The sequence below is a fragment of the Xenopus tropicalis genome, chromosome 4 (genome assembly GCF_000004195.4).
Source record: "Xenopus tropicalis strain Nigerian chromosome 4, UCB_Xtro_10.0, whole genome shotgun sequence".
Lineage (NCBI taxonomy): Eukaryota > Metazoa > Chordata > Amphibia > Anura > Pipidae > Xenopus > Xenopus tropicalis.
The window spans coordinates 31,816,139-31,958,751 of record NC_030680.2 but is presented as its reverse complement, the minus strand read 5'-3'; the positions used below and the strand labels follow the sequence as shown (position 1 = coordinate 31,958,751).

The following is a 142,613-nucleotide window of genomic DNA, read 5'->3' as shown; positions in this document are numbered from 1 at the left end:
TGGGCTGCACCGGCCCAGGGTAAATGCAGGCAAGCAATCCTCTTCCTTCTCCTTTCCCAGCGATATGGGGCCCACATATGCACAGTTGAGCGAAAAAGCCTCTACTGCACATGCTTGAAGACCAAATGAGGAAGAGGAGTGCTCGCTCACATACACCACCGCCGGTGCAGTTTTCTCCCAGTGATTGTAACTTTCCTTCTCTTTTAACCCAATTTGATCCCCTACAGGTTGGGCCACATCGAGATGATCCAGTTGTTCAACCCACTGGCCAATGATTGGATCATAATGAGGTACCAAATCCGCCAAACCTGCCCAATAGCTATCTGGCTGAATATCTTTAATGATCGTATATTGGAAAGTTGCTTAGATTTACATTTTTTTTGGCAAATATATGATATAAAAAATATGGCCTTCAGTGTTAGTCATACTTTGGTATGAATCAGTGGAGTAACTATAGATGAAGCAGACGCGGTCGCTGGGGGTCTGCTTCCTCTATAGGTAAGAAGTTAAAAAAATAGTAAAAAAAACCCTCTCCCCAGCCGCTCTTTTACCTGCAGACAGAGAGCGGAGGACCCTGACAGGTGGGGAGCGTGGGTCACAGACAGGAGGGGAGGGAGGCAGGGAATGAGCTGGTGGGGAGCTATAAAAGGTATGCACTGGACCCCTCCAGAGATTTTTTTAGCTGGGGGGGCCCAATGCCAACTTTTTATGCCGCTGACATTAATCTCCTGTGTGGAGAGATTGCCTTTATCATATTAGTTATCTTTTATCATACCTCTTGAACCACCCCCCCCCCACACATAAAATTAGGACATTTTAAGTAATCCCAATTATACCCCCAATCGTCCAGACACCTCACCTACTTCTACTCTCTCACAATAGAGATTGCTAATATCTGCTATATTTTTAGCTATGTTTTGGTATGTGTGTAGTTTCTTTACATTATCAGTATGTGCAAGCAAGTACTGGTATGGGATCTGTTATATGGAAACCCATTATCCAGAAAGCCCAGAATTACAGGAAGGCCATCTTCTATAGACTTCATTATAATCAAATAATTCAATTTTTTCCTTTTCTCTGTAGTAGTAAAATTGTACGTTGTACCAGATTCTAATAAAAATATAATATATATTTACAATGGACCTGTATATTCTATATACGTTGTTGTACCCTCACTTTTCCATCATTCAGAAAATTGTTCTCATCAAGAAAACAGTTTTCCATCTTGTACTAGCCAAGGTGGTGGAACTTACAGGTCTGTATCAACTAGCAGATACCAGCAAGCAATCCTGAGTGACGCAAAGCAGAGTTTCTACATTAATATGAGCAAAGCATGATCTATGAATGATTGCTGCTCTAAAAGTATAAAAGTATATGATAAAGAGGTCAGAACTGTGATGCAAGAAAGAGTCACGAATGAGGAGTGTATTAAACTGTCCTTGAAAATATGTAATTTCCTTAACAGATATAGACGAGTACATTAACGTGTAGCAACCAATCACAATGATCTTATTTGGTCTAGTACAGAAAGGAGAATTAAAGCTAAAATTATAAAGCAAACTTTTAGTATGTTATACAATGGCCAATTCTAAGCAACTTTTCAACTGCTCTTTTTATTTTTATCATTTTTTAACTATTTGCCTTCTTCTTCTTCTGACTTTCCAACTTTTAAATGGTGGTTACAGACTAATGTTCTGAGGCTACCATTTTATTGTTATTATTACTTTTTATTACTTATTTTTCTATTCAGGTCCTCTCTTATTTATATACTAGTATCTCATTCAAACCACTCTCTGGTTGATCCCTAGCAACCAGATAACTGCCGAAGTTCCAAATGGAGAGTTGCTTAACAAAAAGTTAAATAAATAAAAAAGCACAAATAATAAAAAATGAAGACCAATTACATATTTTCTAAAAATATTACTCTCTACATTATACTAAAAGTGAACTCAAACGTGAACAACCCCTTTAAGGTTTGCCGCAGTGAAGCCAATCACCTACTGGGTGTTTGTAAAAAAGGGAAATTTGAAAAATGACATATACAGGTAAAGGACCCGTTATCCAGACCTGGGGTTTTCCGGATAAGGGGTCTTTCTGTAATTTGGATCTTCATACCTTAAGTCTACTAAAAAATCAATAAAACATTAATTTTATCGTTTTGTATCCAATAAGGATTCATTCTACCTTAGTTGGGATCAAATACAAGGTACTGTTTTATTTTTACAGAGAAAAATGAAATTTTACAAATCTGAATTATTTGTTTAAAATGGAGTCAGTGGGCGACAAGCTTTCCGTAATTCAGCGTTTTTTGGATAACGGGTTTCCGATTATCGGATCCTATATCTGTACTGTAAAAAGATAGGGCAGGAATACAGTGCAAGTCTGTTTTGTACATTTATTTGAGATAAGAGACAATTCATTCAGCAGTGTTGTTTTAAGACAAGGATCCTAAGCAGATATCTGAATCACTGCGATAAACAAATGGAACTCAGATCACAAGAGAGACATGAGTCCCAGGAAATATTGGGGGCTGGAATAAAAAATGAGAGGTCTATACATAAGGATACTATCAGCAGTGAGAAGGAAAGCCTGAAAATCATTGGAGAGCTGCCAATACTGCCACAGATTTACTGCTAGCCTGGGCATGGAAATCCTATATACTGGATATACAAGATACAGCTTTATCTTGTTAGTGCATTTTTAATCTATTAATTCACATTAACACTATTCTATTCATGGTTCTTTTCCATTTCTGTCCTTTAATTCTATAGGCCTTAGTAACAATTTGCTACTCTTTTTTAATGAATGGCAGAGAGTGGCTTTTTGCTTTTGCTATCTATACACTCACATACAGACCCATACTGACCTATCTATCCACTCACATACAGACCCATACTGACCTATCTATCCACTCACATACAGACCCACACTGACCTATCTATCCACTCACATACAGACCCATACTGACCTATCTATCCACTCACATACAGACCCATACTGACCTATCTATACACTCACATACAGACCCATACTGACCTATCTATCCACTCACATACAGACCCATACTGACCTATCTATACACTCACATACAGACCCATACTGACCTATCTATACACTCACATACAGACCCATACTGACCTATCTATACACTCACATACAGACCCATACTGACCTATCTATCCACTCACATACAGACCCACACTGACCTATCTATCCACTCACATACAGACCCATACTGACCTCTCTATCCACTCACATACAGACCCACACTGACCTATCTATCCACTCACATACAGACCCATACTGACCTCTCTATACACTCACATACAGACCCACACTGACCTATCTATACACTCACATACAGACCCATACTGACCTATCTATCCACTCACATACAGACCCATACTGACCTATCTATCCACTCACATACAGACCCATACTGACCTATCTATACACTCACATACAGACCCATACTGACCTATCTATACACTCACATACAGACCCATACTGACCTATCTATACACTCACATACAGACCCATACTGACCTATCTATACACTCACATACAGACCCATACTGACCTATCTATACACTCACATACAGACCCATACTGACCTATCTATACACTCACATACAGACCCATACTGACCTATCTATCCACTCACATACAGACCCACACTGACCTATCTATACACTCATATACAGACCCATACTGACCTATCTATCCACTCACATATAGACCCATACTGACCTATCTATACACTCACATACAGACCCATACTGACCTATCTATACACTCACATACAGACCCATACTGACCTATCTATACACTCACATACAGACCCATACTGACCTATCTATACACTCACATACAGACCCATACTGACCTATCTATACACTCACATACAGACCCATACTGACCTATCTATACACTCACATACAGACCCATACTGACCTATCTATACACTCATATACAGACCCATACTGACCTATCTATACACTCACATACAGACCCATACTGACCTATCTATACACTCACATACAGACCCATACTGACCTACAGTATCTATACACTCACATACAGACCCATACTGACCTATCTATACACTCACATACAGACCCATACTGACCTACAGTATCTATACACTCATATACAGACCCACACTGACCTATCTATACACTCACATACAGACCCATACTGACCTATCTATCCACTCACATACAGACCCATACTGACCTATCTATCCACTCACATACAGACCCACACTGACCTATCTATACACTCACATACAGACCCATACTGACCTATCTATACACTCACATACAGACCCATACTGACCTACAGTATCTATACACTCACATACAGACCCATACTGACCTATCTATACACTCACATACAGACCCATACTGACCTACAGTATCTATACACTCATATACAGACCCACACTGACCTATCTATACACTCTCATACAGACCCACACTGACCTATCTATACACTCACATACAGACCCATACTGACCTATCTATACACTCACATACAGACCCATACTGACCTACAGTATCTATACACTCACATACAGACCCATACTGACCTATCTATACACTCACATACAGACCCATACTGACCTATCTATACACTCACATACAGACCCATACTGACCTATCTATACACTCACATACAGACCCATACTGACCTACAGTATCTATACACTCATATACAGACCCACACTGACCTATCTATACACTCACATACAGACCCATACTGACCTATCTATACACTCACATACAGACCCATACTGACCTATCTATATACTCACATACAGACCCATACTGACCTATCTATCCACTCACATACAGACCCACACTGACCTATCTATCCACTCACATACAGACCCATACTGACCTATCTATCCACTCACATACAGACCCATACTGACCTATCTATCCACTCACATACAGACCCATACTGACCTATCTATCCACTCACATACAGACCCATACTGACCTACAGTATCTATCCACTCACATACAGACCCATACTGACCTATCTATACACTCACATACAGACCCACACTGACCTATCTATACACTCACATACAGACCCATACTGACCTATCTATACACTCACATACAGACCCATACTGACCTATCTATACACTCACATACATACCCATACTGACCTATCTATCCATTCACATACAGACCCATACTGACCTATCTATCCACTCACATACAGACCCATACTGACTTATGTATACACTTACATACATAAACCATATATGCAAACATTTATACTAACTGTAGATTTTAGTATCACAATAGCCTTGGATACTATGCTTATTCAAGAACTCATCCAAGCCCCTCTTAAAGACATTAACAGAATCTGCCATTACCACATCACTAGGAAGGGCATTCCCCAACCTCACTGCCCTCACCGTGAAAACCCCCTATGCTGCTTCAAATGGAAGCTCCATTTCTCTAATCTAAAGGGGGGGCCTCTGGTGCGCTGGTCATTTTTTGGGAAAATATAACATCCCCCATCTGCCTATAATCCCCTCTAATATACTTGTAGTTTAATTGCAGTCTCTGCACTTTCTCCAGCTCATTAATATCCTTCTTAAGGACTGGAGCCCAAAACTGCACTGCATACTCACGGTGAGGCCTTACCAGGGACCTAAAAGAGGAAACTCTTGAGTCAATGCCCTTTTTTATGCAACACAGCACTATATTTGCTTTCAAAGGGAGATTGAAAAACTTACGTCTCAAAATTTTTTTCTAAAAAATATATCTGACACCATCTGTAGTTACACTTGAAATGGAAAATCCTTCCTGGTTCCAATATGTTTACTGAACCAGGATTCACTCAGCATTGTACTTCATGTTTATTCTCAACCCAACCCTTACCAGATAATTTGTAAAATTTAGGACACTTAACAAATCCAAGGTTCTAAGCTACTCTAATTGAATGTGACAACCTAACCTTACCTGAAACGATCCATTGCTACTGCAAGTAGAACTTCTTCATTGAAAGCATTTTATAAAATGGAAAATAAAAAACTCAAAACTGGTATTGTAGTTATGCCACTGGCAGAGAATTAACTGCTGTCTGCCTAGATGATTAGGAAGTTATAATAGAAAATATTAAATTAATTTCCCTGAAATAAATAAGAAAAGCAAAAGAATGTGGCAAGGAAAATATAAGTGCAAGAAAAGGGAATGAGGACCATTGTAGGCAAGGAAGTGATAAATTGGGGAAGGAGCTTGATCCTGCACTTCAATTCTATTGTTAGCACTTTATAGATTGATCATCATTCAAATAAGTCCCAGTGAATTTTATAGTCCACAGATGTCTGGTCAGTTTTATCAGGGTAAAGTTTACCTGAGAGCAAATTGAAGGCTACTTATGCCAGTAATGGGAGAATATACAAATTATAGTTAATGCTCTGGACAGAATCAAAGCTAGACCCTTGGGGTACAGCCTAGCAATGGGCAGCAAATGGGCCCAGCAAAGAGGTACAGCCAGCAATGTGTCAGCATGGTTGTCATTTGTCAGTGTTTTTATAGCCTGACTGGTAACAATGATGCCAGTGTCATATAATGGCAATATTGATAACATTTTCATCCAGGAAGGTAAGATGGAAACTATAAATGCAGTCCCACATATGTGTCTTATTCTGTTGTGCTGTTCCAGACATGATGTTGTCATATTTAAGTGTCTTCTTCCTTACAGTCTTGGGATGGGAGTTTTCAACTGAAACTATGGGGTTTTTTTTTATTAGAAGCATATGAACTTTGCTCAGCAGTCTGGGCTATAAAGATATTAGAATTTATTGCAGTTGACATGTTTTACAAAGCGCACACATAGATCAAGATTCACACAGGCTCATATTTCCCTGAGAGTTATAAAACACATGAAGTCAAGTAGTGGGACCTATTTACCTACATGGGTGCTAGATAGCGCCAGTGCTGTAACTCATAGCAACCTGTTAAATCTTTACCTAACTCTGCAATAGCAACCTGTATGGCATGAGCTGATACAAGCTAATTGGTGACTGGCTGTTGATGTTGCTATGAGATTTACAAGTAGTACATCAGGAAACGAATGCAGAAGCTTTTGGCCTGTGTTTTCCATAGCTAATTAATTCTTCTTGAATGTTAAAAGCAACAAGTTTAGGGAAATCGGCATTGATATAACAATGAACCCAAAGACAAATGGATATTTTAAAACCTGTTTCTCCCACAGGTTTATTATTTATCCTTTTTTATATTTAGAGAAACAGGTTATCCGGAAACCCATTATCCAGAAAGTTCCGAATTACGGAAAGGCCATCTCCCATAGACTCCATTGTAATCAAATAATTCACATTTTTAAAAATGATTTCTTTTTTCTCTGTAATAATAAAACTGTACCTGGTACTTGATCTCAACTAAGATATAATTAACCGTTTTTGGAGGCAAAACAATCCTATTGGGTTTAATTATTGTTTAAATAATTTTTTTAGTAGACTTAAGGTAAGTGATATGAATTACGGAAAGACCCCTTATCCGGAAAACCCCAGGTCCCAAGCATTCTGGATAATGGGTCCCATACCTGTACTAAGAAGTCTCACCATATCCCTGTAATTACTCATACTAGTGTCTTTATATTGGCTGCTGCCATTATTCTGGGCTTGGAGTGTAGAAAAGAAACAAATAAAGCCATAAACTTTTAAACAAATTACTTCAATTAATGATTTTTCTCTCTACCCTTCAATAATATTTTAGTTATATCTTAAATTGCGAATGTTCCACATGTTCCCAAAGATTGGATGTTGATAGAAAATCTGTATTCCATATACAGGTATGGGATTCGTTATCTGGAAAGTTCTGAATAACAGAAAGGCCATCTCCCATAGACCCATTATAAGAAAATAATTCTAATTTTTAAAAATGATTACCTTTTTCTCTGTAATAATAAAACAGAACCTTGTACTTGATCCCATATAAGATATTATTAACCTTTATTGGTGGCTAAACAATCCTATTGGGTTTCTTTATTATTTTAATGATTTTTTAGTAGACCTAAGTTATGGAGAAATTCCCTTTTCCGTAAAACCCCAGCTCCCGAGCATTCTGGATAATAGGTCCCATACCTGTACAGAACTTTCTGTATCAGCCCAGAAGTTCAGCAGTCCCAGCAATGATCCATTACTTCAAAGTTAGCACAGAGCAAAAGCAGAATATTAGAACCAGCCAATTAAATATCAATAGACAGAATGACTCCTGTGATCCTGATATCATTCACTTTAATGAGGCTCCAATTAATGAAACAAGGAAATATTTTTATGACATGAATCATCAGTTTGAATCCTATGTAATATGTAAAAAGGGGTTGGACAGGGAGACTTTGCCACACAAACATATTTCTCAGTTATAGAATTGCTGCACAATCAAAATCACAGTAAAAAGTCCACATAGGAAGTAAATCTGTTCCCATTTTCATTGAAATGACTAACAAGCGTAAATGACTGCCTTTTGGGTGCCCAAATTAACATTTAACACACATTGTAATTAAATTCCAACTATTAGGTAAGGTCATTTTCAGATGTTCAGTACTCCTTTACTGAAGATGCATTTCATTTGGGTCCATGATAAGCTGAATAAAGGCTGGGCATACAACCTTGTGGATTCTCTGAGCTGACTCCAGGGCATCTTCAGCTGACTGGCTACAATGCAGAAAAAACAGGTTTTGGCAATTAAAAAATGAAATGTGTGAACTATATATATAACTCTATATATATCCAGTGCTAAATTTTAGACTACTACTTCATTATACATTTTAAATTTTTCTTATTTTTTTTTTTTTTACATTTTTTTAATGAATCAGATAAAGGTGAGTGTAGGACTGGCCAGGTCCTTTTTCTTTATAATAATAAAACAGTACCTTGTACTTGATGGCAACCAAGCTGCATGAGTCCAGGGTTGGACTTGGGGAGTAGGGCCCACCGGGGCTACTGCCTCAGGGGCCCCTGCACCCCCCCAGTGGTCTTCACCCCCCCCGCCGGGGCTCCCACCACTCCTCCAACCCCCTCACATCGGGGAAGGGAGACTGCCGGCTCGGGGAAGTGCCCGGCAGGGATCAGGTCTGGGTGGGGGCCCACCAGGTTTTTTTCCAGGTGCCCAGGGGGCACAGTCTGACCCTGCATGAATCCATATTGGTGGCAAAACAGTCCTATTGAATTTAATTCATGTTTTAATGACTTTTAGTTGACTTAAGGTACGGTGATTCAAAATATGGAAAGACCTCGGAAAACAGCAGGTCCAAACTGTACAGATCCCATACCTTTATATGTACACATAATAAAACAGCTCACTGTACTTAACTAAGATATAATCATTCAATAATTTTGGAGGAAAAACCTTTTCCTTTTTGGTTTAATTAATGTTTAAATGATTTTTAGTAGATTTAAGGTATGAAGAGCCAACACTGAATAACCCTATATCCGGAAAACCCCAGGTGGAGCATTTTGGATACATGTAATCATTTACATTTTTAAGAACCATTTGTACTTTATTATAAGGAGGCAATTCCTTCCCAAATAATTTATAGAAAGAAAACATTTTGGTGATAGTTTAAAATATTGCAAATTAATGGAGATTATAGGCAGTTTCAATTTAAATATAAACAGATTTCAAGAGGGTCTTTTCTTTCTTTTTCAAAATAATATAATCTAATTACACCTTATGATGTCTGTTTTTTTAATTGAGCAAGTCAACAAATTATCCTTTGTCCATTTCTACTATTTACCCCTATTAACTTTTGTTGTTTATTTCCTCATCTGTATATATACTAAGAAGAGGGTTATGGGAGAACACACAGTCTGGCCATATTTCCATCATAGATGCCATATGTGTTTCTTTGAGCAGAAAGAGTTTATCTGACACTGAAAGAGCAATTATTTAGTATTTAGACATTAAAGGTTGAAACAACATGCCTGCTAACTTCTCTAATAGGAAGCGTTCAGTAAAGAAGCCCATGCATTGAGCATTTCTGTACTGCAGAGGGTGCTGGAGCACCAGAAAAGTATGGTGGCGCGACTCTGAGAGGAAAAGTACAGAGCATTTTTGAAAGAAAAGGAGTTAAAACTTAAGGTCTAAAGTGCACAATTAGAATTACTGGGGGTTACCTAACTGTTTGGCCCCCCAGTGACTCCTTTCATTGTCCCTTAATTTCACAGTAAGGGGCGTATTTAAGAAGGGAAAACTATACCCCGCAGAAGGAATAGTAACCAAGATATTTTGTATCATATTAAGTGGCATATTAAAGAATGTCACAAACTGGAACATTTATATATACAGGTATGGGATACCTTATCCGGAAACCCGTTATCCAGAAAGCTTGGAAGTACGGAAAGCCTGTCTCCCATAGACTCCATTTTAATTAAGTAATTCAGAATTTTAAAACTGATTTCCTTTTTCTCTGTAATAATAAAACCAATCCTGTTGGGTTTAATTAATGTTTTAGTGATTTTTTAGTAGACTTAAGGTATGAAGATCCAAATTACGGAAAGACCCCTTATCCAGAATACCCTTGGTCCCGACCATTCTGGATAACGGGTCCTATACCTGTATATATATATGTATATAAAATTAATATATTCTGATGATTAGCTCAAATAGAGTTCGTTTTCGATATTTTATTGAAGTGAACAAACAACAAAATATATATATATAGTATACTTAAAATGGTATTTTATTATTTAGGAGTACTCAATGGCACATACAACTAAAAAAGTATATTTTTATGAAAATGGTTTATTTAGATGAAGCAGGGTTTTACATATCAGCTGTTTTATGCACTTTATACTTTATAGAGACCTACACTGTTGAGGGGTATAGTTTGGAGACAAACATCAGATCTTTGCTTTTGTATTCTAACTTGTAGGTGACAGTTGCTATGGGCAACATCACCAGTGATATTTGTCTCTAATGTTAATAAATACTCCCCTTAGTTACAGAGGAACCCTTGGTGCTTATATTATCATGGTCTGACTATTTCCTAATTATTGTTTGCACATTTTATATGATCTGTACCTCTCATTCAGAAAGCTTTGATACAATCCATTGAAGCACATTTCCTCCAAGTTTGGGTCACTTTCCATTAGGTCATTTGAAAAGGCCGACTCTGAAACACTAGAGAAAAAGAGTATTTGGCTTAAGATGACAAGAATCAAATCATTATATTGACCTTTAAACAACTGCAATTTACTGCAAACTGACATTTTAAAATGGAGTTTTCACATTTCAGTTATCTTTTAGTACGTTATAGATTGGCCTATTTCTAGCAACTTTACAATTGGTTGTTGTTTATATTTTATAGTTTTGAATTATTTGCCTTCCCCTTTTGCCCCTTTCCAGCTTTCAAATAGGGGTCACTGACCCCAGCAGCCAAAAACTATTGTTCTGGGAGGCTACAATTTTATTATTATTGTTACTTTTTATTACTTATCATTCTATGCAGGCACTTTCCTATTCATATTCCCATCTCTTGTTCAACCCACTGCCTGGTTGCTAGGGTAAATAAGACCCTGAAACAAATTCATGTACAATAGCTTAGGGTGCTTTTCTGAGCACTTTTGCAGTTTACATGAATTCATTTCCCCCCTATTCTAGATATTATCATTAAAATGAGGTAAGTGAGCAGAGATGGTGATTTGATGGTGATTTGCTCACTTCTACTATTCAGCTTACAGTGAGTGACAGAAGATGAACTAGGAGAAGCTTCTCTGCTCAGTAACATAATTTTCTGACTGCTGTTTAGAACAGCACTTCTACTTCAGATTCATTACATTACCAGTGTTAACTGCTATCTTGAAAATTAGGATAACATTTTTTGCAGTATCATGATTTCTCTGCTGCAATCAGCCATTTTAATCTGTTTCTAACAAAGATATACCTGGTTTGCTGTTTTCAAATTCCAATTGCTGCCAAAATCCATATACAAGTGTAAGCTTATGGTAAGCTACACCAAACTTTACCCAGAACAAGATGGGAGCCCTCGCTTATGGTGGAGGCCAGGATTTTATACAACTATAACTCTCACAAAGAAGGGAGCCAGTGGTTCTTGAACCTAACTAGGAACTGTTTATTGAACTTAATCCACATAGAAGTAAAAACAAGTAAAAATGCAGGATTTTCTCATAGCACAAATCAAACAGATACTCACAATATTTGGTCAGTACAACTCTATTCCTGCAGGCAACAACTCCCAGCTTCTAAGAATCCTCTCCCAAGTGGAAGCCAGGTCTGTTTAGCCCTCCTTGGACCCTACTACTGGGCAATTGTACTCCAAGGATCTTAATCCCACTACAATCCGCGTTGGAGCCAAAACTGCTCTTCTAACTAGCCCTAACTATCTGTCACTAGTGATGGGTGAAATAATTTGGCATGCATGGATTCGCAGCAAATTTCAGCATTTCGTCATTGGCGGATTATTTTGGGAAACGGGCATCAAAATTTGCAGACAAAAATTAGTCAGCCACGCATGTGACACTTTTTTTTTACGTGCAACATTTTGCGAATTTTTCAGTGAAGCAAAACGGGTTAGATTCGCTCATCACTATCTGTCACACCTAGTGCAACCTAAATCGGGTATAACCTACCACTAACTTAACCTACACCTCCTAGATTCTGCTTCTCCCTCAAATGGCTGCAGACCACATGGATGTTCTGTTTATATATATATATATATTATACTACAAACTACAGAACCACAATGGTTATACTTTGACCCAGGAAGAAGGAACTTCCTTCCTAGAACCCCTTAGGTGTATAAATTACTAGGAGATGGCCAGGACAAAGGGCTTGCAATTTATCAGTCTTCTACACAAGCAATGTGCATATTTAAATATTATACAGTTTAGAAATGTTGCAAACTAAGGGTAATAGCACCCAGGGTGCTTTATTTGTACACCGCATCCAAGTAGCCAAAAAATACAGCACCAACCTGAAAGAACATTGGTAAGCACCAGAACATTAGGAAATTACCTTATTATCCTACAAACTAAGGGGGTGATTTATCAGTGTTCAAATTTGATTTTTTTTGTTTTGCTCTAAACCTACAAAATATTCAAATCATGCGACAAAAACTTGAATCCCTGGTCTCTAAAGGAGCATAAAATATCCCTTTTGCCCCTGATCTAACCTAATCAGGTAATACTTTTATTCTGTCCTTGGGGTTAATCAGTTACCACACCCACAAACTATTTTCCATAAGGAGCAAGCACTATTGTTGCTACTAAGCAAGTATAGCAGGTTGCATGCCATGAAACTTAATGTGCATTGGTGCAAAAAGGAGCAGAGTTCAGTCTGTGTGGTTGAGTGGTTAGAGTACCCATACCTGCGTTTAGAGTTAAGAAGAGCATTTAGAACATGTTTTACCGCTGCTTCATTCCTCGCCATCATGAGAATATGGTTAATAAGACCATCTGCATGTCTCTGAACTCTTCTGCGGAGAACAAGAAGGTGAGTATTCACTGATATGCTACAAGAGGCTGTCTCTGTAATGGCTAAGAAAACATTGGGGATAGAGCACTGAACAATATAAAAAGGGCCACACAGGGGTATAATTTCAGTTGGAAATTAAGATGAAAGTGCAAGATAGATGAGTATGCCATTATGGAAGGTCCTGCATGTTGGCGGGGCGGAGTGGTAGTGAATCGGTACATATACATTGCAGATATCTCTACTGTGCATGAACCAAACCAGAGCAAGGCATGCATCCCCACCTCTGCTTTCTCCTTTCTGGTGCAAATCTTCAGCGGTGGCTAGGAGAAAGCGTTTGGGGGACAGGGAAATCATGTCTATGTCAGGGGTACTGCCCCCAAAATTGCTGCTGTAGGCATAAGCCCAAATGCCAGTATTTGATATAAGGCTCTAATAAGGAGTTAGCTGCTGTCTAACAAGATATGTGGAAACTAAGCAGACGTTTACCCGCTTACCTCGTACCCCGGGCTGGTGCCCCTGTTAGGAGAAAACCGCACCAACCCGGGGTAGCTGTAGCGATGCGCTTCCTCCTTCCGCCTTCGTTTCGCTGCGACTCCGAGTCCGGTGCATGCGCAGTAGAGTGAAAAAGCCGACTTCTCTGTTAAAGTTCGGCTTTCCACTCTACTGCGCATGTGCGCGCAGCGAAGAAGGAAGGAGGAAGCGCTGCAGCTACCCCGGGCTGGTGCTGTTCTCTCCTAACAGGGGCACCAGCCCAGGGTACGGGGTAAGCGATTAAAGTCACTTGGGGTGCCTAACATTTTGGCACCTCCAAGTGACTTAGCTTTTCCTTCTCCTTTAAAGAGATACTGCCATGATTTTTATGGTGTACTTTTTATTTCTTAATTACACTGTTAACATAGAATATAATTTACTCTATCATTTAAAATGTTAATCTTAAAACAACTAATTTTTTTTACCTGTAATATTGGTGTGTAGGCGCCATCTCAGTGCATTGTGCCTGAGTCTGAGCTTTCAGAAGGAGCCAGCGCTACACATTAGAACTTTTTTCAGGTGACCTATTGTTTCTCCTACTCCTATGTAACTGGAGGAGTCCCAAGCCGGACTTAAATTTCTTACTATTTAGTGCTATTCTGATATCTACTGGGAGCTGCTATCTTGCTCCCTTCCCACTGTTCTGCTGATCGGCTATAAAGAATATGGCTAGCCCTGTGTGAAATTTCAAAATTAAATATTAAAAAATCTGTGTGCATTTTTGAAAATTGTATTTCAATGCAGGATTCTGCTGGAGAAGCTCTGTTAACATGTTTTCCCAGGACATTATTTCATTAACAAGAATTTTCTTCTTTCTGGGAAAGTTTTATATACTGTGAACCATATTTTACAATTTCTGTAATGCCTGTACTAACATATTCACTTTTGAACACTTCCCCTTCCATTATCCTGCCAGACTACTCATTGGGCTCTTGCGCTGTCCTAGTCACATCTCTAGCCTTGGTGGGTAATAAGTTCTGAGATCATAGGAACTGAAGAACTGAGATTTAGGTTTTCTGCCAAAGCTGGCTCATTTGTATCAAGCCTTGCCACCGCCCTTCTTTCTATTTCGCCTTTTCCTGCTTTGTGTTCTATTTCTTCACCACCTACTGGTTAAGGGCCATGATTTCAGTGGTTTTGTCCCAATTTTAGATGCTCAAACACACAAAAAGGGTTGATCAGTACAAGTATAAACATGTATATGACCACAACAATGCTAAGAAAGATCACATAGACAAGTAGTCTTAGTTAACTCAACCCTTTTGTACTATTCCAGATACTCCCATGTGGTGTATGTTTCTTACCTTTCCAGGGTTGGAAGAGAGGTTGAAGAATGGACAAGAACAGACAGCAGGAGCACCATCTGCCCCAAACAGACCAGTGATCGAGCCATAATGTCACAACCTAGGAGGCAAGAGCTTATGTCACTAAAGCATTATGACACTAAATATTCAGCAGTATGTAGTGATTAATGCACATCCAGCTGGGATGTAAAGAAGGATATTAATGAGCTGGAGAAAGTGCAAAGACGTGCAACTAAACTGGTTAAGGGGATGGAAGATTTAAACTATGAGGTGAGACTGTCGAGGTTGGGGTTGTTTTCTCTGGAAAAGAGGCGCTTGCGAGGGGACATGATTACTCTGTACAAGTACATTAGAGGGGATTATAGGCAGTTGGGGGATGTTCTTTTTTCCCATAAAAACAATCAACGCACCAGAGGCCCCCCCTTTAGATTAGAGGAACGGAGTTTCCATTTGAAGCAGCGTAGGTGGTTTTTCACGGTGAGGGCAGTGAGGTTGGGGAATGCCCTTCCTAGTGATGTGGTAATGGCAGATTCTGTTAATGCCTTTAAGAGGGGCCTGGATGAGTTCTTGATCAATCAGAATATCCAAGGCTATTGTGACTAATATCTACAGTTAGTACTAGTGGTTGTATTTATAGTTTATGTATGTGAGTGTATAGATTGGTAGGTGTGGGTTGGGTGTGCTGGGTTTACTTGGATGGGTTGAACTTGATGGACACTGGTCTTTTTTCAACCCTATGTAACTATGTAACTATGTAACTATTATAAGTAACAGAGATGTGTGTGTTGTCTAAAATCTTAGATAATGTGCTTTATTATAGAACTCTTTGCTTTATTAGACACTGTAATATTCAAGAAAAAATATATAGAAAAAATAAAATACCAGTACCAGTATAAACTCTCACAAGGACAACGACTGCCACTTTTGGAACCATTAGCTATTGCTGGTCCCACTGTGTCACTCAACTTACTGTGTTCCTATCTCAGTTGTTCAAACTGTCAAAGGGATAGCTCAAGTTTGAGTTAACTTTTAGTATGATGTAGAGAGTAATATTCTGAGATAATTTGCAATTGTTCTTCTTTTATTTATTTAATACATTTTAATTATATCAATTTTTGTTCAGCAACTCTCCAGTTTGGAATTTCAGCAGCTATCTAGTTGCTAGGTTTCATATTACCTTAGGAACCAGGGAGTAGTTTGAAAAGAGACTGGTATATTTATAGAAGAGGGCCTAAATAGAAATATAAGTAATAAAAAGTAACAATAACATTGTAGCCTCACAGAGCTATAGGTTTTTTGGCTCCTGGGGTCAGTGACTGCCACTTAAAAATTGGAAAGAGTCAGAAGATGAAAGCAAATGATTAGAAAAACTAGAATTGACCATTCCATAATGGTAAACCACCCCTTTATGGGTGAAGACACATGGAGCTACTAGTAGCAGCTACTTGTTGTGGCTACAGAAATAGACACTGCTGATCATTTACTGATAATTGTCTCTACGTGTGTTTTAGCAGAGGAAATTCTCAGTATTGTCTATGGCAGGGTATTTTAGGGTGTTTAGTAGTTGTGACAAGTAGGTGCTACTAAGTAGCTCAGTGTGTCTTTGCCCTTAAGGTGTTGTACTCCCTAGTTAAGAAAATTTGCACCAGCATTTGCACAAATACAAACACACACTGTATAAGAGAGCAACCCTTAAAGTCAGAAGTGATAGCAAGGAAGAATGAAGCCATAGTTAAAGTGAGGTTGTCCAGTGGTTGCTTGGATATATGGGGCCATGGCTCCTTCAGTCTCTGATGACCTTTATAAGGTTAGAAATAATAATAAGTTCTAGCAATATATATATTTATAGCTGTGTATAAATACTCACCTGCTTTAAGATGATCCTTACTATCCACCTTGAGTGAAGCCTTCTCGGCCCTCAGCATTCAGCAGCCTTTATATTCCCTGTTCTCTTATCAGAGGTAATTATCTGTTAAATCCCACTCTAATCCATGTTGTTTTCAATACGTTGTAATCGGTTGGGTAAATATTTTAAACAAGCAAAAACCTATTGATTGTCATCTCCAGCAACAGAAATGCCAGGGACAGTATTATTAATTACTCTTTAAAATGAGAACATTTAATATTACTATTCCGGTAACTTTTATTAGATTGCATTTTAACTGAGAAAGGAAAAGTCTGGCTTCATAAGCTTGGCCATGGAGAGCTGCATAAAAGGACAAGAAAGACCCTAACACTTTCAACCCCCCCTGTAATTAACACTGCTAACTTCATGGAGTACTTGGCTGGGGGGGGGGTGCCACATCGCCATCTTTCTTTATTTCCCAGCTATTCCTTCCGCAGAATTGGGATGGGACATGCACAGGACAGTAGTAGAGCCATTTCCCAACACAGTGCAGTGTATAAAATGCAATTTCCAGGAACCAAATCACTAGGTTTTTACCCATAATGCAGTGTTTCCCCCAGAATTACAGCATAATTGTTGGGAAAAAAAGGAAAAGTGGGTTCACTATAATGCATATATAAATGTATGTATATATACAGGTCCTTTTCAAAAAATTAGCATATTGTGATAAAGTTCATTATTTTCTGTAATGTACTGATAAACATTAGACTTTCATATATTTTAGATTCATTACACACAACTGAAGTAGTTCAAGCCTTTTCTTGTTTTAATATTGATGATTGTGGCATACAGCTCATGAAAACCCAAAATTCCTATCTCAAAAAATTAGCATATCATGAAAAGGTTCTCTAAACGAGCTATTAACCTAATCATCTGAATCAACAAATTAACTCTAAAAACCTGCAAAAGATTCCTGAGGCTTTTAAAAACTCCCAGCCTGGTTCATTACTCAAAACCGCAATCATGGGTAAGACTGCCGACCTGACTGCTGTCCAGAAGGCCATCATTGACACCCTCAAGCAAGAGGGTAAGACACAGAAAGAAATTTCTGAACGAATAGGCTGTTCCCAGAGTGCTGTATCAAGGCACCTCAGTGGGAAGTCTGTGGGAAGGAAAAAGTGTGGCAGAAAACGCTGCACAACGAGAAGAGGTGACTGGGCCCTGAGGAAGATTGTGGAGAAGGACCGATTCCTGACCTTGGGGGACCTGCGGAAGCAGTGGACTGAGTCTGGAGTAGAAACATCCAGAGCCACCGTGTACAGGCGCGTGCAGGAAATGGGCTACAGGTGCCGCATTCCCCAGGTCAAGCCACTTTTGAACCAGAAACAGCGGCAGAAGCGCCTGACCTGGGCTACAGAGAAGCAGCACTGGACTGTTGCTCAGTGGTCCAAAGTATGTCATTCGGAAATCAAGGTGCCAGAGTCTGGAGGAAGACTGGGGAGAGGGAAATGCCAAAATGCCTGAAGTCCAGTGTCAAGTACCCACAGTCAGTGATGGTCTGGGGTGCCATGTCAGCTGCTGGTGTTGGTCCACTGTGTTTTATCAAGGGCAGGGTCAATGCAGCTAGCTATCAGGAGATTTTGGAGCACTTCATGCTTCCATCTGCTGAAAAGCTTTATGGAGATGAAGATTTCATTTTTCAGCACGACCTGGCACCTGCTCACAGTGCCAAAACCACTGGTAAATGGTTTACTGACCATGGTATTACTGTGCTCAATTGGCCTGCCAACTCTCCTGACCTGAACCCCATAGAGAATCTGTGGGATATTGTGAAGAGAAAGTTGAGAGACACAAGACCCAACACTCTGGATGAGCTTAAGGCCGCTATTGAAGCACCCTGGGCCTCCATAACACCTGAGCAGTGCCACAGGCTGATTGCCTCCATGCCACGCCACATTGAAGCAGTCATTTCTGCAAAAGGATTCCCGACCAAGTATTGAGTGCATAACTGAACATAATTATTTGAAGGTTGACTTTTTTTGTATTAAAAACACTTTTCTTTTATTGGGCGGATGAAATATGCTAATTTTTTTAGATAGGAATTTTGGGTTTTCATGAGCTGTATGCCACAATCATCAATATTAAAACAAGAAAAGGCTTGAACTACTTCAGTTGTGTGTAATGAATCTAAAATATATGAAAGTCTAATGTTTATCAGTACATTACAGAAAATAATGAACTTTATCACAATATGCTAATTTTTTGAAAAGGACCTGTACAGGAACTGACCAACTAGTGCATACATCCCTGGGTCCTGATTAACATCTAAACTAAACGTAGCTCCCAGTCAGTAGAGTGGGCATGGGCATAAGGGAAATAAAAAGAAACAAAAGTAGTATAATGGTGGTTCCATTATTGGCTAATAATAAGATAACCAGATCAAGCTTTCAGAACATTTAGTTCCTTTTTCAAGCTCATTACCAAAAAGGAAATATAATGTTCTCAAAGCTTGCTCTGGTTATCTAAGTTAGCCATTAAAGGCATCACCTTTATACTACATTTGTTAATATTTATTTTCCTGTAACATTTAGACTGGCTAACATGGTCCTTTTCCTGTATCAACATGGGAAATAGACACCAATTTGGTGAGTTTTGTTATTTTGATGCTTGAAACCAATATCAATCAATGCCACGGACATGAAAAAAAATGTAGACATGGTAAGGTGTATCTAGCAGGGATGAGTAAATTTTTTCAGCAGGTATGGATTCGCAGCGAATTTCCGCATTTTGCCATTGGTGAATTGTTTTTTTTCCGGAAAAATTTGTTATGCGTTGGTCACATTAAAATGGGCGTGGTCACAGCAAAATGGGCATGGCCACGGGGGAAAAAAGTTGCACGTCAAACGTGTTTTGTGGATTTTATTGTTGTTTTGTGAATTTTTTGGCAAAGCAAAACAGAACAGATTCACTCATCACTAGTATTCCTGTAGCCACAGACATTACTACCTACTGGCCCTTACTTTGGAGAAAAGCCTAGACTTCAAATAATAGGAAAAGCCTCCAGCAGGGAGCCCATTTATGTCTTTATGTGATATAAACTATCTGTTGGTTAAGTATTCATTCTGGAAGAAACCTTCCCATATGGTAAAACCTACCAAGCAAGGTTCTACCTACCCCTAGACTAAAGGTGCCCATACACGCTCGCTTGGCGAGATCCCCGGGTGGGCGATATTGGGGAGCGTGTAGGCTAATTCGATCGTTTGGCCCTGGGGCCAAACAATCAAATTATAATGGCGGCAATGGGGTAGTCGGTTCGGGGACCAAACAACAAGCCGATGCAGTCCCAGATCCGACTGAATCTATTAACCTGCCCAATCGATATCTGGCCAATTTCAGGCCAGATATCGGTCAGACAGGCCCGTCGGTAATCCCCATACACGGCCCGATTAGCTGCCGAATCAGTCTAAGGGACCGATATCAGCAGCTAGAATCGGCCCGTGTACAGGCCCGGATTTGTGGAGAGGCCACAAAGGCCCGGGCCTAGGGCGGCAGAAGTTTAGGGGCGGCATGCCGCCCCAGCGCAATTGAATTTTTAAATTTTGCTGCTATACGGAGCAATGGGGACCTCTCCCCACTGCTCCGTATGGGAGATGAAATGTATGCGCATGCGCAGCTGACGCGGAGGGAGGGTTCGCGCATGCGCTCGCTGTGTAGGGGGGCGGGGTTGGCGATTCACGCATGCGCACAGGGGGAGGCCGGAGGGGGCGGCCTCGGGGCGCCAGTGTCACAAATCCGGCGCTGCCCGTGTATGGGGACCTTAAGGGGTACTACTCCAAATACAAAGGTGGAAAGAAACCAGAATTTCTGAAAGGTGTTTAATTCCTACAATTCCAGCATATAGAGAATATAGTTTGGCCTCTTTGCCTTGGTTGTGTTACTGTTGCTAATGGCTACACATAGATCCCCACACAGGGGACTTTAATTACTTTACTTTTTCTCAATCAACAAGCCATGGCCCTGACTGGATATTACTTTACATATATTTCTATGTACCTGTGTGTGTACTGTACACAGAATAAGGCACGTGTATGATAGCAAATAGATCAAACAGGAAACATATTAATGGGTCATAAATTAAAGTCAAGCTGTTTCCAGGACGAGTGTTAAGTAAAGTCATTACAAATGCATAAATCTCTTAATTAATTTCTTATTAATTACATTATAAAACATTTTATATAAAAGATTAGTCACAGGGATACAAAATGAAACAGCTTCCGGTGTAACTAATGAAAGGTACACAGAATGGGGCACAGCTATTTATAGTTGACTTTCCTATGGAAGATTCATAAAAATACTGCGCATATCCCAATATACTGTATATTGTTGTTGTTTATATGTATTTTGTGGTCACAACCTCATTGTACCCCTCCTAATGGTTTAAAATGTAGTAGTTGAGTACAGCTTTCTCTTTTTTGCTATAGTTTATACAGGAGCAGCGGCCAGCTCCATGTTGTAGCTCAAACCCTCCCCAGCTGCAGTCAGATGATCCCAATGGGCCAATTAAAGGGCAACCATTTGGGAGTTTTAACCTTGAAAGCAAGTAAGTTGCAGGTAAAACTCTGTCTCTTCGTTAAATGTAAATTGAAGCAGTAGAATTCTTAATGAATCAGTAAGTGTAGGACTGGGCAGACCAGGGATGACTTTGATGAAGTTGGCCAGAATGTCTCAATGTCCTATATATATTTATAATGGGTGAAGGCAGAGGATCTCTTGTTGTTGTCTATATATATATATGAGTCGGACTGGGGAGTACCGGGCCCACCAGGGCTCCCACCCCAGGGGCCCTTCAGGTGCCCCTGCCGGCCGAGTCCCCTAACCCCCCCCCCACAGGGGCCCACACCCAACATCCTGAGCGCACGTAAATTTAACGTGTCAGGGGAGGAACGGTCGGGCAGAGGGAGCTCTGGCAATGGTCAGGTCTGGGCCCGCGGGGCCCACCAGGATTTTTCCCAGCAGCCCAGTCCTACCCTGTATATATTTACAGGTATATGCTTGGCACCTGGAGTGATGTGAAAAAGGTTCTAACATTTTTCCCAACCAGAGGAACATCAAATCAGCCCTCTTTCTTTCTCCTGACAACTCCCTAGACAACATCCTCGACTACTTCATGATCTGAAAGTGACAAACTGCAAAACTGTAGCAAAATTCATATGAACAGTGTTTTTAAACCATAATATCTTGGAATTAAAAAATAAAATAAATAATGAATGTAAATTGCAAAAGTGCTTAGAATAGCACCCTCATCAATTTTACATCAACTTTAAAGCTTTACTTATCCTTTAACAGAGGCTTTCAAAACAAAAGTGTATAATTTCCCTTTTAGGGCTGAAATTGGTCAGTACAGTTGCACACAGGCCGGCACCATGCCAGTGTACCTACATGAAGGAGTGGATGGGATTTCTGTTTCTCAGCCTGCATACAAAACACAGGAGGAGAGAAGCAGATCATTCACATTGTGTGCCCTTAGCCCTAAGCAAGAGGAGCAGTGGCCAACAAAAACAAGGTCCCTTTTCTAGATCTGGCAGGTACTAATTGCTGCTGAACCCTGATGTTATGGCCCGCCTCTTCCCTGGCCCTGTGACATCACGGCCCCGCCTCTTCACAGTGTGTGTGGATTCTCTGACTAGGGTACAACCAGCCATGAGTATGAATCTCAGCACAAAGGATCAAGGTATCGACAGTTAAATTCTAATCTCCCAATTAATTTGCTTTTTTGGCCGGCCTATGTCTTCCTACTTCTCCCCTTCAAGTAGACAATCCTGATCCAGAAGTGGCAGCCCTGTGATGTGGTGGAGCTCTGGGCTGCTGGGTCTCCGGCTCAGGCTGCACACACTGCGTGGTCTTATCCATACCTCCCAACTGTTCTGATTTTCACAGGACAGTCCCGATTTTAACAGCACAGTTTGCAGTCCTGGATTCTTACTGAAAAGTCCCTCATTTCCTTTTGATCTCCTGCACTGAATGCTAAAAAGATACAATGTTTCTCAAACTTAATTAAACAAGTAGCTTTTGACAGAGAGCCCAGAAAAGTTAACAAGCAACACCTGCACTGAGATACAATTGTAACTAATAAGCTAAACAGGTCTCTTGGGGGAACTGAGACTTGCAGCTTAAAGGGGTTGTTCATCTGTGAGTTAACTTTTAGTATGATATAAAGGCTAATATTCTGCAACAATTTGCAATTGGTCTTAATTTTTTTTTATTTGTATTTCTTTAGTTATTTCACTTTTCGTTCAGCAGCTCTTCAGTTTGGAATTTCAATCTATCTGATCGATAGGGTCCAAATGAACCAGTGGTTTGAATGAGAGGCTGGTATATGAATGCGCGAGGGGCCGAATAGAAAAATAAGGAATAAAAGTAACAATAGGAATAAAACTGAAGCCTCACAGAGCAATAGTTTTGGGGCTGCCGGGGTCAGTGACCCCCATTTGAAAACTGCAAAGAGTTAGAAAAAGAAGGCAAATAGCTCAAAAACTATAAAAAAAAAAAAAAAAATAAGGACCAATTAAAAAGTTGCTTTAAATTAACCATTCTATAACACACTAAAAGTTTGCTTAAAGATAAACCACCCCTTTAAAGAGCAATTTCACCTTTTTTTTTTTTTACCAAAACTGTAATAACACATAAAACAAGACCCCAAAACCCCCAGAAATGTGTTTAAACTATAAATAACCTGCCAAATTTTGTAAAATGGGAGTGGCATTTAGGGAGTGTGGTCAAAAAAATTGACCACGCATGGCATTTTTTGGACATGAGCGCCAAGTCCTCGGTATGTACACAGGAGGCAGAAGAGGCCTGAAATTGTGCCACCCTAGGCCCAGGCCTTTGTGGCCTTTCAACAAATCTAGGCCTAGGTAGAATTTTAACCTTGATTTCAAAAAAAGGTACAATTAAAATAACTGAAAAAATTTAAATTGGATAGTTACAAAAGTAATTGTTAATTTAGAGATGTCAACCCAGAATGTCAAAGTTCTGGGAGAAAATTTGTGGGCGTGGCTTAGGGGGGGTCCTTGGTGACATCACTGTGCATTCACACGGTGCCCGGTGACATCTCTGAATGCTCACTGATGGGAGGGAAATGTTGGGTAACTTCCAAAAAGAAGCAGGACAGCTGACAGCTCTGTTAACGATAAAGGGAACTTCCAGTAAAGCACATAGTTCTTTTTCTCCATGTAGACATTTGTTTCTTTATCTACAAACCTCCCACTAGATGGCAGTATGTCCTTTGTGATCCAAAATGTTGGCCAGTGGATACAAGATACTGCACTTCTCACAATGTATGTATGTACTGTATACTGTATGCTTCTCACAGCATTTAACTTTAAACATAACACAGCTTATGCACATACATAACAGTATGAACAATAAAACATGCAGTATATGAGACTTTATATTAATATAAACATTTGCCTACTCAGTGATTCTATGTAGAGTGCTAGTGCACAAGCTTGATTTCCCTTTAGATTTATTTTTTGTACAGGCCTGGTCTGAAGTTGGATGTTGACATTAGGGCACATAAGGTGTAAAAAAAGAAATGTTGGGTGTTATCTGCCTGCAGATACAACGGCAATGGGCATTTTTCACAAGACATGTTTTTTTACTGCACAACTTTTTTTTCATCCATTGGGGCCTATGCCCATTAGTTTGCGTCGAAATCTGGTGAAAACTTTCACTTGTCACTGTTTGTCTTCAATGTTAATAAATACACCCTGACAAGTACTGTTTGTAAATACCAATGAAGCAGTCACTAAGCTGAATACATACAAGGGAAGAGCTGCCAGCTATAGAAGCAGTTGCAGATCAGAAGCATGGGGGTAGCAGGTATAGCTTGGCAAGATGGTGACAGTAACTCATTTTATATATATATATAATATAAATATATTGCCCAACCTGCAACCTTTTACCTTTCACTTGGACAACAACAGTACCAACACCCACCCATAAGGCTGGAATGGCCTGCCAGGGAACCAGAGGATTTCCTAGTAAGCCCCAGTCTGGGAAAATACTCTTCACAGTAGTCCTTTAATATTTCCACAATAAGCCTTTCAGTTCCCAGGGGGCCCCTAGGAGGCCTTGTCTGACACTGCCCACCCATGAAGGCTATCAGGGCCAATAGCTAATGGCTAAGCCAGGCTAAGATGGCAGATTTCATAGGACTAAAGGCTTACAATTGCAATGCTGAACGCAATATCAAAATGTTTGTATAAAGCTCATTCCCTAAAAGGTATTAATTAAATTACTGTTGGATTCTCTTGTACAGGTATGTGATCTATTATCCAGAAAGTACCAAAACACAGCAATGAGATTTCTCACAATGTTCTGTTTAAACAAATTTACTTTTGATTTACAATAGTACTAGTGTATTGCTTTGGTTTATAAAAATCCTATTGGTTTTTGAATGCATAAATGAATTTCAATAGCCGGCTAGGACTAAAGGGTAACAAAGAACTAGGGGTAAAATGCTACAAATTACGTTTTGCTTTTGGGATTCTGTCTCAGCCCAAGGCACCCACAGCCCTTTAGCCGGGAAGATCTGTGGCTCCAAAGATGCCCCAGTAGCCCCCCATCTTCTTTTCTGCTGATTCCCTGCACATGCTCTGTGCTGCTGTCACTTACTGAGCTTAAGGACTAACTAACAATATACTGTATATAAAGAATATAAATGTCACAATATAAGGCTCATTAGTAATTAATGTGGGTTCTCATTACATGGCAGCTCAGAAACCAGCACAATTTGCATCAGAACCTAATAAGCAGGCCTGTAGCTTCAGTGTTGATTAGTGACAACCCTAAACTTCTCAATAGCTCCGCAGAGAACTCTGAGCATGTGCAGTGTCAATGACACACCTAACAGAATCCAAGATGAGGAGCTCCTGTGACAACTTTGAAGGTCTGTGTCATTGTTGTTATTGAAATGCTGAACCTTCAGGTTCGTACAGCAAGTTCATAATATAAAATATGACATTTCTGTCCATATTTGTTTTTAGGGTTTAGTTCTCCTTTAAGGAATGGTGCTCCACTTTACAGAAAGATTTCTTATCTGCAATATCCATATCCCCACACATTCTGCATGATACCATGTTGTAACACATGTACTAATGGGCAAATCTATTAAAAGTCATTTTTTGCCACGGATCGACAAAATCGTGTGCAAACTTTTTTTTTTTTTTTTTATAAACTGAAATAATCTTGAAAATGACAAATTAAAAAATATGGCAGCTAAAACCTTAGCTACAGTCAATTGCATTGTAGGAGTATTTTCAACATTCTAGCTGTTTAATTTTGCAAGTTTTTTTTGTTCAGCTTGTCCTGATATCTTGTCCCATTTCTGTAAGAAAGTGCCCTGTTATCCTTCCTCCTATTTGATGTGCATTTCAACACGTTACCTGAGGGTGAAGACACACTGAGCTACTAGTAGCAGCTACTTGTCACGGCTACTAAACACCAGAAAATACCCTGCCATAGACAATACTGAGAATTGCCTTTTGCTAAAACACAGAGAGAGACAATTATCAGTCTATTTTAGTAGCCACGACAAGTAGCACCTACTAGTAGCTCTGTGTGTCTACACCCTTATTGTGGCATATTCATCTCATTTTTACACAGTTTTACTACAAGCAGAGCCTCCTGCAGGCCAGCAGTCCACATGGGGCTACCAAATAGCCAATCACAGCCCTTATTTGGCATCCCCAGAGAACCTTTTTTAATGCTTGTGTGGCTCATCAACACTTCTTACATCTGAGTGTAACACAAATAAAAAAGGTTTGGGATCCCTGATGTCCACATTTTAATAAAAATAAGTATTATCTTTCACTCTTGGTGTTTTGATGCTTTCTGTTATTCATTAAAGGTATAGTTCACCTTAAAATATGGGGGTATCAACTAATGTCTAGTTGTTAGAGTTTTATTCGCTTAGCAACCAGGCAGCAGTGGTGAAGTCAGAATAAAGCCAGTAGGAAATTGCCTAAAAAGAAAAATAAATCACAGTCAGTGATTCTAGCACAACAGCTAATTATTGTTTAAAAATTATGCCAAATAAATTATGCCAAAAATAAATTAAAAAAAACCCAAAATGCTTGGTCCTCACTGCGGGGATATCAACGGCCATTCATTTGTGAAAGAATTATATTATGTCATATTAAGACACACCCTAAAATCCATATGCCTCCACCTCCCCTGTGGGTAGCACAGCAACCCCCAACACATAATTACACACCTTAGGGACCATTTAATGGCTATTTCCAACTGCTAACAAACTCCCAGAACAAACCCCTGCCAGGTTCAACTCCCACAGGCAGCATAGGGCAGGCAGAGTATGGCACACAGGCAGTACTCTGCCTGCCCAATGCTGCCTGTGTGTACCATACTCTGCCCTACTATGCCTGTGTGTGCCATACTCTGCCTGCCCTACCCTGCCTGTGTGTGTGTGTGCCATACTCTACCTGCCCTATGCTGCCTGTGTGTGCCATACTCTGCCTGCCCTATGCTGCCTGTGGGTGTGTGCCATACTCTGCCTGCCCTACCCTGCCTGTGGGTGTGTGCCATACTCTGCCTGCCCTATGCTGCCTGTGTGTGCCATACTCTGCCTGCCCTATGCTGCCTGTGTGTGCCATACTCTGCCTGCCCTATGCTGCCTGTGTGTGTGCCATGCTCTGCCTGCCCTACCCTGCCTGTGTGTGCCACACTCTGCCTGCCCTTAGCTGCCTGTGTGTGCCATGCTCTGCCTGTGTGTGTGCCAAACCCTCCCTGCCCTATGCTGTCGGTGTGTGCCATACTCTGCCTGCCCTACCTGCGTGTGCCATACCCTCCCTGTCCTATGCTGCCATACACACAGGCAGCATAGGGCAGGCAGTACAGTTTTGCAATTAACATCATTTTTTTCTTTAATTTCAAAGCTACTAAACAGATTAAAAAACTGATAATATAATACATTTTGCACAACTCTTCTCTACCTTTAACTCTCTGCTGTCCCCTCCTCCACCCCCTCCGTGTTCATCATTCACTGCTCAAGCTATTGCAGAGCACTTTAAAAATAAAATTGACACCATCCGAAGTGACATTGCACAATTTAATCCCCATAACCATTCCCCTCCCTCCCTACATGCTCCCCAGTCTCTTCTTGGCTCCTTCTCCCCAGTGACTGAAGAGGAAGTCTCAAAACTGTTGTCTTCCTCTCACCTTACTACCTGCCCGCTTGATCCCATTCCTACCAAACTTCTACGTCATGCCAACCCCTTATCAAAGGTTTAACTCATCTATTCAATCTCTCGCTCTCTACTGGAATCTTTCCCTCCCAACTGAAACATGCACTTGTAACCCCTATTCTGAAAAACCCCTTCCATGATCCTTCCAATCCTACTAACCTCCGACCTATCTCTCTGCTCCCATTCATCTCCAAACTGTTTGAACGCCTAGTGTACAACCGACTGGCGCTATTCCTCTCTGACAATAACCTCCTGGATCCCCTACAATCTGGTTTTAGACAACAACACTCCACCGAAACTGCTCTAACCCGACTAACAAATGACCTCCTTTCGGCTAAAGCCAAAAAACACTACTCGCTACTAATACTTCTCGATCTCTCTGCTTTTGACACTGTGGATCACCCTCTTCTCCTTCAGACTCTCCGCTCTCTTCGTGACACTGCCTTATCCTGGTTTTCATCTTATCTCTCAGATTGATCCTTCAGTGTCTCTTACAATGGTGAATCATCTTCTCCCTTGCCTCTTTCTGTCGGGGTTCCTCAAGGCTCTGTCCTGGGCCCCTTACTATTTTCTCTCTATACCTCCTCACTTGGCAAACTAATCAATTCTTTTGGCTTTCAGTACCAACTCTATGCTGATGATACTCAGATCTATTTTTCCTCTCCTGATCTCAACCCAGAGTTCTAACTCGTGTCTCTTCCTGCCTGTACGCTATCTCCACTTGGATGTCCCAAAGTTACCTTAAATTAAACCTCTCTAAGACTGAATTGGTTCTCTTTCCCCCATCCAATGCCTACATTGTTCCCGAGGTATCTATAACGGTTAACAATTCTACCATCACCCCATCTTCCCAGGCCCGGTGCCTTGGGGTTATCCTTGATTCTGCTCTGTCCTTCACTCCTCATATGCAATCACTTATCAAATCACGTCACTTTCACCTAAGAAATATTTCCAAAATCCGATCATTGATCACCCAAGATGCTGCCAAAATTCTTATTCACTCTCTTATAATTTCTCGCCTGGACTACTGTAACTCCCTATTAATTGGCCTTCCCCTCCAAAGACTGTCCCCTCTCCAGTCCATAATGAATACTGCTGCCAGGCTCATACACCTCTCCAACCGCTCCTCCTCTGCCGTGCCGCTCTGCCAATCCCTGCACTGGCTTCCCCTACCATCCAGGATAAAATTCAAACTAATGACTCTCACATTTAAAGCAGTTCATAACTCTGCCCCACCCTACATCTCTGAACTCATCTCTAGGTACCATCCCGCTTGTTACGCTCCTCTACTGACCTGCTCCTCAACTCCTCTCTCATTCTCTCCTCACACACTCGCATTCAAGACTTTGCAAGGGCTGCCCCCCTTCTCTGGAATTCGCTCCCACAAACTATCAGACTTTCTCCCAATCTCTCTGCCTTCAAACCCTAATCTAGTTTAGCAACACCCTATGCCACACCTCTCACAACTCTGGTCATGCCCATTCCCACACCTTGTGTCTCAACCCTTTCTCCTTGTAGATTGTAAGCTCTTTTGGGCCCTTTACTTTTAGAGAAGGTCCTTAGACAGGATAGGAATTAGCTTGTTTATATATGAACTGACTAGTTTCTATCCCTGTACCCGACCTCATATGAAGTAGCAATAAAACAGCTGAACACAGGATGATGGATTTTACACATCTTATATAATAATAACTAAGTAATATCTCAAAAAATATTTAATTTAATGAGTTTATTATCTATTTAACATACCAAAAGATTCATATATTGTGTGGGTCTTTACAAGAATGGGAAATAGCCAGCTCTATTAGAATAGACTAGATTCTATCCTTATTTGGGACCTTACTTTGAAGGTCCCTGTACTGGATGGGATTTAGCTTTGTCAGTATAGAATGGACTAATTCCTATCCTGTTCTGGTACCTCACCACTAGAGGCATTTAGGTCTTTCTAGGGATAGGAACTAGCTCACTGTTGAATCGTCTATTTCCTATCCACTAGAGGGACGGCCCTTTCTGAGGATGGGAACTAGTCGCTTCTGTATAGAATGGTCTAATTCCTATCCTGTTCTGGTACCTCACCACTAGAGGCATTAGGTCCTTTTTAGGGATAGGAACTAGCTCACTGCCATATGACCCGTCTATTTCCTACACTCACTGAACCAGAACACTGAGCTACACTCACTGAACCAGAACACTGAGCTACACTCACTGAACCAGAACACTAAGTTACACTCACTGAAAGAGATCACTGAGTTATACTCACTGAACAAGACCACTGAGCTACACTCACTGAACAAGACCAAAGAGCTACACTCACTGAAAAGACCATTGAGCTGCACTCACTGAACCAGAACACTGAGCTACACTCACTGAACAATACCACTCAGCTACACTCACTGAACCAGACCACTGAGTTACACTCACTGAACAAGACCACTGAGCTACACTCACTGAACAAGATCACTGAGCTACACTTACTGAACCGGAACACTGGGTTACACTCACTGAACCAGACCACTGAGCTACACTCACTGAACCAGAACACTGAGCTACACTCACGGAACCAGAACACTGAGCTACACTCACTGAACTAGAACACTGAGCTACACTCACTGAACCAGAACACTGAGATTCACTCAATGAACCAGAACACTAAGCTACACTCACTAAACCAGAACACTGAGCTACACTCACTGAAGAAGAACACTAAGCTACACTCACTAAACCAGAACACTGAGTTACACTCACTGAAGAAGAACACTGAGCTACACTCACTGAACCAAATCACTGAGTTGCACTCAATGAACAAGACCACTGAGCTACACTCACTGACCCAGAACACTGAGCTACACTCACTGAACCAGAACACTGAGCCAGGGCCGGGCCAAGGTATTTTGGCACCCTAGGTAAGGGCTTCAATCAGCGCCCCCTCCCGCATTACAATTTCCCTCGTATTGCCCCCCCATCTGTACCTGTGCCAGCAGCAGCCCAGCCAACCCCTCATATTGTCCCCCCATCTGTACCTGTGCCAGCAGCCCAGCCAACCCCTCATATTGCCCCCCCCATCTGTACCTGTGCCAGCAGCCCAGCCAACCCCTCATATTGCCCCCCCCATCTGTACCTGTGTCAGCAGCCAAGCCACCCCTCATATTGCCCCCCATCTGTACCTGTGCCAGCAGCCCAGCCCCCCTCATATTTACCCCCCCATCTGTACCTGTGCCAGCAGCCCAGCCAACCCCTCATATTGCCTCCCCATCTGTACCTGTGCCAGCAGCAGCCCAGCCAACCCCTCATATTGTCCCCCCATCTGTACCTGTGCCAGCAGCCCAGCCAACCCCTCATATTGCCCCCCCATCTCTACCTGTGCCAGCAGCAGCCCAGCCAACCCCTCATATTGCCCCCCCATCTGTACCTGTGCCAGCAGCCCAGCCAACCCCTCATATTGTCCCCCATCTGTCATCTGTACCTGTGCCAGCAGCAGCCCAGCCAACCCCTCATATTGTCCCCCATCTGTACCTGTGCCAGCAGCCCAGCCAACCCCTCATATTGCCCCCCCATCTGTACCTGTGCCAGCAGCCCAGCCAACCCCTCATATTGTCCCCCCATCTGTACCTGTGCCAGCAGCAGCCCAGCCAACCCCTCATATTGCCCCCCCCATCTGTACCTGTGCCAGCAGCAGCCCAGCCAACCCCTCATATTGCCCCCCATCTGTACCTGTGCCAGCAGCAGCCCAGCCAACCCCTCATATTGCCCCCCCATCTGTACCTGTGCCAGCAGCCCAGCCAACCCCTCATATTGTCCCCCCATCTGTACCTGTGTCAGCAGCAGCCCAGCCAACCCCTCATATTGCCCCCCCCATCTGTACCTGTGCCAGCAGCAGCCCAGCCAACCCCTCATATTGCCCCCCATCTGTACCTGTGCCAGCAGCAGCCCAGCCAACCCCTCATATTGCCCACCCATCTGTACCTGTGTCAGCAGCAGCCCAGCCAACCCCTCATATTGCCCCACCATCTGTACCTGTGCCAGCAGCAGCCCAGCCAACCCCTCATATTGTCCCCCATCTGTACCTGTGCCAGCAGCAGCCCAGCCAACCCCTCATATTGTCCCCCATCTGTACCTGTGCCAGCAGCAGCCCAGCCAACCCCTCATATTGCCCCCCATCTGTACCTGTGCCAGCAGCAGCCCAGCCAACCCCTCATATTGCCCCCCATCTGTACCTGTGCCAGCAGCAGCCCAGCCAACCCCTCATATTGCCCCCCATCTGTACCTGTGCCAGCAGCAGCCCAGCCAACCCCTCATATTGCCCCCCCATCTGTACCTGTGCCAGCAGCAGCCCAGCCAACCCCTCATATTGCCCCCCCATCTGTACCTGTGCCAGCAGCAGCAGCTTTTAAGAATTGTCAGTGAACTCCCAGGTCCTAGCCAGCAGTCCTGCTCACTCAGGCCTTGACATTTTCACAGCGCAACCACCACCCACCGCCGCTCCCCTGCGCCTTCTGTTCCTCTGGCTGCCTTGCTTTCGAATGTCGCGCTTGCGTATGGGTGTGCGCACCACTTCCTAATACGCATGCGCAGGCATACGGAGGTAAGCGGCGCTGCAGGGAGCTGTGGGGCGGTGCGCTCCTGGGTCCCAAAAGTAAAACAAAAACTCATCATGCCAGAGGGGGGTTGGGGCGGCGGTTTTATTAAAGCAAAGGTGGGTTAATAAAATACTACTACCAAAAAAATTTAAAAAAAAATAAAAAATTCTTTCCCCTTCAATGTGCGCCCCCCAGTGATTGCGCTCTAGGCAGGCGCCTACTCTGCCTACCCCTAGTTCCGGCCCTGCACTGAGCTACACTCAATGAACAAGAACACTGACCTACACTCAATGAACCAGAACACTGAGCTACACTCACTGAACCAGAACACTGACCTACACTCAATGAACCAGAACACTGAGCTACACTCAATGAACAAGAACACTGACCTACACTCAATGAACCAGAACACTTAGTTACACTCACTGAAAAGACCATTGAGCTACACTCACTGAACCAGAACACTGAGCTACACTCCCTGAACCAGAACACTGAGCTACACTCAATGAACAAGAACACTGAGCTACACTCAATGAACAAGAACACTGAGCTACACTCAATGAACCAGAACACTGAGCTACACTCACTGAACCAGAACACTGAGCTACACTCACTGAACAAGAACACTGAGCTACACTCACTGAACCAGAACACTGAGCTACACTCACTGAACCAGAACACTGAGTTACACTCACTGAACCAGAACACTGAGCTACACTCACTGAACCAGAACACTGAGCTATACTCACTGAACCAGAACACTGAGCTATACTCACTGAATCAGATCACTGAGTTACACTCACTGAAAGAGATCACTGAGTTACACTCACTGAAAGAGATCACTGAGTTACACTCACTGAAAGAGATCACTGAGTTACACTCACTGAACAAGGTGCACAATATTTGTCGCAGGCGACTAATCTCCCCATGTGCCAGAGCCCTTAATTCACAGAACTATTTAATTTTACACTCACTGAAAAGACCATTGAGCTACACTCACTGAACCAGAACACTGAGCTACACTCAATGAACAAGAACACTGAGCTACACTCAATGAACAAGAACACTGAGCTACACTCAATGAACCAGAACACTGAGCTACACTCACTGAACCAGAACACTGAGCTACACTCACTGAACCAGAACACTGAGCTACACTCACTGAACAAGAACACTGAGCTACACTCACTGAACCAGAACACTGAGCTACACTCACTGAACCAGAACACTGAGTTACACTCACTGAACCAGAACACTGAGCTACACTCACTGAACCAGAACACTGAGCTATACTCACTGAACCAGAACACTGAGCTATACTCACTGAATCAGATCACTGAGTTACACTCACTGAAAGAGATCACTGAGTTACACTCACTGAACAAGGTGCACAATATTTGTCGCAGGCGACTAATCTCCCCATGTGCCAGAGCCCTTAATTCACAGAACTATTTAATTTTAGTAATTGTTCAGTGGCATCAGTTTTTTCAATTTATTTAGATAAGAATGTGTTAATTGATTCTTTGTTCTCCTATTTTACAGCTGCTGTTGGAATCCTCACATCCCGACTCCTTTTGTCTCTATCGTTTGGTGCATTTTCCTATTGTTTTGCCAGGAATGGAAGTGGTAGTCGTTAATAAAAAGCTTTGGTTTTATTTATTGTGTCCTAGATTTGTTGTCTGATCCTGCTTCGTCTTTTCATTTATGTTTTAATAAAATTATAAATAAAATTACTTTTTTGTTTGAAGTACATTTTTTTGTCCACTCTTTAGGATTGAATACATAACTTTATTTACTTGGCTAGAAATACCTATGCACAACCTTAGTTGATTGTATTGTAAGTCCTGGCTAAAGACTTTCAGAGGACTAGAGAGCTGTAGTTCCGTAATATGTGTGCAATTCATTTTTCACAAACAGAGAAAAAGTATTTTCACCACACTTTTTTTAATCTGTTAAAATAGAGTAGAACTCTTGTTTAAGCTTTAGTTTGTGAGAACACAAATAAATGTTTCATATTCATGTATTTAATCTATACGTCTGTATTGGTTGCTTTCATTTATTCTTTTAGAAATATCATTGAAACCTCCAGTGCCACTGGTTATTTCTTTGATTTGCAACTAACTACCCCTGTTCCGACAGGTGCTAGTCACTATTTTTTGGCCGTAGGAGGATGCCATTAGACTCAATGTCCGATTTGATAATTTTTAAACTAGTACAGTTCTGCCACATTTGACAGGTCAGTGATCCCAACCAGTGGCTCATGAGCAATGTTCCATTGTTGTTGGCAAGTTTTGGTTCCAGATAAGGGGAGTACATCCTTGTGATAAAGGCTTTTCCACACGTGTCAGTACGAATGCACAGGACTTCACAATCTGGAACACTTTTATTTATACAGGCATGCAGTATACCAACAAAGCAGTATTCAGAGCACCTAGGAGCAAGCATGGTTGACTATAAAAGGCAATGAGTCAGTGCAGAGCAGGAGGTCATATAGCCAGACTAATACTTTACACTGATACCATTCATTATGCCATATTTACCAAAAAAAGACATTAAGTTTGCCCAGGTACAGTTACCATAGCAACTTATCAGCAATAAGCTTTTACTGCATTACAGAAAACATTTAACTGGTGTTCAATGTAAAAAATAACATTAATAAGGTTAAGGTGGTCACTTAACTGGAAGGCAGTATCTGATTCATGCTTTAACGGACTTGTTTCTATCCCTATACTGGACCTGTCAGGTATTTGCCTATTACAGATTGTCCCTGTACTAAGTTAGAGAAGGTCCTTAGACAGGATAGGAATTAGCTTGTTCATATAAGAAGGGACTCGTTCCTATCCCTGTACTGGACCTGTCAGGTATTTGCCTAATTCAGATAGTCCCTGTAATGTTAGAGAAGCTCCCTAGACAGAATAGGAATTAGCTTGTTCATATATGAAGGGACTAGTTCCTATCCCTGTACTGGACCTGTCAGGCATTTGCCTAATACAGATGGTCCCTTTACTGATAGAGAAGGTCCATAAACAGGATAGGAATTAGCTTGTTCATATAAGAACAGTTATCTGATTTCCCTTTAATTTTTACTCCATATTGGTGAATAATACTACATGTGCTTTGGGGCACCCTGATTAAAATATTGTTTACAAGAGACTGAAATGCTCTTTGAAACCCCCTTCATGGCTCAATCTGGGTAGATTGAATGCAGAACTGATCTTTGCCTTATTTTGCCACCCATTAATCGAACCAAATCAGGCAGATACCTGTCGGGTGAGATTTAATGGCACAACATACCCGAATCCAGGGTCAAACTGGACCGGCAGGACACAGGAAAAAAAGGGTGGGCCCTGTGGCCCCTGCCAATCCAGGCTGCTCCTACCACTCCCCCCATCCGGAACTGTGTGTGCCAGTGCTCCAACCCTGATCGCAGAGGGGGTGCAGTACGGAGCGGAGCAGGAGGTTGGGGTGGGGGGCCCCAAGACAGCAGCGATGGTGGCCCTCTGTCACCCCAGTCCGACACTGCCTTAATCTCCAACAATGTGACTTAAACAGAAAAGAAGACTCTGGGGCCCCATTAGTCCCAGAGTGCTGCAGTAGGGAATGGGGACTGGTAACATTTCAATACTAATAAGTATGTATTACCTCCTTGCTAACTATGGCCATGTATGTCATGCTCTGGTTTGAGGTTTTATATGCCCCCTTACATTTTGTCCATTTTATGTTGGGAGTTGTAGCATACATTAACATAAAACATACCCGAATCATCAACCTTGAGCTTTAATAAATGTGCAGTGGATTTGAATAACTGCTTCTTTTTTTCCTCAAAAACCCAAGGTGTCTCCTGACTCCTCAAACAGCTTGAAAATACATGAAATACTTCAATTTCCAAAGATGACCATGATTAATTTATTTGGTTAAACTTATTTAGAATTTTACATAAATAAAGGCAGAGATATGTTCTACACCATGCCCCCATATGGCATTGACTCAATTCTCTTTACCTTTATTTGGGCACATAAAGCCCCTAGGGTCAATAGGCACACGCTAATGGCCCCACAAGACAAGGGGGAATTAGCCCTCCCCCACCTCCAATTCTACTACTATGCCGCACAACTAATGTTTACGCATAGCTGGTTTACCCAAGAGATGGATAATCCCCTTACAGTACTACAGGCCTCGCGTATGGGATCCATGGAAGCTCTGAGAAATGCCCCCTGTAAGAACGCAAAGGACACGCCAGGACTCCCTCCAGTTATTAAAGTCCCACAAAAAATATGGGCAGCTGCCAAGACCCTATTTTCTAAATCAGCCCATTTGTCATTGCCTCGCTCCCCACTATGGAAAAACTCAAACTTCGAACACCTATTACTCCTCCCAGATTTTCACTACTGGTTCGCCACCTACAAGACCTCCTGATTGAGGGCAACTTTCCAACCCTTGACCAACTAAAAGGGAAACTAAACCAGACAAATATAGAGCTATATAGGTATCTTCAACTACGCCATGCGGTCATATCACAACTTGGTACCCAAGCAATCAATACTACAACACAATCCTATGAACAAAGGCTATGGGACCCAAACCCCAAAAAGCTGATATGCGACCTGTACAAGGCGCTCCTACAAGCCCTTGGGACTCCATTCGAGTCAACAAAACACAAATGGGTAGGCGACATTCCACAGCTGGATGATGACAAATGGGCAGACATAACAAGCGATCTATATAGCTACTTAGATTATTATATTTTTATGCCAATAAAGTTATTGCAATGAAATAGATGAGTCCTCACCCTCCCAACCTCCAACAATGGATACAACTAGTCAATAAAAGACTCTCGCTTATTAAACTAACATACCTTGCCAGGGGCTGCCCCAATAAATTTGATAATTTATGGGAACCCTGGTTAGAGGCTCAACCCGAGGCAAACCCCACTGGGCACCAATAGACTCCCTCAGAATCATTCAAGACTACCCAGGCTACATCGATTGTAATTCACCTAATCCTCTTACTGTCAGGTATTATCTCTGCGGTCATAGCACTGTATATTCTATTGCATATGTGCCAAACTGGCAGCCCGCAGGCCACAACCAGCCCGGCATGTAATTATATACGGCCCGCGGGGTTGGCGCACGCATTCGCTGTCATTCAAGCGCCATTCAAGAGAGACAGAGAGAGCTGGCAGGAGAAACCGGAGTTCTGGCACTTACTTGATTTTTTGGCTGGCACAGGTACACAGGGCAATATGGCTGCTGGCACAGGTACATGGGGCAATATGGCTGCTTGCACAGGTACACGGGGCAATATGGCTGCTGGCACAGGTACATGGGGCAATAATATGGCTGCTGGCACAGGTACGTGGGGCAATAATATGGCTGCTGGCACAGGTACACGGGGCAATATGGCTGCTGGCACAGGTACATGGGGCAATAATATGGCTGCTGGCACAGGTACATCGGGCAATAATATGGCTGCTGGCACTCCAGCTCTGATAAAATGATATAAGAGCAAAGACAACTGAATTTTAGTGTGTTCAATAAATGTTTATCCTGTTCCGCCCGCGACCTAAAGTGTGTTTTGAATTTTGGCCCCCTGTGCAATTGAGTTTGACACCCCTGTTCTATTGTATTGTTATATGTTTTGTTAAGAAAAGAAAAGAAAATCCTTTAAAAAAAAAATAATGGCAGAGAATGGGTAACTACCCATTCTCGCCCATTATTTTTTTTTTTTTTTAAAGGTTTTTATTTTATTTTCTTAACAAAACATTCACTGTACAAGGATGACCTGACCATTTATCTTAGTGAGATTCACTTTTGATTTTACAAAGCTAAACTTCCCTGGGTTGGAAGATGTACAGGTCAGGCCGCGGTGGAAAATAACAGTTAACAGCCCGATATTTAGATAAAAACAACAAGGTCACCTTATCCCCAAAGTATGAACTGAATTTGGATAACATTTTTCATTCCCATTCAGCTCTGATTATTGTGGCTGGACAAAATGTTATTACACAAATTGTATTTAGGTATCAGAAGAGGCTCCTATCTCTCTGTGCTGTCTGAAAAAATTGCAGTGAGGAATGAAACCAGTTTTACTGACCATGAGATTGATCACAAATCTGAAGAACAATCAGTTTAGTTCATCTCTTATCAGCTTTGTGGCTGCGTAGAAAGGATGGTAAATACTAGACCAAAATAACTTCCGATGTCGCAGAATATTATCTATTCTTTGCATTAAGCCCCACGTGCCCCAAGCTATGTCACTTAGCAACTGGCCTTATTGTGCTTTGTTAATAATTTAGAATTGTTTTCTGTAGCTCAGTTTGGAATTCAACATATTATCTGGTTGCTGTTGTACCACTTACCCTAGCATCCAGGCAGTGGTGTAAATGGCAGGCTGGAAGTTTCCCTGGCTGCTAGATGCCATTTTAAATTTCAGTCTGCATTGAGGCAAAGTTCAAAATGTACAAAAAATGAAGTTAAAACCATTTGCAGACTCTTAGAAAGTCACTTTCTACATTATACTTTTGAGTTAACTTTTACTGTGGTGTAGAGAGAGATATTTGGACACAGTTTGCAATTGTTCTGTTTATTTTTAGCAGTGTTTTATTTCAGTTTTTGTTCAGCAGCATTCTAGTTTGGAGCTTCAGCAGCTATTTGGTTGCTAGGGTCCAATTTACCTTAGCAACCAGACAGACTGGTATATGAATAGGAGAGGGCCTGAATAGAAAAATAAGTTATAAAAAGTAAAAAAAAAAAGCAATAGAGCAATAGTTTTTTGGCTGCGGGAGTCAGTGACCCACTTTTGAAAACTGCAAGGAGTTAGGAGAAGGCAAACAATATAACAATATAACATACTAAAAGTTACATTAAAGCTCAACCACTCCTTTAATGTTAAGTTTAAGTCTCTCATACTAATACATACCTTTACCAACTTTCAGTCGGCTAGTTTTGTAGGCAAAACAATATAGTCAGGACCATGTTATGGCTGATATAGAGTTTTTGTTATCCATTCAAGGTCTGCAAGGAGCAAAGGATCAGCTGATTCAATGTCAAAGTCACGTTTTTCACTTTTCTCAGTGACATGTTTGTAAAGAGCTAAATTATATACAGTATAGTTACATTTACAATTTGGGCAGTTGGCAGCAATCCCATTGCCCTTTCCTGGAAGTTTTGAGCTTCAAAAAGAGTTTCAAAAGAGTCTGATTGGCCTATGTTACGTGCAATGCTAATTTACCATAGGAATAGTCAGTCAAGGATAGAGGAAATGCCAGGCTATTGAGCATGGGCAGCCTTGGCCCCAACAAGGAGGTTAGAGGGTGGTATGGACCCCATTATGAAACAAAAATTATGGATACAGTGTGTTGGGCTCAGGTTAGTTTGTAGGACCTGGGGGACTGCATGAAATCATTAAGTTGGATGCCAGGTGAGGCCATGGACATGAGGAAAAGATGTGAATAGCCCTGAGAGAATGAGCAAATTAAGTTACTTTGAAGCGTATGTATTAGTGAAACTGTATGGGTTGATGTGCTATGATAAAGATGAATGCTTGGTTCACTGCAAAGTGTGTCCCCCTTACAAAGTTCATACTAAAGGCCTACATGAACTTCAGTAAAGCCCATCAACTTAGTTTGACCCGCTCTTTAATTCTGGTTCATTCCTCCTCTAATTGTTGAACTTGGGTCAAAGTTATTGCTGTTTTTTTACTCTCGCCAGATTGCTATGAACATCTTTTCCAGGAAAACACTCACTTCTTATTCTTCTAATGAGCTGGTAGAAAAATAAGACACAATGGCTCTCCATAACCTTAAGAAGAACCCAGGAGGATTAACTCCCTTGCGTCTCTAAAAGTCTTGACCTTTCAGTCTCTCTCATTTTCCCTTAATCATCCAGCATGTCCCATTGACTGAACTTGGTTCAATGTCATTCCTGTTTTTCTTATCCTGGCCTGTGGGCTGTGATGGACTCTCGAGAAAGAACACTTACTAACTGCTTGCCCTAATGAGTTAGAAAAAGTGAACAAATAAGAGTGCCAAGTGGTTTCTATCTGCTGTCAGAAAGATGTTTCTGCCTGGGTAATTAGGGCTAATGGGTATCGGGGAATGTAAATAAAATGTACTGGCGTTATAGTTTTTTCTCGAGCCACTTAGTCGGCTTAACAACACGCTGTGAGCTGTGATGTTTTTCAGAAGTGGAATATTGCCAAAATACTTCTAAAATCGGATTAAAATAACACAGCCAAATTATAGATCAGCAGGCACAGCTTTTCAGCTTGTGGGCACCTCGTGCCCCTCATATGACTGATATGTAGGACACAGTGGGATGCACAAACAGTTCCCATATTAACCCACTGAAAGCTACAGGTAAATACATAACTAGCTCTGTGCATTGTTATAAGTCTTAAAAACAAATACTAAATAAGTGTTTTTTTATCTCTTTATTTTTTTAAGCTGCAATGTACAGCATGCCAAAAGGGATAAGCAAAAATGGGGATGCCAAGGCACCTAGAGGTTCAGGGTGCTGCAGTGAGAAGTGTCTCTGAGCTGGTAACATGTTGCAATGGGACCCATAAGTCTTTATGTTGTATTCTGGACACAGTATTATAAAAGAGGCTCACAGCAGCTGGTAGTGGAACAACTTTACTTAGAACAAAACATGGCTGAACTGCCAACAAGTTGGGAGGAAGGAAAGGATAGACAGGCAATACTAGGGGAAACAATTATTAGCAGAACCGGATGACACATCTCAGTTTTGTACATGTAACAGCGCCATCTAGTGATCACACATTAACAGACAATACACAACACTTTATAACCTTACTGCTGGTCTTATATATCATGTCCTTATATTCAACTGCTATGTACTCTTCACATATGTGTTAAAGAGGTCACCTCACTGTTAGCAGAGGCCTAACCAGCTTTAATGCAATTCATGCAGTTATAGTACAGCGGTAACTGTAAACTGCAGGGTGAACACACCATCTTTTGGTAAGGAAGCCAAATTAAAGTTAGCTTGCTAACCTATGGCCTGTTAGGCATTAAGGCATGGTGTTTTAGCCTTGTTATCCAATCTCTCTTCATCTCTGTGTCTTAACACATCTTAGATAAACCAAATACTCAGCCACAGCCTCTTCTGCTATTGGTGTTTTTTCCTATTTTTCTATCCTTTCTTATTTGCCTACACACCAACTTCCGCTTCTAGGTACCATGACAGTGGATATGCCAAGGGATTTTTAAACTAGTGTTCATTCTCTAAACCAGACCACCTTAGGCATTGAATCCTATTTAAAGATTGTTACCCTTTGCAATTGACCACAGAATCAGCACTGTATTATCTCAGGGGGTCAAGAAGTCTAGAACACTCCACACTTAATCTGTCTTCTCATTTATTTAAGATGAGAAAAAGAAGAGCTTATGGTTGCCACATTCTTATTGGAAGAGAAATCTACTTTCTGGGACAAGGTCTTTTTGTTGAGGCTGATGACCCTACCCACATGACAGCTGATAATAAACTGGAGGTCCACACAGTTCTGCAACTGAACTCAGGAGCTCACAGAAGCTTTACTTCACTCCCCAGTTACTCACACAGCCTCAGTTGGATTTACAGAAAGTATAAGGTAACAATAATAATATTAATTACGGTTTTATAGTGCTTCAGTAACATGGAATTCAAAGTGCTTTACACATTACAGATAGATGATATGCTTCTTATTGTATTCTGAAAGCCTGGATGAACAGATATATGTATTGCCTTCTTTTAAACACATCCAAAAATGCCTCTTGCACCATGTGTCTAGGGTTCTCAGATTATTTCAAATTGACGATTGCCATGTCATAGCCCTGCCCATGTGAAGGCACCATGGCATCATTGTCCTGCCTGGCTTTTGGCAGGGCGCCAACCCTATGTTTGTCAGAGAGTTCCATATTGTGTGTGCTGTACAAGATCCAAAGGATTTTAGTCTTCCTGAAGGCAACTAGGAATATGAGGAATCAAAAAAAAAGAGGGCCTATACTATATAAAAGCAAAAAGGCTGATTTTGAAGAGAATACATTTCATTGGTAGCCAATTGTAATTTCACTACAAAACTGTACTGGACGAATAAGATTACTCATCCTTAGGGGCCCATTTACTTACTCACGAACCGGCCGAATGCCTCCGATTGCGTTTTTTTCGTAATGATCGGTATTTGACGATTTTTTCGGAAAATGATCGCGACTTTTTCGTAGCCATTCCGAAAGTTGCGCAAAATGTTGCGATTTTTTCGTTGCGTTCGGATTCATTCAAGCTTCAGTATGGTGACTTTTCTTGGGCCAGGTTGGAGCTGCAGGGTGCCATTGAGTCCTATGGGAGACTTTCCTTGGGCCGGGTTGGAGCTGCAGAGTGCCATTGAGCCCTATGGGAGACTTTCCTTGGGCCAGGTTGGAGCTGCAGAGTGCCATTGAGCCCTATGGGAGACTTTCCTTGGGCCGGGTTGGAGCTGCAGAGTGCCATTGAGCCCTATGGGAGACTTTCCTTGGGCCGGTTTGGAGCTGCAGAGTGCCATTGAGCCCTATGGGAGACTTTCCTTGGGCCGGGTTGGAGCTGCAGAGTGCCATTGAGCCCTATGGGAGACTTTCCTTGGGCCGGGTTGGAGCTGCAGAGTGCCATTGAGCCCTATGGGAGACTTTCCTTGGGCCGGGTTGAAGCTGCAGAGTGCCATTGAGCCCTATGGGAGACTTTCCTTGGGCCGGGTTGGAGCTGCAGAGTGCCATTGAGCCCTATGGGAGACTTTCCTTGGGCCGGGTTGGAGCTGCAGAGTGCCATTGAGCCCTATGGGAGACTTTCCTTGGGCCGGGTTGGAGCTGCAGAGTGCCATTGAGCCCTATGGGAGACTTTCCTTGGGCCGGGTTGGAGCTGCAGAGTGCCATTGAGCCCTATGGGAGACTTTCCTTGGGCCGGGTTGGAGCTGCAGAGTGCCATTGAGCCCTATGGGAGACTTTCCTTGGGCCGGGTTGGAGCTGCAGAGTGCCATTGAGCCCTATGGGAGACTTTCCTTGGGCCGGGTTGGAGCTGCAGAGTGCCATTGAGCCCTATGGGAGACTTTCCTTGGGCCGGGTTGGAGCTGCAGAGTGCCATTGAGTCCTATGGGAGGCTTTCCTTGGGCCGGGTTGGAGCTGCAGAGTGCCATTGAGCCCTATGGGAGACTTTCCTTGGGCCGGGTTGGAGCTGCAGAGTGCCATTGAGCCCTATGGGAGACTTTCCTTGGGCCGGGTTGGAGCTGCAGAGTGCCATTGAGCCCTATGGGAGACTTTCCTTGGGCCGGGTTGGAGCTGCAGAGTACCATTGAGCCCTATGGGAGACTTTCCTTGGGCCAGGTTGGAGCTGCAGAGTGCCATTGAGCCCTATGGGAGACTTTCCTTGGGCCAGGTTGGAGCTGCAGAGTGCCATTGAGCCCTATGGGAGACTTTCCTTGGGCCGGGTTGGAGCTGCAGGGTGCCATTGAGTCCTATGGGAGGCTTCCAAAATCATGCTAAGTCTGAAAGTTTCGCCCGCCGCTTACGAGCGCTCAATACGAAAAAGTCGTGACAAGATACGAGCGAATCGTAATGGCTATGAAAAACTTGTGTTTTTTCACGAAAATCGTATTGGTAACGAAAAAGTCGCGACAATTTCCGAAAAGTCGTAAAGGCGCGGAAAAACTCGCAAAAAAATACGAAAAAGACGCAAAATGTTCGTTTTCCAATCGGAATTTTTCCAATTCGGATTCGAATTCGTGTCTTAGTAAATCAGCCCCTTAGAGTTACTGAGTGGTATAAATATGGCAGTGGAGCTCCAGGGATAAGCAACCATTTCTAATGGCAGTAGTGGGGGCATCATATACTCTTTCTGCTTGCCTGGTTTACAATAGCTGTAAGTGGGAGGCGACACTGGCTGCATCTGAGTATTACATACATTTGTAATACATTTGTCCCAAGGCTGAAGTGTTCCATCTGAACCAAATCTGAACCCTTCAAATAATGGGATTTTAATTAGGAAGATGCAAATTAGAGACAGGATGTAGTAGTATTCAAATAAAGTTTTTGTTTGGGAAATCAATATTTGACTAAATCCCAAAAAGTCCATTGTTTATGGAAAACAGTATTTTGGGCAGATTATAACTCTGTTACTTATGTGGAGCTGGGACTTTGGAACCCAAGGCAAGCGTATCACTCTTTGATCTCCCACCATGGGCTCACCACACAATTTCTGACACAGATAGTAGCGGACACAGAGTAGATTACAGAGAGAGGGCGATGGAGGCAAGAGGAGCAATTATAATGCTACTGCTGACCCCCACTTACTAATCAGAATTTAGGTGGTCAGACCAGAGTATTATTAAGAGAGGGATATGGAAGCCATATTCAGGTCCATGGATGCTGCAGTAGATTATGAAGGAGTGTGGCACTAATAGTGACAGTTTTTTTAAATATACACATAAAGAAATAACATAATTAACTACAATATACATCTGTTCTGCCATTGTGTCCCCCACTCCCAATAAGGCTGCACTTATATATATAAGTAATATACAGTATTAACCTTTAGTTGGTTTGAGTAGATACAGAATTTCTTACTTACGATCACTTATGGCTACAACCTTGCGATACTTCATTCCAATGTTATACTAAGAGAAGTACAATAACAGGGTTAAGATGGCTGGAATTATTTGTTTTTTCCCAAATGACCTGGTAAACTTTTGACACTATGGATATAGAAAAACTTCATAACATCTTACCTAACAAATGTCCCAGCCCAGAAACACTACAATGTCACAATAAATCAAGAGTAAATTCCTAAAGGGATAAGGGTTTAAAGAGAGCATTAGTAGTGCCAGAACTTTCCTAGTAACTCCTCCTTTTATTCTGATTCATGTTACAAGCCATTTGCTCTATTTATCACATTTATATATTTTGTTATGAATTCCAGTAACATGCAAAAGTTTCTTTTGTAGTCATACTAAAGTGTAAACTCTTGTGAGCAGGTTCCTCTAATTCTCCATATAATTTTCCATAAAAGACAATCAAAGGATTCTATATTGACTCACTGATTTAATAATATACAATTTTTCCACCAAAATATAGAATTATGTTCTGAAGCATTTTGTTTTTAAGTACCATAGATAGCATATGTTATGTAGCATAGATTAATAGGGATTAGGGAAAGATTAACTGTGGAATACATTTTCCCCATAGGTACTGAGGGAATTAGGGTTGGTACTACAAAGGCTGAATTCAGGTACAGCAAAGACGTTTACTGGGTCAGAAATTCATAATTATGGGCAGCTTTACATGTTTTAGCCAGATGATTGTCTACTCATAATTCCCGTGTACCTATGAATGGTCTTAGCAACAACCGTTCCCATTCCCAGTTCCTACTGTCTATTCATATTTCTTTCTTCTCAGTCTGTATATCCATTATGCCTATACATGCAACTGATGTTTGTCTTCTCCTTTACACTTGAATTATCAGTTGCCCAAAAGATCACTCTAGAGAAAGCCATGGAGTATGACTCCTAATTTCTCTTTCATTCCTCTCTGAAGTTCAATGACATCATAAAGCAGTCCTATTCAAATTTTCAAGTCTTCTCATACAGTGTCTATTCCAAAGGGAACAAACCCAACACAGATGGATAGAGTGCATGGCATGGAAGAGTATTCCAGGCAATGGGTTCACTATTCAAAGTCAGCACAGTACTCTCAAGTTGTCCATTGAATTTTACATGGGTTTGACTTGATGACAAATTCTGATGGCAAATTCTGTGTGCAGTACCATACAAAATCCTCCAAACATTTTACAAGTGGCAGATTACCATTAGGCCTGCCTACAGTAGTTCATCCAGGCAAACAGCGTGGGGGCATTGTGGGGGCACAATGAGAAAGCAATAGGGGCTAGGGGGCACAGCTGAGGATGCAGTTAGTCCACTCCTGTATTATCCAACCCCAATGCTAATATTTTTTTCTGTCTTTATGTGTGCCCATGTAAGCAACCACCTCCCTAGGGTTGCTAGCGCAGATGGCATAATTACTCTTTCTACACTAAAAAAATTGAATTTAGAATAAAAAACAGAAATCTGGCTCATAAAAGTTATTTTTGAAGGCGGTGGGCTGTGCACACTGGCAATGATGCTGCCTCTATGCTAATCTCTTTTTACTATGAATATATAGATATACATACACCCATTTGTCACTGATCTACATTAGATGCATCCTTTTTCCTATGATTAATGTCTGGGGTCATCAATAATTATATTAGCCCTGCATCTGGTCGCTGTTAATCCAGTTATCATTGACTAGATGCGTCACCTTCCAGTAAGAGTCTATTTCACAACACAGCTTCCGCTTTGCCCCCAATTTGCTTATATTTATTCTGCTTTTTCCCAGGATATCTGCATCTCTTATCACTTAGTTTACACTTCTTTCGCTTATAGTGGTGTATGATTAGTCTGCTATGTGTGCAAAATATATATTTGTAACAAAGGGGGGCCTAGGAAACCTAACATTTTAAATAAAAGTTTATTATTTAATGCCTCAATAAGCATTACATTTTAGCCTTCAGTTTGCTGTGTGTGTGCTGGCCCTTAAACAGGCACAATTGCTACACATCCCCCTTTTTTTACTTTTAAAGGGGAAGTAAAGACTTTTGACAAAGTAGATATTTTATTAGGAAGGAAGCAACTTTCTAACATACGTAACCATTTCTAAGTTTTACAGTCCATTTTCCCCAGCTGCATCTGAGATGGGAATCAGTCACAGTTGGACGGTGTGCATTCTTGGCTGTGCAGAAGGAGCCAATCAGAGACAAGTACACACGATGCCCTGCTGACTTGCCCTGGCTTTATCCACTGCTACAAAAATCTTATTAATATAAATAAAAAACACGAGGAGGGCACCATACCTGGGCTAATTAGCATTGCTTCCCAAGACAATACTACTTGGCCTGCCACCCCATTGTAATTGCAACCCTCCAATCCCCTGCCATTTAAATGCAAGCATTAGCCCTAGGCATATTCCTACCCTTAGTTCCAGCCCTGGGGTGTGCCGTATTTAATGTAGTTATTGAAGCATGTTGCTTTGGAGCACCATTGTATACAATCCCATACCTCCCAACTGTCCCGATTTTCGAGGGACAGTCCCTCTTTTAACAGTGCCAGATTCATAAATTCAAAGTCCCTTTGATCTCCTGCACTGAACACTAAAAAAGATACAACGTTTGTTAATCATAATTAAATAAGTAGCTTTTGGCAAAGAGCTCAGAATACTAACTCCCTGCACTGAGATACAGCTCTTGGGGGAACTGAGACTTGCAGCTTAAAGGGCAATTTCACCTTTTTTAGCAAAACTGGAATAACACATAAAACAAGTCCCCAAAACCCCCAGAAATGTGTTCAAACTTTAAAAAACCTGCCAAATTTTGTAAAATGGGAGTGGTATTTAGGGGGTGTGGTTACAAAATGGGCATGGTCAAAATAGGGGGGGGGTGTATAGGGCATCCCCCAGGTTTTTGCTGCCCTAGGCCTGGGCCTTTGTGGCCTGCCTACATATCTGGTACTAATTATATATGGCACACAAATTGTACAGTATACAATAATAATCAGTCTAGGCTGTAAATAATTAGCATCCAGTCAGTATATGACACTGTATTCATCTATATTTCTAGATATTTGAGACAAAAGATTCCCCATTGTGTAACAAAAATACATATTATTTTAGGTTGTTTAAGACATGCCATGAGGAACCAGTGGAACGTTTCTGCCCCAGACAAACACATGCTGCAGTAGTTTTAACACCATGCTGATTCCGTGTATAAAGATCTCTCTTATTGTTCAAGTTTTGGGTCATGCCGACCCTTTCAGCCTGCATTAGCATCGCAGCAGCACTGTAGCACAAATTTAACCATTTTGTGGGCTTACTGTAACACAGACATAGAAAAATTTGGTTCAGCAGGAATCAGAACTACAAATCCCATCATCCCTGATAAGGAAACACTGTGCAGGAGTACAATAATTGTATATGTATATATACATATATATATTTATATATATATATATATATATATAGTATACAGACAGTGAGCCGCACACACCAGGACTTTTGCAAAACCAGTGGTTTGTCCCTGAGGAAGAGCACAGTCAGTGCTTGAAACGTTGGACTTTTTTTCAAATAAACTTTTCAATTTTTTGCAAAGTCCTGGTGTGTGCGGCTCATTGTCTGAATACTATTATTATTTTTGTCAGCACCCTGGGCGTTTGAGCCTTTTTAGGGTGTGCTCTGTTTGTTCTTGTATATATATATATATATATATAGACTGAGAATGCAATACAAGCCAGCACTCACAGGACTTTTTTAAAATTGATATATATATATATATATAGACTGAACGGAGCACACCCTATTGTAGTTCAAATGCCCTGGGTGCTGGCAAAAACAAGGAAATATAAAGGCAGAGAGCCGCACACACAGGGACTTTGCAATAAGTGAAAAATTTATTGAAAAAAATCCAACGTTTCGAGCACTAACAGTGCTCTTCCTCAGGGTTTGATATATATATATATATAAACACAAAATATAAATTTTCACACCAAGATCAGCAGATGCCATGCTTGCCAGTGCACACAGATTTTAGGGGCAGAAGGCAATATAACAACTTATTTATAAAGCGTCAAAGTTTGGGAAATGGTTGACGTCTATAGACTCAGGAAGAACAAGTCATATGTACTTTACTGCCTGGTCAATCTAATTAAAGTTATTGAAGTGCAATTTAAGAATTGGGATTTCAATAACGTATTTCTTTGATGGTATTTCCAGAATGACTTGAACAACTACTTCACTTCCCTCTGATTTTTGAGTAGTTTTAAAAATACAGTAGAATATCCAAATACAGTAGAACTCCCATTGCTGGCCCCACAAAAAATGGTGCAAAATGCAGAAAAAAGATCAGGGGATGTAAAACTGAGGTTCCACTGTATGTGTTATGTCTATCAAAGAGAACTATCTATGCGCAGAATTAATTATGAATCTACCACTATGCATGACAAGCAGTGCCCACCACCCCAGTCACAGAGGCCCCCTATCCTCTTGGGAACCCCTCTGCTGTACCACCCTTCCCAACACATACCTCCTTGCTGCTGTCCCTTCCCCAGTGTGTTCCACCTATTACCATGTACAATCTCTTTATTTCCACTGCCTGCATGTCTGCAGCTGCCTCAATCTAATCTACCCCAGGGCAAGCAGCAGGTCTGGGATGGCGGGGTCCACAAGGGCCTGGGAGCACCGGGTTTTCTCCAAGTGTTCTGCTGGCCCAGTCGTGATGACAAGTAGGCATAATTATTACAAAAAAACGAAATCTAAAAGTCCTACAGTACAGTCTCATCTCAAACCAAGCGTATTAGTATGAAGTTGGTCTACGCTTTGCTGATATAGCAGCCTCTGGGAAGGCGTTAAACTAGATCAGTGGTCCCCAACCTTTCTAACCGAGCCACAGTCAGATGTAAAAAGACTTGGGGAGCAACACAAGTACCATAAAATTTCATGGAGGTTGGGCTGTGATTGGCTATTTGGTAGCCTCTATGCACACTATTAGCTTACAGGAGGTTTTATTTGGTACTAAATCCTTTTTTTTCACGTTTTTATTTAACCAAAAGTAAGGAATTCAAAAATAACTACCTGGCTTGGGGGCAATGAGAGCAACATCCAAGGGGATGGTGAGCAACACGTTGCTCACGAGTCACTGGTTGGGGATCACTGCACTAGATGTTAGAACATCGCTGGTGGGTTTTGCTTTATTTCAACTGCAGGAGCATTAGTGAGGTGGTACACAAATGGCGAGAGTTCAGACTGGCCTTGCAATCAATTTCCAGTTTATTCCATAGCCAACCAATTCTGTACTGACCTCACTTTGCGCATGGAGCATTATTGTGCTGAAAGAGCAAAGGCCTTTCCCCAAACTGTTGCCACTATGAGCAAGTACAGAATTCACAAGAATGTAATTTCTTTGGTGGCTCATCTCTGTTACTTAAAGCTTAACATAGTAGGACAGGACCAAAAGCAGCAAAAGATTCAAGTGACTAAACCAGCTTAACATACTTTCCATCCACTTACATTTCAGCATGACACAGACTCAGAGACAAACACAGTCACACACAAAAACTGAAAAATAAAATGATTAATATAGTCTATGGTACAGGACTATTCTTCTTGGACCTTACAGTTTCCCGCAAATCTAGGAGACAGAGTTACAAAAAAGCCACCAATAATAAAATGTAAGAATTAGAAAGTTTGTTGCTTTTACATCATTGCTCTTCCTCTTCCTCACTTGTCCAAAGCCTTGATAGTGTACAGATAAAAAGGGGTAGGAAACATGTCTCTGGTTCCTTGGGCGGAAGGGGCGGGAAGAGTTAAAAAGGAGAGTAATTAGCAAAGATTAAGGGCAGAGAAGGGGAAAACAAGACAATTGGGCAGAGAAGGGAGGTAACAGAAGAAGAGTAAAGCTGTAAAGATCCTCACATTTGGCAAAATCACCAAATGAGCAGACCTTTCCCCAATATTCCCACATTGAGCTGGTCTCTATCAGGGTAAACATATCAAAGAAAATGCTTCCCATCGGGGCAAGGACTTTATCAAAGAACCCTTGTGCCCCTTGCACTGACGGGTTTTTTTACCTTTTAGGCCAGATATCAGTTGGCATGCCCATCAGTGGGGCCATAGGCCAATAAACTGCTGGCTCTGTAACATTTAGTGGGTAGGCTTGTGACGTCAGGGGTTCAGGACTATGTCACAATGATTGGTGATTGGCTAATTGCCATGTCATTCTGTCCAGATTTCCTAAATCCTAAAACAGACCTTATAAAAACCAGGCTGTCCAGGTCAAAAGGGACCCCATCCAAACTTAAAGATCAAACTATACAATCTAGAATTACATCAATCAAAACACCAGAAGGGCAATTAACCTACAGTCAGGAACTGATAGGGGACACTTTTCATAAGTATTACACACAACTCTATAACTTGAACACTACATATCAGAATAATATACGCCCCCCACAAAATATAGAGCTACTCTCTAAATTCTTTACGGAAGCCAAATTGCCTAAACTAACAGACGAAGATAACGAAGCTCTGAACGCAAATATCACAATAGAAGAACTCCTCTCAGTACTTAAACATATGCCAAATGGCAAATCCCCAGGACCTGATGGTTTCCCCTATAAATACTACAAAGCCTTCTCCCACATTCTCAGCCCATATCTAGTCAGACTTTTTAACGAATTTCTACAGGGAACCCCAATCCCAGACTCGACCTCAAGCTCCTACCTTACTTTGATACCCAAAGAAGGGAAAGACCCTAGCATATGCTCTAACTATAGACCTATCGCACTGCTGAATTCGGACCTTAAACTGTTTTCCAAGATTCTAGCAAACAGACTCGCACCCATACTCCCTAAATTAGTTAACAAAGATCAAGTAGGGTTTGTTCAGGGACGACAAGCTGGGGATAATACTAGACGAACTATTAATTTACTAGAAATACTGCATAAAAAGCAACTTCCAGCTCTTCTTTTAAGCCTAGACGCAGAAAAGGCGTTTGACCGCCTCAGTTGGCCCTACTTATTTTCATTAATGTCCCACCTCCGATTCTCAGGCCCCTTTTTAGAGGCCCTGAAGGCTTTGTACAAAAGCCCAACCACCCAGTTGAAACTACCTGGTCAAACCCAAAAGCGTATCGCTATAACCAATGGCACCAGACAAGGCTGCCCCCTGTCACCTCTCCTATATGCACTAAGCATAGAGCCTCTTGCAGCTGCGATTAGAAATTCTCCAAATATCTCAGGGGTTAACCTCCAAAACTCAAACTACAAAATTTCTCTTTTCGCGGACGATGTCTTGCTGACACTGACAAACCCACTAATTTCCCTTCCAAATTTACACAAAATTCTAGATACCTACAGTACACTATCTAACTACAAAGTCAATGTCAGCAAGACACAAGCATTACCATTAAACATCCCGCAGCACCAATTACAACATTTACAGAAATCCTACCACTACAATTGACAATCAGTATCAATTACTTATTTAGGGACACACATCACACCAGTTTACACCGACCTATTCAGACACAACTTCACCCCATTGCTACAACAGGTTAAATCATTACTACAGAAATGGTCCAAATACTCTCTATCTTGGTTTGGCAGAATTTCGGCCGTAAAAATGACCATCTTACCGAAATTCTTATACCTCTTTGAGACCCTCCCAATACCAATTCCTGCCAAAACTCTTAAGCAATTGCAAACTCTATGCCATGACTTCATTTGGGGCCACCGCAGACATAGAATTTCAAAAAATACTCTGACTCTACCCTGCAGACTGGGAGGACTTGGGGTCCCATCATTTAGCAGATACTATGAAGCAGCCCACCTTAGACAACTATTAGCATGGTCTGAAAGACTACCCAACCCAATATGGGGCCATATCGAAAACATTCAGTTGGAAACAGGACACCTAAACCATCTCATTTGGGCAATCCCCCATAACACAACAGAAAAAGCTACTCTTCTATCTTCCACTAAACAAACGTTATCAATCTGGTATAGACTTAGACAAAAACATGATCTTACCTCAGCCAAACCACTTGTAACACTATTTCTAGACAACCCTGACTTCCAACCTGGAATGCACCCTCACTTTATTAATAAATGGACCGACTCAGGATACCAGACCGTAGCAGATTTACTTAATCCTTTAACCAAAGAGGTTAAAACGTACGAAGAACTTAGACTAAAATCTAACCAGAATGCCCTAAAATTTTATGAATATCTACAACTCAGACATTTTGCCAAACCATACAGCGAAAAAGCCAAACTAAACATCCTTGGCCCATTTGAGTCAATTGCCAAAAAGGGCCTCCCACAGAAGGGACTGATCTCCAAAATCTATCAGATACTCTCCGAGCCCAAGGGGGGCACACCCATACGACACCCATACATGAATAAATGGGATTCCTATCTCCCTCAACCTGTATCAGAGGACAATGCAAAAAAAATGATAACCTGTTCGAGACAGAAAGAGCATATTTATAAGATTCTTATGCTTTGGTATCATACTCCAACTAAACTACATACTTTGTTTCCCAACCATTGCCCAATGTGTTGGAGGAATTGCGGGGCCATTGGTACCCTTCCACATATTTTCTGGTCTTGCCCCATGATAACCCCACTATGGTCAGAAATTTCAGGTTTACTAAGCAAACTACTACGAGAACCTGTGCCACCTGATATTACAACCTTTCTGTTAGGCAAACCATTCCCAAAAACAAGCAAATCATACCAAGCACTAATTAATCATGTCCTAACAGCTGCTCGAATCTCAATAGCTTCATATTGGAAAACCCCAACTCCCCCTACCCTAGCTGAGGTTAAACGAAGAGTGGAGTCAAATAAGGTCTTTGAATCAGGCATCGCCAGATTAACCAACAGAACCCCCCATTTTCTCAAAATTTGGACACCCTGGGTACTATATGCCAATGAAAGCTGAAACCCTATTATACTTTTGCAGCACAACCACTCAATATGTGTTTTACTACCAACTCTCCCCTTACTTTTTCTGAATTTTGATACCATAGAACTTACCAATGTTAAAATGTACCTATATCTTTCATAACTCTACCAGACTGCACTGTTAACATATATATGTTTATTTTTTGTTATTGTTACTGTACAATCAACACTGTCAAAACCTAATAAAAATATAAGTTACAAAAAAAAAAGGGACCCCATCCTACTCCTAACACAGACCAATAAGCTGCCAACAAGGTCTAGAGATGATTCAGCAGCTTTATCAGCCTGGGTATGGATAGCTTTATAGTTAAAAAGCAGCTAAAATGATATATTGCTGTGCATTGAACAGGGGTTGAATTAAACAACAGAAATAATTATGTTTTCTGGTCGCTGTCAGTAGTTCATAGGGGTTGTAATAAAATAAAGCCTAGAGATCTGTTGAACACACTTGATAATGCACCTCGTCTACATACTCTAAATTTGGAACATTAAAATGAAAAGATAGTAATGATTATTCTCACTCTACTCCCACCCCCTCCCTTCATTGCCACTTGCTATGCTCACACCTTTTGCTTGTAGTGACGCTGGTTATGGGGGGGGGGGGTTGTACATTCAGCTGCTTCAGCCATAAGATCTGACACCCTACTTCTATGCCTTGTATTCTTCCAGCTAACCCTTTCTGTGCCAAATGCCTCCAGATCTTTGTCTGTATATATTAAATCAGTGATTCTCAGCCTATGGGTCGGGACCCTAAATTAGGGTGGTCTCCTTGACCCCATTAAATACAATAAAACGTATCGCTACAACAATCAATTATAATTGCATAAGGTGCATAGTCAATTCTAAATCAATTATTTTTGTTCAAAAAGATGAGTTTCAATAATGTTGTTATTCATCAGTGTATCCATTTAATCTCTATTATTGTTTATAGCATGCTATATGAATTAGGCAAATGCATTTCTACCATCCTTGGCATTATACTGGGCACAGTGATCAGTCCCTTCATTTGAAAAGGAAATCCAGCAGCAGATCTGAATGTGGCTGTGGACTTCTGCTGAACTTCTGTTCCGCTTCTCTGCTTGGGTGTTGCCCTCCTCATAGGGATGAGACGCTTCGCAGTATTATGCAATTGGGTTACTTATAGTATTATTAGTACATATATAATATTTCACCTGTATAAATCACAAAACATAAGAAACTGACATGTGAAAAAAGGGGAATCATTTGCGTAATGGGAATGGAAAAAAGTGGAGTTGTGTGGATGGGCCAAGGAGGGGGTGGCATATACAGGGAAGCAAAAAGGGTGATGAAATGACTTATACAGGTCACAAGGAGAGGAGAATGAACATAGATAGAGAAACAGGGTGAGATTGGTCCATACAGACAGCTACAGAAGGAGTGGAGACATGGAAACTAGAACATAAGATGATGGATTAATAAAAGAGCAGTAAAGCAAGGAGAATTATGTCAAGAAGAAAAGGAGTATAATTGGACTGCTCCAGAGGATAAAAGGGAACTAGAGACTAAGTAATAAAAAGATGAAGGGGTTGAAATTAACAAAGTTGCCCTAATAAATGGTAAACAACATATTATTTTCTAGGTTTTCTTACTCTTTAATCATGTGAATGGCAGTGGGCCTGGCACTGGAGTAGAGTATGGATGTCACAAGGGTGGGCGAGGGTGAGGCAGATAAAGGGACCACAGTGTGAACCGCAGGTGAGGCAGAGTGATTGTGAGAGCAGCCAGCAGCTCTGGACTGGGCATAAAAATAGGCCCTGGCATTACAAGTACATAGAGGCCCAAACAGCCCCCCTATGGGCACAATAAATAGCGACAGTCTATGGCATCTTACAGCAGCCCCTCTGGCATTTGCCAGAATCCACAGGCAGCCAGAAACATAGTATATTCTCATCAGACAACCACTGGCTCGCTTAACTACAGACAGTTTGCTTGAGAGTGAGAGTCACACAGAACTTTTCTGGGTATGCACAGAGCTGCAACATTAACCCCTATATAAGCAGAGATGTCACACGCATCCCAGGTCCATTAAAAGCCCCACAGATGTGATGTATGAAATCATTCCATCAGGCCACTAAGGAATGGCATTGCTTTTGTCAACATATTTGGTATAGCATGTTCATGGTCTGGATTTTAATACAGTATACACTGTGGGGTAACTAGCATGCACTGCATCTCTGGTGGGTCTGTTTGCAGTTGCACCCGCTGCTCCCCTGGTAGTTACACTGTTGGATATACAAAGAAATGTGTGGAACTCTTGCCCAGGCACCATGATAACTGTAGATATTCAGTTAGATAGTCCTGGTGTAAGGGGAAGTACTGGAAAGTAAATCACTCTTTGCTTATGAATAAAACAGAAGTTTTTATAAGTGAGAAAAAAGCCTTCTGTTGCTTTAATACAAGACATGACTCTGCCAAGCCGTACCTGCAAACTGTTATTTTACTGATGATTAGGAATTTGGAATCCCTTTGGAAAGAAACCCATTTCATTATGCAGTAAAAAGGCACAACGCCATTTTAATTGTCTCTCTCTCTATAGGAGGGCCTCTACAGTTCAGAAACTAAAAATCAATGTGCCTGTTCCTCATCTCTTTGATATCCACCAGAGGCCAGAAACGGCCATTGCCCTGAAGTGTTCCAAAAGAAGCCATTGTCTGTTGAACGTGGGCTGCTGGGTTTCCATGTGTATTTTATGAAGGCATTCTTTTGCAGGGTTCGGACCATGAAGCAGGCAAGCAATTTTCTGCATTGGCTCAGGGATGTGAGATTAGCGATTATAATCAGTGCAGGGTGTCTAACAAATTGGCACCCCCCATTGATTAAACCTTTATTTGTCCTTTAAAGGCTCAAACAGCTATTCACTGGTTTCAATCATTTGCAATGTATATTACTGGTTTTCATTTATAATCCCCTATCCATTTTGCCCCAGATTGCACTCTTCATTTACATGCCTACAATGACAGTTCTGAAAAATAATTAGCACTGTAGAGGTGAAGTAATAAGAGGACTGCTCAGCAGCAGGGTTTCCAGACACCATGGCTTGCATTTATAAACATTTACCTGGACTAAACTGGATATACTTCCTCTATAGATAAGGGCACAATGGATTTATTAAAACCAATTTATTAACAAAGGGTGTACACTTCTGCATATCATTTGGGCTGGATTGTATGTGGGGACCTGTCTTCACAGTACAGTCTGCACATGTGCATCTTTTTTTTTTTTTTTTTTTAATAAATAGGCACCAGAACCCCGCCCCCCCAAAGTTGCCACCCATGCTCTTGACCTGTAGGCAATGTCATTCAACCAGGTCCTCCAGCAAAAATACTAAAGGGGCCCTCACCATTGCTGACGCACCCAGAACCTCTATAAGCACCACACCTTTACGTTTTACGTTTACAACCCACCTTGAGGCAGACAGGCACAGTCAGGGTTGATAGTGTGAGTCAGTAACTACTATATGGGGGTCCCAGATCATGGGGTCTGCTCCGGCCAGGGAGCAGGGAATTAAAGCAGGCACAGGCCAGCAAAGACAGGGCTGGGGAGGTGTGAGCCAAGTCCCTCTGCAGGGGGGCACAGCGCAGCGTTGTTCCGCCACTGGGTGGACCCCATAATTGCTGGGGATTAAGCACCTCTATTGCTCAAGCCCTGCCCCCGCCTCTTATGGGTTCTGCTGTGATGTAGTTGGGCCACTGAGTCCTGACTTGAAAGGTACAATTGGACCAGTTCCTTGATCAACATTGTACTAAGACTATTGGGCAAGTAGTCTTTTTATTTTGTTACTAAATAGAACCCTTTCCTATAGATATCATGAATCTGCCAGTATAAGCCCTCTAGAGAGAGAATTCTACAAACTCTACACATTTCTCACCTTTATACACCTTAAATAAAAACCAAGTTTCCTCTCAAGTGATTGCAGGAAGAATACATGGGCTAAGGCTCCCCAAACCTAGTGACTGTGTGTTCAGACCATGCCCACGGGCTGGGGGTCTCTGACAAAATCTGTAGCCCTGGCAATTTCACTTGTCTGCAGCTTCAGGTGTAGTTTTCCCCTCAAGGTGTAAATTCCAGGGGGCTGATTTAGCCCCTTGAAACTCTAAGGGTGAAGACACACAGGGCAATTAGTTTTTGCGACTTTATAAAAACCAGCAAATAATCCACGAGACAAAAATGAGCGCACGATTTGTCGCAGCGACGCACTTATACTCTATAGGCGGACCATTGCCGCGATTAGTCGCCACGACTGGGTTTGTTAAAAGTCGTGGCAACTAATCGCCCCGTGTGTCTTTGCCCTAAGTGTCTACAGCTTACCTGCCTGTGTGTGGGGCCCACTGATGGGCCTGGACTGATATCTGGATGCAAATAGGCCATATATCAGTTGGGCTTGTTGGACCAGGGTTGCATCAGCAGAATAATCAGTCCCTTTCGATTGTTGACCCTAGGGATAATGATCAGATCAGCCCAATATGGCACAGCATATTGGTGGCCCAGTCTGGCCCAGATCTCAAATAAGTGTATCTGGCCTAGTGTGCACTCAATCCCACCTAACCCCTCCACTTCTGCTGCTTCCAGAATTCATCCTGCAGCCCCAAGCTGGTGTTGAACTACCCCCCTCTGTACCCTTAGGAAAAGGCATTTAGTGGGTTTTGAATGAGAATAATGGGAGATGCATTTAAACGAGGTAACTGAAGCTGCTAAGTGTATGGTCCTTGAGAAATAGATAATTAGATTTCTGATATACACCCCCTCCTTTTTCCCATAGATATGTTGTGAAAGCGGCAGCCCATTATGCAGGGGGATTATACACTACACACACCCAATTTGCCACTTTTCTGAGGCAAATAAATTCGTCTGCATGTTGTTATTTATTGGGTCACCATAAAAACAAGAACAGTTTTCTTTACCTGCCTCAGATATTGAATTCTACAGCATTTGCTATAAGGGACCTGACAGCCAGCACCGTTGTATTGTTTTTCCCTGCTGTTCTTTGTTCTGTGCTGTGTGTTAATGGGATATGTAAGCCCAAAGCATCCTGGCAAGGAAGGGGTTAAATAACCACCCTCATCCCCCACCCAAAAGATTAAAAAACACCCTCAGCCGATGCATAATATACTTACACTGTGCCTTACTGCTCTATGAGTACTGCTGTTAATGTTTTCTGCAAAGAAATTGCTAAATATGTTAATGTTATAGATAAGTGCATTATATTTAAATGTCAGTCAAATCATTGTATAGATGTGTGTGTTTGTTGTGGCTGCACATTGCCACTATGATGAACTGTGCCCATGCCCTGGGTGAGCCCATAACCCGGCGTGCGTGCAGGAGGCAGGTGACTGTAGCAGCAGTCTCTCACACCAGCTTCTCCCCCCTGCGCTCTCACACAGTCGCACTAAGCCGAGCAGGTCTGAGATCTGTGCGCTGATTGGAGCAGCTGCCGGACAAACCCTTTCCTACCTTAATCGGCTTTCTTCTCCTGGTCGCGACCCACTTGCAGATTAATCACCTTGGGATCATTCAGTTTCTCACAGGGAAGACAAGAAAGCTCCAAACTCATCTTCTCTTTGGCTTCATTCTTATGGGTGGCTAACACTAAGCAAGCACTTCTAAGGCTCAGAAAATATTTAGGATTTAACTCCATGTGGCTTAGATCTATAATGAGGAGTTTGCTGTATTCAGGTACCTGCTTCCCAGGAGTTTCTCAACCTGCTGCTTTGAGGATGACAGGTGGATGCAATGGGTCCCTGAGGCTTGAAGTTCTCTCCTGAGGTGGCTTTGCTGGACCTGTTTGTTCTTCATTCTGCTCTGTTATTTATTTAGTCTAAACACAGTCTCTAAGATAATGGAGAGCATACCATATTCACATCAAACTAGAAAACATTAATGGTGACCAAGTCTCTGAGGACAAACTTTCTTGGACTCAATGGTATAGATGAAGTCTCCTCTGGAAGAGCAGCTTGCTTCCAGAGACAACACAAGGAGAAGGTCTCTGGATAAGGCAGAACATAGCAGGTATCATTCAGTGTTTGGTGATACAGAAGGACACTGGGGTGGCGGAGCCATGGTCCATAACATCTCCAACCACACGTCCCACTCAGCAGTGGATCCTCATTATAACTTTCTGGCTTTGGTTTTTGGCTTCATACTGATTGTGTGCATCATCTGCGGAAATGTGCTTGTTTGTCTAAGTGTCTGCACAGAGAAAGCACTGAAAACCACCACCAATTACTTCATAGTAAGTCTGGCTGTGGCTGACCTGCTCCTGGCTGTGCTAGTGCTCCCCCTCTATGTGTATACTGAGGTAAGTACACAGAGTTGGGTTTTATTTGTATATATACAGAGGAGATGACAGAAAACCACTGCAGACATAAGAGAAGTAACTCTGGCAATGGTTGCTATATGAGCGGATTAAGCATTAACACTTTGAGTGGATAAGTGAATGTTCCGGCTGGAAAGGCTAAGTGTTTCCTATCTGCTATTAATTACTAAATGTATTCTGTCTATTTCTGTACTCCATTTTTTATGGAATAAGTGAAAAACTCATTGGCACAGTAGGTTCATGTATGCACTGAGCTTAACATTTCTAGTGCCTAGGGCCGTGGCACCCCCAGGGGGCCAAATGCAGGGAAACAGTACCCACCCTAAAGACCTATCAAGCTGAAATTTAGGGTAAAATTGTAACTATATTACATATTGCTAAACTGATTGCAGAGAGACCACTATAGCATTTTTTTTCATAAATAGTTGTATCCATGGTCTGGGCAAAAAGGGCCTGACCAAAGCATGGTCAGTTTGAGCACAAAAAGGCTGATGAGATTTGCCCTGGGGGTTATATACACACAGATCACTGATATTACTGATACAAGTCTAAAGGAATTCACAATCAAACTTGCAAATAGTTCATTAAAATAGTTTTTAGAGATCCCAGATTAGGGAGAACTGGTGGAGAACTGGTTTACAAGGGGAAACAATTCTTTTGGGCTTATTAAAGATTTAAATGATTTTTTAATCATTCTGTAACTTAAAGTATGGAAATCCAAGTTACAGAAAGACCCCTTATCGTAAAATCCCCGGGTCCCAAACATTCTGTATAACAGAACAATTTGGACTGCATTTTTAGAGGTTCAAACATCAAACCTGTTGCATGTCAAACTCCGAATAAATCACTAAAGCAATGGTAAAAGTGCATACAATGTATTTGTGAATACTGATGTGTATTGTGCGCTAGACTAAGAGGAGGAAGGGGGGAAAACCTTCAGCGTGCCCAGTGCAGCCCTGGCAAATGAACACATTGCAATTCTCCCTCTTCCATTTCCACTAATAATAAACCAGATTTGCTTTCCTGCCAAGAGATCTCTTATATGTCATTCACTATGGCTTTGTAATGCTCTGAGATTTCCGTGCAAAGTCATTTATCACAATGAAAGTTATTATCGTTTACCCAGTTATTGTGTTAATTCCCTTTTGTCTTGCCCTTCTTATTTCTGTGCCGGGGTAGCTCACGATATTTTCTCTGGCTGGTAATGATTACACTTTCTCATCTCCTACATAGCTACCTGTACATGGCTCCTATTCTTTATTAATTTCATCTTTGAGGGCATATTTCCTATTCTTGTTCTTCACCTTTTGCCATTAATCTTCCATGAAATACTCTCTCTACTCAGTGCCCTTGGGTCTGTATTTTTCTTACTTTATTCACTGCCTTCACTGGTTGCCTTACTGTTTCCCCATGCACTTATTCTCCACATCTTTCTTTTGCTGACTAACTTTGTTCTGATATGAAGTCTCACTTTCATCCCTTAACCCACTGGTTTGCAAACCCATCCTCAGTCAAACAGTGCATACTGTCTGGGTACGATCACAGGGGCTCTGCTTAATAAATAAATGGGGGTCTATAATGGAAGGTTGCATGTATAGCCTTAAAACAAGCCAAGTTGATGAGCCTTGGTTTGGACTTGTTTAGAGAACACTGCATTAATCAGTATTATCTGTTCAGTTTGTAGGGGGAGTTTGGACCCTCAGCCTTGTTCTCTGTGATGTTCTCATGACCATGGATGTCATGCTGTGTACAGCTTCCATCTTCAACCTTTGTGCAATCAGTGTAGACAGGTAAGTACCATAACTGCTTAACAAAAATCAGGTAAACAATGTGTATTACTTAGTGGCACGGGCAACCCTGGCCAGGTTCAGGTACCCCATCAGCGGTTAGTTTGTAAGAACTGAAGTCATTTTTAGATTTGTTCAGATTAAAACTTCCTCAGTCGGTGAAATAATTTACAGAATCCAGGACCACATTTGCAAATTTAAATTTGATAATAATCCATAAGCTGCACTTGAAATGTCACATTTGGCTGTCCAGTGCTTTAATGTCCCTTAAAATTAAAGGTTTTCTGGTTTTCTGATGAGTGAAACTGCCACACGTTGCCAGATATTTCACAAAACCATAGAAAAATGTATGAAATTTGCAAAATCTCTCCTAAAAGTAATTGGAGTCAATAGGAAAGTGAAGTTACATTGCAGTTAAAGGAACAGAATCTACAAAAGATAATAGCTACCACCATGCAGCTTAATTATGTAAAGTATAGTAGGGTTTCTGTAGCAAACACACAACCAGTGCAGGGGAACAGTACATAATGTTATTTACCTTTATACATTTCATTTTTTTTGGTGTTACTGTTTCTTTAAAGCAGGGATCCCCAACCTTTCTTAAGATGGCCATACACATTAAGATCTGCTCGCCCGATATCCCCACCTACAGGTGGGCGATATCGGGTGAATTTGGGGCCAACCGTTCATTAGAACGCCGGAAATAGGCGAACCGATGCGGTCCCCGATCCGACTAAATTTTTAACCTGCCTGACCGATATTTGCCCGATTTCAGGTCAGATGTCGGTCGGGCAGGCCCATCATTTGTGCCCCTACACAAGCTGATAAGCTGCCGAATTGGTCTAAGGCAGGGGTGCCCAAAAGGTAGATCGCGGTCAACCAGTAGATCACTTTAAAGTTTCTGGTAGACCTCGATGTGGAATGCAGTGGGATGACATCCTGCCATTTCATTTCCCCCCAGCATACTGGAGCTTTTGAGTGCGGCTGCTCAAGCCATCAACCTTTGTAGTTTCATCCCAGTATAGAAGATTGTCCCCACCGGGCCACTGTATATATATGTTCATTGTTATGTGGGCATTAAATGTGAATTTGGCACTGCATTTATATGTTGCTATGTGTATTTGTTGAACATCGATTCAACTTTTTCTTGCTTATTGCGCCAAATAATAGACATTGCACAATTTTAACTGTGGTAGATTTCATGACGGAGGCCAGGTGGCAAGAGTAGATCACAGGGTGAAAAAGTCTGGGCACCTCTGGTCTAAGGGACCGATATTGGCAGCTACAATCAGCCCGTGTATGGCCACCTTTACTCAAGAGCCACAGTCAAATGTAAAAAGACTTGGAGGGCAAAACAAGCATCATAAAAGTTCATGGAGATGCCAAATAAGGGCTGTGATTGGCTATTAGGCAGCCTCTGTGCACACTATCTGCTTACAGGGGGCTTTATTTGGTAGCAAATCTTGTTTTTATTCAACCAACACTTGCCCCCAAGTCAGGAATCCAAAAATAACTACCGGGTTTGGGGGCACTGAGTGCAACATCCAAGGGGTTGGTGAGCAACATGTTACTCCTAAATCACTGGTTGGGGATCACTGTTTTAAACCATTTTAAAGGACACGTCAACCCCAAAAATAATTGTTTGCCTAATTAAAGAAAACATAATTCCAAGCAACTTTCCAATGTGAATTTATTATTGTTAGTGATTTAAAAGTTATATGTAAATGTAATTGCTATAGAAAGCAGCATTTGCTGAACTCCTGGTTCTTAGTTTTTAAACAATGTTGCAAAGGTCAGTCTCCTCCAGCAAGTCAGGTCTGTCAGCCTTCTGCCCTGTTACATTGTTTCAACAGTCTGAGCCACCAGTGCAGAGAATGGAAAAGGACAGGCAAACACTGCTTTTAATATATACAAATAAGAGACGCTCCTTTACACTATGCTACTGTTCATCATAAAAAAAGGTTCCCATTTTGCCAATTCCTTTCATTTAGTTGATGTGGAAGGAAAGAGGAACATAACAATGGGCTTTTCATGCATCTTTTTTTTTATGCAAAGGGACATTGTTCTTTGGTGAAACAGAACGCATTTCAAATTCTAGCATACAGATTTCCATCCCTGGCGAAACCACAAATTTGACTGAGAGTACCAGGTATTCATCCTTAGTGGTTATATAAAGGTGAATAAAAGCTGCTGACTCCACCTCTCCATACCGAATTTATTGGCCTGTATATAGGGCCCTCCAAAAGGCCTAACCGTTCAATACCTGGCCTAAAATCAAATATCTATTGGGTAGGTTTGAAAATCCATTGGATGAGTCTCTGTGGGCCTGCTATCAGACTGCCATGTGTGGGGATTAAATGAGATCCACTCATGTGGCCAAACAGGCAGAACCCGTCTCCTTCCATTTGCAGGAGGAGGCAGTCAGGAGAAAGACAAACTTTTATTGATATAAACATGTACCCAAACTGTAGTGGATGCTTAATATTTCACAAAAAAACCTTTTCATAAAAATGTTTCATAAGTTTTTTCTTGCAGTTTTTGAGATTTAAATACAAGTGTGTGTGTGTAATGCATTAAAAATGAGTGACTTCTACTGGAATCAGCCAGTTACAGCACAGACTCGCAGCCTAGGTGCCAGAAAAGCAAGTTAGGCGGAGAAACTCATAAATATATCATTAAAGGAGAACTAACCCCACCAGACAAAAGCCCCATCCACTGCCATCTAATGAGCCCCCTCCCCGCAGTTGGAAAGCTAGTTTAGTTACATTGGCCAGATATGCTATTGGCATCGCGGAGGCTGTGCTTCCAGCTTTACAGGACAAGAGCTTTCTGTCTCTGACCCTGGGGAAGATGTAACCTTAAGTGTATCCTATAATAATACATGGAAATAGTACATGGAATGGATGTTGCACTATTCTCAGCTAAATTCAGTGTAGATTAGGGGTTAGTAAACTATGGGTAAGACTTAATGGCAAGAATCTATGTAAAAATATTGATCTGTGCACAGGAGCCCTGCCATCTTGGATTTTCTTAGACCATCTTTTAATTGTTAGTGGTACTGCACATGCTCAGTGAGCTCTGGGCAGCGGTTGGGAAGCTTAGCTTAGGGGTCATCACAAATCATCAAGGGGAAAATTAGAATTGCCTCTCATAGCTGATGCTACAGGGCTGACTATTAAATTCTGATGCAAATTGCACTGGTGCCTGAGCTGCCATGTAAAGTTAACCTGAATTAAGCACCTAAATAATCAGCCTTGTATCATGATTTTCATATTCTTTATATACCGTACCGGTATGGGACCTGTTACCCAGAATGCTTGGGACCTGGGGTTTCTGGATAACACGTCTTTCTGTAATTTTCTGTAATCTCCAGTTAAACATTAATTAAACCCAATAGGATTATTTTGCCTCCAATAAGAATTCATTATAGTTTTGTTAGGATCCAGTACAAGGTACTGTTTTATTATTACATAGAAAAAATAAATAATTTCTAGAAATGTGAATGATGTGATTAAAATGGAGTCCATGGGAGATTGCCCCGTAATTCTTAGCTTACTGGATAATGGGTTTCCACATACCTGTACATTGTCGGTTGCCAAACTCCAGTAACTGACGATAGCCCAGAGCATGTGAAAAGAATATATGGGCTACTAGGAGTATCTTTAAGGGAATAGCTCTTCACTGCTTCATGGTTGTGGTCACCTTAGGCTGGTACAGAACCCCAAAACAGCATTTCTGCCTATGTCTTTGTTAACGTTTAGTTCTCTTTTAATACAGTAAGATCCCATCCTATAAAAAAAAGTCAAGATCACATTCTCTTTTCCACAACCTCTAATCTCTCTGGCTCTAAAAGGATTTCCAAAATAAAACAGATGTCTTTAAACTACTGGAATAAAAAGAATGCAAGTGGAAATAATTCATATCAAAACAGGATTACAGATGCTTATGAAAGCTTCACATTGGCTGCAGAACATGCACCAAGTCCAACAAGGATACGCTGTATTGTTACACGGTAATGAGAAGCTGGTGTCAGTCTGTCAGCTAAACAATGACAGGGTGATCTGGGGCATGGATTTCACTTTATTCTTCCGGTAGCCAAATTGATATAAAGGCCGGCATTCAGAAGTGTGAGATGGAAAAATAAGAGAAAGGAATAAAGGCCCTGTACTTTTATCAGCCACTTTTAGATATTCAGTTGAAAGTATAAAGCACCACTCATGGGTGTCAGCTTTGGCACATTGAGTGCAAGATATGAGTGTTATATCACTTGCACAGTCAGCCTTCCCCATACAGAAGACAATCTCAGGGAGCTACAGGTTAAAAGGGTAAATTTAACAAAAAGTAGGCTAGAAATGCTATACATTATGTTTTGGGTTTCTGTACCAGCCGAGGCAACCACAGCCCTTTAGCAGGGAAAATCTGTGACTTCCAGTATGTCCCCATCTGCTTTTCCTAAGCTTAGGGGCCCAATCATAATACAGGCATGGCACCCGTTATCCAAAATGCTCAGGTCTTGGGAATTTCTGGGTAAGGGGACCTTGCCATCATTTGGGTCATCTTCATACTTTGTCTGCTAAACATACAGTATATATATATGTATATATATATTAAGTCTTAAATATATATAAGTTGGGGTGAAGTATAAAATACTGTTATATTTTTATAGAGAAAAGGGATATAATTTTTAAAATTTGTTAAGGATAAGGTAGTATCAGCTTAGCTTCTCAAAAGCAGCCCATAGCACACTGAGCATGTGCAGTGTCACTCCTAACAAAATCTGAGATGGAGAACTCCTCTACACAACTTTGAAGGCCTAGATCAGGGGTCGGGAACCTTTTTGGCTGAGAGAGCCATAAACACCACATATTTTAAAATGTAATTCCGTGAGAGCCATACAATATGTTTGGCCGTGGATGCTGCGGGGCAAGGTAGGGTGGGTCCCAAGGATGCCGGATGCGATGCAGAGGAGGGCGTGGCCTGCACTCGGCAGATAGAAGATGTGTTTTAAGGCATAGAACGCGTCTTCTATCCACCGAGCGCAGGGGCAAGGTAGGGTGGGTCCCAAGGATGCCGGATGCGATGCGTAGGAGGGTGTGGCCTGCGCTCTTGGCAGATAGAAGATGTATTCTAAGGCTTAGAACACATCTTCTATCCGCCGATCGCAGGGGCAAGGTAGGGTGAGTGCCAAGGATGCCGGATGCGGAGGAGGGCGTGGCATGCGCTCGGTGGATAGAAGACGTATTCTAAGGCTTAGAACACGTCTTCTATCCACCGAGTGCAGGGCACGCCCCCCCCGTTATTTTTTTTATTAAAGATTTAGCAGCGAGCCAGATGCAGCCATCAAAAGAGCCACATCTGGCTCCCGAGCCATAGGTTCCCTACCCCTGGCCTAGATCATTACTGTTATAGAAATGCTAAAAGTTAAGACTGGTGCAGTAAGTTCAGTATATAAAACAGCATTTCTAGCCATAGTGGTTTAAGGGGTTAGTTGTCCTAAAGCTCCTGTGTTCTGGAAGCTATGGGTCTCCTCTCCCATAAAAACAATTCCTGTGGAGTATAGCCTGTGCTTGCCAGTGCATAATTATGACCCACGCAATTAGGGTAACAGCAATATGATAATATTCTGTTATTATGAAATTAATTTAACTCTCAACAATCTGACTTTTTTAGCCACCCCCTCCATTCTTTCTCTTCTTTTTATTTATAGATAGAAGGCTTTAGTATGGCCATATTGACTCCCTATGGACCCAGTGGTGTAACCAATGTCTTGCGGTTGAGGTTACAGAATTTGCACCCAGGCCCTCACGCTGGCCCTATGCGGGTGAGGGCCCAGCTGCAATGGTACCCCCAATAGTTTACGCCACTGTATGGGCTTCTTTTATCATTTCCTGTTATTTTGAAGAATTAAAATTCCTCTTGGAATCTTAACAACTGATGCTATGGTTGCTATGAGTAATGGGATGGGGCAAACTTTTAATGTGAGACTACATAATACAAATACAATACAAATAATGACTTTAAACTGGGCTTTTAATGTTTAAATCACAAATGTAATCTGGCAACCTTTAGTAATGTACTGGAAGAAAAGGAAACAACACCTACTTAAAATTACTTCTAATGCATGCAGTTGAATTAATCACAAAGGTTAGAAGAAGCGCCGAGATCCTAGTCTTTTTATTTTGAGCCTTTCCATGCCATGCCTCGCTTTGTTGTGCAAGTAATACCCGTGGGTCAGCTACAGGCTGAAGAAGCTGGAGGTAGAGTATTATAAATATATATATAAATACGTACATGATGTAGAGCAGGTTTCAGCAATCACACATATACAAGGGCATGAGGCTCAGCAGGGAGATAAAATCACAGACAGGCAAGTACGTGAGACTACAGCAGGTTGTAACAATCACAGATATTTACAGTATAATGGCTGGAAATGTTCTGCTCCCCACAGATTTCTAATATGGTCCTGGCACAGGTAACATCTGGATAACTTGCTACACAATATAAAAACCCCAATATTTATTCATTTGCTTATTAAAATAGACAGGCAAATCCCCATCAATGTATGAAATACTGTAATATAGAATGGCTTATCCTACTGCTTCTTTAACATGCAGTATTTGGAGGCTATTGAGATAGCCTCTATTAATGTTAGCAATGCACTCTAAAGATCGTGTATTTTTTGTCCCGGCTGCTATAAGGACAAAAGGTTAATTGGCCAACTGCATTTCAAAGAAGATTTTGTATTACTGACAGATCACATTTTCAATAGGAACTCCCGGTAGCCAAGCGCTGGCGGGGTGAGTGATAAAGGATCCCATACCTGTATAGGGGTGATAGGTGCCCTTTAATATTATAGCTTCAGATGTTGTGGACATGTTTATCAAAATGAAACCTAAAGTTCAGATTCTGAATACAATGATACATATTTGAATCTAAATCCTGGGTTTTTCCAGATTCCCAAAGTCCCTAAGAACATATCTATTTACTACTAATAAAGTGGAAAAAACTGTGATAATAACAATTTCTCTAGATTGTTCTGCATAAAGGCCAATTTACCATTTTATTAACTGTAGTACTGATATAGGATCCCATATCTGGAAATCCATTTTCCAGAAAGCTCTCATTTTTAACAATTTTTTTAAACATTTTTAACAGTTTAGTACTTGATGGTAACTAAACTGCATGAATCCATCCAATTGGTGCAAAAACAATCTTATTGGGTTTATTTCACGTTTAAATTATTTTTAGCAGACGTAAGGTATGTGATCCAAATGTAAAACAACATCCTTTATTCACAAAACCTCAGGTCCCAAGGTTTCTGGATAACAGATCCTGTATACCTGTATTTACATACCAAATTATGCTTAATAGTTTGGAAAATAAGAATGTTTCTGTGGAGACTCGTACAATATGTCGCTTAATCAGTACAGAATAATATTAGCTGTTCCACTTTAGGCATGGGTGTGCCTGACTGGACCTGCACAGAACTCTAACCCACAGGTTATTGTGTAATTTTGGCACAGAGTGGAAAATGGCTTTACTGCTGATTTTTGTGACTCACTTGCCAAAAGTTAAGAAAATAACTATTGGAAAGTTACATTTTTTTCTGACAGACAGAATTTTTCTGTCTAGGGCTGATTCATGGAAATAATCAGTCACAGGAATTATCCACATACTGTTTTATGGCTGCACTTGTGTCCAGCACCCGATTTAATGATTATCGACATTACCATCCACATTACTGCATTACTACTTTTGTGTCCTGTGCTGAATGATCAATCACTGGCCATTGCTAATAGGCATAACCACCACTTAAACTGAATGGGTGCTAGTATTTCCAGCTAGAGATTGCCACTTCCCTGCATTGCATGTGATTCACACCGGGGCTTCACCAGGAGCAGCATTACTTGTGTTTTCTATGATTGCTCAGTTTGACATGGTGCTGTCAGACGCCATCTGCTCCCTAGCTGCGCATTGCTGATTGTTACTGACACACGGTGGGGAGAGCTAGTTAGGTGATACACATGCTGAAACAAGTGGGAATTGCTTGGACTTTAATAGGATTGAATATCAGCATCTTAAGTGTATTCTTATGCTACTTTCTGAAAAATATCTCTTCCCTTATCTCATAAATAAGAATACTTTTTAAAGAAAAACTACACCCCCAGAATGAATACCAACAGATCATGGGCCACCTCTGAATCTCCCCACTGGTCCTAAGGGAAAATATTCTTAATTAAGAACAGTCCGTGGTGCAAAAAAGGTTGGGGACCTATATATCAGTAAATATTGCTCTTTTACATCCTTTCCCTTGATCCACCATTTAGTGATTGGCTGTGTGCTACCTGGAAATAATGCAACTCTAACGGTAACAGGAAGAAGTGTAGAAGCAAAAGGCAGAACTCTGGCCATTAATTGTCTGATGTGACCTAGCATGTACTGTATGTGTGTCTTGGCTTGTTTGTGTTCACTGTGAATTCTATGATCCCAGGAGATGGCCCTTAGTACTTAATAATCTATTCACGATTACCCAATGGCACATACTACTAAAAAAGTATAATTTTATGAAAATGGTTTATTTAGATAAAGCAGGGTTTTACGTATGAGCTTGTTTATGCAATATATCTTTATAGTGACCTACATTGTTTGGGGGTTAGCAACCTTTCGACTGGTCTTTATTTTTTATAGTTTTTGAATTACTTTGCTTCTGACTCTTTCCAGCTTTCAAAAGGGGGTCACTGACCCCAGCAGTCAAAAGACTATTGTTTTTTAAGGATACAGTTTCATCGCTATTTTTTTCTTTCTATTCATACCCACACCTATTCCAATTCCAGTTTCTTATTAAAACCAGTGCTAATTCAGACCCCAGCAACCATATAGCTACTAAAATTCTAAACTGGAGACTTACTAAATAAAATGCTAGATAATTTAAAAAACACAAATAATCAAAAACAATGAAGACCAACTGAAACAGATTGTTTCAGAATATCACTCTCTATTTCATATGAAAAGTTAATTAAAAAGTGAACAACCCCTTTAACAGACACATCACTTTTCTTTTTTTAGACAACAGTCCTGTATAGCAGACCCACAAGTGGATGATGCTTAACAGAAAGTGGATGGAGTTTTGGTTGATGGGCATGTCTGGCATGACTGGGGCACATCAGAGTTTGTATGCAACTGTATTGTTGCAGCCAGTTCTCTAAGTATTCTTGTCATTCCCTTTCTAGTCAGCCTCCATTGACTTCCTAAAGCAAGCTAAACACCAGTGGTGATGGAACATGTAGCTAAAGTGCTTGGGCAAGAGAGTACCTCCTAAAGGTCCAGATTTCATTAAACCCACAAGCGGATTGGTTAATAGCTCCATGAGTGGGTGAGAAAAAAATTCTAAATCAATCCCTATTGATTTTAATGGCATTTACCTGGACTTGCAGGACTACAAATTGCACAGATGGCCAAACACCCGGAACAGCTATGTGTGCCATTTGTCTTAAGGTTACAGTATGGCTTGAAGAATGCAAATAAGAGAAACCTAGTTGTTGTATTTACAATAAGCTAGGCACTGTCAAGAAAAGCCCATATATGACAGACTGGTATAGTGGGCCCCTTAGGTACCCAGAGATCCTAGTGGCTTCCCACAGAATATGCAAAATAATGAAGCTGCAAGATTAATGTTATATCTTCTATACTTTATACTGTATGGCAAAGCTTCTTAATTGACCGTCCTTCTCATTAACAAATAATACCAGTTATTGGCAAGTTTCCCTTAGTAATACTTTGGAGAAAAGGTTTAATGTTCATTTATGTGCATTTTTGCATTACAGGTTCATTGCGGTGTCCATCCCATTGAACTATAACAGGCGGCAAGTGGACAATCGCCAGCTTTTCCTCATCTCCACCACATGGATTTTTGCCTTTGCTGTAGCCTCGCCGGTCATATTTGGTCTGAACAATGTAGCAGACAGGGATCCTACCATGTGCAAACTGGAAGACAATAACTATATAGTCTACTCGTCTGTATGCTCCTTTTTTATACCATGCCCGATAATGCTGGTTCTTTATTGTGCAATGTTTCATGGACTCCGCAAGTGGGAGGAGACCAGAAAGACCAAGTTACGGAGTCACATGTCCCCTGGACTAAAACCACCACAGTGCCCGGCACTGTTACTTGATAGGAGTCCCACTGACAGCAAATTGGATGAACTGAATCTCTATGACCAGGGAGACTGCCCCTTTCCAAAATCTTATGTGGACAATGGCCATGGAATACAGACTGTAGCCTACCCCCATCTCAAATACTCCACTAACATGGAACCAGAAAGGAAGCAGGCCAAGATCAATGGAAGAGAGCGAAAAGCCATGAGGGTTCTCCCAGTTGTAGTAGGTAAGTCGCTTTGGTTTTGTACCATTCACTTTATAAATGTTAGCCTTGTAAATTTAATTCATTGACTGGGGCTAACTATACATTCTGTCCCATATTTAGATTACAATTAGGCTACCCCTTACCTTGCCAATGACACAACTGATCACACACTGACTAATCATTTCACAACATTAGCACTATAGCTCCACACTAAGCATTTGTTCCCCCGAATCTGTTCCTTTTTTTGCCTGCAGTAAAATTATTCATAGTGCTAAATCAGAAAGAGAATACTAAAATGCAGAATTCTCATTCAATAGAGCTGCTGTACAGTAGGGCTTGTACACCAGCTCTATGCAAGGAAATACCTTCCTTAGAATGGGACATTAATCAGAGTTTATTGGCTTGACTGGTATGGGACCTGTTATCCTGAATGCTCAGGACCTGGGATTTTTCAAATAATTCTGTACTTTGCATCTCCGTACATTAAGTCTACTAAAAATCAAACCCAGTTGGATTGTTTTTCAACCAGTGAGATTTAATTATATCTGAGTTGGGATCAAGTACAAGGTACTGTTTTATTATTACAGAGAAAAAGGAAATATGTTTTAAAATTTTGAATTTTTCGAAATTAAGTCTGTGGGAGATGGCCTTCCCGTAGTTCAGAAATTTCTGGATAACTGGATTCCGGATAACAGATCCCAAATCTGTACTGGATAAAATTTTCAGATCTTGAAAGAGAGATAATAGAACAGTACTGGGCCCCCAATGCACTCCATTAAACCTTTCTGTATAGACAAAATTAAACACATTTATTAGCTTCTAGTATAATACATTTTACTTCTCAGCATAATTTCCTCTTATAACTCTTCATATTAATGTTCTTTTTGTTCCATCTAACATACTCAACTCCTTTGTATCACTGCTGCCCGCATCTTTATTTACTAACCTAATTAACTGTCTGAAGGTTTTCATTTGCCTTTATTATCCTGATGGCTATTAACTTCCTTATAAAATTGCTTTATAACACCTGTGATCATTCAACTATTTCCCGTCATTTCTGCCCTGATGATAACCAGGGCCAAAGTGAATAAAATCAGCCTTGGCATTTCCGGAAAAACAGTCAACAGTCAGGATATGGCTCAGTTAGGCTGAAGGGATAAGGATAACGGTAAGTGCCATAATGCGTCAAAAAATGGGTGTGGTGCAAAGTGCAACAAACAGGTCAAACAAACCTCTTGCTTTTTGCACTTTTGCCCCCTGCCCCGCACATAACATCCTAGCCAAAGGTCTTTGCAATCCAGAATGGAGCTCAAAGACCTGCACTTCTCCCCCTGAATACTATGTTGCCTGAGGTCAGCATTGCTGTATTACTGAGGGGTGTGTTGGAGGGGCCCATATGCACCCTCTATTCTGCTTTCTACACTTTTCCAGGGTGCTTTTCCACACCCTGAGTTGCTCATCATTCAGACGTAGATAGCAGGCAGCACTAGCAGGTACAAGGTGCAGTAGAAAGCTGTGCTTATCATTTATTAGGGAATCCCACAGATCATGTCTAGGGGATTTCTCGCAATGGGTCAAATGTACTGATACTGTATGGCTGGCCACTAACATGGAAGGCTACATTCTTTTCTTTCTTTTCATTCAGGCCAACAGCCTGAATTATCAGGAAATAACTAGGAATTTCTGTTCCTTCATCCCTTCTTCCAATGGCCCCACCCCGGTGATTTTATACCCAACCTCCCTGCCCGGAATTCCCAGGCAGGAGAGGTGGCAACCCTAGTACTCACCATGCACCCACCCTGCATGGTATATTTTACTTTTTCAGAAAAAGAGAACCTGTGCACTCACCCATATCAGAACAATAAGAACATTAAGCTTTTTAAACAAAATATCATAATGCTCTTTAATTAGGGATGTACCCAATATGCTAAATAGGATTCGGATTCAGTTTGGTATTTGACCGAATCCCTTAGGACGGAGATCAAAGACCAGCACTTCTGCCATGAATACAGCACTATCTAGGTTTGGCACAGCTGTATTCACGAGGGGTGGGCTGAATGTGGTGTGTGGTTGTCCTCTTTGATGCCTCTTTGTTTGTGTGTCATTGAGGCATACAAGATGAAGCAGAGCTACATTGCACCCACAGCACCTCACCTTAAACCTTGTGCCAGATTTAATTTAGACTCGAAACCAACGGCGCTGCGTAATGTGGCAGTCATATATAATATATATTAAAAGATTAAAAATATCTTTCTGATATTTCACTGGTCCATTATTAGCTTATCATTCTATGCATGTGTTTATATTTTGTCAAATATTTTTATGTAGATGTAGAGACCTGTATGTTATACACAGTTACATAGTGAATGTTATATATTTACATTAAATTGGCAAGTGATGGTCAAGTCAAGTGACCCTGCACAGGACAAAATTTAGGGGTTGGCAAAATAAGTGAGCCAGTTTTGTCCATCAGAGCCAGATAATCGCAGGGGGGAAGGATATATTTCCCAACAATGGTACCAGTGGGGTTAATATTCCAGAAATCAGCTGTTTTGAAGATGCAGACACCTGGTAACAGCCAAGTGCATGATGGGAAACAGACACCCTACCAGATGGCACTGAAGGGTGAAATGCCAGACCTTGTTACAGCTAACAATATTTTACAGATGACTGCAAATGAATTAGCTTGACCCCTTGCTTGCCACAAAGGCATTTATACACTTTAAATTGCTTGTTATTCTAATCCATTTTATAATAAAAAGTGTCTGTAATCAGGGAAAACAAAATAATGCCATTGGCAATGTAATCATGTGCATCTAACTCCCATTGAAGACTCTTCATTGTTTCTGTTAACCGTGGAACTATAAAATATTATTAAAAACCTGCTTTCATACTGGGAGTGAGTCATATAGTCATATTATGTGTAAGTTGTTGTAACTGTGTTAGATCTGGGCTCACTTTTTTAAAGGGGAACTAAAGCCAGCTGTTGAATAATATTTAATAGCAGAGCAGCCCTATGTAAGTGAAGTAATGCCTGCTCACCCAACACCCACCTATTACCTAATATGGTTTATATCATAAGTGGCCTAGTAAAGAATCTTACCAAACTGCAATATATATATATATATATATCTCAATAAATATTGCCCTTGTACATCTTTTTCATTGAGCCGCCATTTAGTGATGGGCTGTGTGCTCCCTCAGAGATCACATGACCAGAAATAATGCAGCTCTAACTGTAACAGGAAGAAGTGTGAGAGTAAAAGACAGAACTCTGCCCATTAATTGGCTGATGAGGCCTAGCATGTATGCGTGCCCTTGGTTTGTTTGTGTGCACTGTGAATTGTATGATCCCAGGGGCGGCCCTTAGTACTTAAACTAATAAAAACATTTAAAAAAAAGTATATTTTTATGAAAATGGTATATTTAGATAAAGCAGGGTTCTACATATATATTTTTATAGAGATGTACATTGTTTGGGGGTATAGTTTTCCTTTAATGTACTGGCAATCCCTAGCAACCACGGCCACCTTTATACTGATACTCGAAACAGCTTTTAAAGAACAAGAAATGTTTACTCAGATGGCTGACCAGAAGCTTCCATTGAAATAGTTTACTTACCTTACTGACTTTCCTCCTTCTTTATTAAAATGGCGACTAATAGAAATCCCATGTATCTATACCCAGTGCACTTCTTGTGCATAAAAGTGCAGTTTCTTAGCACGAGATAGGTCACATTTGCCAAGGCCAAGTCAGCAGGTTGGCACCCTGTAAGGAAATGTAATAGTGCTGACGTGCTGTAAACTTAGTGCTGGTGGGAGACACGTATATGTGTTGGGGATAGAGAGCAATATTATCATATCATGTAATTATCTATTTTAGTACTGATTAGATGAGGTGAGATTTGGGAGCATGAATCACTGCACAGCCCTGGGGGCGGGGCAGGGGGGGATGCAGTCATCACAATGTAAATGATAAATAGTAAATTCGACCTTGTTTCCCTGTGTTGCATAGTTCTTATTTATAATAAACCATCAAAGCCCAGCTCAGCTGCCACAATGATATGCCGTGGCACTGACATTCTATCACTTCCAGCAGGCAGTGTTACCAAGAGCTTATCCAATGTCATTTAATTATTAAGGGCTTTCAAATTCTGCAGTCTCACCTCCTTTAGAATATGGTGTGAAAAAGAATTTCTTGTTCCCTGTATTTCAAAGGTTCTCAGCTTTGTCCTTAGGCCTCACAAGAGGTCATAATCTCAGGGTGCCCTCAGGGTGATCTCAGGAGCCACTCAGTTGATACAGAGATAAGATATAAATATATTTAATCTTATAATAGGCTAATAATTCAAGTGCATCCACTCCCTTTATCTAGTCAATAACTGATAAATCTAGTGCTGTGATTCTTCTCTGAGAAGTTTTACTCTGCAGGGTCAGACTGGCCCACTGGGCCAGTTCATGCATTAATCCAGGGGTGTCAAACTCAATCACATAAGGGGCCAAAATCTAAAACACACACAAGTCGCGGGCCAAATTTTTTATTAATATACTTAGTAAGATACTAAGGAGTATATCTATCACAATGTGTAAAAAGTGGAGTAAGACATTACCGGTGATGTTGCTCATAGCAGCCAATAGATGCTTTGCTACTGTTAAAATTTGATTACTGATTGGATGCCTTGGGCAACATTACTGTATATATAATAATAAATAACTGTATATATAATGCCCAGAGTCCACTGCAGATTATGAGGCAGTAGGAAAATCTCTAAAATGGACAGAACACCCTTTAAAATAACAGGCAGTGGGGGAGTCAGTGACTAGTGCCCAGAGCTTGCAGATTAACTGTCAATGTGGCATTGAGGTATTAATTCCTAAAAACACATGGCAGATTAGAAAGTGGCAAATTCATGACATTGCATGGAACACAATGAGGTCAAGAATTTTCATTCCTTAAGCTGTATATAGGGTTGCTACATGGCTATTATTACTAGCCCTTATAAACTATGCTTGAACCCAATGTTATTAATAGGAAAAAAAGTTAAATATGTAACTATATACTTTAGTTGCTGCCTTTTCTAGAAAAAATACTGACCTTTGTATTTTTTAACTTTTTTTTTCCTATTAATTTGATAGTATCAAGCAGCATTTTAACCAACCAGTCCTGTAAAATACTGAGCAGTATGTCATTTTAACAAGAACATTATGTGCCCAAGGAACATTAGGAAAATCCTTTCTCCCTTAAGAACAAGAAGTCATCTGGTTCTTGTGATTAAATTGCGCCTCTCACCTGATCTCAATGTTCCATTTTGACCAGACAAGAAAGCCACAAAAAAACCATTTAAACCATCATTCATAAACTGTGGAGGGGGCTGGGAGTTGTAGCTGAAGAGTATCGGGAGGTTATTGGTTGCTGGCTTAAACATGACAAGGTTATTGGTTTTATGGCTGAAACATGAGGAGGTTATTGGTTTCATGGCTGAAACATGAGGAGTTTATTGGTTGCTGGCTGAAACATGAGGAGGTTATTGGTTTCATGGCTGAAACATGAGGAGGTTATTGGTTTCATGGCTGAAACATGAGGAGGTTATTGGTTGCTGGCTGAAACATGAGAAGGTTATTGGTTGCAGGCTGAAACATGAGGAGGTTATTGGTTGCTGGCTGAAACATGAGGAGGTTATTGGTTGCCGGCTGAAACATGAGGAGGGTATTGGTTTCATGGCTGAAACATAAGGAGGTTATTGGTTGCTGGCTGAAACATGAGGAGGTTATTGGTTGCTGGCTGAAACATGAGGAGGTTATTGGTTGCCGGCTGAAACATGAGGAGGTTATTGGTTGTTGGCTGAAACATGAGGAGGTTATTGGTTGCTGGCTGAAACATGAGGAGGTTATTGGTTGTTGGCTGAAACATGAGGAGGTTATTGGTTGCCGGCTGAAACATGAGGAGGTTATTGGTTGCCGGCTGAAACATGAGGAGGTTATTGGTTGCCGGCTGAAACATGAGGAGGTTATTGGTTGCCGGCTGAAACATGAGGAGGTTATTGGTTGCCGGCTGAAACATGAGGAGGTTATTGGTTGCCAGCTGAAACATGAGGAGGTTATTGGTTGCTGGCTGAAACATGAGGAGTTTATTGGTTTCATGGCTGGAACATGGAACATTTATGTAAGACAAAGGCAGCATTAATTCATTTCGGGATGATAAATCCCTTTAAAGACTTAATCCCACATGAGAGAAAAATCCAACAATGGTGGAACCTGTCCCTGACAGTTTACATGCAAGGAGATTACTGTACAATCTACACCAGCAACTGGCAGAACCTTGTGCCTTTAATCTGTGGGAAAGAGGTCAGGGCTGCACCTGATAATCTACATGGAGGTCTCCCTATAGTACAACATTACACTGGGGGAGATTTATCAGTTTTGTTTTTTCTGTAATTTTATACAGGACAACAATAAATATAAATTATTCAAAAGACATGAAAAAAATATATGACAACTAATTACAAATGTTCTTAGAATACCACAATCTGAAACATTATAAAATGGTGTTGACTGCCCCTTTAAAAGAGTTATTATATAATATCAGCATAATTCAATTACAACATCAATGTGAACTTTATGCCAAGCATTAAACCCCAAAATAAACCTACTGTGATCACCTATAGCCGTTTAAGGGGGGGGACCAGTTTGCTTTAATTCTTAGGTCAGATTCTCCCCCACAAGTCATGCTTATTTCACAAGGGCCCCCATCCATCACTTTGGCTCCAGGACTGACCAGGATCAGAACTATTCAAAGAGGTGGGGGAGAACTGGCTAATGAGAGGCTGAGGGAAGATTGCTAAGCATGGGTGTGGGGTTGGTTAGGGGAGGTCAGTTGTTGCCCAGGAATTCTTAGGCAGTGGTTCAGCTCTGGGACTGACCCCTGTGACATAACAACCTTTGTCCCCCTATTACCAGCTAAACCCCCCCCCCCAAGGGTGACCCTCACAGCCGCTGAAATTCTTGTCCCTTTCCCATTCAAGTCTATCCCTCAATGCGACAGGAGCAATAGATCCCAGCTGAGAACTGTCAGGAGATGCCTCCTATATCAGTTGCTGTTTGCCCCCACCCAGACAGGGCAGAAGGGTGCTTCTGTTACACATACATGATATTAGAGGTGTAAAAACTGCTACTATAATCAAATCTAAAAATAATATTATTCTTGCAAGGTGCTTAGAAAAGAGAATGTCACATTGTTATATGCACGAGTATATGTTCCCCATATATTTAGGGGCACATTTGAAATCCTGTTACCATAAAAAAGTAAAAAAAAAAAAAGAAAGGTAATATAAATGCAATAATGGTTTTTGCCAGTACTAATAACCCTTTTTAACCAATCGTCAGTTAGCATTTACTGTTCAGTTGTTTGAATGCAAATATCTGACTGGCTGCTTTAAGTTACTAGGCGTAATTTATATACTTGATGCAGAATATTTATACCATGCACTTGGACAGATATATTATGGTAGCATACAATAGGAGGGCTGGCAGGTATTCGTTAGGTTCAAACAGGATACATTTCTCTGCTATTTTGAATCCAGTATGAAATATACATAAAGATTAACTGCACTCAAAATGAGGAGATATTTACCTGTGCACCTATGTTTCACTTTATGTTTCTTGTATGTATGTAAGCAGCTTGCTGCGTATCGTCATATAGCCCGTGTAAGCACACCACCACTAACCGTGACCATACTAAATCTCATCCGCAATATGTTCCCTCAACACATGGTTCTGATTATAGCACAGCCAGCCGTCAGGAACATGCTGAGGTCTGCCATGAGATAATCTTCATCAGTCCTGCATCACATTGGGAACAGGCCCGCCCTGTACCAAAGGAATTCCCTTTCATGGACACCAAAAATACAGGTTCCATAGAAGTCTGTCAGGGGAATTAACAATGTTGACGACTGTGAAGCCAAAAGGGCAACTAAACAACCAGAATGCATTTGTTTCTGAACATTGTACCTTGTACATTGTGCCACATACTAAAGCTTGTGAGTTGATAGGAGGAAGGTTAGGCCCCAAGGCCAGCCTCTGTGTTTCTGTGGGGCCTGCTGACCCTATAAGTACTTTTCACCTATCACTTGGCTGGACTACATGGCAGATATTGGTTAAACCTATCTGTCTGACCAATATATGTCAAAAATATTGTCATAATGCAGCTATAGCACAACACTTTGTGAGGGGCTGCAAAAAGCAGAGAGGGGACGTGAGGCACAAGGGGCAAGTTACAGGGGTTCAGTGTGGACCAAGCAATGACAGTTCTTGTAGTGGGGGGTTTTAGTGTGGACTGAGCGGAGAGTGTGTGTGAGAGTAAGCAGGTGGGGGATAGCAGACAGGGCACCGGGCCAAGTTGCCTTACCTTGGGCACCAATACTACTTGGTCTGGCTCTGCAGTCAGGAGTACAGTATGCATTTCAGTTCCGACCTGCATGTGATGTGATGGCAATGCCACAGACTCTCGCTAAGCTCCTTTAGTTTTGGGTTGGATGCTGGAAACTGCCGATGAATATACTGAACAATCTAACAATTGATACACAATAGAATATTTACTTTGTACTTTTACCTGTTTCCTCCCTAAGGGCCCCCTCTAATGCAGTTTCCCAGGGCATAGTGTTATGTACCTGAGCTATTACAGGTCCTGCAAGCTGGGAATGGAAAAAGCAAAAGTAGAAGTAGTCAGACCTGCCTTCTGGATTTTTTCAAGATTTGGCTTTATTTATAACCCTAACAGGGGGTGGCACAAGGGGCATGGTTGGGTTTAGCGGGTGTGACTGTGTGGGTCAAAAATCACACAGATTCATTAACCAGAAGATACCAGCCTAGCACTGTATTCAGAGAAGCAATAACAGACAATCCCTAAAGACCTAAACAGTAGGCAGTGGCTATTTTCTCATTATTATTAGTGATGCTACTCAGTTTTACTATCAACTCCCCGTTTATCTCTGTTACTGTTTCCCTCAGTGCATAGCTGCAAACTGTAATGCTTTTCTCAGGGCAATCCTAAATTCTAATTATATTCTAATTCTGTTGTATTTATTTATTGTATCATGGGCCCAAACATTACATTACAGTGCAGTAATGTGCACTTAACCCTATACAAATACAAGGGCTAAGATATTCTTGCCCTTTAGAAACAATGAAAAAAATATATAGAAATATATATGAAATATATATAAAATATCCAGGTGCTAGGGTTTCAACAATACCCCCATTAGAGGATTATATATATACCAGCAAATCCCCAAATAAACCCTGCACACTGGAAAAAAACTTTCCCAGGGAGGTATTATAGTTAAAAAAAACATTTTTATTTAACAAATTATTATCCAGCAAAAATATAGCATTTTAAACAATATAATATTGATCAATAAACAAATCAATACATACCACCCAGTGCAAAAAACGAAAAAAAAAGAGGATATGAAGGCAGATACTCTGGATGAGAGAATACCCCAACGTTTCGGTTTCAAGAAAGCTCCCTTGACAAAGGCGCTTGAGCCGAAGTATCATCCAGAGTATCTGCCTTCATATCCTCTTTTTTTCAGTTTTTGCTTTGGGTGGTATGTATTGATTTGTTTATTGATGGATATTATATTATACTGAAAAATGTTTTTTTAACTATAATACCTCCCTGGGAAAGGGGTTTTGCTGAGTTACTGAAAACTCCTCTGAAAAAAACCTGCAAAAAAACTTGGGTTTTGCTAGATCTCAGCCAAACCCAATAGGTGTATAAAATAGGTCGAGTTTGGGACAGATCAGGGCATACTTGAGCATGGCTGTCTTTTGGCAATTTTGCATTTGTTATTTATGGATTTTCTAATGAAAATATGCTTTGTAACAGGTTTTTAAACAAATGCACTCTTTCTCACCGGTTGGTTTAATTAAAGGGATACTGTCACAAATTTTATCAGGTATTTTTTATTTCTAAATTACATTGTTTACATAGCAAATAATTCACTCTGCCATTTAAAATTTTATTCTTGAACCAACAAATATATATTTTTTTAGCTGTAATATTGGTGTGTAGGCGCCATCTCAGTGCATTGTGCCTGAGTCTGAGCTTTCAGAAGGAGCCAGCGCTACACATTAGAACTGCTTTCAGGTAACCTATGGTTTCTCCTACTCCCATGTAACTGGAGGAGTCCCAAGCCGAACTTGGATTTCTTACTATTGGGTGCTATTCTGATACCTACTGGGAGCTGCTATCTTGCTCCCTTCCCATTGTTCTGCTAATTGGCTGCTGGGAGGGGGGGTGATATCACTCCAACTTGCAGCGCAGCAGTAAAGTGTGTCTGAAGTTTATCAGAGCACAGGTCACATGGCTGTGGCACCCTGGGAAATGCAGAATATGGCTAGCCCCATGTGAAATTTCAAAATTAAATATAAAAAAATCTGTTTGTGTTTTTCAAAACCAAATTTCAATGCAGGATTCTGCTGGAGAAGCTCACAAGCACAATCTAAACAAATCAGTCACCCTTTGAAAAGCCACTAAGTAACCAAACCAATACAGCAGAGCAAAGAGTCCCATAGATTACGTATAGTTGGATACAGTTGGATACATAACCTTAAGTTTTAATTGGCATCCAGTGGTCGTCTGATGTGTGAAATGCCACTTTAGAATATTTTCGGTCCTTTGAGAAGCTGCTCCTTATCTCATAGCCTACAAGACTGCAGCTGCTGGAAGGGGGGGGTTGTTTATACATAGGGCTTTTTAGTGAACTGCTGATTTGACTTTACTTTCAGATTTTTTTTAGATTTTGGACACTTTACACCATACATTCCAATTACTTACCTAGGCAAAAAGTATGTTCCACACAAGCCCTATTCATTGAGCTCATGTTGAAAAGGGGGCATCCTGCCCTTTTAAACAGGACAAGGTTGGACTGGGCTGGTGGGAGACCATGAAAAAACCCTGTGGCACACTCCCTAAAACTATGGCCACTTCCTCCTGATCTCCCCCTATTGCACCTGTAAGGGAGATGTTCATGGTATGCACAGGGGAGTGGGGAAAAGAGGGGGCTGCTGCATTGGGTATTCCCTGTAGAGGACCTCACAACTGGGGAAGGGGGCCCTGAGGGTGTTTGGAGGCCCCTGACGTGGCAGCTGAGGCAGGTCTTTGATCCGCCAGTCCTGCATTGAACCAAGAGGGGTGCAGCTATTGCTACTAAACCTTACGGAGTTTGGCATACCTCCCAACATTTGAAAAATGTATTTTTGGCCACATCCATTTTTCCAACCACACCCACTAAATGCCACTCCCGTTTTACAAAATTTGGCAGGTTATTAAAGTACGAACACATTTCTGGGGGTTTTGGGGTCTTGTTTTATGCCTTATTTTATAGCTTTGCTAATGAAGGTGAAATTGCCCTTTCAGCTGCAAGTCTCAGTTCCCCCAAGAGACATGTTATTTATTTATTAGTTATTTATTTATTTATTTATGCTTATTAGTTACAATTATATCTCAGTGCAGGTGTTGCCTGTTAAATTCCTGGGCTCTCTGTCAAAAGTTTACTTATTTAATTAAGTTTGAGAAACATTGTATCTTTTTAAGCATTCAGTGCAGGAGATCAAAGAGAAATGAGGGACTTTTCAGTCAGAATCCAGGACTGTGGGCTGAGTTGTTAAAATCGGGGCTGTCCCACGAAATCGGGACAGTTGGGAGGTATGGTTTGGAGCATGTAAAAAAGTACAAGGGGGATATTATATTGTGTAAAGATTCAATTACCGTAATTTTATCAGAGTGCAGAGTGGAGAGCTATAACTGTGCAACTGTAGCCACCATGAGATGTAGCCCTAACATTACAAGCCAACCCCATTGTCAGGCTGGGGCTTCTTACAATACCTAACACAGCCATACTGTGAGCTCAGCTTATTCAACAAAAATAAATCGGAGGTGATCTGGCTATAGAGTTGCAGCTGTCGGCAGCATGGAAGGCAATGTGTTCCTGTGCGGATTGAATAGTCTCATTACTCTGTAATCTAATTAGTCGCGCATCAATCTCATGTGCAGAGTCAGAAAACCTTTTTATAAATAAACAGGAAATTCATTCATACCTCATCGTGTTAACTCTTTCTCTGCCGGACATGGCCACAATGCCCAAATAACAGGAAACTGCCTCCTAAGTTTAATAACTGTTGGCCTAAACCTAAGGCAGGATAATGATACCAACGTTTTAGATTGATTTTAATCTTGTATTTAATCTGAAATGTCTCACTAGTGTGCAGTGAATTAGACAGACAGACGTGTTATGAAGCTGAAGTGTGACTTGCGTGAACTGCGGCATTTAATCAGGCACCCAGCAATTAACACCTTATAATATACAAAGCGACAATTAAGTCAGGCTTCTTAATGAGACAGCAACATCAAAACAATAAATAGCTTTATAAACATTCAGGGTTTTTATTTGGTAAGTCCTGTACCTTGATGGTGGGGGCCAGAAACATCACAGCTCTGTGGGAGCTTCAAATATATATATTTTCCTATTGGTTTGGTCCGTACAGATTTGCAGCTCTTCCAAGCCTGTGAAGTCTTAGGAAAAGAAATGGATTTCTCATAATGGATTTTTTATAATTTCTTATATTTTTCTTGTAGGAACCATTTTCCAATCTCCCTTTAGGTTCACAGAGTCATATAACCTATCACTCACCTTTTTTCATGTGAAGTGATGATTCTCAGACTTGTCCCTCTGCTTTCCATAGTCAGGGGTGCACAGATTTTCTGAGAAGCAGAGGTATGGGGTCCATTATCCAGAAAGCTCCAAATTACATGAAGGTTATTCTCTGTAATAATAAAGCAGTACCTTGTACTTGATCCTAAAATATAATTAATCCCTACTGGAGGCAAAACAATTCTATTGGGATTAATAAATGTTTTAATGATTTTTGAGTAGCCAAAGCATGCAGATCCAAATTACAGAAAACCACCTTATCCAGAAAACGCCAGGTCCCAAGCATTTTAGATAACAGGTCCCATACCTCTACCTATGGAGGTTTTCTTTTCTGTTGCCTAATATAAAAAATGTCTCCTAAAAAAAATCATTTTCTGTTTCTTACAGGGGCATTTCTTTTCTGCTGGACCCCCTTCTTTGTGGTGCACATCACACGGGCTCTCTGTGAGTCTTGCTACATACCGGAACAACTTATCAGCATCGTCACATGGTTGGGATACGTCAACAGTGCCCTGAACCCCGTTATCTATACAATATTCAACACAGAGTTCAGGAACTACTTTCGCAAAGTGCTTAGGGTATGCTGCTGACCTATAGATGGTGAGTCCAATACTAATGCAAGTGTCCTATGCTTCCACATCCAACATATCAAAACAATTGTCCTATTTTGAACTTCACAAAGCTTTCCTTATCCATTTGCTCCTTGTGACAGGGAAGCATGCTTCTACTAGAGTGCTCTCCTTTTAACAGGAAAGTTGGACATATCGGGACCCAGAGGAATCACTTGCCAGAGTACTCCTGATCGTTGTAAGGGGGAACCATATACTGACGTCTTCAGTGAACACAGTATATCTACATGAATTACAGGCTTGAAGTATCAACTGACTGTCCTGGATGTATTTGGGAAATCTATGTCATTAAACTCTATATGCCAATATCTAGTAAACCAGTTTTCTCTGAGGACCCTTCCAGTCTCTGATCCCAGTGTAATAACCATACTTTACTTAGCCACTGCTCTCAGCCCAACTCTGCTGTGCAGAACCTGGGAATGCATGTATATCAACAGCTTGGAACCCACCAAATATACCGTATTGTAAGCACATCGATGAGATGGACATTATATGGAATGAGATCCTCAGACCTGTGCATTGCAAGGCTTGAACTCTATGCAGAACAAAAGCAGAATGATTCTGTATAGTTAAATAAACTGAGTATTTGATATAAAAACATGTGTCTAATTGTCTCGTGTATGAGAAGTAGATTAGGAATATTCAGATTTTATGGGACTGGACTCACAGGGAAGTCAATCAACAGCTTAAAGGATGCAAAGTTGCTAGGAATAGGACATTAAAACTAATTTAATAGCAAACCACCTCTTTAAAGCATGGTTTAGCAATCTATGGTTAGAGTAAATGTTAGAAGGAAGGCAGTGACAGTGTCACAACAGAGAGGCAACCAGCAGTGTCTATGACTGCCTCCCAAATTCAATTCATGCCTGTGCAGCCCAGTCCATAGGTCATGGATTACAGTCATGGCAGTCTTTGGCAAGAAAATAAACAACAAACACTTAAATAAACAAGGTTTTATTTATACAGCTCCTACCTTCATACACAGTTATTTATCAATGAAAATAAAGAGTACAAAGTATCCTGTTTGCTCTAAAGCAGACATACAAGAATTCCACTCTCATATTGTTAGTCTTTGGGAACCAATTTTCCTTTTCTGAATACAACAAAAAACCTAAATTTCATCAAACAGATAAACATAACCAAAACCAGTAGCTATATCCATTTTCATGGATATTTTGCCGTTGCATTCATATCCATGGATAGATGAATATTACTGTTGATTTGTAATAGCTATATACCGTATATCACTGGAAATACCGCACACAACTTATTTTCCTTTAGAAATACACTTCCTTTCATAAATACACTTTATGGGCAAAAATGTGTGGACAGTGGTATAACTACCCCACCCAAGGCCCCCCTGCCAGAAAAAAATCTGTGTAGGGGCCCAGTGTAAAGCAACAGCAACCCACCCCCCACCCCACTAGGTATGAGTGGCTGCTAGTGGGAGAAGCAAGCAGGATTGGTCTGGGACCTCCTGCCCCCCCCCCCCCCACTCATGACTGAAGGGTCTGCTTCCTCACCTTCTAATAAAGCCACACCCATTGTTGCTGATACTGGTGTGAATGAGGTCCATTCAGAAGTTGCTGAGATGGGAGTAGAAGAACTTTATTGGTTGGCACAAAGTCCTAACCTCAATCCAACTGAATCCCTGTGGGATGAACTGGAACACTAACTGCGAGCTAGGCCTCAACATCCGTGCCCAACATCTAGTTGAAAGTCTCCCTAAAAGAGCCAAGGGTAAAGGCTTAGCAGCAAAGAGAGGACCCAAGTTCATATTAATATAACTTTGGTTTTGATTTTAATGAGATGTTAGACAGCCAGATATTCACATACTTTTGGCCATAAAGTACAGAAGATGCAGCTATCACTTTGGTCTACAGAGAAAATTTTCAGGCTTATCACTTCTAAGGTACATTATACAGTAGCCTCTATCTGTGTTAAGGAGTTCTGAAGGTACACAATGACTTATTTGTTCATACTTTCTCTTAAAGAACAATGCATACTGTATAATCCCTTTATTGCTGTAGGATACAGTTTACTTTCGGACTTTCAATTTGGCTGCCTGAGAGTAATGTTTATTGGCCACAGCCTCAATAAGAGTGTGGTTATATGACTACTGTTTCCATATTCTTTTTGGCTTCACTTTATATATAGATATATCCACCAATACCTAACACAATGGCTGCGACTTTTTGGGCATTGATTACACTAATGTAGTATAAATGTGATTTTCAGCCCTTCTTTGGAGGAATTACAGGACTTTGGTTAGGATTCCCTGCAGTTCTGCCGATAGCCGGTGGCTTATCTCTGTGTTTGTGGCACTGAAAGCGTTTGCTTCTCCTCATTTATTTTTCTTGGTCAGGAGAGGACATAACTGAAAGTCATATGAGATGGGAAATCTATCAGACTGGATCTTTCTCTGTGACATGTACCTCCTCTGCATGGACTGAGAGAGTGGATGCCTGGCCACACAGATGTTGGTGATCCTTCCAGTCCTGTAAAGAAACATACGTTATTTTTTCTTTACTTTTAGTGTCCAAAAGACATTAGTAATTTGTACTCCTTTAAAGCACTGGCACAAAGGGTGATTGTGGCATTTGGTGCCTGCTTAATACCCAGCACAGTGGGCAGAAGGCAAAAGTTCACAACTGCCCCACTATTGACCTAAATGTTACCCACCCGGGCCTTGCCGGTGCACTGTTGTGTTTCTGAGCAACCAGCTGGAGCAGCAATTACAACTGAAACAAAAGGACGGATTATCTGAAGCATTTTGCCACCTGCCCTCTGTGCTGGAAACCAGGTGAGCAGCAAAATACTCTGAATCGCCCTGTGTGCCAGGGCCCTGATAGGGCGAAGTAGAAATGGGGAGAGAAGAGTGATGTTTTATGGCAGAGCTCTCTTAATGTTTTAATCTAAAGGTAACTTTAAGAGCTGCCTTTCTGTTTTTTAAAACAAAAATTTACCTCTGCTAGTGCAATAGCAATGTGCGCCCCCCTGGTAAGCATAGAGCGGGTGAGGGGGAGGGCGCAGAAACGCCGCTGAGCTCTGGAGAACAGACATGACATGAGTCTAGTTACAGATTGCAGGCATACAGGCAATTCTAAGGAACTATTCAGTCAGTCGACACTTTTTATTTGATCATGGTCCTTGACTTAATTTTTTTTGTACTTTCCAGCTGCTGCTTGGTTGCTAGGGTAATTAAGCCTTAGCAACCAGGTAGCTATTCAAATTCCAAGCAGAAGAAGATGCAAAAGACAACATTTGAATCATGAAAAAAACCACAACAAAAGACCAACTGCAAATAGCCTTAGAGTACAACTAAATGTATTTAATTTTTACCCACACTACTGGGCTTATTGTTAAAGGGCTTTGGCATGCATCTTTATAATTATATAAATATTTCCCGTTCTATTATGCTGTATGATTGGATCTGTAACTGCTTCTCTGCCTTATAGGCTTTATATTTCTAAGGTTTCCATTCGCCATACCTTCCGCTGACAAAAGATCGAGCAGTAATTGACTTTGTGGCAGCCGGTACATTCATTCAGAGCTTCTCTGCCGCAATTAACACAGGACTGCTACAATGGCAACAGGAAAGAATGGGTGTCAGACGGGCCAGATACACAGCGACACGTTTGTAATTAGCACTTCATCATAAAGCATTAGCATATAAACATCTCTGTGTATTGCAAGCGAACGGCCTCCATGCAAAGTGGGGAGTGTGAGCAGAATTTGTGACTGTGATTAGAAAAGCAGTGTATCGTTCCTTTCTGACTGTCCCATATACAGTATATTTATATACATGCGATCTAGGTACAGCTTGGCATATATATACAGTATATATACATGGGTACATTTTACAGAATTACTGATGACCAGTCAATTTAAAAATCTTCTTACCCAGAATACTTAGCAGCATCATGCATGGAGTCACTGCAGAAACTACAACACTCCACTTCCCATTATAGTCAATGCTGAGAGTCACACTGCTAGTTACACACCACAGTACTGTGAGACAATGTAGATGCCTGCTTTGTATCACACTTACAACAATGGTAGGCACATACAGTACAAGCGGCTCCAAAGGTTTTGGTTGCTGCTTTGTTGATATCCACAGTAAACTACAAGCCCAGTTTGGGGGTAATTGTATAATGGAGCGTAATTCTGGACTTTTGAGCAATGGAAGACAGCGATATGGTCCGACAGGTTGTTTTGTATTCTGTTTGTACATCATGACAGGTGTAATCAAAGGATGAAACCATTGTCTCCTTAGTATTTCTGGAATTATTAGACAATTATACCCCCATACACACTGAAATATGGGCCTATTTCTCTAAATTTGAAATTGTAAGGTTTTAGAGTTTTGGTTCTATTTCAAAGAAATGCACAATTTAAAAAAATCCAAATTGGGTAAAAATGTAAATGCTTTGTATTGTGAGCTTACAGGCTCAAAAAATCCTTGAAAAACTCAAAAATCTCGAATTGAAAAAATGGTTTAAAATTTGCCTATGGCAACAAGTTCTTCATGAAGTCACCAGTGTTTAGGTGCCAAAGTTTTACATTCTAATTTTTAGAGGTTTTTTGTGCCTAATAAATACCAAACATACACAAGTTTTTGAAAATATAACTTTAATTATACAACATCTCTGAACCAATATGTACTCCCATATATCATAAAAGGCACTAAGTTTGCCCAATAACATTAACCATAGCAACCAATAAGATGTTTGCTTCCAAACAGGTGACCAGTAAATGGTTGCTATGGGTTACTGCTCCTGGGCAAACTTAGAGCCTTTTATTACATAACCCCACAAAAGTCCTGACATGCAGCTCAAACTACATTTCCTCCATGTTTCATCTCTTTTTTTTAAATGGGGGCTTATATAAAGTCTGTGATTCTTCCTTGGGATTCAAGATATGACACTCTCCCTATCTTCTTTTTATTTATATCGCCTATTTCAAAATTAGATAATGACTGGGATCGTAGGGATCCAATCTGTATAGCATGGGGATCCAGTGTTGGCAGTGCTGGGCCTAGCCGGCTGGGCGCCCTATTTCTGGAAGAAGGGAGAAAGCAAACTGGAACATAGGAAAGAGAGATCTGTATGAATTCTGGGCAGAGCCAGAGAGAGTAGGAGGTAACTGACTGTGGCAAAGTAAAGATTTTGTTGAGGGACAAACACCAGAGAATTAAAATAGCAGGGTAATGAGATGCAGAGGGAGAAATGAGGGAGGTGTGCATCAATGTGTGACCGGGCTATGACACTGCATTCACACTGTCACTCCTTAGAGAACAAACATTATACAGGGAAAAGCAAACATACACAGTATATATATGTCCGTGTGCATATAAATAGGCTTACCTGTGTATAGAATGCACAATATTCTGCATTTACAGTACCCTTTAGGGTAGGAACATTTTCCTTCTACAATGAATTCAATTTAACCAGGCAGTGCTTCACTTTGCACCGAGTGCCGGATTTCTGGCCTCTCCTTACTGCTCTAGCACTGTACTGGGGGCTATAATAAATAGGAGCTATGATCTCCCCGCCTCCAGCATCAATATTGTGGCTGCCAGCTGATATCAGCACGGTGCCATAACTGCATACAGACACCCAGCAGCCAAATAATTGGGCTAACAGGGCTACATATAATGGTAACCAAACTGGCCAATTCAGTCCTTGAGCCAGTCTAAAGCCCAAATATTTGCATCAAATGGCTAGCCCATTACCTGTTCTACTGATGTTTCTATATCATTTCAGATAATGTTCAGCAGCTAAACAGATTAACAAACAAGAAAGCATCAGAATCTGTACAATATCCCGCAGATTTCATTTGGAATTAGGATTTTTTTGGACAATACACTGGCAAATATTGGCCACTTTGGACATTTAATTGGACTAATCGGCCAACATTATCTGTCCATGTGTACCCCGCTTTACCCACAAACAATGATTTGAATGCATTTAACAAAAATGGCATCTGTACACTAAAGAATACTTTGATTTGCAGGTCTTTACAAATTTATAGGAACATGTGGCCTCTGTGTGCTGGACCTGCTAACCCTGAAATGGATAGGATTTTATTTTCTAATAGCATTTCTATCACTCCCCACTATAAAGCAGGCACGTAAAAGTGGGTAGTAATTACGCCAGAATAACCACAATAATCTATAAAGCTGCAGCCCATGTCTAAATCAAAACTAGATCATAGTCCAACATATATTTTATTAGCCTTAAGTTATATAGCAGCAAATTTACAGAGAATGGCTCTGCAGCACTTTATAGAGAATGGCTCATCATTCCCATCTATTGCTGTCCCAGTGGAGCTTGCAATTTAATTCCACGGCCTTGGGTCAGTTTTATCAGAAGTTGATAGACTGTCCTGTATGTTGTTGGACTGTGGGAGGAGATGGAGGAAACCAATATATCAAACTCCTGTCCTGATCAAAATATGCATAATCCCAGAACTGTGTATCAGTAATGACAAGTACTGTGACACCATGCCATTCTTTGACATTATGAGCCGTTGGGGTAAATATACAGCATGCTGTCAGTAAGAGAAATCTGGCAAAGCAGTTAGCCTGCTGGCCAACTCAAGCAAAACAACAACTCATAATATCAGTAATAATCTTACCCTAAGGAGAATCTCCTGCTTCCCATCAATTTCATCTGCCGGCTGGAACAAATGGCCGGTAAACTGAAAACAAAGAGAATAAAGAAATGTAGAAGAATAAAAAAAAAATACACATATTTAAACCTTGCAAATTCCCACAAACAAATCAACCCCATATTTTGGGGCTGAGTGGATCTAAGCCAATATATATATGTATAATGATAAACTGGTTTAGTCAGTATTGCTAGTCAGTAGTAGATTTCTCAGTCAAGCCCCCTAGTATTCCTGTGTACTCGTATACACACAATGGTATTATGGTAGGGTGTGATTTGCTTCCTACATTGCACTCTCTAAGATCTGATTATATGGAAATCATTCAATAAAAATGCCTTACTGTCCAACTATCTGTAAATGTCGCTAATAACAAATCAGTGGCTCGTGATTAACATGTGGCTCTCCAAACCTTGGATGTTGCTCCCAGTGGCCTCAAAGCAGGTGCTTATTTTTGAATTCCTGGCTTGGAGGCAAGTTTTGGTTGCATAAAAACCACATGTACTGGTGTGCAGAGTCTCCTGTAGGCGGCCAGTCCTCATGGGGCTACCAAATAGCCAATCACAGCCCTTATTTGGCACCCCAGAAAACTCTTTTATGCTTGTGTTGCTCCCCAAGCCTTTTTACATTTGAATGTGGCTCAGGGGTAAAAAAACATTAGGGATCCCTGGTGTATATCATGACCTGGATGAATGAGAATCTTCATAGACATACAGTATGAGGGAATCTTCATTATCTCCTTCCTCCAATAGACAGCAGTATTTTAAAGGTGTTGTTCATGTTAAAATTAAAGGGATTCTGTCATGATTTTTATCATGTACTTTTTATTTCTAAATTACACTGTTTACATTGCAAATAATTCACGCTACCATTTAAAATGTTATTTCTGAACCAACAATTTTTTTTTAGCTGTAATATTGGTGTGTAGGCGCCATCTCAGTGCATTGTGCCTGAGTCTGAGCTTTCAGAAGGAGCCAGCGCTACACATTAGAACTGCTTTCGGGTAACCTATTGTTTCTCCTACTCCCATGTAACTGGAGGAGTCCCAAGCCAGACTTGGATTTCTTACTATCGAGGGCTATTCTGATACCTACTGGGAGCTGCTATCTTGCTCCCTTCCCATTGTTCTGCTGATCGGCTGCTGGGAGGGAAAGGGAGTGGGGGATATCACTCCAACTTGCAGCTCAGCAGTAAAGTGTGACTGAAGTTTATCAGAGCACAAGTCATATGGCTGTGGAAACCTGGAGAAGAATATGGCTAGCCCCATGTGAAATTTTAGAATTAAATATTACAAAATCTGTTTGTGTTTTCAGATTTCAATGCAGGATTCTGCTGGAGAAGCTCTATTAACTGATGCATTTTGATAAAAACGTGTTTTCCCATGACAGTATTCCTTTTATTTAACTTTTAGCATGATGTAGAGATTGGTCTTCATTTTTTATTATTTGTGGTGTTCTAAATTTTTAGCTTTTGGTTCAGCAGATGTCCAGTTTGGGATTAGAACAGGTATCTGGTTACTAGCAACCAGGCAGGGGTTTGAGTGAGAGTGTGGAATATGAATAGTAGAGGCTCTGAATAGAAAGATAAGTTTTTTTTTGAAAGCTGGAAAGAAAAGAAGATAGGAAATCTTCTGCCGCCACCCCCTCATCCCCAGAATACCTTTCTCTGCCCCTTTAAATAAAGCTGATTTGCAAAAATATCACTGGCCCCAGTGATGAAGAATCATTAACCCAAACCATAACCTATGGTATAACTGCTAAACCCTTCTGTAAGGGGTACTTAAGGTTGCACCAAATAACGGACAAATCTGAGTAAAGGATGGTCTATTAGCAGTGCATTATATGGGGACATGACTGTGCCACGGGCCTAAACATTCTACTGCCCTATATTCAGTGCAAAGAAACCCCCCGGCAGCTACTGCAAGAAGTAATCAGGGCAGCCCTGCACGTCCAACCATGGGAATCCAGTTAAAAGTGCACAGGCTGCTGCAAGTGTGGGCAGATTACAGAGTCCCATCATATTACTGCTAGGCTGTCTGGATGCCTGTGCACTCGGTGAGGACACCAAAGTAGCTTTGGCAGAACGCAGATTACATAAGAACTGCATCATTTGCACGATTTAAAATATCCAAGTGTTGTGTCACTGTGGTTTTTCAAAATAGCACCAGAGAGCAGCCTGACTCTATAGCCTTTTCTCACTTCTCTGGCTCAGTGTTATATTATGCTCTGTGCTCTCTTTTACTTTATGGATGAAACTACTGCTGATGCAGCTGCTTTATAGGGGACCTGTGATGTCTGACTATGGAACCATTTAAAGAGTTTTCCCATACTTTTCTTACAAATGGGGTCCAAGAAGATTTTTACTTTGGAACCCAAGTATTTATTGGTTTTGCTCCACTCCAGCTTTATTATCTTTATGCTTAGTGGCACTCCAGGGGCATTTCCAGCCCCCGAGGCGGCTCCTGAAATGTCGCCTCCCCCCTTTGCCCCCACACTTACCTTTACAGCTCCAGAGAAGGTACAAATGCACTCTCTATGCTAAAAGAGCAAAATTTTCCATTTAAAAATGTCACTATTTATTGGGCTGGTGGGGGGCTGTTCGGGCCTCTGTGTACTTGAAATGCCAGGGTCTATTTTGGAGCCCCGTCCAAACCTGCTTTTAAGTACAACTGAGCTGTTTCTCTCCCTTCTCTAACACCTCATCAGGTGTGGAAACCCTTATCCGGATCCCATTATCCAGAAAGCTCTGAATTACAGGAAGGCCATCCTTCTCCTTTTTAACTATTTTCTTTTTTCCTGTAATAATAAAACAGTACCTTGTATTTGATCCTTACTGAGCTGCATGAATTAGCGGAAAACTAATGTTTATATGCTTTCACAGGATTTAAGTTATGGAGATCCAAATTACAGAAATATCTCTTGTTCAGGTCCCAAACAATCCAGAAAACAGATCTCATAGCTGTACTAAATACGTTTTGTATCACAAAAAGGCTAAAATAATACTGTACATAGCAATTGCTTGCTAGAAGGAATGCATTAATACTGCTCATTACAGCAAAATTCTGTATCTTCCACCTTTACTGAACCAGGGGTGCTGCTGCCATGAGGCAAGTAAGAAACTCGCTTTAGGCGGAAGCGCCCCCAACTTACAAGAGGTGGCAAAAACCTTAAAAAAAGAAAAAACTTTAAGAGCTGAATTTCTGTTTTTAAAACCAGAAAATTCGGCTCTGCTAGTGAGAGAGTATGATTGCACCCCCGCTCGGAACTAACTGCCACCAATTTGTGGTGTCCATTGCAATTACAATCGAACTATGGGGAAAAACTTGCTTTACTGTAGGTAAAAATGTTGCAATTTGTATCCATTTACATTTCTAAACGGCCCTTTACTAATGGATTTATTATACATTTATAACAGTTTAGGGCATTATTTTAACAAACTTTAATTGGAGTGGCATGGGTACTTGGGTACATCCTGAACCAGCAGCACGGTCTGTTCCCAGGCTATAGGTGGCTTACTGAACTGCCATCTCTTAAAAGGTGATTACACTGGGAAAATCCCTTTGCCAATTATATCTTTATGTTAGTGAGTTTTTTTTTTTGTTTTGTTTTTTAAATTGCTGTTTAGGGCACATTATGTTTGGAAGAATTTTATTTGTTCACTTTGGTCCTAAACCGAGCCAATCATTTCGGGCAGTTAAAGATTTAACCATGTCTCAGGCACAATGGGAACGGTTGCTTAAGAAGCTTAAGGGTTTAATTACAGATCATCTCTATGACCTGTGTCACTGTATTGCAGGGGGGCTGTAATATTTCAGATTTGGGAAGAGACAAGGGGGGTGGATGATAAGACAAAATTCTAACGGAAAAGTAATTTAACTCTAATTGGGAGGTTTTTTTTTAACTAGTTCTAAAATGATTTGTTAAATGACAAAAATGTTCTTTATACCCTGACTATATTGTCTGTAAATGACTCATTTAGTGCAAAGGCACGAATATAATTCTTTTGCGTAGCAGTCATTTACTAACCTTTTTTTTTTTTTTCAGATAGGGTCAATGCATAAAAAAAAAGATGCGCCTACTTGTAAATGTTGTGCAGGTTGCACCCTTGTTATATCAGACATACAAGGGAAACTGTAGCCACTTCGTCTAACCTTGAGTAAATTCATGTTTGGAAAAGATTTAGTCCCCTGTATAGGGGATGTAGGGAAGAGATATAATGAAAAATATGTTTCCTTTTGCCTAATGGTCTGGGCATGTCTTGTCATCAATTGCCTATGGACAGCAGTAATGGCATTGCACCGTCAGGGGTATTTATATTAGGGCTGGTAGATCATTTGTTCTCCACTAATAATATACTTACATTGGGCAGATCTGTTCTTTATTATGCCAATAAAAGAATAATTATGTAATGAATGGTCATCCTTCCCCAAATTAAGAAAGTTAGAATATATCCAACTGATTATACTTATGTGTGAATCCCGAGAATATCAGGTAGTCCTAATGGTAATATGGCAGCCCTATATGTGACTGGTTATTTTATAAGAATTATTCAGGCCCAATGGCAAATGCCAGAGGGGCCGCTGTAAGATGCCATAGACAGTTGATATTTATTGGGCTGGTGGGGGAGTGTTTGGGCCTTTATGTACTTGAAATGCCAGGGCCTATCCCATTCTGGGGAGTAAGCATGGATTATTGCTGCACCCTACTGTAGCCCCCACACCTTTTTTCCTTCTATACCCCTATCCTTGCTGAAAAATTTATAAAAATGAAACCTGTTAAAAAAACCCTAAAGCAGAAAAATCCTTCCTAATAAAGGTGCCTTATGTCTAGGGGCCAGGTTCATGAAATCACGAGTTTGGGATCCCGAATGGAATAAATTCGGATTGGATACGATAATTTCTTAAGATCGCAAATATCACGAATATGCTTACAAAAAATCGTATTAGTCACGATAATATCGTATTGGCGATTCAAAAGTCACAAAATTTTCGTACCAAACTATCGTAAAATGCAGAAAAACTTTTCCGACTTTGATCCTTCTGTGCATGATTTTGGAAGCCTCCCATAGGAATCAATGGCACTCTGCAGCTCCAACCTGGCCCAAGGAAAGCCTCCCATAGGACTCAATGGCACCCTGCAGCTCCAACCTGGCCCAAGGAAAGTCTCCCATAGGGCTCAATGGCACTCTGCAGCTCCAACCTGGCCCAAGGAAAGTCTCCATAGGGCTCAATGGCACTCTGCAGCTCCAACCCGTCCCAAGGAAAGTCTCCCATAGGGCTCAATGGCACTCTGCAGCTCCAACCCAGCCCAAGGAAAGTCTCCCATAGGGCTCAATGGCACTCTGCAGCTCCAACCTGGCCCAAGGAAAGTCTCCCATAGGGCTCAATGGCACTCTGCAGCTCCAACCCGGCCCAAGGAAAGTCTCCCATAGGGCTCAATGGCACTCTGCAGCTCCAACCCGGCCCAAGGAAAGCCTCCCATAGGGCTCAATGGCACTCTGCAGCTCCAACCCGGCCCAAGGAAAGCCTCCCATAGGGCTCAATTGCACTCTGCAGCTCCAACTCGGCCCAAGGAAAGCCTCCCATAGGGCTCAATGGCACTCTGCAGCTCCAACCCGGCCCAAGGAAAGTCTCCCATAGGGCTCAATGGCACTCTGCAGCTCCAACCCGGCCCAAGGAAAGTCTCCCATAGGGCTCAATGGCACTCTGCAGCTCCAACCTGTCCCAAGGAAAGTCTCCCATAGGGCTCAATGGCACTCTGCAGCTCCAACCCGGCCCAAGGAAAGTCACCTATAGGGTTCAATGGCACTCTGCAGCTCCAACCCGGCCCAAGGAAAGTCTCCCATAGGGCTCAATGGCACTCTGCAGCTCCAACCTGTCCCAAGGAAAGTCTCCCATAGGGCTCAATGGCACTCTGCAGCTCCAACCTGTCCCAAGGAAAGTCTCCCATAGGGCTCAATGGCACTCTGCAGCTCCAACCCGGCCCAAGGAAAGTCTCCCATAGGGCTCAATGGCACTCTGCAGCTCCAACCTGGCCCAAGGAAATTCTCCCATAGGGCTCAATGGCACTCTGCAGCTCCAACCTGGCCCAAGGAAAGTCTCCCATAGGGCTCAATGGCACTCTGCAGCTCCAACCTGTCCCAAGGAAAGTCTCCCATAGGGCTCAATGGCACTCTGCAGCTCCAACCTGGCCCAAGGAGAGTCACGATACCGAAGATTGAATAAATCCAAAACTTTGGTACTCAGTGCAACAATACAATTTTGTTACACAAATTGTCGCAAAATACAAAAAAGTTGTGCAATCGACGAAAAAGTTGCCGAAAATACTCTCGGAGCATTCAAATGAACGCTCTGAGCATTCGTGGATTAGTAAAGCAAACTCATTTTTGCTAATTACAATACGTGTTTAGTGTATTTACAGATATCCTAGGTAACATATTACTAGATGTAAGCTGGCATAGAAGGCAGAAGGTATAAATATAAACCAGGATGAGAGCATTCGCATGTTTCACACTATTATTATAGTGAGTCAATACTCCTTCTTTTACCAATGATTAATATGGCAGTTTAACAGTGAAAACCTACTGGCAATCTTAAAATATGGTAAACAAATACTTATTGGAGCAGCTTGATGTCAGCAGAGCTCATCATTACCTCCTTCCTATCAGTAGCAGCCTCACTCTTGGCTTGATCTATGAAAGACTTCAGCTGCTGCGCCGTGTTGATCAGAGAATTCACCATTTCCTCCAGGTACAGCCATGGCCGCTGCTGGTCCGATACTTCCAGCCCATTTACTCCTCCAGGGGAGGTCTCTTTGGTAGGAGTGCTGGGAGCAAGGGCTAAAGCAGGGAGTGACGTCAGTACTGTGAGGGAAGAGAAGGAAAATACAGAAATGTGAGAGAAAACTATAAGCAGATACCTTAATGCTCTAAAAATGCAATGAGGTTTTGTCTGCATTTCTAGCTATACAAACTCCGGGGGACCAACATTCCAAACTCCAGGGGATCAAAATTCCAGCACTCCTTACTGCCTGCCCAAGAACAGGGGACCCCATATGGGCTGTGCCTACTGCCCTACCTACCTTGCCCATGCAAAGGGCACACAAGTTAGAGGCGGGGGGCAGAAAAGAGGATGCCTCCATTCTTTCCCACCCGTTTCTATTGGACTCTATGCTGACTTACACAGTTAGTGTTGGATACAAATGTTGTGCTGCAGGTGTCTGCGATCTGAAACAGAGTGCAGCCAAACACTGTGTGTAAAGTGCAAAAAAAGCCAAATTGTGAAATTTGCACACTCAGTTCACCATCGCAAATGAGGCCTATATTGTCATCTTAATAACAGCACGTGCCCAATTAGTAAAATGAAAAATAGTAAGAAAAGAACCCCGCACTATAGTTTGATTACAGGGTGCACAATGTGTAGAGTGAAATATAAACTTAGGTTTTAGGAAGACACACGATTTAGGCACATCTGCATTGCAGCATAAAATGATATGCCTAAACCGTGTGTCTTTCTAAAACCTAAGTTTATATCCCAATAAGTAAAATGGCCAGGCCACTTCTATGCTTCTTTTGCCCATCAGGTGGCAGCAACTTGCCACATTGGTCACAAGTTTCTTTATCATCACCCACAGGCTGTATATTTTATTATGCTCCCATTAGACATGCACGTGGCCTAGTGATTACATTACATTAACATTTATTTATAAAGCGCCAACATATTCCGCAGCGCTGTACAATAAGTGGGTTACATACATTGGACATACAGAGTAACATATAAAGCAATCAATAACCGATACAAGAGGTGAAGAGGGCCCTGCCCAAAAGAGCTTACAATCTACTAGTGATCTTTGGTTGTAGCCATTAAAACATTAAGAGGGCACTCACCATACCAGGGCAAACTCCATTGGTTTTCCTATAGGTTATACAGACACATTTAAAATATATGCCAGGATAGGTATTGCCTATGCCAGAACAATTCTGCAGGATGTGAGGGTATTTGGCTCTGGGCACAGGCACAGGAAAAGGCTGATCATAGCATTGAGCCTGATCCTTGGCCTGCGTTTATCCGCTCACCATGTAACACCCCTGTGTGGCATCAGCCTTATCTCCCAGTCCAGGGGCTGCACTCTACAGTAAAAACCACTAGCATAAGGGTAATTCTTTACTTTTCCCACAGCAGTCCATTCTTTGCTGCTGCTGTACCACTAACAGGCAGATGTTGTCTGTGTTGGCAAACAGAATCTGTACCATTAAACTATGATTCTAACCTGATCTGGCAGACAATGATGCCCATTAGCTCCTGGGTGTGGGTGCCCTATCCCATTAGCATAGGGCTACTGACCGTATGAAGGAGCACAGTAGCCATGTGCCATAACTGATAATTGCCGATTAAAGCTGGAATTTTAATTGTGAATATATACTTACATATAATATATAAATGACAGATAGATCTTGTAAGTACATGTAATGCCTATAAGACATAGCAGCCCCCAACAATCAGAAGTACAGGTCTTAAAAGTGGCAGCACTGATATAGCCTGTTTATTATTAGTGTTAATTATCCATTAATGTAAAACATATGGGCTGACGTCACTCTGCTCAAAGAGCATGATCTGTTTATCTTGATTAAGTAGGCGCAGAAAGTGCCATGGGAAAGTGCACTGTTTCCACTGGCAGGGTTCAACGAGGAATTTTTCATAGACTTGACACAAACATTGGCCAAATTATGATATACAATAATAAAGTGTTAACCAAATGTAGTAATTGGAAGTATAGATATATATCTCGCTCTCTCTCTATATATATATATATATATACACTGCTCAAAAAATATAAAGGGAACACTTAAACAACACAATGTAACTCCAATCACAATTCTGTAAAATCAAACTGTCCACAGGTAACACTGATTGGCAATCAATTTCACATGCTGTTGTGCAAATGGAATAGACAACAGGTGGAAATTATAGGCAATTAGCAAGACATCCCCAATAAAGGAGTGGTTCTGCAGGTGGTGACCACAGACCACTTCTCAGTTCCTATGCTTTCTGGCTGATGTTTTGGTCACTTTTGAATGCTGGTGGTGCTTTCACTCTAGTGGTAGCATGAGATGGAGTCTACAACCCACACAAATGGCTCAGGTAGTGCAGCTCATCCAGGATGGCACATCAATGCGAGCTGTGGCAAAAAGGTTTGCTGTGTCTGTCAGCGTAGGGTCCAGAGCATGGAGGCTCTACCAGGAGACAGGCCAGTACATGAGGAGTTGTGGGGGAGGCCGTAGGAGGGCAACAACCCAGCTGCAGGACTGCTACCTCCGCCTTTGTGCAAGGTGGAACAGGAGAAGCACTGCCAGAGCCCTGCACCTTCATGTGTCTGCTCAAACGGAAACAGAAACAGACTCCATGAGGGTGGTATGAGGGCCCGACCTCCACAGGTGGGGCAATTGCTTACAGCCCAACACCGTGCAGGACGTTTGGCATTTGCCAGAGAACACCAAGATTGGCAAATTCGCTACTGGCGCCCTGTGCTCGTCACAGATGAAAGCAGGTTCACACTGAGCACATGTGACAGACGTGATGGAGTCTGGAGACGCAGTGGAGAACGTTCTGCTGCCTGCAACATCCTCCAGCATGAGCGGTTTGGCAGTGGGTCAGTAATGGTGTGGGGTGGCATTTCTTTGGGGGGCCGCACAGCCCTCCATGTGCTCGCCAGAGGTAGCCTGACTGCCATTAGGTACCGAGATGAGATCCTCAGACCCCTTGTGAGACCATATGCTGATGCAGTTGGCCCTGGGTTCCTCCTCATGCAAGACAATGCTAGACCTCATGTGGCTGGAGTGTATCAGCAGTTCCTGAAAGATGAAGGTATTGATGCTATGGACTGGCCCGCCCATTCCCCAGACCTGAATCCAATTGAGTACATCTGGGACATCATGTCTCACTCCATCCACCAACGCCACGTTGCACCACCGACTGTCCAGGAGTTGGTGGATGCTTTAGTCCAGGTCTGGAGACCATCAGCCACCTCATCAGGAGCATGCCCAGGTGTTGTACGGAGGTCATACAGGCACGTGGCCACACACACTACTGAGCCTTATTTTGACTTGTTTTAAGGACATTACATCAAAGTTGGATCAGCCTGTAGTGTTTTTTTCCACTTTAATTTTGATTGTGACTCCAAATCCAGACCTCCATGGGTTGATAAATTTGATTTCCATTGATAATTTTTGTGTGATTTTGTTGTCAACACATTTAACTATGTAAAGAATGAAGTATTTAATAAGAATATATCATTCATTCAGATCTAGGATGTCTTATATTTGAGTTCCCTTTATTTTTTTGAGCAGTATATAGCTATATGTATCTATCTATATGGTGGGGATAAAACATAAATGAGAGAGAATAGCGAGTAGCTGAAGATGAGGAGGGAGGAAAAAGAAAAAACTTGTCAGAGTTCTAATTGAGCTTTGTGCTTGCTACTCTTTCATGGTGATGATTCCAATTTGCACCTGTGGGTGGCAGCGCTACAGGCATCACAACAGGTATATATTTAGCTCTGTGAATCTCACATTTAGCACCAGTGAGTCTGCCATCCATTGAGAAAAAGAGTGAGAGGAAATTAATGAAAGGAGGAAAAAAAAAAATTAGATTATGAAGATAAAAAAAATGTAGGAAGTATAATAATGAAAGATGATGGTGGCAAGAGGGAATGTAAGTGCATACCTGTAGGCCCAGTGTAGACATCTCCCTGAGGTGGGCTGTCGGAGAGGATGGCTGATGCCTCCGCAGTGGCTGCTCTCTCAAATGCTAGGGAGTCGGTGGCTGTGATCTGCCCAGAGGGTGATACTGTGACTGCAATACCGGAAAATAAACCAGCATCACAGCAGGCACATACACTGTACTGTTATAAACCTACTGTCTAGGCTGGATTGTCAGTCATAATGCCTTATAAGTAGGATAAGTAAACAATAAAAAATGAAAGTAAAATTGCTGAAGGCTTTTCTAAGTACTTTTGCAATCTACTTGAAATTGTTTCTTCTGTTTCAGAGATAGTTAAGGTCTTTTGCAGATATAATGAATATTATATAACATCGCCACCTGCTGACCAGTTCCTGTAACTGTATATTTAAAGAGATATATTACTACTAAGGAAAACAGAGAAGTGTTTTGATGTTACTCTGCTAAGGAAGGAGCATAAAGGCATATGAGGCTTCTGATCTCTTTCCTGCACCTTCAGAAAAGGCATTCACACATGGGCAGAACACACAACCTCTACAGTGCTCTGGTCAGAATCTTAGCCCAAGAACTCAGTGCTAGGAGGCAGAATGCTAACCTCTGTGCCATTGTGTAGGCCATAATAGCAATTCATAATTGTCACAGTGAATCACACAATCCAGATTAGTAAAAAGTTGATAAAAGCTTTAGCATAGGGCAGCAGTACTTTACACAGGTACTTCAAAATGTTTGTGAGTGTGTGGGTGTGTTTGTATAGGTGATTCTGCCTACAATATACCAGTAAGACCTGGGGCATGTGATCTATGTGCCAGTGGGGGTAAGTGGAAAAGGCCAGGGTTTTACATTAAATCAGGCATAACGCTTACATAAAAGATAAATCCAGCCCAAAGAGTAGCCTCCCTCCTATGACAATCCTAATTTTGTCTTATCAACTACAGGGCACTGGGCCCCAATGAACTCAGCCCATTCCTTGGCCCCTTGATACTTACAGGTAGCCGAGGCTGTGCCAGGCAGGAGCGTGATGTTTTTAGTCGGGTCTTTTTTGGAAGGAACAGCTGGCAGTTCGCCTTCTTTCTTTCGGCGCTTGTAAGGGACGAACAGCCTCACAGGACCACTCTATTGGATAGGAAAAGCCAAAGCCCAGTTCAAATTGCAACGCATCCATAATTGCACAAGCATTAAGCAGTACTTTACAATGTCTGGTGACAAAGATACAAAACCTAAATCTAACAATGTTTTTTATTTTGCATGAAACAAAGTGCTGTTGCCTACTTTGCCAAGTTGTGTAAAACCTATGTTGCCCTGTATTGGGTATACATTTTACACAAAACCCCATATTTAATAAATGCACTACGTTTACCTAGGTGCAGTAACCCATAACAACCAATAAGGTGTTTGCACATCTTATGCACCTTTGCACAGACTAGAGAAACACCAGATGACTCTTCTAACTGTTTTCTAAGTAGATCAACATCACATCACCTTTTTTCCCTCATTTCCACTGTTGCTACAAAATCCAATATACTGTATTAGCGGTTCAAATTGTCTATATCTTGGAAACAAAAGAAAACAATAATTCATATAGATTGCTCTTCTAAGCACTTTTGCAATTTTCTATTATGTTGGTTTCAGGGTTTACATATCTTTAAACAACAGCCACTGTTCCTGTTCTTGCACATTCAGGTGTTTACTAGTTTTTCAATTCAATAGCTCAGACCTTTGTTGCTTGTGCAGAGGATTTTTAACATGTGAAATAAAAAAAATTCTCTTCTGTAAAAGACTTTGTAAAAAAATATTTTTTTAAAAAAAAAGGAGTTATGTGCCACAGCCCTTAGAAAAGACTACATTAAATAACAACTCACAGTCACTTGGAGCAATCGTCCTAACTAAGTTGTGAGAATATGTGCTGGCTACACACAGACCAGTATCCTGAACATCTAAACAATGGTCACATATGATATTAGTGTCAATTGGCCACACACACATGTGCACTAGTGCAAGTCCATTTGATTGTGGACTAACCCAGGTATGTAAACTGGGCCATCAGTTGATCAAATTAATGAAATTAGCTGATTTAGGACACACTGTCGGCAGCTAGCTTAGCTTCTCCTGTTCAAAATGTAGCATTAGTGGCACTCACCAAGCTGAGATCATCACAGCAAGCCGCACATGTGCACGAAGCAGCGTGAGGGGTGAGCAGTCCATCCTGTGAACACAAGTAAGGCTATTGGAACAAGTCAGCACAAATACCTTCATTCTTGCAATAGCTTCTGTTAGAGCCCTAGAAATAATTTACATAATTCATGGAATGGTTATATTAACTCCCATGCGTGGACCTTTGTTAGTGAATGTGTCCAAGAGCAGGAGGAAGATACTAGGAAGATAAACTATGGAGTTAGGAGTCTATCTGAATCTGTAAAAGTACAGAGTTGAGAATTCACACAATACAATACCAGCAATATATTTGGTCTTATAGTAACAGAGACATACATGCAGTACCCACTATTACCTGTATGAGGCACTGCAAAGGCCTGCCAGCATAGCGAATGCTTCTCTTCCAGTCCTTACTGCTGGCCCGGCCAGCCATAGCTTCAATCTCGGTGGGGGTGTACCAACCATCTAAGTGTTTCACGCAGCGTCCCCGCCCTCCTGCAGAACACAAAGGGACAGAATCATAAGGTTACCCCTACATATATAGCAATGCCATACTGAGGGTCACCTCTAGACTGTTGGACACACAAGGGAAGAAGGGAGATTATCTTACCAGATCCCAGGCGGTTCTTGTACAAGATGCCACTGATATTCCGGCACCGCACTGGTAGCTCATTATCATACACAGAAGAGTCCCAGCTGTATTTAGTGCCATCTTTCTCCGGCCCTGGTGATAGGGGGGTAGTGGAACCTTCTGATCCTAAAACACAATAGCCAGTGACAAAAGCCTGTGGCAAACTGCTCTGAGTGGCTATATACAGAGATTAAAATAGTAATTCATAACCATCATCTTCTTTTATTTATACAGAGACAGCAAATTATGCAGAGCATTGATTTATAACAAACAGAGATCTTACAAAAATTTAACAAGGGTTTACAGAGTAAAAATAGTCTAGAACCCATATTTTAAATTTCTTCAAGAATAAGTAAACCTTTAAAATAAGTTGATGACAGTGCTATTCTAAGTACTTTTGCAATATGCATTCTTTATTGTAATTTTTTTAATTCCAAGATATTAAGAAATATATGTTGTTAATATGAATGAATTTTGTTACAACAGCGCCACCTGCTGGTCTGTTTCCAACTATGAATGAATGGCCAGTAGAAAGAAAGAGAGCTGATCTGATGTTTTTCTGGCTAGGAAATACCTGAGAAAAGTTATTAGAGGTTTCTCAAATTTTCCTAACCAGAAGAACAACAGGCGGTCCTGACAAGGACAGGACAGTCTTCTGACAACTTTCTCAACTACTTCATGGTTGGAAAATGACCAGCATGTGGCGCTATTATAACAAAATTAATTCATATTTACAGTACATTAATGATGTGTGGGTTGAGAAATACTCGACACACACCCAACCCTAAACCACATGCTCCCAACCCGAACCCTACATGACACGGATTCCTCCCTCTATTAATAGACCCGTGCCTGCCCCGCAATGATGTCTCAAAAGGGGGTGGGGCTTGCTGGGCGCACGCCTATAAATTAGAGAGCTGGAAGAGGAAGCCTTCAATCCGAACCCGCCCCCAACCCGCAGTTGATGCGGCAAGGTCGGCCCGAACCCACCCGACCTGCTGGTTAACCCGTGGGTCCTGGAGGTATCGGGACGGTCCACACATCACTAGTACATGTATCCCTTAATATCTTGTAATTAAAAAAATAAATAATGAATGTAGATTGCAAAAGTGCTTAGAATGCACTCATTAGTATTACATTCACTTATTTTAAAGGTTTACTTATCCTTTCAGTGGATCCACAACCATGATCATTAGGACAGGGCTGAAATAAATGAATGATGTTTAGCCAGTGATGACTGGTTGGCATGGGTTACTAGACCAGCTGCACCCTTTTCAATTTATATTTTTTTTCTTCCATCAGTCACTATGTACCTGGGGTCATTGGAGCAGAAGGGACTTTGAGGTCCTGTGTCTCCACAATACTGCCATCAGTGTGAACCACGATTAATGTGGCTTTCTCTGTGCTCAGGCTGTCTCCTATCTGCAGCGCTGCTCGGTCCGTCTTCATGAAGAGAAAAAAAAAGCATCATTCTTGTACTTTGTTTCTTAAGGACCAATTAACCTTTTCCTGACCGCTGTCAACAAACTATCTTATCAGCTCCCTTAGCTCTCCAATTGAGTTATATTCCCCTTATAAATAGGGACAAGGGGGCGTGGCATGGCATCATTTTGGTCGTGATTAGCCAGATAGGGCTGAAAATGGACATCTCAGATATTCAGATAATCATAACTCTATGCCAGCATAGTTACTTCCCTGCACACATTTGGTAGGAAAATGCAAGTGTATAAAGACCCATTAATATATTATTCACATGAAGGTTCCCCTCTATAGCGATGGTATGGGCAGCACATTATACAATTGTCAGTCTCCTAACGCCCATTATCGAACCTGACAGTCTATATTAAATATAGATGGTGCCAAATGATGCACGTTATTTATAGTGGAAATAAGGATGGTCTTAGGTGCCTCAGCCCACCATAAAATCCCTTGTTAATCTGCTAGGCCAGTCTGACCTGTAACCCACTGTTCTACTACACAGGATACTTACAAGGACGTGATCAGAGAGGGAGGTAGCACTGGCCACTGAAGTGGTGAATACATTTTCTCCCGGGGCTCCAACGCTGGAAACAGTGACCTCTAGTGGTACAAATCAAACATTAGTTTGCAATTCCTGGAGAATGAGACCAATGACATTGGGGGTCAGGGACATTGCAGAACTGTGAGCAAAGTGCAAAAATGGGCCACGAGTGGCCTTGGCATTGTGTAACTTGCCACAGGTACCTTGAATACAGCTCCATGTACTTACCTCTCTCCTTTACTCAAACACAGTCCTTGAACAATCAGCAACATTCAGTTGGCCAGGAGACCCATAATAACACAAGTAGGGCGACCAGATCACATATAAATTTAAGGGCATTAATTTATAAATACACATTGCAGGGCAGCACTAATTGAAATAGAAGTAAACTGCCCTGCTAGCTGGATTCTAAAGCCATGTCCCTGAATTTTCAAGTGATCTGGTAACCCTAAACATGAAGATGCCAGCCTATACAGCACATGAAAATTCAGGGACATGTCTAGAAAATCCAGCTAGCAGGGCTGAAACTGCAGTGTAATTTAAATGCTCCCCTGCAACATGTATTTATTAGACGTGTCCCTGAATTTTCAAGTGATCTGGTAACCATAACATGACCACCTAAGGAAGGGATTGGGTCACACACCTCCAGGTGTCATGTTAAAGTACTATCAATAAACTCTAGTAAATTCTACTCTCATGCAAGTGGGACTATGTTCTTCATTTTCAGTGTATTGTGTGGAAGGTACCAGAGTTACCACTTGCTGCATTGTTATCACCTTAGCATGCCCAGCATGGGGGGGCTCCAGTGATGTGGGGATGGCAGATAGCTATTATATTATAAACTTGCAAGTAAAACCTCAACTTTTAACAAATGTAGTAATTTCCCCATAATGTATGAGAGCCTGAAGCTTACATGAACAGACAATTTACAAGAACGCAGCAGCACCACCTAGCGGCAATACAAAGGCGCCTCAATAAAGCAACTGAGCCCATGCTTCAATTTATCAGATAGAATGGATAGTTATATATATACTAAAGGCGACACCATATTGCCATCTGATGACTGAAAGGTTTCTGTCTCAATTTGCAATGGGAGAAACTTTAAAATATTTGGTGGGATATCAATGCCATTACAAAGCTAGAGCGGACAGACAAGAATCTAAGTTGTACAACCAGTAAAACTATTGTGTCACCTAGTGGCCAATTTAGGAACAGCAACTTTGCTTACCAGCATACCCGTTTCCTGTTGCGTTTCTTGCTTCAGGGCCTGTCATTACAGTCACTGAGGTTACCTCCGGGCTTTCCCTAACAGCAGCTGCCACCGCAGCTACAGCTGCAGCCGCTTCTGACAAGCCAAGTCTGGCAGCTTGAGTTTCATCCATCGGATTTTCCGAAAAAAACCGACGCGTTCCCGGAAAAACCCGAACAACCTTTCGGGACAATCTGTCGGAGCTGAAACGCGAACTCGCCCGACGCCTTCCGGAAATCGACGAACGGTTCCGGCGAGCCTCCGGTCTTTACGCTTTCTTCCGATTCACGGAAATGGCCGACTGCAGCCGAACATACCTCAAGCTAAATAATGGCGCTGCCGGAGCAAAGAGTGGTCAATGCGCATGCCCTTTAATGGCCGTCGCTGATTGGGTAATAACATAGACGAATGTAGTCTGCATTCTAAAATTCTCTTAGTTTGCCTGTAGAGAATCTCGCGTAAGTATCTCACAATGTAAAGTGTGTTCTTATCGTTACAAGTTAAGAAAGAAAGAAGGAAGTGAAGGGCAATAGTCCTACTTGCCCAAAACAAAAATGGCGGACCTTATAAAAAGGCGTGTTTTGTGGGGAAACGGAAAATGCCGATAATATCCGAGGTAGCAACGAAATGGCGCTAGTTGGAAGAGGTGAGTGGCTTAGGTGTTGTCATGGTTACCATATACTTTTTCCTAAAAAAACTCTTCCTTCGGTACCTTTTGGGGTTTTAACGACCTGGAATATGCCTTGATCAATCGGTGCAGGGCTGCCTTTGCGCTAAAAATACTGCGCACAGCCGAGGGCTTATCTTTGCTGAGCCTTGGGAAATCTCTCATGAAAATTTAGCACCAATATTGTCCTTGTGTGGGCCCCAAAGCAAAAACGGGTTTCCTTTGACACCCCTAGCACTGCGCAATATATGTACCTAACAATCTAGGGGATAGTGAGCAATTATTTGGGCTAACACTTTAAGTTAAATATTCCTAGCAAATTTGCAATTGGTTTCCATTATTTATTCTTTATAGCTTTTTAATTATTTGCCTTCCTCACCAGTCAAAAAAGATAGCTCTTTGAGGCTGCAGATTTATAGTTATTGGTACAGGTATCGGACCCCTTATCCGGAAACCCATTATCCAGAAAGTTCCGAATTACAGAAAGGTCATCTCCCATAGACTCCATTTTAACCAAATTAACATTTTTAAAAATGATTTCCTTTTTCTTTGTAATAATAAAACAGTACAGCTATAGAAACCGTTATCCAGAATGCTCAGGACCAACAGTATTCCGGATAAGGGGTCTTTCTGTAATTTGGATCTCCTTACCTTAAGTCTACTAAAATATCAATAAAACATTAATTAAAAACAATGTGATTGTTTTGCCTCCAGTATGGATCCATTATATCTTAGTTGGGATCAAATACAAGGTACTGTTTTGTTATTACAGAGAAAAAGAAAATCAGTTTGAAAAATCTGAATTATTTGATTAAAATGGAGCCTATGGGAGACAGGCTTTCCATAATTCAGAGCTTTCTGGATAACGGGTTTCCGGATAACGGATCCCATACCTGTACCTTGTACTTGATCCCAACTAAGATATAATTAATCCTTATTGGAGCCAAAACAATACTATTGGGTTTAATTACTGTTTAAATAATTTTTATAGCAGACTTAAGGTAGGAGAGCTGAATTACGGTAAGACCCCTTATCTGGAAAACCCCAGGTCCCGAGCATTCTGGATAACGGGTCCCATACCTGTACTTGTTATTACTTATCTCTCTAAGCAGGTTCTGCCCTATTCATATTTCAGTTTCGTGTTCAAACCACTGCCTGGTTGCTAGGGTAAATAATACCCTAGCAACCAGACATGCTGCTGAAATACTGAGCTGGTTAGTTAATTTAGAGGTAAATTACGCTTTTAATGATGTGCAGGCTGGCCCAGGGCTGGCAAAACACATTTTTTGGATGGGGGCTGGGAGATGGCATTGTAGGGTCAGGTGAGGGTTGGTCAGTCTGCATACCACTAGAAAATATGTAATTGTTTAATACTGTGTTTTGCCATTGGCAGAGAACACACTGATTCGGCCAGCTTTTGCCCAGTGTGCGCACTAAATAGCTTGAACGCGATCTGCCTGTCACTGTGCATCTAATAGAGCAGAGCGCAGGCAGCTTTAAATGATTATTACAACTCTATGGGGCTGATTTACTAATCCACAAATCCGAATGGGAAAAATTCGGATTGGAAACGAACATTTTGCAACTTTTTTGTATTTTTTGTGATTTTTTTCGTCGCCGTTACGACTTTTTCATAAATTGTTGCGAATTTTTCGTAGCCGTTACGACTTGCACGAATTGTCGCAACTTTTTCGTAGGCGTTACGATTTGCTCGTATATTGTCGCGACTTTTTCGTATTGAGCGCTCGTAAACGACGGGCAAAACTTTCAGACTTTGCATGATTTTGGAAGCCTCACATAGGGCTCAATGGCACTCTGCAGCTCCAACCTGGCCCAAGGAAAGTCTCCCATAGGGCTCAATGGCACTCTGCAGCTCCAACCTGGCCCAAGGAAAGTCTCCCATAGGGCTCAATGGCACTCTGCAGCTCCAACCTGGCCCAAGGAAAGTCTCCCATAGGGCTCAATGGCACTCTGCAGCTCCAACCCGGCCCAAGGAAAGTCTCCCATAGGACTCAATGGCACTCTGCAGCTCCAACCCGGCCCAAGGAAAGTCTCCCATAGGGCTCAATGGCACTCTGCAGCTCCAACCCGGCCCAAGGAAAGTCTCCCATAGGACTCAACGGCACTCTGCAGCTCCAACCTGGCCCAAGGAAAGTCTCCCATAGGGCTCAATGGCACTCTGCAGCTCCAACCTGGGCCAAGGAAAGTCACGATACTGAAGCTTGAATGAATCCAAAACTTTCGTACTCGGCGCGATGGCTACGAAAAATTCGCGCAAGTCGTAACGGCTACGAAAAAGTCACGACAATTTATGAAAAAATCGCAAAATACCGATCATTACGAAAAAAACGCATTTGGACGCTTTTTGGACGTTCGTCGATTAGTAAATGTGCCCCTAAGTGTAAATGGATTTGATTTGTGTGCAATATTGACTGAAATATTCTGTTTTTCTTGTTTTACAGGAAAGAGTTCTGTGGTTGTATCCTTTAAATATTGGTTTAGAGAGCATTGGCATGGAACAGTAATGTCATAAACCTGCAATCAAAAGAATAAAGCTGGCCATGCAATTGGAGATCCACTTATTTAGCTCTACCACCACACTAACCAATTTCTGCCCAGTCTGGCTAGCCACACTCAGAAGCCAGCTATCGGGTCACACTGTGGGCTTATAGAGACTGTCAGGCAATGACCACATTGTTAGCAATTCTGCTGCATTCAGCAACCTTTTTGTCTAATGTATAAACAATGCCCCACCCAGTCTGGTTATTTCAGGCTTAGCCTTAGATATAACATATTTATGAACTGCTCCCAATAGCCCTGCTATAAAAACTACAGGCAATTAGAAATGTCACATATGTAACAGTTGGTGGCATACCAAGTGAACTTTGAAGTAAGTGCTAATGATTTCCTGGTGCTGCTGGTCCCTTGAATGTAAAGTGTCACAAAGAAATAAAGTGGTGCTGGTTTACTAATGTAGGTGCTATGATTGCACTAAATAGCAAGCAATTATTGTTTTGATCAGTCTAGTACAGGGCCGCTGCTCCCTATAAGCAGAGTACTCAGTCTGCATAGGGCACCAACTCCCAGGGGGGCACCATCCCAGCTGCTCCAAAAAAAACCATACATACCCCCCAACACGGTCCCGCCGGTTTTTATAGTGCATCCTGCTGTCCCGGATAGTTCAATCAATCTATGGGGGCTATTGGGGGCACTTACTATGGGGGCATTGTCTATGGGGCAATTGGGGGCACTGTGTGTGGGGCCCCTATAGTAGGTGTTTTTTTTTATTATTTTATTTTTACTTCCGTAATATTTGGGGGAGGGGGCACAAAAGTAAATTTCTGCTTAGGGCACCCATTTGGCCAGCAGCGGCCCTGGTCTAGTACAAATTAGAAAATAAAAGTACCTGATAGGTTGCTGATGGTATCTGGACTGGTGGACCTATGTCTTAGTAAAGCAGCCCCACTGCTAATCTGTGGGTTACATTTTATAGTACAAAGCAAAGGCAAATTATATGATTTTCAGCAGTATGCCTGCTGCCATTTGTACTTGCCCAAACAAGTGCCATAAAAAAAGCTGAAACCATTCTCCATGCCAAAAATGAGGATCTTTCAATAGAACCTGTTCTGGCCCTTGGCAGGCAGTTCTCGCATACAAACATGGGCTTATTGATGCTACTCCGCCTGTGTGAGATAGCTCGAGAGGTTACTTTCCCTTATCTGGAATGAGACCTGCCATAAGTAGCTAATGTGAAATTCACTGCAATAGCTGCCCTGTCACATTGGCCACTGATGATCATGGAACGTAGGCTTCTTGTGGTACGTTCTGTTTAAATCAGTAGTTCCTAGGGGCCTGCCTGTTGGTTCCCAGTATGATTTTTACATAGTTACCTAGTTAAGTTGGGTTGGAAAAAGACCTAAGTCCATCAAGTTCAACCCCTCTAAACAAGTAGGTGCATCCCTACTTCATTAATCACTGTTCTTCTGCTTTGGTACTGTGTCAAATGCCTATATGATCACCATGTAAATCAAAGCACCTTGTGTAGCACTGAGTGTAACATTTCTCTGTAGTACAGGTTTATATTGCTGCCACTATTGCTTTAGCTCTATGTGTGTATGAGGGTACAAAGAAGCCAGACGTGTTGATTATGGGAATGTTGCTATTTATTTCCTTAATGTTTTTTCGTCAGTTATCGTCTGTTCCTCTACAGATGCTGCTGTATTTAAATATTATATATTATGTTTTTTATTTCTTAGCTACCCTGCTTATGATCATATATAAAAGTAAGTACACAGGGCTTATGGGAGGGCCTAATATATGTACCCTCTATCCCATGTTACACAAAGTGACTAATGGATTTACATTTTTTTTTGCCTTTACAATTGCAATGTAAATGTACTTTGGCCTTAGTTGCTCTGCCTTCAGCTGCCCATTTATAGCCACTAGTCTACATAAAGTTCTACTTCATTTTAGGATTAAAACTCTTTCTAATCGGTTTTAAAAAATCAACCCCACCTCCGAGAACATATTTATAGCCCGTTGGGAGAAAGCTGAAGTTTAGTAGACAAGTGTATTCATGTAATTGGATACTGATAATATTAGCAAACCAGGTATTGCTTTAACACCAGTGACCATATCTGTTTTTATAGTCCTATAATGTACATCACTGTATGAAAATCTGAATGTGCTCCTAATATTTCACTATGTTGCTCCTAATTGTAGGCCAAGTATTTAGTTATCCAGGCAGCAACCTAGCTCTGGATCTCTGCCTCCTGTTTCTCATGGGGATTCTCGAGCCAGTACGACTGTATCTTGGTAAGTATAGTCAAATAAAATATAATTTACATTCCCAGCAGTTTTTTTATGAAGTTGCATTAGGTTGTAGAATCAAATGCACCTTGAATGGCAAAGTGGCATAAAACTTGTGCCAAGCCCTAAAGCCACAGCTAAGATTCTTAGCATGTCAGTCAGCAGCTTTCCAGTTCAGAATTTCTGCAGCTATCCAGTTGCTGGAGTACAAAATACCCTAGCAACCAGACACTGATTTGAATGAGAGCCTGAAATATGAATAGGAGATGGCCTAAATATCAAGATCAGTGATAAAAAGTTGCAATAGCAATAAAATGGAAGCTGCACAAAGCATTTGATTTTTGGCTGATGGGGAAGTGACGTAGTTAGAAAAAGTCAGAAGCAGATGGCAAAAAACTATATAAAAAAAAAATGAAGGCCACTTGGTGAACCACCTCTATAAGGGATAAATTACCCCCATATTTGACATGAGGTCATTCATTTTGGTGTATTTCAAAAAGGTGCAGAAATTCCACTTTACACAGAGGGACATAATTGCTCAGATTGCAAGGAAAGTCTGGTCTAGTCTAGTGTCTACCTCTGCTCGCAGGGACCATTTCACCACCCCTACCCCCTTAGGTTGGCATTCTGGGACTTGAATTCCCTCTGCTTTCCAGAGAATCTGTGCACTACCCACCATGGAAATTAGGGGGCCTTCAAGTCCTAGAATCCATCACTTATGGGGGGGGGGGGATAGATTGGTTCTGTGAGTCAGAGACAGATTATCATGGTTTCATTTTAGTCTGAAGAATCAGGTATAGCTCTGAAACTACAGAAGCCCAACTGAATGAGTTCATATCACAAAGGGTCGTATTTCATCACTTCCCTCCTGCAAAAAGAGGCAGGGAGGCATATTTATGAAAATGTTTGAAAACTTTATAACTTCCCAAACTCGATTGTGCACTTCTTTATTAAACTTGATCGATTAAAAATGTGAAAAAGAAACCCATAAATGTGAAATCACATTTTGTATGTTGTTGTAAATTGAAACTTTCAAAAAAAATTCTGAAAACTGCAAATTGAAAAAAATTGCTTACATTTTGCCTAGGGCAACTCCCATTGACTTCTACATGAACTCGCCAGCTTTTAGAAGCTGAATTTTTACATTTGGGGTTTTTTTGCACCTAATACATTTTAAAAATTTGAGTTTTGGAAATTCTAATTTGAATTTGTGAGTTTCAGCTCAAAACAAACCTTGAATCGTGGTATAAAAACTCAAATTCAAACTCAGAAATCTGCCCCTAAGGGTCAAGACACACAGAGCTACTAGTAGCAGCTACTTATCACGGCTACTAAAATAGACAATGCTGATCGTTTACTGATAATTGTCCCTACCTATGTTTTAGCAGAGGCAATTCTCTGTATTGTCTATGGCAGGGGATTTTCTGGCTTTTAGTAGCCCTGACAAGTAGCTGCTACTAAGTAGCTCTGTGTGTCTTCACCCATAGTCTCTGATGCATAGACAGCCCATTTACTAGCTTTGATTTTACAGAAATATTTACTATTTTGGTCACTGATCTCTTTCTTGATATACTTTAGTTTATTTTGCTTATCTCTATTTGTGAATAAATGACCAGAGCCCTTATCTTCCTGCATTTGTAAACAATGTGATGCCTAGGACTTCTACACAGAGATTCAATGACCAAGGGTTACTGTGAATATGAGAGAGAAGTTATAAGGCAACCAGAAATACACAGGATTTTTAAAATGTATGTGCCCCAAGGCCGGTCTGCAATAGCATAATAACCCACTCGGGAACTTTTAGGGCTCTGGCACATGGGGAGATTAGTCGCCCGCGGCAAAACTCCCTGTTTGCGGGCGACTAATCTCCCCGAGTTGCCTACCCCTGCCATCCCACCGGCGAACATGTAAGTTGCCGGCGGGATGGCAGATGCGGCGGGGCGATTTCAGGAAATCGCCGAAAAAGCCTTGCGAGTCTTTTTCGGCGATTTGCGCGAAATCGCGCAGCTGCGTCTGCCATCCCGCCGGCGACTTACATGTTCGCCGGCGGGATGGCAGGGGTAGGCAACTCGGGGAGATTAGTCGCCCGCGAACAGGGAGTTTTGCCGCGGGCGACTGATCTCCCCGTGTGCCAGAGCCCTTAGGGAGCTATGCTTGATGGCAATATTATAAATAGGCAAGTGAGATAGAAGTATAGGAAGGCTGGTGTTTTTTCCAGAATAGATGACAACCCTAATCAGAATATACATTTCAAGAGTACTCGGCCCAAAGCACAAATGTGGGTCCTCCAACACAGGATAACATATAATCTATTGCTAAAGAGGGGGAAGAGAAGTGTAATAGTGTTCATAAAAAGCACCTTCTTATAACAACATTTGAAACACACAGAACCAAGTATATACAGATGCCATTATTATTTACCATTGCCCCACGTGCAAGAGCACAAAGGATCGCCAAAATTCACCTTTCATCTGTTAGCACTATATAACTGAGTAGGTGTCCAAGGGCTTGTTTATGCAGGGGCGCTGTTATTATGAGGAGTGTAGGAACCCCACAAGTTAGCAGGGGCAGCAAAAAGCCACTCCTGGTAACTTTAAGAGCTGAAATTCTGATTTTAAATTAGAATTTTGACTGTTCTAGTGCAGAGAGTGCTATAACGCAGTAGGCAAAGCAGCAGTAGGTGCTAAACCGGCCTTGTGTCCATGTACCGTCCCCAGTCGATCATGAATATAGAGCTGCAGAACACATGTGAAAACTGCCCATTCATAAGGATTTGCTATAATGTTTATGTTCAAAATTTTTTTGTTTTTAAACTTCTAATATATCGCATTTTGTCACAACAGCACCACCTGCTGGTCAGTTTTATGACCAAGATACAGTCAGGAGGACATGTCATAAGAAACCTGAGAAATATTCTGATGTTGCTCTGTTTAGGAACGGGATCAGAAATTCAGATAACCTTTCTCACGCCGAGCACAGCAATATCAGAAGAGTTCTGTGTTTTTCCTCTGTCCTGTTCTCCCAACCATATCATAGCCAGAAGACTGACCATATATATAATATAAATATAAATTGTAAAAGGGCTTACAAGAGCACCCTGAGCAATTCCATTGGCCATTCATTGTTGTTTGGCTGTTTGAGGACTGGCAAGATTATTAGCAGTTTAATTGCAGCTGGGCTTGAATCTGCTCTTACAAAGTGGCTCTTTACAGGCACACAAGGAAACCTGGCAGAAGAAGAGATACCCTTGGGATCCAGCCTCCTGGTTACAGTTGGGAACATATTCCTAGCCATATATTTTCTAGTATGGCAGACATACATTCTTAGAGCTGATCTCATCATCAACATCATCTTGCTGGTCATTTACGGCCTGGAAGTCATCCTGGAGGTTCTGACCGTGGCAGCATTCTTCCGCTATTAGGATATTTTTGTTGATTTTTTTTTTATACTGTTTCTACTGATCAAAAAGTTGTATTTTTATGTTTGTTGATTGAGCTGGCATCTGTTAACTGTTATATGTGGCCTTTCGTCACATCACAAATTCTTTCAATGTTTGAGACATAGCTTAAAAATGTATACTTTCTTGCCCTTCAATTTATAAAATACAGGTATGGGATCACTTACCTGAAAACCTGCTATCCAGAAAGGGCTAAGCACACTGCATAGGGTTTCCACATTTTTCATGAATAATACTGGCCTTTGGGTTGGGCTGTGGCCAGTGATGTCACTTGGGGGCAGGGCTATAACATCACGGGGCAGGGAAGTAGGCAGGGCATAGGTGGGCCAGTGGAAAGGGTCAGGGAAGGGAGGGATTTATAAGATATTACAAATTTACTGGCTATTGCATTGCCGGTATTTCTAATTCCAGCCCTGGCCCTAGCTGGTGATTTAAAGGCTGGGCCAATAAAATACTGGCAATCCAACACTGCAACACTCTGGACTCTGAGAAGCAATACAGCATGCCTCTTGGATTGGAGGCTGTCTGGAAGTGCTCATTCCAAAAGGGCTGGGCCAGGGAGGCTCACCCCCTTGTGTGTTTTACAGATGAGCAAGCACTCTAGCACTTGTACCCCTGGGTAGAGTAAATAACCCCTACTGTGTTTCTTCAGATGTTTATCTAATGCTGATTGAACATTTTAGCTGGCTCTTTTTCAGCCAGGGCAAAATTACCCAAAATGATCCCCTTGCCATTTTTTGTTTAGGGTCATTTCTGAACACTCAAGCATTCATATCCCAAAACCACGTGGGAGTTCCCAAACTCTTGCGTGATTCCTTCATCTGAATAGTACAATTCGTGCAGGTTTTTCTTTTCCCAAAGCAAAAAATAAAAATCTCAGCAGATTTTAGTGTCCCATGTGCCATTATCTTAGTGTGATACAACCTTCCAAAATGATGTATTATACAAAGAAACACAGTGCCTTTACTTAAGGCAGTTGGGAATTTATCACATAAATGGCTTATGGCTCAAGGAAGGATATTAATAAAGAGCACAAACAACTGCATTTTGAATGCACAGTGTCTCCTACAAGCCATAGCAACAGCCCTTCCCATTGGCCCATAAGGAAATATCTGGCAATAGAAGAGGTCACAAAACTTGTAGTTCCTTTTCATGACAAAGAATAATACCTGTTTGCCCAACGCTATACTAATAGCTTGTATTTTTAAAACAAGTTTTGATGCAGGTCATCTTTTAAAGAAATTGTATTTTTACATACATTTAAATAAAAATTAATTCTAAAAAAAGCTGATATTTTGTGTTTTTCTGAAATAATAGCAGCTGGGTGTGCACGGGTGAGGTTGCTAGATAAGTGTATCCTTTGCCTGATTTGGCAATTAGTTGCTTCCTGTCCTGGTCAGTATAATATACTGTATAGTAATGACAGCTGGCTGTGATGTGTTCAGGCAAAAGTGTGTCCATAAGGGGGCAGTAAAGAGCTAAAGAAACCTACCCAGGGGTGTGCTTAAAGGAACAGTAACACCAAAAAATGAAAGTGTATAAACGTAACTAAAATATAATGTGCTGCTGCCCTGCACTGGTAAAAGTTGTGTGTTTACTTCAGAAAGTCTACTATAATTTATATAAATAAGCTGCTATGTAGCCATGGAGGCAGCCATTCAAAGGAGAAAAGGCGCAGGCACATAGCAGATAACAGATAAAACACTATTGTATTCCACAGAACTTATCCGTTTTCTGCTATGTAACCTGTGCCTTTTCTCCTTTTTTCCAGCTTGAATGGCTGCCCCCAGGGCTACACAGCAGCTTATTATATAAATTATAGTAGTGTTACTGTAGCAAACACACCAATTTTACCAGTGCAGGGCAACAGTGCATTATATTTTTATTACTTTAAAGCTCTTTCATTTTTTAGTGTTACTGTTCCTTCAACTGTCCTAATCTAAGGGCAGATTATCACTTATGGGATGCATGCAGGTTATATGGGATGAATGTGAAAGGTTTTTGATTTAATATCTGTCTAAAGGCAACTGCAAGTAAAATAAATAATGGGCATTTTGTTAGGAAATTAGTTTCCAAGAGTCAACAAAAGCTTGTGAAATAATTATATCTTTTTTTTTTTTTTCAGCACTGGCTGATTTTTTGGATATGTTCCATGCAGGCTGATGGCCCCATGCCCTTAACAATGATGCCAGCCACAGCTTTAGGGGATCAATACTCAACTCCAGCATATTTGCGCCAAATTTTTTGACCCCCATTTGAAAGCTTTAAAAGTGGAAGGCAAATAATTTAAAAACTATAAATAATAAACACTAATTGCAAAGTTGCTAGGACATTCTGTAACACGCTAGAAGTTAACATAAAGGGCAACTACCACTTTAATAACGCAGCAGTTTGCAGGGTTGGTGGGTGGATGTGCTGAACATGGGGAAATCAGTTTCACAGGGGTAGTTGGTTTCGGCAGTGACCTGGACTGCAGATGCAGACACCTTTGCCCAGGGTTGTAACTTCGGGATGGGTGTGGGTCCCTCCCATGAAAAATTTGTTCAGGGCCTTCTCTACACATAATCATGGGTGACCTGGAATGGAAGCAAAATCTCGGGTCACCTGTGGTCCCACCGCCACTGACCATCTCCTTGTTCCCAGAATTCCAGTATCATTGCATCATTCCACCAATCAAGTTGTGGATCACATTTTTCATACTGGGGATCGCACACCAATCAACGTGGCCGCAATAATATCAGTTGCAGCAGTGTATACAACCCAATTTGGAAACCATGGAATTACCAACCTGGTCAAAGCTGGGTACAAATTACCCACAATTCATCCCAGCCAGCTAAGCAGGTGCACTGGGGCTCATTGGCATGTACAGAGGTAAGTGCCACTGTAAATAGTGTCAACATGATTTAATTGTGCATTAATTTGGGCACTTTGCCAATTAGGCTTGCTCTGTATTTTATTTGTCATTTTTATGAAATCCTTATTATAAAAATTCCTGAGTGCATAGCACAAGGCATGGCTCCCTATTGTCACATCTCATTCTGTCAGACTGCAAAGAACTGGCTGTGTCAGGCCTGGAACCGGTGAACTTAGCACTCCCCACTCTGCTCTCTGTATCATGTACTCATTATTACATTTTCAACAAGCACCATATTTCACACCCGACTAGGGAGGTGTCAGTGAAAAATGAGCCTCGTCAGCCAAACATGTAGTGTAGGATCTGGGTCTCTGACTCTTGGTCTTCTATCCACCCGCCAATAATCTTCTGTAAAGAATAACAGAACCTTTGGCTGCCTTTTTTTTTTTTTTAACATATAACATAAAACAGCAGCAATGATCCACTTGGTTCCCCTTTATCTTATCCCAAAACAGTGAAGGAGGAGGAGCAGATATAAGAATGTATTTCAGTGTAGAGCCAACTGCAATTTGCAGCCCAAAAGTGCTCCTCTAATGAAGCCCCCACCCAGCAAATCACCAGCTAGGGCCAGTTCCAGTATTACAGATTTCAGCACTATACCTGCTGGTAATGTATAAGTCTGGCAACCCTACCTATAAATCTTTCCCTTCCCTGTCTAAATAGAGACAGCATTTGCCCTGCCTATTTCCCTCCCCCACCTGCCCATTTCCCTCCCCCACTTGCCCATTTCTCCACCCCCACATGCCCGCCCATTTTCCTACCCAGTGATGTCATCACCCACCCCAAGTGATGTCAGTGCCCACCCCCCAAAACTGAAGGCCAGTATTCTAAAGAAGAAAAGGTGCCAACCCTATTCACTTTAGAGCAATGGCCCCACAGGGTGAGCTTTTGCATCGCTGCATTTTCACCCCACTGAATGCATGTTGCAGGTGAAGTGAATTAGGTACAAATTCCAGCATGTGAAATTGTAGGCGATCCTTGCCTTCATCAGTTATAGGGTGTATAAATACTGCCAGAGTTCATATTGGAGCAAAGTGCATACATCCTTCTTACATACGGTATTCATTAGCCTTACATAATCCATGTTTATTTTCCCTCCTATCAAAGTGGTAGAGCCCATAGAGTGTTCTGACTATAAATCTCTCAGCATGTCGTGCTATTCTTTCTTAATCTATTCCTGCATTCTGGGTGTGTCAGAAACCCGAAAGAGCAATATAAAATCTTTAGTAGCTATTAGAAATAAGTAGGATCGTTAATGGGATGTGCAGGTAGACGATCCCTTATCTGGAAACCCATTATCTGGAAAGCTCTAAATTACAGGAAGACCATCTCCCATAGACTCCATTTTAATCAAATAAATCACGTATTAAAAACTGTTTTTCTTTTTCTATGTAATAACAAAATGGTACTTGATTCCAACTAAGATATATTTAATTATTTTTAGAGGATAAACAATCCTATTGGGTTTATTTAATGTTTAAATTATTTTTTAGTAGACGAGGTATGGAGATCCAAATTACAGAAAGATCCCTTATCCAAAACCCCCCAGGTCCCAAGCATTCTGGATGAAAGGTCCCATACATATACATTACTTCTTTTGGTTTGCACAAATACATCTTTTTAAAGGAAAACTATATTATTAATATTAATATTAGATTATATTATATTAAGTGGCCTACAAAACTGGTCTTACCAAAGTGGAATATTTATACAGTGGTGTGAAAAACTATTTGCCCCCTTCCTGATTTATTATTCTTTTGCATGTTTGTCACACAAAATGTTTCTGATCATCAAACACATTTAACTATTAGTCAAAGATAACACAAGTAAACACAAAATGCAGTTTTTAAATGAGGGTTTTTATTATTTAGGGAGAAAAAAAATCCAAACCTACATGGCCCTGTGTGAAAAAGTAATTGCCCCCTGAACCTAATAACTGGTTGGGCCACCCTTAGCAGCAATAACTGCAATCAAGCGTTTGCGATAACTTGCAACGAGTCTTTTACAGCGCTCTGGAGGAATTTTGGCCCACTCATCTTTGCAGAATTATTGTAATTCAGCTTTATTTGAGGGTTTTCTAGCATGAACCGCCTTTTTAAGGTCATGCCACTACATCTCAATAGGATTCAGGTCAGGACTTTGACTAGGCCACTCCAAAGTCTTCATTTTGTTTTTCTTCAGCCATTCAGAGGTGGATTTGCTGGTTTGTTTTGGGTCATTGTCCTGCTGCAGCACCCAAGATCGCTTCAGCTTGAGTTGACGAACAGATGGCCGGACATTCTCCTTCAGGATTTTTTGGTAGACAGTAGAATTCATGGTTCCATCTATCACAGCAAGCCTTCCAGGTCCTGAAGCAGCAAAACAACCCCAGACCATCACACTACCGCCACCATATTTTACTGTTGGTATGATGTTCTTTTTCTGAAATGCTGTGTTACTTTTACGCCAGATGTAAGGGGACACGCACCTTCCAAAAAGTTCAACTTTTGTCTCGTCGGTCCAGACGAGATATTTTCCCAAAAGTCTTGGCAACCATTGAGATGTTTTTTAGCAAAATTGAGACGAGCCATAATGTTCTTTTTGCTTAAAAGTGGTTTGCGCCTTGGAAATCTGCCATGCAGGCCGTTTTTGCCCAGTCTCTTTCTTATGGTGGAGTCGTGAACACTGACCTTAATTGAGGCAAGTGAGGCCTGCAGTTCTTTAGATGTTGTCCTGGGGTCTTTTGTGGCCTCTCGGATGAGTTGTCTCTGCGCTCTTGGGGTAATTTTGGTCGGCCGGCCACTCCTGGGAAGGTTCACCACTGTTCCATGTTTTTGCCATTTGTGGATAATGGCTCTCACTGTGGTTCGCTGGAGTCCCAAAGCTTTAGAAATGGCTTTATAACCTTTACCAGACTGATAGATCTCAATTACTTTTGTTCTCATTTGTTCCTGAATTTCTTTGGATCTTGGCATGATGTCTAAGCTTTTGAGGTGCTTTTGGTCTACTTCTCTGTGTCAGGTAGCTCCTATTTAAGTGATTTCTTGATTGAAACAGGTGTGGCAGTAATCAGGCCTGGGGGTGACTACAGAAATTGATATTGAAATTGAAAATTGAAATTGATAAACCACAGTTAAGTTATTTTTTAACAAGGGGGGCAATCACTTTTTCACACAGGGCCATGTAGATTTGGAGTTTTTTTTCTCCCTTAATAACGTAAACCTTCATTTAAAAACTGCATTTTGTGTTCAATTATGTTATCTTTGACTAATAGTTAACGGTTTTTGATGAGCAGAAACATTTAAGTGTGACAAACATGCAAAAGAATAAGAAATCAGGAAGGGGGCAAATAGTTTTTCACACCACTGTATATCAGTAAATATTGCCCTTTTATATCATTTCCTGCCATTTTGTGCTGGTCTGTGTGCTCCCTCAGAGATCAGCTGACAGGAAATAATGCAGCTCTAACTCAGCGGTGTTTCTGGGCCTGCTGCTGCCTGAAGCTGCCCCCACTTACCCGCTCCGCACTTACCTCTTCCACATCTTAGCAGATCCTGGGGGCGGGGGAGTATCCCTAGTTCAGTGAAACATGACAGCGGCCCTGCTCTAACTGTAACAGGAAGAAGTGTGGGAGTAAAAGTCAGAACTTTGTCCATTAATTGGCTGATATTACCTAGTTTGTTTGTGTGAACTGTGAATCGTATGATCCTGGGGGCGGCCCTTAGTACTTAAAATGACAAATTTCTTTTTTCTACCCAAAGGCACATACTACTATAAAAGCAGGGTTTTACATATGTACTGTTTTAAGCAAACTATTTTTCTTCAGACCTGCATTGTTCAGGGGTATAGTTTTCCTTTAAATTTGACTATCTAACCCAATAAGACCAGGACCACACAGAGGGCTATACTGCCCTATCTGTTACCTGCTCTCTCTTGGAGCAATTTGTATGAGGCAAATTTAGGGTCTGCTAATGGTGAGCACAGACCCAACATCTGTACAACAGAAGGGTACATTGTACTGATAACTGGTATAAGAGCTTATATATATATATATATATATATATATATAAGCTCAACAGAGCTTACAGTCTAAAGAAGGCATACGAGGAGTCATTTATCACCTCCAAGGCAGTGTGCACATCCAGTAGACTTAAGTTTAAATCAACCAGACTTTCTGGGTATTCTTGAAAATTTCACCACTCATCCGAGATCGGCTTCTTCAGTTCAGCTAAAGGGAATTCCCTGGCATTTAAAGACCTTAAGGGAAATACAGTCACCAACATCCAGTCAGAGTGGTTCCTGTGAACCTAATCAAATACTGCACCACCTGTGTTCAGCAATGCTGTATTTGGAGGCATATGCAACCCCACCTATTTCCCCAATGTACTTCATACATTCCCCTTGCAGCTGCGTTCAGGGGGGAGCACCTATAGTGTCAGGTGGGGTGCAGGTCTGGGTCAGTGGAGTCCAAAGGGCTGGGGGCACCAGGTTTTTTCCGAGTTTCCCACCAGTCCGACCCTATTAGCTGTGTTTTCACACAATACAACCTTATATAAAGAACTGATCTTCATATTTTCTGGTTCTTCAGCACAATTCTGGGGAAGAAAGAATCAATTTGGGTAGGGGTAAAGTGATTGCAGCAGGGCCTGCTCAGCCACCTCCTACTGGGACATCAGCAAGGAGATACCAGGTACAGTAGTGGGATGCCACCGCAGATCCCAAGGGGGAGGGGAGGCAGTGGGGTGATAGATACAAGATACAAACTCTGCACCCTGGGGTGGTAGTTATGCCACTGCACTGATGATGTCTTCAGGGCAGATCTGGACATGGCAGAAGTTTTTCTTTATGTTGGGTCCTACTGTAAGTAATTCTGTAGTGTCTGAGTCTGAGTCTTGAATAGATTGGATGTTATTTTTGATTGGTTTATCTGCTTTCATTGATTATTCCCATCCCTCATTGGGCACAGAGTCATCACTGCATTCTTAAATTGAATCTGTGAAGAATTTCACTTACTTAGTGGCCTCACTAATACCTTAAAATGTATATTCTATTTTGCCTCAAACCTTTTCTGCACCCATCTGTGTTTGTGCATCAGGCACTAATCAGATGTAAAGGCCAACTGCCCTGCTGAGTTTTGTTTAGTAATACGAAGGCATGCTAGGCTCAAATACAAGGCATATCAGCTGAACATGTGTATATACATTACCTTACAGTATATTGTCATATTTGCCATATCCTAATGAGAGACAATTTTCTGCAGAAACAAGTCTGGCCCAAAACAATAATAATAAAATAAAATGTACCTATGTAGGTTGGCGTGAGAGTACAATTTCTGCTTGATAATTGCCTCTGTCTATGAACTGTGGCTTTATATGTGTTGGCAGTGTGTTGCAGGGTGTGCACTTCTGTAAATACTGTCTAAATCTGGCCATAAAATTGGGCAAATGTAAGCAAGGGGAGCGATGTCATAGCCATGCCCACAACATTATTGGGTCCGCCCTCAATGTCACGATCCTGCTTCCAATGTCACTGGGACCACTCCCAACATCACAGCTCCACCCTCTGACATCACCAACCCACCCCCTCTGACATCATCATCACGCCCCTTTGTCCAGATTTTATGCAGTGATCCCCAACTAGTGGCTCGGGGGCAACATGTTGCTCCCCAACCCCTTGGATGTTGCTCTCAGTGCCCCCAAACCAGGTGCTTAATTTTTAATTCCTGACTTGGGGGCAAGTTTTGGTTGAATAAAAACCAAAAAGATTTGCTACCAAATAAAGCCCCCTGTAAGCTGATAGTGTGCATAGAGGCTGCCTAATAGCCAATCTTAGCCCTTATTTGGCACCTCCATGAACTTTTATGGTGCTTGTGTTGTTCCCCAAGTCTTTTGACTGTGGCTCACAAATAAGAAAGATTGGGGACCCCTGTTTTTATGCCTGAAAAAGCGACAACCCTACACCCAGGGGTATAACTAGAGAGGAAGCAGATCTTGGAACTGTGGGGTGGTTGAGGAGGCACTGGGGGCTCAGTAGTTCAGTGACAGTGGCATAACTAGATGTTTCTGGGACCCACAGCAAATTCAATTTAGGGACCCAAAATGTTGGTAAATTGACATATTTGTTTAATATATATATTAAAATTGCTTGTTAATTAAGGCTTCACTGGGTCCCCTACATTTCTGCCCCCCCCCTCCCTGCAAAGCAGGCTCTGCATTCTCTATAGTTACACTCTGTTCAGACATTTAGCTACACTACTAGTTACATCCAAATTTAACCAGTGAGCCACATTGAGCCTTATTATCAGGAAGCCAAGGTTAAACCAACAGTGAAGAATTCACGTACCTCCCATAGATATGGAGAATGCAGTTTCTACATAGTAGGTTCAAACCTAGTCAAGGAAAGAACATATGCATGTATATAAAATAATCCCAGATTCCTACAACAATTACAAGGGTTTATTTTGAGTACTATTGACTGTTGCGTATCATCCATAAGGGCTCTAGCACACAGGGAATTTTCTCAGGCGGGGAGAATCACCTAAACTGTACCTGCTGCCTCCCATTGAATTAAATAGAAATATACTGACGAGACCCTGCAGAAAATCCTGATCAAACGGCAGATATTATGACTTTATTGAATATCTCTTTAAGTATCTGCCACCATATCAAATTTCCATCTATTACAAAACGTATGATTTCCCATAAGTCCTGTGCAGCCCAAAGTTCCTTTTTTATATAGCCCCATCCTACACAGTGAATACACCACAGAAATGCCTAGAATTCCTCAGCACTAAGATGTCTATTTCTAGCCTATGCTAAGCCAAGTACACGTTGTAATTTGCTAATAGAGGCTGCTCAAAGTCCTAATGTGGCAATTTATTCCAAGTTTTCTTATTATTTATAGAGTGATCATTGACCAGCAATAAAGCAATTAGAAAGCACTGGCATTCTCATTAAAGAAAAACTTGACCTCTGAACAATGTAGGTCTCTATAAAAATATATCACATAAAACTGCTTATATATAAAACCCTGCTTCATCTAAATAAACCATTTTCATAAAATACTTTTTTAGTAAAACTGCCATTTTGAGAAATAAATCCTGCCCCCTGGGATCATACGATTGATGATGTACTTAAACAAACCAATGGTACATATAAATGTTAGAGCAAATCAGGCAAATAATGGATAAAGTTCTATATTTTAGTCCCACACTTTTTCTACAGTTAGAGCTGCATTATTTCCTGTCAGGTGATCTCTGAGGGAACACACAGACCATCACAAAATGGCGGCTCAAGGTAATAGATGTAAAAGGTAATATTTATTGATATATTTATTCCAGTCTGGTTCTTTAAAAGGCCACTTAATATGATAGTTTATACTGTATCTGTTGGTTAAGTATTCATTCTGAGAGTATAATTTCCCTTTAAGAGCATACTTTGCAGAAATATAAAATAGGCATACATATAAGAAAGGTAATTAGATATATAGTTAGGGTTGCTAATCTAATACTTTTTGCAATCTAATACTAGTCTGAGGGTGGGGATTGGGCGAAAATATCACTGGGGGGGGTCATGATCTCACAAGGTGGGAAAATGGGTGGGGCAGGGAGACGCCATTGTCTGGGGCGGTACTGAGCAGGAACTAAGCACTTACAAGAGAGGATCAGGCAGGGGATCAGGTCTGGGCAGGGCAGTACACATTGCTTACAGGGCCTCATAGCAGTCAGTACCAGGAAGTAAGGACTAAGGAGTCATAGGCACAGGTCATGTCTGGCAGTAATCAGGATAGACAGAAGCAGCCGAGAGTCACGACTTACTCACTTTATGGCAAAGAATTGTGGCACGCACTCTGGGAGTGAATACTGCTGTGGAAGCGAATGATGGCAAATATCATTGATTTCCCCAGTGGGCTTTATTGGTCCTAACTGGAAGAGTGAGAATATTTATGCTATAAGGTAATGTCACAGAAAGTCTAAAGTTGGCCCACATCTACTAACTCATAGCAACCAATCATATATGGTTTTCATGTTTTCTGCTAAAATCCAGTTAAATAAAATTTACACATTTTAGAATTGCTGCAGTTTTTCCTTATGTCAGCCACTCTACTAATTAATTAATGTTAGTGCTCAAAAACCCACAGTGAGGTTAACTATGGGTCACAAATAGGATCACCATTGTCTGAATCCCCTGTTATAAACAGATAGAATTTTACCCAGAACTGCTGCTTTGTGAGTGAAAGGAATGGGACTTTACCATTTGAGTACAATTCTTTAAAACAAAAGAATAGAATTTTTTTTAATCTTCTCTAACCAGCAATGACTGTCGGAACTGACCATGCACGGTTAAAGGCAGCTTGCCCAGACTGGCAATTTGTGGAAATGCCAGAGGGGCTGCTGTAAGATGCCACAGACAGTCACTATTTATTGGGCCTGTGGGGGCCATTTGGGCCTCTGTGCACTTGAAATGCCAGTGCCTATTTTGAATCCCAGGCCAGACCTGAAAGCCTAGTCGGGATAGGCATGGCAACTTTAAAAACAAACTTACCAGTCAGGGAGACTGTATGAAGTTAGGCAGACAGATGAGGCCAAGTAGTGGAGCCAGGCCTCAAGTGGGATTTAAAATAGTCCACAGCCCAATAAATAGTGACTTTCTTTGGCATCTCACAACAACTCCTCTGGCATTTGCCAATATCCACAGAATGCCAGTCCTGGCCTGGGTGAAGCAAGGGTATTAGTAGGCGGACAATGACATAAGTGAGCAGGTCAATCGTGGATTCTCAATGATTAAGCAGATATGGCAGTAAAAACTGGAGATGATCAGTGCTGTCCCTTTAGGTTTCTATCTGTTATCCAAAAGCCATTGCCACGATCTGTAAAGGATTTGACAGTCTTTGTTAGGAGACAGTATTTTCTTACGCATGATTTGTACATGTAACTGTGATGCATAGCAACAGAGACTGGTTGATATAGTGCCAGTATTTTACCTAATACAGATAATCCCAGGATACCAATTAGATTTGGAATCACACAGTGCTGCTTTGTTTTTCATGGATATGATCATGCAGATGAATAGTGACACCAGTTGAATGAAGATTATTTGTAGAATTCAAAGGAGTAATAATACAAGGGTTTAGAGCAGTGATCCCTAACCAGTGGCTCACCAGCAACATGTTGCTCACCAACCCCTTGATGTTGCTCCCAGTGGCCCCCAAGCAGAGCCTCCTGCAGGCTAGCAGTCCATATAGGGCTACCAAATAGCCAGTCACGGTCCTTATTTTCAATCCCCAAAGATCTATTTTCATGCTTGTGTGGCTCACCAACTCTTCTTATATCTGAGTGTGGCTAACAAGTAAAAAAGGTTGGGGATCCCTGGTTTAGAGGATCCTGTATCATTGGGGTGCCTTGCCTCTGGCCCCCAGCTGTTGTGTAATTTTGAAGCAACACTTTACAGCAACCTACACCCAAAGTTTGGATGATATCATTGGTTTTCCCTTAGATTGGGGGGCTCAGCTTTCCTGCAATGCCTGGAACTAATATATAACTTTACATATAGTAGTTCTTTCTATCTGCCAGCCTCCAATTCCTGGGGCTATATATGCACTCATGCAGCTTCAGTAGGGGGTTGGGAGCTCCAGTAAAGTTTTTGATCATCTGCAACTCAAGAAGCTGGGACTGGGTGCCTTGGCCTGAAATATTAAAGAGGGACATATTTGAAGAGGCTTTATGTCAAGGCTCAAGTGTTATCCACTGGAGGTAATCAGCTTTCTCTCTGAAGGTGTCCTCTCTAAGTCTGTCATCACAAGCTGATTACAAAAGCTGATACCTCACCCGTAGAGGAAGACAGAAGCCAGTGGGTGCAGTCACCCATGTAACATCTTTTGCTAGCTTTGCCTTTGAGTATTCTTATTAACACTTTATGACAAGGGGGCCTGCAGCAGTTTTAAAGGGTTAATAGATTATTTCTAGGCTTCGAGCCAGTGTACAAGAGAGCGACGGTATGAGCTATAAACACAATACACATTCATTTTTTTGTTATACCAAATAACTCCAATAAATTATATTCATCATTCATTCATTTTATATCATTGTTTTTTCTTGGTGACAGTAGTGTATAATTTATATATAGGTTCTGTGGGCAACGCCATATTGCTTATGTAATGTAGCTATTGTTTAGATGACTGGCAATCTGTGGATTCTAGGAGGGGCTGCTGTAAACTACCATAGACAGTCACTATACTTTGGGCCTATAGGGTTGTTTGGGCCTTTATGTAGTTAAAATGCCAGGGACCAGAACACATGCAAATGGTCCTGATGTACTGAGCATGCCAAGATCACTGAAGAAGAAGATACCCCTACTGCCTTTGAGTTCCTATATGGCAAATATGGCCCTGGCTGTCATAGAATTAGAGCAGATACCAATTTTGTGCATTGCCTTTGTTACATTGCGTGGAAAAAGACCAAACCAAAGCCAATCTGAGTGCAATGGAGAATATTTTCAGGAATTATCCTTTTTTAACCTGACTATGGAGTTACCTGTTAGCAGCACATCACTGGGTGGGTATTTGTGTGGCGACAAGTTTGGAACAGTTGCAAACAGTATAGCACCCCATAGATATGTGAGAACTCACATATCTGTAAGTGCATGGATAACACATAAGGTGTTCATGGGAAACCGCTAGTAAGAAGTCCTGACCTTCCCTTGTTCCTGCTTTGTTCAGACTACAAAGGAACAGCCACCAGTTAACCAAAAATGAAAGATTTCAGAATTCATTTAAGTTCTGATTCTAATCTCAGGAAAATGAACCATTGTATTGGCTTCAACCAGATCTATAAAATCAGTAAAGTTGTGTTGCCACTTTTCGTTAATGTTCATACCAGACAGGGTAGGGGGGGGGTCTGTGACATTGGGGGGCTGTAACCTAAGTAGGGGCAGAGCATGACAGTAGCTTGGATTCAAGGGGAAATAAGGAGCAAGGCGAGTCTACCGGGATACGAGGTGGGCCGGTAAATTTGTAAGACTGACCTGGCTGGTATTTTACTGGCTAGGCCAGTGAAATACTGGCCAGGTGACAACCAAAAAGGTACACATAACTCATCATGATCTTCAAGCCTGAATATACCTTTATCACAAGTACATATGTCACTTTCAAAGAAATGCCCAAGATACAATGGCAGGAATTGCACAGATAAGCCAGTGGCAACCACACATTTAGTCTTGGCTGCCTGGGTTAGCCCCTATTCGAAAGCTGGAAAAGGTATGAAAATAAGGCAAATACCTAAAAAACTAAAGGATTAATTAGGAAGACCAATTGCAATAATGCTAGGAAAAGGACATTCTATAACATACTAAATGTTAACTTTAAGGTGAACCACCCCTTTATGCATATTCCAGCTATGGTATATAAATTGTATTATAAAGAAAATCACAATTTTCCGAATAACTGCTGAGTATGACATCATTTAACTAAGGCATTACTTCCAGGGTAAGGAATAATGCTGAATCCATCCATTATTTTATTGTAAATATCTGTGTACTGTAACCTAGTGAATATTACACTTATGAAAGAGGCACCAGTAAGATCTGGCTGAGGCACCCAAAGACACGCACAATGCAACTCTAACTTTGTTTCTTCTGTAAATCTATAATTAGTATCTGCAAACAGAAAATGTCTATAAGGCACTCCTTTTAGGAAAAATCAAGTTGTGATGTCATTTCGAGACGTCTAAGGGCTCACAATACCTCCTGTTTTTATTTACCTTTGTTGGCATTGAAAGGGGATATTAAGTGCATAGTGCTGAATGGAAATAATAAGTGCATAGTGTTTTCACTTTGGCCTTGTTTTCACCAGCTTCTATTAATGCATCTTGGCAGTCTCAGATGTAGGTAAGTTTTTCTTTTAGTTTACTCGCTGTTTGCCTTTCTTACCACCTTTCCTGGCCCACCCTTAGTGCCATAATCTTCATACAATATGTATGAGAATGCTATCCATAATGCTTGGAACCTGGGATTTTCTAGATATAGGGTCCTTTTGTAATTTGGACCTCTATACCTCTACTAAAAATTTAATTTAAACATTAAATAAACCCAATATGATTGCTTTGCCTTCATTATATTTTAGTTGGGATCAAGTACAATGAACTGTTTTGTTAATACAGAGATAAAGGAAATCATTTTTTTTTTTTAAATGAATGAATTGATTTAAAGGGAATTTATGGTGAATGGCCTTCCCATAATTCAAAGCTTGCTGGATAAGGTGTTTCCAGATAACAGATCCAATACCTGTATTTAAATGTGTGTGTTAACATTTACAAACACTATTTATTGGGCTAGTGGGGGTCTGTCTGGGCCTCTGTGTTCACATGCTGAAACTATTTTAGCCCCAGTATAACCAAGTGTTCAAAGGTTCATTTACAAATGCAGCTAAAAGTGCAGCATCTCTAAAACAGACACAAATATTTTATTAAGGTGCTTGAGTCCAAACATACTCCTTGTGCTTTAATATACTGTAGTTGCACTAAGTACCATTCCCTCCATGAAGCCTGCTTTGATTAATAGCACAAGTGTAATTATTGACCCTGGGGAACATTGGACATGCTGCTTATTCCATGGTTCCGAGCAGCTAGCTTCAATAGGTGCAGCACACTTGCACCGATTCATAACAACCACAACTGTGTGTGTTTTAATGCATCCCAAGCTATTGCAGCAGGTGCACATCCATGCACAGTTGTAACTGTCCTGAACAGAACCAATTCTTGAAACCCAAACCTGGACCTGCAGCCCAAACCCTGCAATCCGGACCCACAACCTGCATTTCTACCTGCTTAGACCCACTACTCGCCCCGACCAGCAACTGTCTTATCTGCAACCAAATCTGCGACCCGCTGACCACCATTAAACAGGAAGTGCTGTTGCTGCAAACTGGAACTGACATCATCAGAAGTGGGCAGGGGTGGAAAACTGATTAAACATTTTTGAAGGAGTAAAATATAGATATTGTAGATAATATAATATAAAATAAGAAATATAGATAGGACCACGACTTACATACCTGCAACCTGCAGCTGTACCCGCATCTAGAAATCCTACCCCAACCTCTCAGGTACAGGTATGGGATCTGTTATCCAGAATGCTTGGGATCTGGGGTTTTTCGGAAAAGGGATCTTTTTTGTAGTATGGATAACCAAAGTTTATTAAAAATCATTTACAAATAAAATAAACCCAATATGATTGCTTTTCATCCACTAAAGATTAGTTATATCTTAGTTTGTATCAAGTACAAGGTACTATTTTAATATTACAGAGAAAAACGAAATAATTTCTGAAAATTAGAATCATTTGTTTAAAATAGAGTCTATGGGAGATGGCATTTCTATAATTTGTAACCTTCTGGATAATGGGTTTCCAGATAATGGATCCTATACCTGTACCTGCTCTCCTTGCAGATAACCCACGGGTACCCGTCCCACTGCAGGACTCTATTGCTGGCCTTGAAGAGGCAGACAGTCAGTCGCCATATAGAAGGATAAAGACATTACAGCCCCATTTTATAGAAAAGATACTGAGCATAGGAGATGTCTAGTAAAACGACTGTGTATAAAAAAGTAAAAACACCATGGAGTAACGTCCCGTCATTTCAGATCGACAATAAAAATGCAAATGAGCAGAGCCAGCCTCGTGCAAGAATTCCCTGCCATAAAGTCACCTCCAGCCCTGTTATCTGTAAGTCATGTGGCGGCAGGTGAGCAATGAAGTGTATCATGTGAAACGTGTGTGTATCCTTTCATAACACCACATCCTAAATATGCAATCTATTCACAGCCAGTTACACAAGTCCACGGGGCAACACCATATTCATGTGTGTATTGTTATGGGGAAAGAACAATATCTCATTCTTTGCTTGTGTGCAGAATGGGGGTTGATTCAGGGAGACCGAAAATAGTACTTGATCTGTACTCATACAGAGGATTATGAATCAGCTCAGAAATATGTGTTGTGTGTTTTGAGAATCACTCAGCAGGCTTTATACATTAGGATTCAATAATACGACTAGATAAATATTGAATAAGACTAGATACTGTAGCTCTAGCGAGAACATAGTCTACAGTTGAAAGCAAACTAAAGTTCCTGCTTTAGGCTGAGGACACACAGAGCATTGGTTTTGCTTCTCTCAGACTGTTTTTTTTTTCAGTGTCATATTTATATTAAGGCACCTGAGGCCAGTGCCTAGGGTGGCACGTTTTGGGGGGTGGCCCTCCGGTGCCTATATTTTCTTCTTTTTTAAAAAATGCCCCCAGCCTCCTCTGCCGATTTCCATAGGAAATCTAGTGATGGATGGGGGAGTGAGGAAGGTAGGGGGTTGCGGGCTCAGTGGAAGTGACATCAGGCGCATGGGCGTGTGTAGGTCCGGTGCCTAGGGCAGCACTGGGACTAAATATGCCCCTGGATCCACTCCCTTCCCCAGCTCCATTGATCTGCACTTATTAGTACAGCTTCTGCTTGTGTGCAGGCAGGAGTTTGCACAGGAACGAGCCGGAGTCGGCAGGGCCTACAAGGCCCACCAGGTTCTTTCCTAGTGTCCTGCCAGCCCAGTCTGACACTGATAGTATCTGTGATAGAAGAAGGCATAGAAGAGTGTTTTGTCTGCTGCTGTTATTTGCTGAGTAGTAGCAGTGCTGGCCAATTCAAGCTGGCATCCAAGGCAAGGAGCTCTTTCCACCATTGCACCCTAGGCATGTACCTCTTCTGCTTATCCCTATCTCTGACCATGGATGGCAGACAACACACCAAGTATGCCTGAGGTCTAAGGGCATACACACACACCATCCAAAAAGGCAAGTTTCGCATGTGATATGGGTCTATGCTTTCCACTACACAGCAACAATTGGAACAATTCTGTACCAGGTCTGGACTGAAATTCAAAATAGGCCCTGGCTATTCAAGTACACAGAGCTCACCACCAGCCCAATAAATAATGATTATCCCCTCTGGCATTTCCCAGAATCCACAGAGTGCCAGGTCTGGTCTGTACCCACAAATACTGGGGTCAACACTGACCCCCAATAAAAACAAAGCAAGTTTAATATTACTCTCCATTCCAGTGCGTTAGCTAACATTTTAGCAGTTCCATTGCTAATTCTTTTAAAAAATAATGGTATAGTGGGATCAGAGAGTTGCAGCAGTAATACCATTCTGCAAGAAAAGGGTAAGGTTACTTTATCTGAAGCAGTACAACAAAAACCACTGTATACGCACAATATGTGGCAATATATAGCCATATCGTATTTCTTACATAAAAGGCACATTACTGCTTAAGCCTGGGTAAACAAAATGGTACTACAACGCAGAAACTATGTTGACTGTGTTTCTTTCAGTGGCTTTTAAAGTAGTTGAGGGGATACATTTCTGCCTGAAGGACAGGTCAGGTGTCAAACTGTTGTAATCAATTGAGTATATACAAAAGAAGGGCAGGGAACAAAAGGGGTCTTGTCTATAGTACTTGTTAGTGACTGACAGGTGGCCACAAAAAGAATTTGTTGTTATGGCAGTGACTATCTGTTAGCAAGGATAAGGCCCATGGCACACAGGACATTTTGTTGGCTGTGATCCTCTCAGGGACAATATTAGTCCTATCCTGTAAGGGCAGGGGTACACGGGGACATTAGTCTTCCCACGACAAATCTTCGTTCTCGCAGACAATGCCATCCCACCGGCTAGAATGTAAATCGCCACTGGCATGGCATATGCGTCGCTGCGATGTCCCGCAGTCGCCCTAAGTTGCACAAGACTAATCTCCCCATGTACCCCTGCCCTTACAGGATAGGACTAATATTTTACCTAAAAGGATCACAGCCATCAACATTTTCTGTGCTGTCTATGGCACAAGCAGTTGGACACCACTTAGCAGCATGCAGAAATCTGCAATATTTGCCTGCAAGTACATGTGCTCGCCAAATAAAGAGCATTTCCCATTTAAGCAGCTAAAAAGTGACAGTCGTGCTAGGGTATTTTAAAGGGGAACTACGGCTTCAAAACCAAAACTTGTTAAGGAGCCCCACACAACACAGAAATCTCTAAAATACATATTACTGTACTTGGTTCCTTCAAAAAGTATGAATAAATACAATATTTATATGCTGAAATCCAGCTGCAAAAATTCTTTCTGCATCATTTGAAATCCTGGCAGGGGAGGAGGGACTAAAACATTGATGTTACATTGATGTTGATGTGCGTTTAGACTCTAGCGCTTAATCATAAGCCTATAATAACAATTACACACACACACATGGGTGTAACACCACCCCGGTTACAGTACACTCAATTAAACTGTATAAATGACACTCATTCCACAGCCATCACCCGGAATCTGCATGCTTGCTTGAAATATGGCAATATCTGAATTATTAATAACCACTACCTCATCAAATAAAATATTATTTTTATTGATACCAATAAAAATTGGTCCAAAATTGTCAGTTGCTGCATACACTGAGAAAAAAGACATCCAGAGGTAAAGAATATATATATATATATATATATATATACAGGTATCGGACCCCTTATCCGGAAACCCCTTATCCAGAAAGCTCCGAATTACGGAATGCCTGTCTCCCATAGACTCCATTTTAATCAAATAATTCAGAATTTTAAAACTGATTTCCTTTTTCTATGTAGAAATAAAACAGAACCTTGTAATTGATTCCAAATAAGATATAATTAATCCTTATTGGATGCAAAACAATCCTATTGGGTTTAATTAATGTTTTATTGATTTTTTAGTAGATTTAAGGTATTAAGATCCAAATTACGGAAAGACCCCTTATCCGGAATACCCTTGGTCCCGAGCATTCTGGATAATGGGTCCTATACCTGTATATATATATATATATATCCTTCTAATCATTTATAAAACCAGTTTAAGTTCCATTGTACCCCCACGTTTGCAAGCACAGTACGGTCTCTTGTTCCTGCTCATGTGTAGCTACTTTGTATGTTTGTAACCCACCAGGTATCCTGGCTGTTATACAAAGCACATCAAAGGGAAACCAGCTCAGTATCAGGCTTGGCACTATTCAATAAAATTTAATCTGAAAGTCTTTTGGCCGCCGTGTAGCTATAAGACCCAGGTGGGGGCTGCTGTTACCTGCAGCAGTTAGAACAAAGGGATCACCCCTTATTACAACTTTTTTTCCCTGTTAATTCAATCCATTAAATTGTGTGACCCATTGCAAGCTACGTTGCACAATTATCCAGGCAAACCCTCAATCACATCAGGGGTTTATTTCTGTTGATGGCTTCCACTAAGCAACTATGTAGAGAGCATCACTGTTTAGATCAGTGACGTAACTATAGAGGAAGGAGACCCTGAGGGGGTACAAGGGGAACGGGGGGCCTATACCCAGGGCCGGAACTAGGGGTAGGCAGATGAGCCATCTGCCTAGGGCGCAAGGATGGGGGGGTGCCAGGTAGGTACCTCTCCTGCCTACCCCTGGTTCGCACTCCCTTGTCATTGCCCTAGCCACTTGTCATTTTGCAGTGGGGGCAATAACACAGAGAGCGCACATGTGAGGGGGGGAAGCTGTAGGGGCCACTAGACCGTAGGGTTTTGTGCCACTAAAACCACAGTTGTTTATATACCTATTAAATGATGTGCAGAGGGCTATGTACAGTGGCATAACTATTTCCCATGCAGTAGATGCAGTAGAATCGAGGAGGGAGAGGTCTATACCCCTGATATATTATATCATTTGCACCTGTTTTGCCACAGCTTCATGTTAATATGTTATCCTATTATATTTTTATTAACTTGCCACTTAGTTGGAAAGTTGGCAGCCCTGGCTCAGAAGCAGAAGTATTTTTACTCTGAGTTTCAGGAGTCATCCATACATTGCATTGCATCCTCCCATCTCTCTGAATTAGGCATTATCAAGAGGATAAGTCATGGATGGTCTTGAAAAAGTCTAAAACCACGAAAATCCGAATGTTGCTAAATTGGCCTCAACAAGTTACCTTAAAGGTGAACAACCCCTTAAATAATATGTTGAATTGTGAGTTGTAGTCCAGTGACATTTGGATAATGCATAGTTAAGCAGAATTGTGTTCATCCTCTTTAATAGATCTTATTACCTATAGTTAATACACAGCTTCACTTTGAAAACTATTGATCCAAGATAGTGAACAAAAGCACAGGCTTTTATGGACAAGTAAGGACTGCTTGACCTTATCATTTTCTCCTTCACAACTACTTTCTATGCATTCCTATGCACAGTCTATGTAAGGATCATAAACACACCTACGTTTGCGTGTGGATTTTTTTTCACATAGGACTTGCAGTCAGAAATGTCAAATAACTTTTTTACCAGATTCCAATGTTGACCATTTTTCTTCTTGTACTTACTCTTGTATTTAAAGGAGAAGGATACTTTAAATACTGTAATTTGTGGGGTGCCATATACTTTTTTAGTAGTATGTGCCATTGGGTAATCCTAAATAGCATCTTAAGTACTAAGAGCCATCCCCTGAAATCATATGATTCACAGTGCACACAAACAAACCAAGGGCACACATACATGCTAGGTCACATCAGCCAATAAATGGACAGAGTTCTGTCTTTTTCTCCCACCCTTCTTCCTCTTATAGTTACAGCTGCATTATTTCCTGTCAGCTGATCCCTGAGTAGCATATAAGTTATAAGCAAATTCCATCATGTTCCTTGTTTTTTTTATGCCCCCATTTGTAAGATAAGCATTTACATGTAAGTCTATATATATAGAGAGAACTTAATACAATTGGGAAACTGGGCATCAAACTAGCAAATGAGGTTTATGCAACTGAGCAAAACTAATATGAATGCTAGGTGCACACTAAGGGGCACATTCATGAAAACACAAGATCGATAAATTCGGATAGATTCGGATTGGATACGAAAATTTTTGAAGATCGCAAATTTCATGAAAATGCTTACGAAAAAATCGTATTAGTCGTATTAGTCATGATAGTATCGTATTGGCAATCCGAAAGTCACGAAATTTTCGTAGCGAACAATTGTAAACAGCGGGAAAACCTTTCTGATTTTTTTGTGCAAGCGTACGAAAAAGTCGCGCAAGTGTACGAAAAATTTGCACAAGCGTACAAAAAAGTCATACAGGCGTTGAAAAATTCGGCAAGAGTATGCTTGGAGCGTTCGACTGAACGCTTCGAGTGTTCGTGTCTTAGTAAATCTGCCCCTAAATGTATTTGTGTTGGGGGCTTGCATAACTGAGAGAGATTTGAAGGGGTTATTGTAGTTAACATGCTTTGCAACTATAAGCAGTGTCAGTCAGTGTCTAACAAAGCTAATAAATTAAAGGGCTTGAGGATGAAAGTATCATTTTGTAACGTCTGGTAAGACCTTGCCTTTAATATACAGTGTTGTTTTGAGGGCCAGTGCCTGAAAAGGATCTTAATCAGCTGGAAAGAGTGCAGAAATGTATAACTGGTATAAGAAATGGAACCATTAAACAATGATGAAAGACTGCAAAAGTTGGAACTGTTTTCTCTAAAGAGGACATGGCACCTTGTTACAGTCGGGGTGCATCATTTGGTAATGCTGCCATGTCCCTCCATTACAAACATTTTCATAAAAAACATGCAAAATAAATATGTACTGTAGTGTAGTGTCTAAGAACAGGTCAATGTAAAACTCACAAATTAAAAAGCATGAATGTTGACTTATTTAGTAAAAGATCTGAATAAAAATAGCACAAAGAGTAAAAACGTCTAATAAATAATTTTCAAAAGGGCATACAAATGATAAAAATCACTGCAGAAGGCATTGTGTGGCGCTCACTAGTCCGGTGCCAAGGGCAGCACTGGACCACAATATGCTACTGACAATTTGCCTAGGGCAGCTCACATTGACTTCTACACAACCTCTCCTGACACTTGAGAAATAATGAAAAATTAGTGTTTGAGTAATTAGTAAAATACACAATATCTGGCACAATAAAGTACAATTTGGGGAAAAGAAAGGTTAATTTAAAGGTAACTTTACCTTTATGCCCTGGTATACATTGGTCTACCTACTTTCTTCCAGTCATGTGATTCTAGTTGAGTCTCACCAGGGACAGAGTCCAGTAAAATAATACAGTAGAATCGTAAAGGTTGCATTTCCACGTGACCTGTTTAAAAGCAAACACAATTTGGGCTACATGCAGTTCTATGTGTAGTACAAATATTTATAATAGGAGGCTTTACATGCATTTTGTTTATTTTTTTCATTAGGCCAGTTCTTCCAGGTAGTGAGAATATTTTGTACAGGTATGGGACCTATAATCCAGAATGCTCAGGACCTAGGGTTTTCCGGATAAGGGGTCTTTCTGTAATTTGGATCTCTATACTTTGTCTACTAAAAAAACATTTAAACATTAAAGAAACCCAATGGGATTATTTTACTTCCAATAAGGATTAATTATATTTTAGTTTGGATCAAGTACAAGGTTCTGTTTTATTACTATAGAGAAAAAGGAAATATTGAATTATTTGATTAACATGGAGTCTATGGGAGATTCACTTTCCATAATTCGTAGCTTTCTGGATAATGGGTTTCCAGATAATGCATCCTACACCTTTATTTACTTAAAAAAAGTTCATTATGGCAGACAATGGTATAATAACACAGTTTGCAGTTGATCTTATTAATTACTTATGTTTAAATTACTTCTAACATTTTCTGTGTCAATTCCCAACTAGGAAATAAAACTATTATTTGGGTAACAGGGAACCTTGCCCTAGCATCCAGGCAATGGGTGGAATGACAGACTGACACTTGGGAGAGAGTCTTAATAGAAAGTTAACAAAATGAATCAGTAGCAAACTGAATATCAATATTGAGGTTTTTTTAGAAGGCACATTACCAGGGGCAGCACAATTGGGTGTCTGCCCTGGTCTATGATATTTT

The 142,613-nt window shown here is 41.3% G+C and overlaps 3 protein-coding genes across 6 annotated transcripts; 2 read left to right on the top strand and 1 right to left on the bottom strand.

Annotated features, from left to right (window-relative positions):
• The first annotated feature begins 59,916 nt into the window (after positions 1–59,916).
• On the top strand, positions 59,917–86,996 carry drd4 (dopamine receptor D4). 2 transcript variants are annotated; one of them, XM_002937489.4, is made up of 5 exons: positions 59,917–60,889; positions 62,585–62,697; positions 72,519–73,078; positions 86,157–86,369; positions 86,482–86,996. In XM_002937489.4, exons 1-4 carry the CDS (start codon positions 60,521–60,523, stop codon positions 86,357–86,359), a joined length of 1,245 nt encoding a protein of 414 aa, XP_002937535.2. In that variant the 5' UTR covers positions 59,917–60,520; the 3' UTR covers positions 86,360–86,369; positions 86,482–86,996. The 2 variants fall into 2 exon arrangements, with proteins under 2 accessions (XP_002937535.2, XP_012817827.1); XM_012962373.2 differs by having other exon boundaries at positions 86,157–86,996.
• Positions 86,997–87,336: 340 nt separating this feature from the next.
• Positions 87,337–128,057, bottom strand: deaf1 (DEAF1 transcription factor). Of its 3 annotated transcripts, none has more exons than XM_031900616.1 (12): positions 128,022–128,057; positions 108,575–108,663; positions 107,898–108,027; positions 106,564–106,710; positions 106,309–106,448; positions 105,940–106,005; positions 104,789–104,915; positions 103,788–103,916; positions 99,720–99,928; positions 93,038–93,100; positions 89,890–89,979; positions 87,337–88,896 (listed from the first exon to the last, which is right to left on the bottom strand). In XM_031900616.1, the coding sequence occupies exons 1-12, from the start codon at positions 128,026–128,028 to the stop codon at positions 88,804–88,806; spliced, it is 1,290 nt and encodes a 429-aa protein (XP_031756476.1). In that variant the 5' UTR covers positions 128,029–128,057; the 3' UTR covers positions 87,337–88,803. The 3 variants fall into 3 exon arrangements, with proteins under 3 accessions (XP_031756476.1, XP_004913723.1, XP_002937552.2); XM_004913666.3 differs by lacking the exon at positions 128,022–128,057 and adding an exon at positions 109,833–110,119; XM_002937506.4 differs by lacking the exons at positions 89,890–89,979; positions 128,022–128,057 and adding an exon at positions 109,833–110,164.
• On the top strand, positions 110,433–119,639 carry tmem80 (transmembrane protein 80). The gene is made up of 5 exons (XM_002937488.5): positions 110,433–110,499; positions 112,983–112,999; positions 114,710–114,803; positions 115,243–115,335; positions 118,542–119,639. Exons 1-5 carry the CDS (start codon positions 110,481–110,483, stop codon positions 118,748–118,750), a joined length of 432 nt encoding a protein of 143 aa, XP_002937534.1. The 5' UTR covers positions 110,433–110,480; the 3' UTR covers positions 118,751–119,639.
• Positions 128,058–142,613: the final 14,556 nt, after the last annotated feature.

Coding starts and splice junctions, on each gene's coding strand:
- drd4 (XM_002937489.4), top strand. CDS start 60,521: ATGAAGTCTCCTCTGGAAGAGCAGCTTGCTTCCAGAGACAACACAAGG. Junction 62,698..72,518: donor TGTGCAATCAGTGTAGACAG/GTAAGTACCATA, acceptor TTTGCATTACAG/GTTCATTGCGGTGTCCATCC. Junction 73,079..86,156: donor GGTTCTCCCAGTTGTAGTAG/GTAAGTCGCTTT, acceptor TGTTTCTTACAG/GGGCATTTCTTTTCTGCTGG.
- tmem80 (XM_002937488.5), top strand. Junction 114,804..115,242: donor GCTTATGATCATATATAAAA/GTAAGTACACAG, acceptor TCCTAATTGTAG/GCCAAGTATTTAGTTATCCA. Junction 115,336..118,541: donor GCCAGTACGACTGTATCTTG/GTAAGTATAGTC, acceptor GGCTCTTTACAG/GCACACAAGGAAACCTGGCA.
- deaf1 (XM_004913666.3), bottom strand. CDS start 109,986: ATGGATGAAACTCAAGCTGCCAGACTTGGCTTGTCAGAAGCGGCTGCA. Junction 106,449..106,563: donor CAAGAACCGCCTGGGATCTG/GTAAGATAATCT, acceptor TGTGTTCTGCAG/GAGGGCGGGGACGCTGCGTG. Junction 103,917..104,788: donor TGGCACAGCCTCGGCTACCT/GTAAGTATCAAG, acceptor CCGGTATTGCAG/TCACAGTATCACCCTCTGGG.